The 121,896-nt window shown below is 47.5% G+C and overlaps 5 protein-coding genes across 19 annotated transcripts; 3 read left to right on the plus strand and 2 right to left on the minus strand.

Annotated features, from left to right (window-relative positions):
* Positions 1-28,637: 28,637 nt before the first annotated feature.
* STEAP3 (STEAP3 metalloreductase) lies at positions 28,638-58,651 on the plus strand. 4 transcript variants are annotated; one of them, XM_063341839.1, is made up of 5 exons: positions 28,638-28,856; positions 45,376-45,859; positions 46,323-46,850; positions 48,419-48,583; positions 55,050-58,648. In XM_063341839.1, exons 2-5 carry the CDS (start codon positions 45,377-45,379, stop codon positions 55,338-55,340), a joined length of 1,467 nt encoding a protein of 488 aa, XP_063197909.1. In that variant the 5' UTR covers positions 28,638-28,856; position 45,376; the 3' UTR covers positions 55,341-58,648. The 4 variants fall into 4 exon arrangements, with proteins under 4 accessions (XP_063197909.1, XP_063197910.1, XP_063197908.1 ...); XM_063341840.1 differs by having other exon boundaries at positions 28,638-28,798; XM_063341838.1 differs by lacking the exon at positions 28,638-28,856 and adding an exon at positions 32,177-32,475 and having other exon boundaries at positions 55,050-58,649.
* An 879-nt stretch (positions 58,652-59,530) lies between these two features.
* C7H2orf76 (chromosome 7 C2orf76 homolog) lies at positions 59,531-77,049 on the minus strand. 12 transcript variants are annotated; one of them, XR_010072045.1, is made up of 8 exons: positions 76,813-76,983; positions 76,320-76,461; positions 75,096-75,248; positions 73,318-73,368; positions 69,706-69,743; positions 69,487-69,568; positions 61,275-65,785; positions 59,531-60,357 (listed from the first exon to the last, which is right to left on the minus strand). XR_010072045.1 is itself a non-coding variant. In XM_063341886.1 (7 exons), the coding sequence occupies exons 2-7, from the start codon at positions 76,393-76,395 to the stop codon at positions 65,664-65,666; spliced, it is 522 nt and encodes a 173-aa protein (XP_063197956.1). In that variant the 5' UTR covers positions 76,396-76,461; positions 76,998-77,049; the 3' UTR covers positions 60,380-65,663. The 12 variants fall into 12 exon arrangements, 10 of the variants coding, with proteins under 10 accessions (XP_063197956.1, XP_063197957.1, XP_063197960.1 ...); XR_010072046.1 differs by lacking the exon at positions 59,531-60,357 and adding an exon at positions 67,051-67,158 and having other exon boundaries at positions 60,380-66,403; positions 76,813-76,980; XM_063341886.1 differs by lacking the exons at positions 59,531-60,357; positions 76,813-76,983 and adding an exon at positions 76,998-77,049 and having other exon boundaries at positions 60,380-65,785.
* Positions 77,050-77,313: 264 nt separating this feature from the next.
* DBI (diazepam binding inhibitor, acyl-CoA binding protein) lies at positions 77,314-80,584 on the plus strand. The gene is made up of 4 exons (XM_063341969.1): positions 77,314-77,407; positions 77,545-77,662; positions 79,459-79,521; positions 80,289-80,584. Exons 1-4 carry the CDS (start codon positions 77,399-77,401, stop codon positions 80,360-80,362), a joined length of 264 nt encoding a protein of 87 aa, XP_063198039.1. The 5' UTR covers positions 77,314-77,398; the 3' UTR covers positions 80,363-80,584.
* Positions 80,585-89,722: 9,138 nt separating this feature from the next.
* On the plus strand, positions 89,723-95,801 carry TMEM37 (transmembrane protein 37). Its single transcript, XM_063341363.1, has 2 exons — positions 89,723-89,851; positions 90,745-95,801. The coding sequence occupies exons 1-2, from the start codon at positions 89,831-89,833 to the stop codon at positions 91,315-91,317; spliced, it is 594 nt and encodes a 197-aa protein (XP_063197433.1). The 5' UTR covers positions 89,723-89,830; the 3' UTR covers positions 91,318-95,801.
* SCTR (secretin receptor) lies at positions 95,802-120,186 on the minus strand. Its single transcript, XM_063341362.1, is given in 15 exon segments — positions 95,802-98,848; positions 99,876-99,917; positions 100,116-100,254; positions 100,350-100,441; positions 103,221-103,290; positions 103,842-103,902; positions 103,994-104,147; positions 105,363-105,495; positions 106,451-106,548; positions 106,835-106,938; positions 110,876-110,986; positions 115,525-115,651; positions 119,638-119,742; positions 119,745-119,801; positions 119,803-120,186. Coding segments are annotated over 15 exon segments (1,533 nt in total). The 5' UTR covers positions 119,866-120,186; the 3' UTR covers positions 95,802-98,671.
* Positions 120,187-121,896: the final 1,710 nt, after the last annotated feature.

The following is a 121,896-nucleotide window of genomic DNA, read 5'->3' on the forward strand; positions in this document are numbered from 1 at the left end:
TATAGTCGCAAAAAGGTACATGGTAACACTCAGCTTACGATTTTGACACAGCCTGCTGTTAGGTGCTTGCTTTCCGTACACAGTGGGATGCACCACAGACATACAAGGAGCAGGAAATTACCAGATCAGCTAATCAGGCAATGTGTGGAGTACCACCTGCCCTGCAAGAGTTACCTTTCTTCACCTGAGGTGACAAGTACCAAAGTCCCTCTCAGAGATAGGCATTTCGCATCTTTCAAAATGAGAGTTGGGGTGGTTCTCCGTTGCAGGCTACTCAGGGCTGCCCAGAGAGAGAGGGAAAGGTGCCCAGAGAGAGAGGGAAATGTACCCACAGAGCATCGCTGGTGAAACACAAAGGGTGTCCGGACCTCAGCATTAGATGGCGGCCGAGCAGGAGCTTTGGTGATCACTGTTGTTGGCCGAAGCAATAGTTAAGCACCTAAAAGCTTGTGTGGATCTAACTCAAAATTCCAGTTTCAGATGTGGTGTAAGGACTCAGGAACCTGACTGCTCAGGGAAGCATTTGACAGGTCAGGCACAATTCCCAAATTTAGACAGTCAAGAATCCAGACACTTCGCACTGAAGCTCCAAAATTCCAGGGGTACATGAAATTCCATCAGTTACCCCCTCCTTAATTTCTGCTTCAAGGCACAGCCACCCAGCTCAGGGTGCTAGTAACTATCAAAAGATGTTTCTGTTTCATCAGATTCATCAGATCCATCTGTGCCTTCAGATCCATCTGCTCCTTCAGATCCATCTCCCGCAGGCATTTCCAGAGGGTGTCTGCTGGATCTGGCCTCTCACTACTATCGCATGCACTTGCCACCTACATACAGAGGAACAGTGAGGACACCAACCTGGGATGTTTCACCCTTTACCAGATTTGGAGCAGGTTTTTAAAACTCTCTTTCCAGTCTTCCAGGAGAACAGTCTCCGCCTTCCAGCTGCAGGGTGTTGTGAGTTGGATCTTCTTCAGCTTGTTCTCCAGGATTTATTCTGCTGTAAAAATAGCTAAATACTCAGAGGGGCGGAGGAAGGAAGAATAATTCCACGGGCTGGTTAGGGCTCCCTCCCAGGAGGCACGAAGAAAGCAAGCCAATGACTGAAGGAGCTCGGGGCTGAGCTTTCAAACCAGCCTGTCCCCAAGGCTGAGCCACCTTACGCAGCATGGCTAGGGTCTGTCCATCCAGCAGGCAAACACAGGACACTCCTCAAGTTTGGCCATTTGTTTTTCACAGGGAGGTTGTCAGCAGAGAGCGAAGGAGATGATCTGGGTTCAGCTCAGTTTGCTGCCTGAGAAATCCCAACCTGTGTTCCCTGGGAGGCTGCCACCATCCTCCCGGGTGCAAGCTACCCAGGGGAGATGGGGAGAGCAGGGAGGAGAGCACCGCACGCCCTTATGTTGAATCTTCTCCTCTTTGCATAAAAAGAATTAAAGATTCATTGAGCTGGGAGGAGAGGAAGACCAAAGGTGAGTACAATTTTTAGTTTAGTGGTGAGGGCACCTACCCTATCTGGAGTTTCACTCTTCCTCCAAGAGCTGTTTGTGAATTCCAGCCAGGAAGGTGAGGTACAAGTGCAATGAGAAAGAGAATGGGTGGCTCTGACATGCACAATTCCCCTTCCTGAAGGATCATCCCAACTTCTGACCTAAAGACTCTTCTGCACTGGCTCACTTTTCGCTCAGAAGGCTGGCTTCCCTCCCCCACCCCCTTCCCAGCTACACATCATCAGCGCAAACTTAGTTCATGAACTGAATGTGGTTTTCTTTACAGCCAACAAGAGCTGGACCATCCCCTGACCAAATCCGCGACCCTGGCAGGACCCGGCAGGACTCAGACCCACTGAGGTGGTGGGGTTTCTGGGCACATGTGCAAGTTGACCATTGTACATTTGAGGTTCTTGGAGACTGAAGGTAGGTATCTTCCCAGTTAGGTGCCTTTAGGGTTGGACAGGAGCTGAGGGAACATTTTTACTTCAAATTTACGTGCTTGAATTCTGCTTTAATCCCTTCTTTCGTTTTCTTTTTGGATTAGGTCCTTAACTTAAACATGTAAGAAAAGCCGTGCCAGCCCAGACCTCTTATTTAGCAAAAATGTCACGATCAAAGTAAGCCTATGGTGATACTTCCCTGGTATTTTCTCTCAACCTCCAGCAATCCATGGCTTAAGGACTTCCTGAGCCATAGTAAAATACTTCTAAGGAGCTGAAATCAAGATTGGTGTGAGTAAAGGCACAGACCTTGTGCCAGTACCCTCACCCATCCCAGTGAGCAGCTTTGTTTCGCTATCTTTTGTCATGACTGATGGAAGTTATGGATAACTTTGCCCTCTGATCCTCTGAAGTGCTTCATTCATCACCTTTCTGACATCATGAGACTCACAGATATTTCTCATTGCCAAAATTAACTATGTGGAACTCCGTGTATTCAATACCTAGTAAAACTTAATATATATAGTCCTTACACTAAAATGTTCACATTTCTTGCCGAAAGCAAATTTGAATCTGTTAATGTTCAGAATGCGGATAATATTATTTCCATTCACAAAACATAAAAGATAATGATACTGATTATTTTTGCTTAACGGAGGGAAAAGTTTAGACATGGTTAGGCTCGTTCTATTAACGGCCGTCATTCCCCACAATGTGCGCTTTTTTTTTGACCTAAGCTGAGATTTCCACCTCTGTGTCTTAACAGCGCAATGCTGAATTTACTTCTGCTTGATGGACCCGGTGGCTACATGGGGTCCTGCACAGCTGAAAAAAACATTTTATTACATAAAACAAGGACAGGAGCTGGCTCTTGTCCTACTGTCTGTAAGGCAGAGTTGCGATAGCCCACAGAACACCGTGCTGCTGTAGGAATACGTAAAATTTGGTCCCTATAGCCAGAATCAGGCCCCCTGTACTGACACGGTATTTCCTGCAGCTCCTGCACAGGGAGAAGTTTGCAAGTCCAAGCCGGCACAACTGTATGTGTTGGTCACTGTGAGCTGCTGCTGTTTGCTCTTTACCATACTCACTGGCTGTACATGGAAGACAAAATCTGCTGGCTCTCTCTTTGGCAAGGGGGTGTTTCGGCAAATAAGTTCAGCTGTTTATGAGAGAGCAGTTCCCAAACACCAGCCCTGCCTTCAGGGCGCTGCTTGGAGAAATACCAAAAGGCGTGGAGAGGGTCAGTGAAAGCCAAATGCCTTCACATCCCCCAAACAGATGCCGTTCACCAAACTCAGGAGAACTGAACCTATATTTTCTGGAAAAGATCAATGAGAGCGACTGAACCTTGCTTCCCACTTTTGACCCAGTGGGACATTTGCCCTTGGGTCACACCCTGAAGTTAATTCATCAAACTTTAGATAAACTGTGTGGGAACAGAAAAACCTCATGCAATGACTGAAGCTGGTGCTGAAGACGCCTGCTCCAAACGTCGATGGCTGCTCAGGTCCCCAAGAAACCTTTAGGAACCATAAGGGAACAGCAGCTGATACCTGGCCCCAGCGTGATGGAGGGAATGTTACAGGAGCTCCAGGCTCTGTGGGAGCTCCTCGTTCCCAGAGCAGGTCTTCAGCTGGAGCTAAAGTAGGTTTAGAGACAAACAAAACTGTCCTTAATAAAAGGCAGGATCTGAGCAACGTCACCTATCAAACAATCAGGTTGGAGTGACATCTTGCTTAAAACCAGTAAATTAAAATGAAGCAAGAGGCCAAGTTCACTTGCCCTTAACCAGCTGAAGGCTGGAATTTGGGTCACAGCGAGAGCAAATTCAACCCTCCTTTCCTAATTCTGCGCTTCTCAGTATGTGTTTACAAACCGCTTGAGGAGAAACAGGTTGGCCCTAGATTTGTCTTGTTCAATTTGTCTCCTTAGATAACTAATGCTTTTCCAGTCTGACTGCTGGAATAGCTCTGCAATATCTATACAACCAAGCATCTGGGTTTTTTTTAATTGAGCTTCTGTACAAAATACAAATAATGAAATAATAATTAAGCACATTTGTGGTAACCATAAGAGTAACACGAATTTGGAGGTCTGAATTCAGGTGCCTTCTGAATACAACGCGTGTGCACTTGGCCAAGCCGCTCAGCAGCAATGTGTGTGTGTGTTTATAAAACCAAACCCCTGGCAGGATCTCCAGCTGAAAATCACCCATCTCCCTCGGAAATGCCTGGCAGGACTCAACTCTCCATGACTTGAGAAGAGGGAAGGGGGAGGCCGGAAGGTCAGAGCGCTAAAATCAGTCCATTTATGCAGATCCCTTGTCTTAATTTAGCAAAATTTCCACACCCAACCATGAGCCTGATTCCTTTTATTCTCTCAAGGGAAAAATTGCTGCGGGGAATTGATGCACATGGGCAGCTGGCTTCACCAGGATGAAGGCACACATTAAAAATGCTTTTGAAGTGCATTTGGGCTTCCCTCTGGGAGTTTACTCAACCTGCAGTCAGGTACCAGAGAGAATTTTTCCCCTGAAGGCAAAGATAAGAATAAAATTAGTAAGAAGTGATAGCCAAACCCACAGGTGGGACAGATGGCGTGGAATGGACATCTGTTGGAATAACATTCGGTTACCACGATAAACTTTTACCCCAGAATTAAATGTGTTCCTCTGTTAATCATGTAGCATGAAGAGGAAGATGTGAGGACTGGGGACACCAAGCTAAGGATGTCAGGAATTGGCTTTACACCTCCGTCGGGTGTAGGAAAACACACAGCCAGCAGGGTGTAAGAGCCGGAGGAAGGCATATGGACGAGGTGGGGCAGATGGTCCGGCTCTGTGATGCTCTGCTGTGGTTTACCGGTGCCCAGTGGAGAGGAGTCGTTCCGCCGAGCAGAGGCAGCTGTAAGGTCTGTGCAGAGACAAAGCGCTTTGTTACGTTCCGACAAATAGCCCCAGATGGAGAGTTTTGACTGCCACTTCTGGAGTGTGGGTAATTTGGGGTGTTGCTGGAGAGGAGACAGAGAGCTGGAGAAAAAGGTCAAGGAGAATCAGTCCCAGCGCAGTGGTATGGATCAGCCGGACAAGGTCACGTACCTCTGGCATACTCAGGGAATTAATAACCAGACTAGCCGTGACAATTGTTTTGGAAAAAGCCTGGTTAAGCAGAGAGAAAGAGTAACTGTGAGAGAAAATCGTGGATTTCTGTTAAAATGAAGCTTTAAATAAGGACCAAACCAAAGTAGGCAAGATGGCTTGGTGAGATTAAAAAGAAATATGTTTGATTAAAACATGGTGAAGTTGTCCCAAAATATGTAGCCATCTATGATGAGTCTTGAACATAAACTCAAATTAAAAGCATGACAATGGGCTTTATTTAGAAACATCCTGACCTTTCTCGTATGACTCTTGTCCTGCCTTCTCGTTACTTGTCATTCTCAGTCACTGTATCTTGCTTAAACGAAAAGTGTAAGCTCTCCAGGGCATGGGACTGCATCTCTTTTTTTTTTTTTCATCCGCTCTGTACAATAACGCATACAGCAGGGAGACTCTTAAAGCTGTTAAATAAAACAGAAATAAAACATTTGATCTCCAATTTTGCAACTTTCCTGAATTTATTTGCAATAATAAAAAAAAAAAAAAAAGTCTAGTGTGGGTCTTAGTAAGAAGTCGTTTGCTCACAAAAGTAAAAGTTAGGCTAAATGATAACCACAGAAAAGCAGTGCCCTCCGTGGTAATGATGTGTATTAAATCACAGGACGGCTCCTGGGGGAGAGCAGTGGAAGCCCATTGCTTGGGACTTTGAGAGCGAGGTTGGGCAAAGCCAGAGACCGCACTGCAGGGCTCGGTGCCCCGCTGGCAGGAAGACGGATGAGAAGCCCTAACAGTCTTCTCTATTTTGTTCTTCTATGATCCTTATAAGAGAGATTGATGCTGACAGCATCCAGGTGGTGCGTCCATGACTCAGCTGTCACGTCACTGCTTACGGCTTAAAGCCAGTGAGTCAAGGAATGAAAAACAGGTGGGAGGAGGAGGAGAGCCCTCCCGAAGTGCTCACCTCCAGCCATCTCTCGCTAAGCGAGCGGGGCCAATTGCAGACCACAGGGACATGGAAGAAGGAGAGGCAATGACAGAAGGAACGGCTGGTCACCTTCCTCCAAGGGCAGCAGGGTTGCAAGCCATTCTCCACGCCTTACACGGTGTGGAAGAAAAGCCTGGTGTGAGTTAATGGACTTCTGCGAGCCAGAAGTGTCCACACTATGCGGTAGGTCTGAGGCCCGCTGACTCTTGTAACTATGCTCCGTAGGTGAAACTGTAGATGAAGTAAATATTAAATCCACCTAGTTTAGTTCATGCTAGACGGAAATGGTAACATCACAGATGTCTGGCCGCATAATTTCATCAATACAAAGTTTACTATAAGGGATCTGATTTCAAGTGACACTAAATCCCGTTCTGAGAATGAGTCCTCAATGTGCTAGGAATAGGTCCTCAATGTGCTAGTGACTGTGACAACGGACACTATTTCTCTGAAAAGCCAAGTCCTAGAAGACAGAAACGAGACTCCTTGGAGGCAGAATCCTAGGTTCAGGTGGCTTCCGAGACGCTGCTGCCTGTCTGGGAAGGTTCACAAAAGCAATCTGCCACACCTGAGATCTAAACTTGAATCTAATTTTTTTGCCACTGCCTTGATTGCAAGGCCAGCCTCTTGTAATTCATGGTACCAGAAGGTCGATGGCATCTCTAGAAGGTGGGTATTCCACTTCTGTCTCTGCCCTTGGGCACAATCGATGTCTAACACATGGAAATCTCTCCAGGGATGGAAGCTTCATAACCTCCCCAAGATACCTGTTGCAACACTTCATAATCTCTACCCTTCACAAAAACATTTTCCAGGATCTGATCTTAATGTCTCTGCTGCAGTTAAAGCCTCTCATTCCTTGTCTTATCCATCACGTACAGACAGAGCAGGTGATTCCGTCCCTTCTGGTGGTAGCCTTTCACATACTTGGCAATGGCTACCTTGCTTCCTTGGTCAGTCTGTCCTTCCGAAGCTCAGTCCGTTCCACATTTCTTCATCATTTTCTTTTTCTAGAGCTCTGGTCATTCCCACTGCTCCCCCTGGACTTTCTCCCATGGTCCACATGTTTTTTGGTGTGCCTCAAGTGCTCAAGACTGGAGGCAGGAGTCTTTGGCCAAACCTTTCTATTCATCTATTTCATAACAGCACAACATTGTTGACTCGTATCCAGCTTGTGATCCCTGTCACCCACAAATCCTCTTCCAGAGAGCACTCAGCGCTCTGTACATCCCTGAACGCGTCACCTCCCTGTTGTCCCTGCTGAATGACATTCTGGTCTCCTTCCCATAAGATCCTTGATTTGCCACTATTGTTTGGACTTCTCAGCCTTTCCTTCAGCTTGCCAGCTGTCACCACCTGCTTGTAAGTTTAATAAGTGTTCTCTACCCCATCGTTGGTGTCTTTACTAGAACCCTAGAGTCTCCCACCTTTCCTTTTGGCAATGACCAGCCGATAATTTCTCTGTTCAGCTCAGTTTTGTAGCCATCCTACAATGTTTTGGATGTTCCTGCAATGTTAGGAATAATCTTCCCCTAGTTCCCTCATCGGAATATCACGTGTAGCAGTGTTAAAAGCTTTTTTAAAGTTGAGATATGTGGTACCTACTGCTTTGCTACGCACACAAAGAAGAAAATTATATTGGTGTGACACAACCAATTCTTGCCAAAAAGAAAAGTGTGCTGGCTATCATTTATCCGTTTATTATATGAGTATTGCATGTTTTGGCAGCTGCCAGGAAGCTTGTCATGCATTGGCACCCTCTTGCGCAAAGTGCTATCAAACTCGTAACCAAAAGATGAATCCTGTACCAAGACATTTACAATGTCTTACAATTTTAAATGTTTTCCCCAAAAGAAAATGCCACCTCCCTTCTTATTAGACTTTACATTGAAACATCTAGGAAAAGGAGAGTATTCATGCTGCAAGCCTGTTTTATCACAAAACGAGACGCCCGCTTCTTTCTGAGGAGTCCCAAACAAGTAGTTATTACTGGCATCGTCAAGAGCCATATCTAAGTCTTGATTTTAACTGCATTAAGCCTTGCTCAAGGCTAAAAGACATCATCTGTCTGCATCCCCCTCACTGTCTGCTCACTCACTGTCTGCTCCACCTAGGATGCAAGTCAGGCGGTTCTTCGGTTTCAAACCTGACTGCTTCCAGTATGAGTGACACATCTTATGGTGACACAACTGCTGCAGGTCTGCAGGAATTGTCTGAAAGCCAAGAGCTCTGTCCAGGGAAGGAAAAACGGCAAGGATATAGTTGTGTGAAGTGAATGAGTAAAAGGCATCAGCTCCAAGACTGCAAGGCACAGTAACTGAAAAAGTGGCATTTTGCACTGTCCCCGCTGTGCAAAGTAAACCAATTTTAAAAAGTGCTAAATCATGGCACTGGTTGCAGCGAGCAGTGAAACTTGATCTTATTTTATGGAGTTTTGATCTTCACAGACACAAGGAAGACTGTTGTCAAGCTAAAGTATTCCAGCCAGATAGTCTCTGGCTGTATGTTTGCAGATCACCTGTGACAGCAAAACGTGGGCTCTGCTGTTGCTTCTGGAACCAAAAGAGTTAGTAACAACTAATGTTGTTTATACGTGCAAAGAATTTGGAATTGATTACGGTTTTGTGCTCTATTTAAGTGTACTTGTAATTACCTTTGATTAGGATAAAGAGGATCATTTTCTTTTACCAATTCTCAGGATATTCAGAACATCTGGAAACTAAAGCAATTCTTTGCACACCAGGTTATTAGTGTAAATTTCAACATTTCCACAGAAAATGCTCCGGGGACCGGCTGAGGCATCTGGCGTGATGTGGATGACCTGGGATCTCAGTGCCACAGAAAAGGCTGGACATGCAAACCTTTCCCTACAGTAGATGGACAAAAGCCCTGTTTGCAAGGGCATGTGCGACAGGACGAGGGGCAATGGTTTTAAACTAGAGCAGGGTAGGTTTAGATTAGACATTCGGAAGAAGTTCTTTACAATGAGGGTGGTGAAACACTGCACAGGTTGCCCAGAGAGGTGGTGGAGGCCCCATCCCTGGAGACATTCAAGGCCAGGCTTGATGAGGCTCTGAGCAACCTGATCTAGTTGACGATGTCCCTGCTTACTGCAGGGGGTTGGACTACTTGACCTTTAAAGGTCCCTTCCAACCCAACACATTCTATGATTCTATGATACCACAGACAGCTTCTAGGTGTTTAGAGGCCAGTGTGCCAAAAAGTCAAAATTGGAAATACTTGTTTTATTCATCCATCTTGCCTTCTCCCACGCAGCAGCTTTCTGAGATGAAGTGCTCATGACCCTGCCGTAAGCCCTGACTGGTACCAGCAAGAAATGGGGGTCTGCTCTGGCTCGATGTAGCAGGTGCCCATGCAATGCAGCTCGTTCTCCATCTGCCTCACAGGTCTATTAAATCATGCTTTTAAAGGCTGCCGTGCAGGGCCCTCAGCTCGTTTTGGTGGGGACTTTGCTGAGGTGGACCCCAGCCTGCCTGAAGATGGAGCTCACTGCTCACAGAGAAGAGGCAGAGGTCATCAGCCCAGAAACTGGCCAGTTTTGGGTGGCCCCACAGTGACTTGCTCAACTTCCCTGTCATATCCACAGCTCTAACACCTCTCTTCTAGCCAGACCTTCCTGGCACAGGAAGCACACACTTCCATAAATAACATTAAAACTATTCTACTTCTCTGTGGGACAGGGAAGGGAAGGAAGGGAAGGGAAGGAAGGGAAGGGAAGGGAAGGGAAGGAAGGGAAGGGAAGAGAAGAGAAGAGAAGAGAAGAGAAGAGAGAAGGAGAAGAGAAGAGAAGAGAAGAGAAGAGAAGAGAAGAGAAGAGAAGAGAAGAGAAGAGAAGAGAAGAGAAGAGAAGAGAAGAGAAGAGAAGAGAAGAGAAGAGAAGAGAAGAGAGAGAAGAGAAGAGAAGAGAAGAGAAGAGAAGAGAAGAGAAGAGGAAAAGCCAATGCAATGAGTCCAGCATCTTCATCATGGGATCACAGCAAGTATATCATCTTCTATCATAGAAGGACCACACTATAGCCAGGGATGAAGCCCAGGCAGCCCCAAGTTTTGCAGCCCCAAGGCTCCATCTGGGACCTCCCACCACCGTGCTGCGCCAGCGGATCCGTGCTGATGAAATCGGGAAGCAGGCATGGATGCCAGTGATTTACTGGGAGTGCAGGAGGCTGCTCACTTTAATATATGGCAAATATGGCATGAGAGTGTTAATGCAATTTATACTGTAAAAAAATTATCTCAGCACAAAGTATGGAATTACTTGGGAGGATTTATGCAACAGACATAAAATCCAGTGGAAACAGTCTAACCTTTCTGAGGCTTATTAAGTTTTCTTTTTATTTATGGAAATGTCTTAATTTATGCAAGGTGAATGCCAGAAAAAATGCTATAGATTTAGCCAGAACCTATCTCTTGCTATTTATAGACTTTCAGAGACATAGTCTGCTCTTGTTTACATCAGGGGTAAAATTATGTGAAGTCTCTGGAGCCAATCCAAAGTCACCTACTTTGTTGAATTGGGTACCAGCACTTTGGTACCAGTTGACCCCAAAATGATGCTAACAATGAGCAAAAAGTGTGAAGAAAAAAAATGGCAGTAACAAAGAACATGAAAAAAAATTGCTTTGCATCCTGCTTATCCTTGTTGTATATGTTGCACTAAATATACACCAAAGTAACACTCTTCCATCCTCTCCTGTGTGCAAGCAGCAAGATGCAGAACTCTCTGAGGACAACGGGGTTTCCCTGGAGCCCCAAGACAAGGGGCCTTGGTGGTGAGGAGCATCTTTAGCCAGGTCACCAAAGAAAAGGTGACACTTCAGTAACCAGACTGTCCTTCCATCAGTGCTCATGCCATGCCCTTTTTCAGCCAGTTCCAACCTAACTGTGACAATGTACTTCAAAAAAACTGTGGTTTTGTAAGTGTCATGAAAATCAGAGAGGCATAAATCAATGCTCTGGTGAGAGGAGACAGAGGGTTATACCATCTCTGGTAGGGCTGGCCAGCCAGGGAGGACACTTTCAGCTGGCCACCAGGAGTGTCACACACAGGGTGGCTTTTATAGTACAGAGGGAGGAGGTGGATGGAGGAAAAAAATCCCACAAATCCATTGGAAAACAGGCTTCTGTTCTTCATCAGTAACACATCTTGTTCAGTGCATCTGAATCCCACACAAATTTCATCCTGTACTTTTCCACAGCTGTACCACTGAAGCATCTTAATTTCTTACAGGCATTAACGAATGCAACCTTAAAATAACCCCCTTAGGTCAGCTGGGGTTATTAACTGGAGGTGCCCATAAATGAGCTCCAGCAAATCTTGCTCCAGTGGCTTCCAACACCATCACGCCACTCATCTGCTGCAACTTCTCCCCAAGGTCACCGCCGCGCAGCTGGCAGAGGGGAACGGGGCCTGGCTCCCCAGTGCCTCTGGCTTCCCAGCCCACAGCTCAAAACCAGGCACAACAGCACCAATGGGGTCTGGCATCTTGTAAAAGAAACTTGTATTCAGTGTCTCCGAAGCCCAGCGCATGACGCAAATGCAGGAGGAAATGAAATGACATTGGGAAGGGAGTCTCTGGCCTGGCCTTTGGAGACCTTGCCCTTGGAAATGAGTTTTAAGAGAAATAGTGTGTCTTCTCCTCTGATTTTTAAAAGCAAAGGATTTTTAAAGTTCCCTGTTAAGGAACTGTCCTCACTCCATGGGGCAGGGGAGAGGCCAGGGTGGGGGCAGCCAGCAGGAGGGGGAATTTGGGCCTCAGAGCCCAGATTTTGCCACTCTGGCTGATGGTGAGCAGAAGGTGTCGCATCCTGCTGGAGAACCATCCCCTAGAGGGAGGCATGGACCCAGGCTTTCTCAGCAGGTTTCCCTGCTCTCTCCAACCAAGGCAAATTCAGGTCACCTCCAGGCTTGGAGGAGTGTTCTCTACCAGGCTTTTGGACCATCTCCTCCACCCTAAGCAGCACCACTTCTGCTTTCTTTGTTGTTGCCCCCATCTGGTGCCATTTTTCCCAGTTGAGCTGTGTCTCACTCCTGTCCTCCCTTCTCCATCCTCTGCTCTGTCTCCATCTCAGTTCTCTCATACCCCAATTCCCAACCCAGCTCTTCAGGCTCTGCACCTCTCCCCACTGTGTCCAAATCCACTGAGGTCTGTCCCCTACACCAAATCTAATCCGCAACTCTTATTTAACTCTTTCATCCCTCCACTCCTTCGTACGGCAGCATCCCAGCACGGTCCATCCCTCCTGCATCCACCCCAGGAGAACAGAGAGCAGCAGGAGACAGTCCCCAGGCTGTGCCCAGCATCCCAGCAGCAGGAAGGGCAGGGAGGAGGAAAGCCCGGTCAGTAAAGGTCTCTGCCATCACCCTCCGGAGCGATGCACACAACACACAGGGGCTGTGCTAGGCACTGGCAGAATCCCTCGGGAAAGGAGCTGCTGGGCCCCCCCATCCCTCTGCTACAGCCTGGACACCATCTCCGCCATCAAACTCCGACCTTCTACTCCGAAGCACAGAGTTCCTTCTAGGCAAAACATCCATAGCAATCTCTATAATATAGAGAAATCACCTTAAATCTCTGAATTTATTCCCAAGAATAGCTGCATTCAGCTAGCTGAAAATTTGCATTGCTACATACAAGCAAATATATGACCGTGTGTGTGTATCAGGCACAAGCTGAAAAACTGCCGTGCAAAGAGCTAATGCTCAATAAAGTTATAATCAAATGGAAACCAGAATCTTATAATGAAAAATATTTAGAAATCTTAACAGTAGGCATCACAGTCTGCATTACTTACTACAGGATAAGGACTAATTTCTACATCATTCTGTGCCACAGAGAAATCTGAAAACAATGTTCATATTTCATTTATTCTTCACTCCACTGAAACTCCCTTTCAAATCAAATCAATGTTAGCTGAAAGTAATGTTTTGCCACAAAAAATAAAAAGGGTCTTCGGATTTGTTCTGCTTCCATCATTTCAGTTACACTTTTCACTATTTTTTGGAATGACGCCCTGCAAATCCTACCTTGTGCTACAAAACTGCTTCGGTGTCTCCCACCTCCCATCTCTCCGAACTCATCTGTTTTCCCTTTGCTGTTATCAAACTGTGCGACGCGGCCATCTCTGCCTCTTCTGTAACCCACATCGACCCGGAATAAACAGAGGGAAAATATTAGTAAATGTGATTCCTTTAACCAAGATCTTATGCGTGCTCTCTAAACAGTATCTGATGTGGCGCGTATGTAGATTTGCCTTTGAAAGAGTCATTTAGGGGAGACGCCTGGAGGATTCCCATCCTCCGAGTTTGCCAACACTGCTGGCATTTCACTACAAACACTTTTAGACAGATGGGTGGGCACGACGGCTTTGACAAACTCCCGGCCAGGACTTCTGCAAAAGCTGCGTTTGCCTGCTTAGCAGTTATAAAAAGGGAAAAGAAGAGGGTGGAAAATGCAGTAAGCGATCCGTCTCTGTTGTTGAGCAGTTTTAATTGCTGGCATGGTGGCGCAGCCCCCGTGGGGACGCAGGGGGCTCGTTGCGGCAGAAGCACCGTCGCTGAGCCCCGCAGAGCCGCCACGAAATCCCACCTCAATTCCCATCCCCATTAGCAGCAAAATATGTAAGACAAAGGTGCTGAAAGGATATAGCAGGCTTTTCTTGCTGACCGGTTGTGTACTACAGCGGTGGAAAAACAAAGTTCAGCTGTTTCAAGGATGTGGGGTCCAATCTTCGCGTCAAGTCCATCTTGTCCCACCCGCTCTGCTCCCAGGTTCATTTGACGACTGGCCCGTTTGCTGACAGCCTGGTGAGGTCTGGAGACCTCTTGGCTGGTTTCATCCATCCTTGTTATTCATTATGTACAGTTTTATGCTCAGGGAGTGTTTTACTGGACAAGTAAAGCCAAAGGAGGGGCAGTTAAGGCAGGGGCCATGAACACTGAACCCCATCACTCCAGCAAGGGGACAGGCAGGTGACACTTTGGGTAGAGGCTCTACGGCACAAGGACCTGATTCCTGACCCCTCCTCACATTCCTATTGTACATTCATATATATAGTATGAATATATTTATTGGACATTCATATTGGGTTATTCACCCATGCATGAATTATCTATCTGTCTCCAGCCTCCATGGCAGGGCATGTCCCCTGCCTCCGCCTGCCAGGGGTCTCTGGTGTTGGTGAGGCCATCTCCCCAAAATAACAAGCCGAACCCCTCTCCTGACTCAATGTGGAGCTTTCGAAGGAACTCGAGGGGAAAGAGCATCAATGCAAAACCCAAGCACCACAGCGGGGCTTGCACCAGCAGCCGCAATGGCACTGGAGGGCACAAACGAGGAGCAATTCAGCACAGCTGGAGGAATAACAAAGCGCCGGACATCGCCGCCCTGCCAACAGCGGCTCAGAGAGGTGTGTAACCGCTGCCCTTGGCTCCTTCCGACCTCCACGCTCTGCTTTGTGTCCCGCCGCAATTTGCTGCCGTTGGGTTATTCAGCTCCCTCTTCACGAGCATCCCAGATACCCAGCTGCCATGTGAGCCCACTGCGGCTGCTTGCTTCTGGGTACTGTAACATGAAGGGGCAAAACCGTGGGGTTTAGTTTCGTTTTAGTCCTTCCACATGTATTGCTTGTGGGTTTGGGGTGGCAGAGGTACGACGGGTGAAATCGTCCTTGTCCTCAGGGCAAACAAAGATCCAACTCCAGCTGACAGTTGTCCAGGCAGGGAGATGTATGTGCTTGACAAATCTTGGTTTCGGCCTCTGAGCATCAACATGAGAAACAGCTTTAATCAATCCCCCTAACTAATGATGGAGAAATGGGAAAAATTATAAAAAAAAACCAAAATTTGGGAGTATTTCTTTCCAAGGCAGCATTTTAAAATAAAGATCTGAAGGTTTAAGCGCCTGATCATTCAGATAGCCGCTCTCTTTGCAAATCTCTTGCAACAATAAAAAAAATAGGAGGTTGAAGTAAAATAATAATAAATAAAAGAACCACAAATAAATACAGCTGCGGTGACGAGAGACTTCAGTGACCACTTCAGTTTTGTGAGCTGATGCTCAGCCCCACGGCCAGGCAGACATGGACGACAGAGCTGGGACTCAGCTGAGAGGAGGACCCTGAGGAGGAAAGGAAAGGAGGTTTTACGGTCCAAACCCTCCGTATTTTGGCCTCCTGGCACACCAGTCACCAACCAGGCGGCTGAGGGACACACAAAAGGCTGCTCTGGTTGGGAGGGAGCTGGGCACCGGGAAGCACAATTCACCAGCGGTGGTGGCAAGGTGCCACAGAAAGACAACATCTTGCTGTCAAGCCAGCACTGGAGAACAACTCCTGGACTTGATCATTGTTTTAAGAAAGCAAAAACCCTGTATCACTGCCCAGGAGGCCACGAGGTGTCCGGAGGGTGGCAGCGGCACCAGTCGCACGTCGCGCAGCCGGAAGGCAGAGCCACATGAGGATCCCTGTGAGCGACAGCTCCGCAGCAGGAGCCGAGCTGACCACCCGTCCTCGACATGGATATGGAAAGAGAAACAAAGTGCTTCAAATTTGTCATTGCCCGCTCTTCATCTCTGCAATCCAGCTCGCGCTTTGCTTTAGCCCAGCAATATCCTCCGGGATCTCCTCACAAACCTCCCCAGGGAGCTGTGCCTCCTGCACTGCGGCCGTTCCCACCCCACGTCCCCGGCGTCCATGGCAGGGACACTGCAGGGACCTTGGCCCCAGAGCCTCCTCTCCTTCTCCCCATTTCCCGTAAGAGATGTTGGCCTTAAATCAACTCTGATTCAAATGTTTGAATCACTGGCATGGAGTTCATCCACCTGGTTTTATTAGTTCATCGACAATTTGTGATGCTTTGCATATTAGCATCAACCCTACCTTACGCAGTGGCCATCAGAGGTGGAACTTGTCACAGCTGCATCCCAGTGTCACACCAGTAATCCTTTTCCAAGTTAATTGGCCCCGGGGCATGCTGCACACACCGTTGCATAAAGCTCTGGTTTTGCCTCTGGGGCAGCGTGAACCAGAAGCTGGCTTTGCTCCTGGGCTGGTGTCTTTGTGCCGGTGACGTGGAGCCTCCCAAGCTCATGTCAGATGCCCCGGCACGCTCAGACCAACCGAGCCCGACACAGCCTGGAGGGCTGGGTATCAGGATGAATGCAGACAACTAAAAATAGCTCAGAAACTGCAAAACCAGGGCATCCACCTGGACACCACGCAAGTGACTTCCTTCCTTCCAGGGATCACATGCAACCAGTGTCTCTGGGGGAGAAGGAGGATTATTCGGAGCACCCACATCACTGCTGTGCTCTGGGGGACCATCTGTCTCCATTGCTTACAGAGGCACTCAGAAACCAAGCCTTTAAATCAGGCGCCTGAAATCAGACAGCATGAATAGCCTCCGGGTTTTTATTTATCGTGTCTGCCACTTTCTTATTTGGTAAATAATTTTATTTAGTAGCTCATATTAGAGAAAAAGAGTTTTATACAAAAACGGAGCCAGAACACCTCTTTATACGTCTCAGGCTACGTTGTGTGATAAATTTGGCTGGCCAAGTCTTTGTCTCCAGCTACAGAGAGACCCCAGCCCACGCACAGCCTCGCTGCTGGGCCTCTGGGGGTTTGTCCCGGGGGATTACACCGCTCCTGGGGATGGGTGCCAGGCTCCTCACTGCCCGCTGAGAGCCCCTGGCATCACACGCGCCGAGTGCTGGACTGGGCATCCCAGCTCTCACCAAATCACGCTCGGTTTCCTCAGTGTCCCCAAATCCGTATAGCGCCAGGCAAGCTAATTTAAGTTTTTAAGTGCCTGCCAGAAATGCTTTCCTCCTCTCTGCCCTCAGCTTTGCTCCCCATATAAATGGGAATTACAGATCTCTCACTCTAACCAGATAGCACTAAGACAGCAAATCCATGAAGAAATGCATCCTCTTTTCTGTTACTCAATGGGTTACGCTTGCTTACATCCCCAAAAATGCCGGGTAATCACCCCAGCCATGTTTCCAGTGGTACCAGCACATACAACATGGCCACACAAACCCGCAGAGCTGGGCTCCCCGGAGCTCTAGACATCTGCAGAAGGAGTGACACACTCCCCTGCATCGCCGCCCTTCCAAACCCATCAGGACCTCGAGCGAATGCCCTGATCCCCATCGGTGCCGTGGGAGCTGTACAGGCTGTTCAGCTGCTCCGTGCTGGTGATGCTCAGCCATGGGGATCCCAGACCGCACAGGTTAATGGGCTGCCCACGTTTCCTAATCCTCCGAGCAAACTGCCAGGAATGATTGCTGGCCCCTGACAAAGGTCATGCTCTACCAGGGCTCCCTGCTCATTGCGCTGGGATGTGTTTTCTTTACACTTGCATGTAGCTGCCGAGGCTCCCTTATTTCCATGCGTTTTGTTTCTGACAAAGCATTTCTGTTGGAAAATACCCACTGCTTGGTCCAAGCATGGCTTTCAGCCACCCTCCCTGCAGCCATGGGGGAGGAGAGGAGAAGAGAGGAGAGGAGCCAGCTAAACCCACATCCAGGCACCTGACCGGGTGGTTTCCATAGACGTTGGGGACCCCTGGACCTCAAAGGAAAGGACCCGCAGGAGCTCAGTCCGCTCTCAGGCGCAGCATCTCTGCAACACAGGTGGCATGTGCCCTTGTCCCTGCCATCCCCGTTGCCTGATCTTGCGCTGGGGAGGGTAACTCATCAGTGTACCAAGTGGTTTCCCTTCTGAGCAGGCGAGGCTCGATACCATCAGGAGGAGAAACAATCCTCTAAAATGGAAAGCAAAGATGCAGAAATGAGTGCTTTTAAGTCACAGCCTGCAAAGCCCAGTGCCGGGGTGCCAGGGCACCCCGGGGACCAGGACGGTTCCTCTCCTCCTGCCCACGCAGCTCCACAAGTGAGCGGGGCAGCTCCCACCTCACCCGCTCTGCAATCACTTTTCCAGGAGTCTCCATTTCCTCCCTTATCATCTTCCCTCTCCTTTGATCCTCCTTTTCCCTCTCCCGCCCACGGGATGTGATGCTTTCCCCCGTTCTCCAGCAGTAGCAGAGCTGCTTGTGTGGAGTGATGGTGACATATTGTGGCTGGGCTGGTTAATCACACGTATTCCCAAGAGCTATCAAAGCTGGTTGGATATGAGGTCTGATCCAACACCAAATAATCACATTTCCACCCCAAAAACCTACACAAGCCAGCAAGAGCTGTGGTTATGCAGCTGCTCTGGGCTCAGCCTTTCTGGTATGGTTAAAGGCTGAAGTCTGAAAGATTCTACACTATTGATGGATAATTATATACAGGCATGGAGCATTATTTAACGTACTATCTCGACTTCAAAAATATTCTGATTTAAGCTTGACCCTGCTGGTATTTACATATCTAATTCTCAGCTTACTGCTGCCTACAGGTCCTACAGGTCAGTAACACTCTTAATTAAAGCCCTGATGGGGCTTGGTGTTTAAGGCTATGCTTAAATCTATTGACTTAATAAAATTAAATATGCATCATTATTTATTGCTGACCAGTGCAGGTACATGTGGCTAATTCACACTCACCCTATACACGTCTGGAGGCAGACCCTGGCTTTGTGTTTAATTTCTGTATCATCAAACAGAATGGTGGGGCCAGGCTCTTGGGCACTGCAAGGAAGATAATCATTTAATTCACATCATTATCCTCATTTAAGGCAAAAGGACTTCTTCCATGCTAAAGAACATGCATAAATAGTTATCAATTTATTTATTTATTAATTGTTTTCAGTCATTCACGCCTGTGTTTATGCACTTTACGAACCCAGAGCTGATACACTCCACGCCAGCAGGTCGAGGGCAGTTGCAGCCCCGGCGAGCGCTTCCAGCAAAACATATTCAGGCTGCAGCATATCTGCACAGAGGTGCCCGAAAATATCCAAGTCCTTCCTTGCGCCCTCATGCCAAACTCTCATTTCAGAACTGTGATACCAAGTCGCTTAAATACTGCCAGTTTATGCAGCATCTCATTTATCCTTTAATAGTATACTTACTTTTTTTCTCAGAAGAGAGTGGTGTCTAATCACGTCAGGATTTTCTTAAGTAATTCTGCCTCAGGGTAAAGAGCATTTTTTTTTTTTTTTATACAACAGCGATGGATCTATATGGCTTTAAGAGGCAGATTCTCCTAACACTCAGGGCCTGGCTTAGAGGAGGCTCCTGAACTGATTCTGTCAAAAAGCGTTTGCATTTTCTTCAGGGCGAGTTAGAAAAGGGGAAAAAACCTAAATGTGTTTTGACATTTGTATTCCGAGTGTTATCTGTCAAATATGCCAGGGCCAGATCACAAATTTCCTAAAGATTGTCGTGGCTACCCAGCCTATCAATAGCAATCCGGAGCTCAGACACGATCCAGGCGGAAAGGCGCCTTGATAGAGTGCAATGACAGATTTCGCATTAGGACAGAGGAGGAATAGGGGGCAGCTAACGGCATCTTTAAAATTGCACATGGGTCTTCTCGGTAAGTGAGGTCTGACAGGCCAGTTTGCAAAAACCAGAGAGGAAACAGAAACCAGAAGGTTGCCCGAGGCCACGGCCGCGCTACCTGGAGCTGATCGGTGGCTTTGTCACACGAGTCTTTCGCCCCTTAACGTTTTCTGCTGCTGTGGGCAAAATGACTCTGTAGGAAGCCTTGACCTTTCACTTCCTATTTGTATGTTATTTTGGAGCAACGGCTCTCTCCCGGTGCCCGTTTCTCTGAAACCAGCTAGGAGCAGCGGGACTGTGCAGGAAAGGGCAAGCGATGTCACCGGTGGCTGAGGGATGCTGAGGAGAGGGGCCATCCCGGGATGGGCATCCCCATCTCCCTGGCTCCAGAGCCCCGGCTCTGGGACCAGCAGCAGCACCGGCTTGGCTACCTGCTCCGGCAGGACAAACAGCCCTCACTGAGGACATCCAAGAGCAGCCTTGCTTACGCCCATGCCAAATCAGTGGCAGCAGAGGACAGAGGCTGCTTAGATTTTACATTCTCTCATCTCTTTAGTCGCCCAGGTTCGTTATTGATTCCACCTGTGACACGACGCAGAAGCCCCCATCGACTACAGGACCATTTAGGATGATTTCTGATACTCCGGCAGCATCAAACTAGATCTGCTTCAAGGTGATCTGCCAGCTCTACCTCCCCGTTGTTTCCAAAGCACCCTATTTTAATACTCCGGTTTAATACCATGCGGAGAGGAGATCTGCAGGTCCCGTTATTACATGAAATTAAAATTCATTGTGCCGGTTACATTGTTAGGTTTAATGTATTGGCACCGCCAGCAAAACAGCGAGAGCCCACCCCACGCGAGATGCCGCCCGTTGTATTAGCTACATTGATTTGTAGATGAGGAACGCACAAATTGATGGCACACTGTACTCTTACATTGTAACGAAAATGCTAATGAAATGTAATGCTGTGTAGAGAGACGTGAGTTTTCCCCGGCTGTATTAACAGTCAGGCTGGACTGGGGCGGGGGCGGGGGAAGGTGCTGGGGTGTTTGCTGCTGAATGTGCTTGAGATCCCATGTGGTAAAGTGATGCTGGTCTGTTTGACCACGGGTGACATTATCCTTACCGACAGCATGCTTGTCCCAGGGTTTTCCAGGGACTGTCAATACCCTGAGTTCCTGCTACAGATGCTGTCAACCATTTAATTATGGATGCTTAATTGCCGGTGGTGGATTAGCCCCTGGTCTCCTCCAAACACCAGCACGTACGTGCGGCAAAAGCTGAGTTTCAGAGCCCAGACAGCGAGCTCCCAGGTAGCTTTGATTTCCCATAAGGTTGTCCCTGCACCATGAATTCCGTCACATCCAGGTGGATGGGCACGGGCCTCGTGAGGTGTTTGCTTCTCACTTAGTTAATCCTTGTTCAGAGCCAGGGCAGGGCCCACAGAAAATATTCTGCAGTGGACTGCATTTTTGCAGGATTTGAGACATCACTTGAGTATACAATGAGCTGAGGGAGCAATTCAAAGTGCAATATTGCAGGAGGCACCACGAGTCCCCCTGTGCCATATGACACGGACCATATGTGCCATATGCATCTCACCTCCCCCAAGGTTTCTGGGAAGGATGCTCTGCAAAGCACCGGACCCTAAAAGCAGCTGACACTGAGGGACACTGAGCACCGGTCCCTCTTTTCCCTCCCAGTTTAATTCCAACCTGGTCCTGGTAGCTCCTGCCCCCGCAACCTCTAACTCAGACTGCACACAAACACTGAGCTGTTGTAATCCTTCCTCTCCAGTGGGTCAAGATATTAATCACTGACACCGCGAACAGGAACCATTGGCCACCACAAGATTGATGGAGTCCCCAGAGGGTAGGTGGGATGGTGAGGTGGCACACAGAATGACTCTTAAAATATAGCTACCATCTATTTCATAGTATTGATAGATTTGAATATCAGCTGTGTACCTGTTTACTAAATTTAAGGGACTTTTAATACCCATGTTTTATCTGTAATTCTACTTTCCTACCAAAATCTAATGTCTTCTGAATCCTGTGTCACTGCGGACATAAACAGCTCCTGTTTCTTCATTCAGAAGAGGGAAAAATAACCCATCAATAATAAGGAATATAGAGGGTAGATTCATTTTTTAGCGTCATCAGGATGCCAGAGCCACGATATCGAAACAAATGCAAGTGCTATGGCACGGCCGCATCACCTGTGCTGCTGGGAGGCATCGCTCCAGGGAATAGAAACATTTCTCTTTTTTTTTTTTTTTTTTAATTTATTTTGGAATCAGAGGGTTTTACAGGCAGAATAACCCCTGTGAATAAGCTTTCCAGGGCAGTTTGTCGGCTCAGCGGCAGCAGCCCCGGAGAGCAGCCGGGATGCTTGCTGGAGCAGCCACCCAGGCCGCCCCAGGCAGAAGCAGCCCAAGCACTTGGCCCTGGGACAAAAATCAGTGTCCCTGCTCTGAAAAGGCTCCGAACTCATCCCAGTGCAGCCAGAAACCCCCAGACAACCCTGCACCTCCCAGGGCTGCCCCAGCATCAGCCCAGCACCGGCCTCCAGGCTCACCCGAACATCCCTGTGAGATGCGTACTGACCTCCGGAGAGATGTGTCAGCGCTGGGGAGTGCACCGACAGCCTAAAGGAAAAATCAGGACCAGGGCTGGGCATTTTGGGACATCTCACTGTCACCAGACCCAAATACCATCTTCTCCCAGCTGCAGAAATGGCCCCTTGCCCGAGATCCCAGGATGCAAACCCTGAGGAACAGGACTGATCCCATAACTTCAGGAACTCCCTTCCGTCAGAGCACCAGCCAGGTTGACAACGATGCTGACCACCATAAACACTCCGGGTGTCCTTCTGTCCAGCTGCAAATATACACAACGCAAGTTCCCTTCAGAGATGAAATCACAGGAATAAGACAATTTCAGAAATCCTCAGCAAGGTCATCCCAGGACACACCGTAACCACCTCTAGCACCTTGCTAATGGGGCGGATAAATATTTAAATCACATATTAGCTTTCTCGCTAGCTACTTGCAAAGCACCCAGATCAGCGGGAAACTTGGGCTCTGCAGCCCACCAGGGAGATACCAACCCGCTGGGCAGCCCAGAGCTCGCTCCTGATGGTGGAGAGGAGGAATAGGCACCGTAGGGGATGAAGGGATGTCCAGCGGCGTGCCAAGACCTGGATCCTCAACACCCTGTGCCAGTGCAGGACCAGCCTCGTGGCCTGGGACACGGTCCTGTCCCGCTCTGCCACTGCTGAGCTGAGCCGGGGACTCGCAGAGGTACTTCGGCATCTGCTTGAAAATACATTAAAGCTCTTCCTCTTGATGGACACATTTGCAGTATAAATAGTTATGTCCTCTTTATTTCACTCTGAGGTTTAATTAATATATAAATCAAACGCTTATAAAACTCACAAATGCTCGGGAAGATGTAAAATTTAATTAGTTTGCCCACACAACTCCATATGTCAACTGTTAGCTCAATTACTCTTTGCCATGAAATACTGACTGCACTTTCCCATATTAGTAATTTCCCTCTATCTCAGAGTCATGGTTAATCAACACCCTGAACTCAACACACACACTCGTGTTAAATTAAATATTGAGCACAAGGAGCGAGAGCCTCCTTAATGAAATCACAGCTGGATTTTGCTCAGAAATGAGATCCTCACGCAATATCGGGGCAGATGATAATCTCTGGGGTGCGGGGCCATAACCTGCGCTCTGGGATTGCGCACCGGACCAGCTTGCAGGACGTGCCCCGCTGTGCTCATGTTCTTGCACGGAGAAGAAATGTTTATATATATAATCGCACGTTTCCTCCCTGGAGGAAATATATCCCTGTCCGGGTTTTCTTGGGATGGGAGAGGGATGGAGCAGATGCCGGTCGGGCAGGGACAGGAGGAGAGAGGGATGAAGCACGTGGCGGGGATGGGTGGGAAGGGGGCAGGCAATAGATACGCTGTGATCGGCTCACACACGTGCAAAGTGCAGGTATGCAGCAGTTAAAGACGATGATACAATCTACCAGTGTATACATTAAATACGCATTAAAAGCACGTTTAGGTCAGCCTCCCCAAGTTTGGCAGCGAGACTCAGTACGAATGAGGGCCGCCGCTGCATTTACTCCTATTTCCAAATTTTCAGGTGATGACGAAATGTCAAAACTATCATCTGGAAAAGGGCCAACAAACTCGACACCTCTCCCCGCCCCCAGCATCCCCCTCCTCCCCATCCCCATCCCAAGGGCTCTGAAAGCCCCACAGCCGAGCCCTGTGCCGAGCCCGGCGGCTTTCTCCCCGGCGAGCCGTGCCACAGGGTGACTTGGAAGTGACCTTTGCTGGCTCGTCCACGGCTCTTGGCAAGCTTGGCTGCTCCCAGCACAACTGCCAGCGGACGGCATTGCGTGGGCTCCCAGCTGGGCCCATCCCACCGAGGACGGATCCTGCCCCCGCTGTGGGAAGCAGGGGGACGTGGCGGTGACGGTGGCACCGTGTGGCCGATGGGACCGTTCAGTGGGAGGAGGATGCTGGTGGCTGGATGTGCTGTAGCAGAGGGTGCAGCAGCCAAGTGGAAATAAGAAAGCTGGGGGGGATGCACTAAAGCATTTCTCCGCCTTCAGGAGAACTCCCTCAGAATAAAGATGTCTCTAACTCTAAAAAAAACACTTTAAATTAAGCTCTTATTCTTCCCATTTTTGCCGCTTGCCTGTATATAATTTTCCCGTTTGTGCTGTGAATACGGACTATTCGTTTTCCCTAAAACTGTTTTCTTACCCGTTTTGCTTTCCAAAGCTGGTCAGGAGCAGAGCCCGGCCGTGACCACCGGGCAGGAGCCACCAGCACTGCCTCCCCCTGTGGCTTCTGCTCGCAGCCGTTTGCACTGGGCTTTTACAGCCCTGGGAACGTTCCCACCCGCTTTCCCTCCCAAGGCAAGGGACCTCTTGTCACTAACCCCCCTGGTTTGCCCCCCCCGAGGTTTGGGTTTTGTTCCCCTCCCTGTAACGGGGGAGCTGCAGACCTCGCTGAGGCAATGCTGGGAAGCCACAAGCCTTGGATGAAGCCCTCCCAGCTTACGTTGTGTATCGTTCAAATCTCCCCTAAGCCCGTGAGATCAAGTGAGAGCCCCATTTCCCTGTGGCTGGCTCCAAAAAACATTATAATTTCAAGTGTAAAACCACTTTGGGGGGTAGTTGGTTTTTTTTAAGCCGTCCTGATATAAACAGAGCTAGAACCCAGATGCAAAATAAAATCATTTTCATCCTCTAACTTCTTACTTCAGGCAATCAGCTTGTTTCTTTAATTCAAATTAGCTCTTCATATTCAAGTCTCATTTTATTTAATCTTCTTTTTCAATTAAATTCAATTGTCTGTGATCTTCTTAACTTCCTATGCCTCCCTGCATGGCTAATACAGACAAATTTTACATTTCTTCCTTTCACTTTCCTCTTTTTTTTTTCTTTTTTTTTTTTTCCAAGCTGGTGACATTGCGTTTAACAAAACCACCTTCCGGCAGAGACAAGCGGGTACGAGAGGAGCCGGGGCTCGCTCCCATCCTGAAGGGCGTCTGCGTTGCCCGTACACAAGCAATGGCTACGCAGCTGGGGATGCTGGGAGGGGGAATACGTTTTCCACCATCCGGCTGCCTCCGCTGGATGTCAGGGTGTCCGTGCTGCCCCTGGGCAGGGAGGAAACCCGGGGCCGTGGAGCGGCGAGGCTGGGCCAGGCCTTCCATCTTCATCGGCCAGCACTGGGTTAGGGGAAAAGAAGCATCCCTCTGCGTTTTGAGTGTCCCCTCAAAACACGGCCTTTATTTCTTTAGCCTTTCCAGAGGACCAAAAGGAAGCGTTTCACGCAAAGCACGGTGCTAAACGTGGGTTACAAGTAGCTGGGGGAGTTCAGACCAGGTGGGACTCCTGATGTCCAATATTTGATGCATTGCAAGGCCTGCAATGGAGCCACAGGGTAGCTCCAAGCTATAGATAAGCTGCTTTTTTCTCAAGAAACCCTTTCACAGAGCCTTCTCCTGGTCACCCAGCACTCCAGACACACAAGCAGAGCCCACCACCCCACATCGGGTCCAAACTCATCCCTCCTGCAAGTCATGCACCAGCTCTGAGTGCTGGTGCCAGACCCTACTCCTCGTCAGGACAGGGGGTACCTGGGGAAAATTGGTGCCATTTAACAGCGAGGGAAAGCAGCTGGCGGCAAGAAGGAGAAATTTTGGGATAATTTTGTCCACACCTGTGAAGCACTCAGGGAGCAGAGTGAGGAGACGATGCTGGGAGGCCCTTGCCTTGCAGGTGGTGGAGCTACCACCCATCAAGAGAATGGCTGGCAGTGGGCACACTTCGGACAACACTTAGAAAGGGATAAAGTCAGGAAAGGTGCAGCAGCCAAAGGTGAAACCTCAATGTAAACAGAGGCGATGTATAGTGTCAGCCACAGCTTTATCCGGCCACTTCTCTGACGCAAGAGAGTAAAAGAGAGTAAAAGCTGGGAGCACCCTGCCCTGCCCAGTGGCCACCAGACCTGGCATTTGCAGGGAAGATGCTCCTGTGGGATTTGCTCGGTTATTGCATTATGGGTGTTTGGCTGCTTTGACGCTGTAGCAAAGCCTGGCTGTTTCACCATCAGTGTCATCACGCTGCTTTCAGAGCTTCTGGAAAGGTTACAGGAACCAGAGGACCAGTGATCAGGTGAGAAATTCAGTTTCTGCCATCTTTTTTAAACACTAATAAATGCTTAGTCTCCCTGGTTATGATAAAAAGCTAGAAGCAGCCCCCAAGTGTATTTCAAAGACGGAAAGACCAGAAGGCAAAGAAAAAAGGCCCTCAATTTTATTATTTTGTATAATTGGAGAGCAGACGCTGTCTGTAGCACGCTGCCAATGGGGACTCTGGATTTTTAATAAGAAATCCATGGGGGAATTAAACACTGTTTCGGTGGTGTTGTGGCTGATTTACAGGGCTGCACCTGCAGCCAGAATCCACGCCCTGAGTCACTGTACTTTACCGAAAGCAAAAAATTTAGGCGCTGTTTGTAAATCCCTGCAAAAACTGGGTTGCAGCAGAAACAGCGATAGCCCCTTAATTATAGCAGCGCTTGTGGAAGCTGTGATAATTAGGAGTTTCTGGTGTTCCAGAAATCAAAGTGGTTTCTATTCTCTTCTTTAATTAATTCAGGCTTTTATCTATGAAAGGCAAGATGAGGTTCTGCTCTGGGTAAAGTGCAACGATGCTTGTGCAGCCCCGGCAGGGTGAAGCCACCAGACCCCAGGACTTGGGCAATGTCCCTTGCGCTGCAGCACCCCTGGCCTCCAGTTCTCCATGTTTTGGGAAAATGAAGGAGAAAGGCCAGAGGGAGACGTGCCCCGAGCAGGACTCGCCATGTCACATTCGTATCGCAGGGACCTGCTGCACAGGGACGTGCGTCCGTGTATCCATGGCAGAGGACAGACCGCCTGCCAGCGGGAATTCATGGGCGGCAGATAACAGACACCCAGCGTTATCACCTCCCCACATTGGAAAGGGTGAGTCAAGCAGCATAAAAATCATGAAATTGGTATAAAATCATGATTTCTTTTTTCATTTAAAGCAAATTAATGTTATAGGTCCCTTTCATTCCACCCTGGGAGGGAGTGATTTTGGGAGATTTTCTCTGGCAAGCCCCTAGGGCTGGGAAATCACATTGAAAATCCATGTGACTATTAGAAGATGACGACAGCAGTTTGGGATTTGTGGTAAAATCACGCGATATGACCAACGTAGACACCTTCGCAATGGGAAATCACACATGCACGGATGACAGAGAGAGGTTTTTAGCTGTAAGTAAAGCCTCCAGCTGATGGGACAACCTCGGCATTGGAAATCGGAGCATCTGCCACCTACCAGAGATGAAGGTGGCAGACCAAGCCAGTATATTGCACCAAGTGGGTGCAATTAACCCTCACAGCTAATTAATCAAATCCCGCCCTGACAATGTTTATCAAGGAGCTGCCTGGAAATCATCCTTTATGTCAAAGTCTATTTTTAGATCAAATAAATCTGGACCCACCCTGGACAAGCCACTCTCCGGTTTGGGGTATCTCCATGCCCTCATCATTTCCCACGCCGTGAATCCCGCTGCGGGTCCCCAAACCGCGGGCTCAGCACTAGAGCCGTGCCCCAGAGCAGCGCTGTCTTGGATTCAACTGTTCTGCCTGAAAGAAACTGCGTTTCAACATCCACCTCCTTTCATTTTTGGCCTTTTTTCTCCTTTTCCTACTAGATGGCGCCTGCACGACAGGCGGGGACCAGCCCGCCAGCGCAGAGCATCTCTACCAGGTCTCCTCCGTCAAGGGCTGATAAATGGCATTTTTTTTTTTTTTCGCCGAAAAGCCAGGCAGCTGCGAAAGCGATAACCTGCCAGGAGCCGATTAGCAGCGGGAAGCCGTTTTCTGGTAGCGCTGTGTTAACTGTGCTTTCCCACCAACTTCCCCAGGGGATGCTGCCAGACCCTCGAGGGGGCACGAGGTCCACCCAGAAGCTGAATTTGGCGTCCCCCGGGTGTGTATAAGCCCTGTACGGACACTTCCAGCCCGAGCATCCTCCTGAGCATCCTGGCAGCGCGGTTGCGCTGCCAGGATGCTCAGGAGGATGCTTGGGCTGGAAGTGTCCGTACAGGGCTGTGCAGCCACCCCGCACTCCGTCACATCTCACCTCAATAGCCTGGTCCAAAATTCAGGCATTTCTCTGGCATTTCTAGATCCCTTCTGCCTGCTCCCTCCTTGCAGCTCCAGGAGGATACAGCCAGGTCTGTCCCCGGCACCGTCAGGACGCAGCATCACCCCCAGTACCTCCAGATAACCCCAGCAGAGTGGAAGGGCAACACGAGTTACTACTTCTTCACCCAAGAAAGATGCTGTTTGCCCAACTCCGGCTTCACAGAGCCATCGCTGCTCCCCCCGCCCCCGGCGTCTCTATTTTTGCAGGCCCCCCCCCCCCCCAGCTCATTCCCCCTGCACGTGCTCTCTGTTTCACAACCGCGCCGAATTCATTTCTGGCCTCCGCTCGCTGGCAATAATTAACCACACGTTATCAACTGCATTGTACATGCACATTTCCAGCCTCTCGGCCCCTTTCTGGGTTCGGAGGTTTCGGCACTGCCGGGACATGTGCCGTTCCGGAGTGCCGTGCCGGCAAACCCCCCTGACGCTCCTGTTGTGCTTATAACCCAGTTCCCCAACCCAACCAGTATCAGCTGGACTCCAAGAAAGCAGCTTCCAGCCCAAAACGCAGCTCTGGAAAGGTGAGAGGAGGAGCTACGTTTACGGCCTGCCCTGCCAGATAGGTTTGGTTTGCAAACGGTAAGTTTGACGTTTACTGCCACTGGATTTCAGGGGAAAGCGGAGCCGTTCCCTTGCTGTGACACTGCGGGTGGCAGGGTGAGGTGGTGTCCCCAAGCTCTGCTCTTGTCGCGGTATTTGCTCAGGTGCAGCCACCGCCGCATCCCCTGTGGCCTCCCGTGCACACCAGCCCTTGGGCCAGCACCTACACCTCCGCGATGCACCCACGGGAGATGGCGAGGGAGAAGCAGCACGGTGGGGTGACCAGGGGACCATCGCCTTGGTGGCTGGGTACAGCGATGCCCAGGCATGCCTTGGGACAGGGGAGGGCCACCCACCTTATTGATTAGGTGCGGGGCAGGAGGCGAGATGTCCCGGTGCACTTGGCCACCTCAGATGGCTCCAACATCCCAGCAAGAGCCCCGAGACACAGCGTGGGGAGTAGGGGGGCTCCCCACGGCTCCCTGGCCTGGCAGCCAGGAGCTGCCGAGGTTCATCTGCTCGCCCGTGCCACGCTGTGCCGGCACATGGGCACCGGCAGAGCCTGCCAGCCCCAGCCCCGAGCAGAACCAAAGCAACTGCCCGGCCCCGCGGCGGGGGAAGGACAGGGAGGAGGGGGCCCAGGTGGCACTGCGGATGAGGGGACGGCGGGGGCACGGCCAGCTGGACACGGGGACACAGATGGTGCTGCTGGAGAGCCACGGCTCCGACCACCGGGTGATGGGCCAGGAAAGACAACTGCTGGGAGAAGAAGGGTCCAGCCGACACGGGGAAAACCCTTGCTCAGGACCAGGAAGAAGAGGAAAAAAAAAACAGATAAATGCACAGAAACACCGGCCAAGTCCAGCATGAGCCCAGCACATTGGGTATCCCTGGGTAGAAGTGAAGTGAAGCCACCTTGCAAGCCCACATCAGGTCTCCTCATCAGAAAGACGATTCCCAAGGGCATTTCTTGAGCAGACCATAAATCCAGGCAAGGACTGGGAGCTGGGGAGGCTTTAGCAACCTACCGAGACGGCTGCAGGAAAAATGGAGCTGCAGGACTTGAACCATCCTGCAAATGCATGGCCTGGACAGGGCTGGACACGGGTTTGAGAAGAGGGAGGCGAGGTGGGTATAAAACAGGTGTTCATTTTGCGGCACTTCTTCATGACAGAAAGGTGGAAAAGCGGAGGATATTTTGGTGAAAGTGACGGGGGAAAAAACTCCGAAGTCTGGTATTCTACAAAACGGAAGTGAAATCTCGAAAAAAAAAAGAGTACATTTCAGTGCTTTGGGATAAAGGAACCCGGGAGGGCTCATCGTTACCTGAGGAAATGATGGAAAACCCTCAAGAGTAGCCTCACCCCATGCAAGGGAAAGGTACAGAGGGAGACACACATGGGGCAACCGCAGCTTCACAGAGACCTGAAAGATCAAAGAGGAATCATGTAAAATGAATCGCAATAACCGAGGCAAACAAGGCCATGACTACGGGTTTTATAAATAAATTAAAAGACAAAATCTGTCCCTAACGTAATGTGAGAGTGCAGGTGACAAGATATAGAAAGCACAGGAGAGTTCAACAATTTCTTTCCTTCGGTCTCCACCAACGGCTGATTGTGGCATATAAATTAACTATCGTTAAGATACGCGTGAGGAAGCAGAGGCCACAACAGGGAAGAAGGAGGTAAGGAATAAGGAGTAATCTGGATCTCTCGGCTGCATTCAGTCACGGGTGGACTTCATGGGGGCAGGATGAAGCACAGATATCCCAGTGATCCTCCTTCTCCTAACCATGCCGATAGGTTTTCTCGCCTCTCCAGTATTCCCCAGCACCCAGGGAACTCGCAGCATCTCGAGGTTTGCAGCCTGAACATCCCGAGCCTCTGGAGCTTTCTCTGATAGGAGGTCCCGGTGCCAGGAACCACCAACATGAGCTTTCCCCAGCAATCCCACATCTTCGCTGCAGCTTCCCCGTATCAGCAGGTTTCTGCATCCCTCACCCCATGGATTGAGAGTGGATGTGGGAGGCGGTGGGGACCCCCCCGAGCTGGGACCGTCCCGTTTGGCAGCTGGCCCCATTTGCAGGCAGCACAGAGGCAGGAGAGGGGGGGACATCCGAGGAGGACAGCAGTGAGAACGGGATGAGGTGGTTAAAACCACAGCCTGCCCGGTAGGGGAGAAAGAAGTGGGGCTTGTTTCACCCCGGGAACACACATCCCGTAGGCACAGAGAGGATGGCAGTCAGCAAAGACCAGGAGATTAGGAAAACCCCGACTGCAGAGGTGGTGAAGCACGTCAGGCTCGGTTCAGAGGGGCTCCAACACCAACACACCAGCTCCAACAACAGACCGCACCAGCATCTCCCCAGCTACGCTGCGGTCTGGGGACAGATGGGACAATCCCTTTGGGTCCCTCCCCTCCGTGCTCTTCTCCTCTGCTGAGTAAGTGAACCAAAGCTCCAGGGGGATTCTTTTTCTTTAAATCCCTGTGGGTTTGACCCAGTGTTTTTGCCTGAAGACACTACTTTTTAGTGCCAGCCCTCAGAAGCCTGGCAGCGCGCTGCCGCTGGTCTATCGGAGCGGGGCCACGTGGCTGCATGAGGGGTGCTGCAACAGGACAAGTCTTTCCCAGCGCGGGGGTAAGAACCATTATCTGCTCCACGCCCCGTGGCACAGCTTTTAAGAGCGAGTGCGCAGCCCCTGATAGCACGGAGATGGGCTCACCGAGCCGCACCCTCCCATTAAAATGGAACACCGGCTGGCCCTGAAACGCACTTATAAATAGAGAATTAAGGTCTGCCTTCGACTCCTGCCCGTAATGGATACCGCATCCGCTGCAGCCCCAGCAGCGATGCCCTCCTGTCTGTGTGTGTTTAACCCCGCCACAGCAGTGCCACCTGGGTGGGCAGTGCTGGGCCATGCCAGGCTGTGCTGAGCCAGGACAAGTTATGCCAGGCTGTGCGACACCGTGCTGATCCGTGCCGTGCTGGGCTGTGCCGTGAGCCTGGCTGTGCAGAGCCGTGATGGGCCATGCCGTGTCGGGCTATGCCATGCCACGCCATGCCAGGATGGCAGTCAGCAAAGATCAGGAGATTAGAAAAAGCCTCTTAACTGCAGAGGTGGTGACGCACTTCAGGCTTGGTTTGGAGGGGCTGCGCATCCCTCTGCGCAGGCTTCAAAACCAGATCGCACTAGCATCTCCCCACCTATGCTGCGGTTTGGGGACGGATGAGACAAACCCTTTCGGTCCCTGTGCTGAGCCGTGCCGTGCCGGGCTGTGCAGAGCCGTGATGGACCACGTTGTGCTGGGCTATGCCATACCATGCCATGCTGTGCTGAGTTGTGCCATGCCAGGCTATGCCATGCCAAGCTGTGCCACGCGGTGCCGGGCTATGCCGTGCCGTTACCGTGCCATGCCTGCCCGTGACAGGCTATGCCATGCCAAGCCGTGTCATGCCATGCGGTGCCGGGCCACGCCATGCCGTACCACACCGTGCCGTGCCATGCCAGGCCGAGCCGTACCGTGCCATGCCGAGCGGCGCGGCGCGGCAGCCGGCGGGCACATGTCCGGGAGGGCGGAGCCGGCGGCCTGACATCACCGCTGCCGGCGCTCCGCTCCCGGACGGCTCCGCTCGCCCTCCCGCCGCCGCGCAGAGGTGAGCACCGGCGGGGGCGGGGGGGGGGGGGGGGGGGGGGAGGCGGTGAGGAACGGCCACGGCGCGATTCGACCTTGCGGGGTCGGCGCGGCGGGGCTGCCCCGCCACCGGGCGGAGAAACGGCGCCGGCCGCGGGGCTCGAACCGGCGACCCCCGAGGCCGGGCCGGGCGGGCAGTGCAAGGCGCGGGTGGCTCGGATCGGCTCGGCGGCGCAGCCGGGGGTGCCGCCGCCCCGCGTGACCGTCCCGGGGTCCCCCGCCGCGGAGCGCTGGGTCCCCGGGCCCCGTCCCGCCGGCCCCGGGAGCGGTGTCCGGTCCCGGCCCGGGCTCGGGCAGGGGGGTCCCGGGCCGGCGGCGGGAGCGGCCCCCAGGGGGGATTCGGCCGTGGTCACCTCGGTGCGAGTGTTGGGTTTGGGGCCATGGCACGGCCAGAAATGTCCGAGGGGGCCGGTGTGTCCCAAATCCCGGTGGTCGCTCGGAGGAGGCCGGTGGGATGCTCATCCCCGGCAGGTCGGCGGGGCTGCGGGGAGGGGTGTCTGCTGGAAGCCCCTTCCCGTGGCTGCCGGACACGTCCGTGAGGGAGCGGGAGGTGCGGGAAAGCCCCTGGCACCGGGCACAGACCCGCCTGAAACGGGGCGGGTTTCGCTGTTCCAGGCAGACTTCGCGATTCGGTCCCTGTGGGGCGGCGGGACGCCCAGGTCGGGCTGCGTCCCTCGGAGAGCAGTTTGCCCTGAGGTTTCACTTCTTCATCCCCAGCTCGCCTTTCGCTCTGAGGAGATGGGTGGCTTCTTCCAGCACTGAGATATAAAATAATCGTGGGGAAAAATCTTGGCCGGGGCCCACAGTCCCTCAGAGGCGAGCCGGGAGCGGCCATGCGGTTTCTGTACCGACCTAGGGGCTTATAGAGCATCCATGAGGGGGGCTTGGGCATTTGATCCATGTCAGAGTAACGAAGGGTGAAAGCTGTGAAGGAATCGGAGAGGTGACTTTGTAGTAGGAGCATCCCACAGGTGATGTGACCCGCGGTGGGACTGTGGCTGCCCTGTGGCCCTGGCTGGGGCGTAACCTCTGCCCAGGGCCAAACAACGGGGATCCTGGGGGCGCTGGTGGTGTTGGTAATGCCCGCACCCTGCTGAGCCCGGCAGAGCACGGGCCGGTGCTGAGGACCCCAGATCGTTTCCCTCGGTACGGTCTAAATAAAACCAACGCACGCAAAAAAATGCCTCCTGTGGTGAGAAACCAAAACTGAGACAGCAGGAGAGGAAGGCCACTGCCTACAGCATCAATACTCCTGTGGGCTGGGGAGATGGAGGACTAACAAGATTTAAATACTATATCGAGCTTAAGTTTTCTCCTCTTTTTAAAATCGCATTTGCTATGAAACAAATGCACAGTAATACAAGATCCCATCACTGCACATATTTGATTTCCTCCGTAATTGTAAAGAAGAAAATGCTGATGACTCAACAAGTCTTTGTTTACAAAATCCACACCAAACCCCAGGAAAACATGCTTTTTGAAAGCACAATAATTATTATTTTTTGTTTGCTTGCTTTGCTTTTTGGTTTGTTTTGCTTTTTATTGTTAAGAACTGTGCTTTGACTGTGACCTTGTAACATCACACCCATAAATAGAAGCAGGTTTAGATTCAGGGGAAACACATTTTTTCCAATGGTGGAAGAAGTAGGCCAGCCACGCCGGCTGTCTCCGGAGGTGGGGAAGGCACTGGCAGCTCTGGTAAGAGATGTCATATACCAAGAATCAAAAACCACCAATTTGTTATCTATAAGTTTACCATCACTGATTAGAAACCCACAACGGAGGCAAATGGTAATTACTTCCAAATTTTAAGTTACTGCCTCTTCATAGGGTACTTTTCCCTGCAGCCCCACAGCGGATTAAGCAGCTTCCCATCTTCATCCAAGTTTAAGTGAGATGTGGCTTAGCTGAAAGGATAAAACGCTTTGAAAGCGTGTTGGTGATATGAGGGCTTGCATCCCACTTCCAAAAGCCCTTGGGTACTTTGGGGCCTAAATCACTTGAGCATTTTGAAAATTTTGCCTGGGTTTTAAGGAACTGAGACAGAAATTCCTCCCATCCTTTTTCCAGGCTCTCAGATTTTCAGTGAGTCTCTCTAAAGCCTTGATGGTGGTAACGCTTGCGTATGCATTTCCACTTAGTTTGCGTGAATACACCAATCTAGTCTTTGAAAAAAACATCCTAAGAGCTCCCCGTGGACCGTAGGCTTCCAGGGTCTGTAGATAACGTGTCCACTACTAAAGTATGCTGATACCAACTCCTGGTCATGTGCAAGCACTAATAGATACCAACATGCATCGCTTCAAGTACTTAGAATAAATTGACTTCTCACCGCGAGGGTGTCCGTACCAAAGGTGGGTGCGGGAGGCCATGCTCCAGTAGAGCTGGCTTTAAAAAACACATTAAAGACCATCAAAGAGGGATCCCAGGTGGACAGAACCGACCAGGCAGGCAGCATCAGCTCCCCCTGCAGCAGCCAGCGCAGCTGGGCAGAGGATGGCTCTCCTGAGCGGTGGTCATTTGACATGGTGTTTGTACTCGTCCAGCACACATGGGTGTCGCTGGGGTCCTTGGGGGAAGGCACGCTGTGCACCCCACATGTGTGTGCATGCACACACATGCACCAGACTTCCTTCATCCAACCAGGGGTACCAAACTCAGTGGTACCTGAGAAGGTACCAGTGGTACCTTCCACTGCTGCTTTAAACCGAGGTGTTCTCCTTGCCACGCACATCTCCTGCCCATGACTGCCGCTCAGCAGAGCAGGCATGGCCGTGGCACGCCTTGAACATGCCCCACAGGAATATAGTGTGCTCAGGCAAAACAAGTGCTGTGTTCACAAGGCAGTGTGATCACCATGGTCACCATCCTTCCGTGGGCCTTTCCTGGTGAAGCCACCTGCTGCCTTCTCCTGCTTTTCCTCCAGCTCCTCCCAGGTCAGTAACACTCCCGCTTCTCCCTCCTTTCATAGACTCACAGAATGGTTTGGGTTGGAAGGGACCTCAAAGATCATCTAGTTCCACCCACCCCTGCCCTGGGCAGGGACACCTCCCACTAGACCAGGTTGCGCAAAGCCCCATCCAGCCCGGCCTTGAACACTTCCCGGAATGGGGCAACTTCTCCAGGCAACTTCTCTTTTTCTTCTCTCCTGTTGTTCTCATCAGCTGCTTGAAGGAGTGAAGAAAAATAGAGAGAAATGTAAAATAGATGGCCAGAATGGTGCACACACAGCGAGATGTCAGCAGCTTGGTGTCCCTCAACAGAAGGGACGAGGTGAATTCTCCTCCCCGGGCTGACCAGCAAGAGCCCTGTGCTTCCTGGGCAGAGAGACCTGGATCTGCTCTTGGGGATGTCAGACCAAAGGCATATTTCTGCAAAGAGCCAGGGGCAGGAGGGGGAAGGCAAAGTGCTGTGAGGTCCCGGCATCTCAGGGCAGTGAGTTGACTTTCGGTGGAGAGCATCTCTCTCCCACCCATCTGGATCCCCAAACAGGGCCACCTGGTCAACCGGTGGCATTTGTCCCACCTCTCCCAGTAGCTTCCCAGGAGCTGCTGTGAAAGGCAGATGAGGCAGAGCTTGTCCCTACACCATCTTCCTTGCCTTTCCTGGGCAGAACGCCCCGTTTTCACCACTGTCCATATGCAGGGCTGGCTCAGAGCTACCTCCATGCACTGCGTGCCGTGCCCGTGCTCCAAGGAAGGAAACCAAGAGATCAGCAGGAGCCAGGCTGACCCCATGCCATGGGTTGTGTCTTCCCTCCACTCCACACTGCCTCCCAGGCCATATTCTCCCCCCGTATGGTCCTGGGCATCCTCTGAGTCACCGGGAGAGGCAAAATCAGAAAGGCAAGTGAGTGCTGATCTTGGAGACCCTTCTAACAGGCGCTGCAGCGCAGGAATAGCCAACCCAAATATTTTCATGCGCACGCAGCGCAATTCCTCTGCGTCTTTCCTGGAAAGAATTAAAGAGGTTTTAAAAAACCAGAGCCTGCCAGCTCCCTGCGGTGACTGCTGAAGTCAGGTCTCACCATCTCCGAAGCCCTTGAGCTCCCAGCAGAACGGCACACGCTGCCCGGAGAAGAGCAGAAGAGATTTCCCCCAGCTCGGTTCAGGCAGGAGCACCTCCTCCCACCGTGTCTGGCTGCAGGGTGTTATTAGATCTACCTGAGAAGCTTCCACCATCTGGGCTTTTGGCTGCTTCCCTGCACGCCGGGGAGGGGAAGGCTCGGAAATGGGTGAATCACTGTGAGATAGTCGTTAACTTGGTGAGAGCAGCAAGCAAATTAAGACCCCAAAAGAAGACAAGAGAAGCCGCGTAGGACTTCAGTACAGCACCTGAAATTGTTGTCAACCATCCCTTTGTGTCACTTAAGAACTGTGAGACGATGAGCAGGGAAAATAACCTTCTTATTCAGAGTCACATCAGCCAGATAAAGTCCTGTGTGCTGTGTCAGCATCAGCACTGCTGCGGCAAAACCCCGACTTGCTTCAGGCCTGTGCTCTCCACGGTCTTACAGCGAAACCTCCAGGCTTCCCAGACGTTCAGATTCCCATTTTATGATGTTTTATTCCAGGGCAGATCCTTCTCAGGCCTCACATTACTCTTACCGACACAGCATAGAATCATAGAATCTTCATGGTTGGAAAGGACCTTTGAGATCATTGAGTCCAACCATACACACACCAAAAAAAAAAAAAAAATCCAACCCCTACAATCTCTGCCACTAGAGCACACCCTGAAGTGCCAAATCTAGACATTTCTTAAATACCTCTAGGGATGGTGACTCAACCACCTCCCTGGGCAGGCTGTTCCAGTGCCTGACCACTCTTGCAGTAAAGTAATTCTTCCCAATATCTAATCTAAACCTCCCCTGCCACAACTTCAGACCATTTCCTCTGGTCCTGTCATTATTCACTTGGGAGAAGAGGCCAACACCCACCTCTCTACAACCTCCTTTCAGGTAGTTGTAGAGGGCAATGAGGTCTCCCCTCAGCCTCCTCTTCTCCAAGATAAACATGCCCAGCTCCCTCAGCCTCTCCTCACATGACCTGGTCTCCAGACCCCTCACCAGCCAGATAGCAGGCACAGGCAGCAAGATCTTTTAGCAGAAGAGCCCTTGCCTTCGGAGACAAATTTGGGAGAGAAGAATTTGGGGCAACCTGTGGCAGACCCTGTTGGTAACTGTGCTTGAAAGTACATAGTTTTGATGAAGAGAGGAAGCCAAGATTGTTTTCCGGGTCCATATCGTAGGCGGGTGATTTTTCGGCTCAGCATTAATGTTGCCCGTTTGACCATGGGAAGGGAAATTGCCCCTGCAAAGTGACCACAGGCTGATGTCTGTTTGTAGGGAAACTGTAGCCAAAATGTCTGAGGTTGTGTGGGAAAAAAGAGACTGTTTTGCCCCGGCGGGAAATTCTGGTAGCCCTTTCTCCCCCGCTTTCCCTGGTTTTGAAAGATGTTTTTGAAATTTGGTCACGGTGAAGAACATCCCGTGGTCAGGGACATGCCTTTGGCTTCACCCCTGGCTTCCAAAAAACAACATCCTCAGTATTTATCAATGTTTAAACCGGAGGGTGTATGGAGCAGGGCGGGTCAGTGCCTGTCAGCCCCTGTTTTCATTAGCAGTGATGGAGTCGGGGGGCACGTACTGAATTTGTAGGTGACACTGAGCCGGGAGGGACTGGAGATGTTTCGGAGGAGGAGAGGCTGAGAATTAAAGATTGTGACAAATTGGAGAGCTGCTTTAAAAGAACAGGGCACATGTTATGTCCTGTGTGGTGGGACCGAGTGACCGTGTGGGCAGCGGGTGAGTGACCGGCCAGGCGGCGGCTGTGGAGAGCCAGAGGACAGGGTGATGGGCACCATGGCCCATGAGTCAACAGCATCACGCAGTTGTGCAAAAGCAAACAGGGTGCTGGGATGGAGAAAGAGAAGTGGGACGCCACGTTGGGGAAGTGGCGTCTCCACTCCCGCCGGTGCATTTTAGGGGCTCAATTGGAAAATGCAGTTCTGGGCATCCTCCAAGAAAAATGAGAGCGAGGAAGAGAGGCTGAGTTGTCGGACACTGGGCAAATAACAGCTCTGAGGAAAGAGCTGGGTTTCACTCGTGCAGGAAAAACTGAAGGGAGACATGAAACCCGTTCTCCAAATGCAGAATGTGTCTGCTGAGAAGGAGGGGGCAAATCGTTTGCCGTGTCATTGGGTTAATGGGATCGAGAGATAGAGGGGAGAAAGCTGGGCTCTGCAGGAGCTTATGGAAGTGGTTTTAACAGATAAACACCTGATAAATGAGATAATCAGATAAACACCTGCCCTGGAGCAGGGGGAGGGATGAGGATCTGTGAATGCAAAGTGCAGGGTGGTGGGGAGCAGTGGCAGGGGGACATGCAGCAGCCCCGGGAGTCCGTGGCAGGTCTGGGGTCCCAGCAGCCCCACGGGTCCCACAGCAGGTCTGGGGTCACAGCAGCCCCACGGGACCCATGGCAGGTCTGGGGTCATAGCAACCCCAGGAGCCCACAGCAGGTCTGGGGTCACAGCAGCCCCACGGGACCCATGGCAGGTCTGGGGTCATAGCAACCCCAGGAGCCCACAGCAGGTCTGGGGTCACAGCAGCCCCACGGGACCCACGGCAGGTCTGGGGTCACAGCAACCCCAGGAGCCCACAGCAGGCCTGGGGTCACAGCAACCCCACGGGACCCACAGCAGGTCTGGGGTCACCGCAACCTCACAGGTTCCACGGCAGGTCTGTCCCCACCACATCGCAGGGGACAGCCTCAGCACCCCGCAATGCCTGCTCAGGGCAGGACCATCTCCCCCACGGCAGGTCCCTGTCCCACCTCCCCACCCCGGGGGTAAGGGCGTGGGGTGAACAGCCCCCCCCACCCCCGCCATTCCCCATCAGGGCTCCCTGCCCCATCTGCCCCGTTCCTGGCATTTCCTCATTCTCGTGGCCTGGCTGGCGTCCCAGGTAGGTTTGCAACATGGCTTTTCTGGCTGAAGTAATACCAACGGGTGATTTATTCCCTTTGCCAGTTCCTGGTTTGCGCCACTGGGGAGTTAACTCTGCTTTGGAAGGAGAAAGAGGGAAAGAGGCAGCGAGCCTGGTTCCCCCCCTCCTTCCCTCGCTCCCCTGCAGAGCAGAGGGGTTATTTCCAGTCAGCCTGGTCAGGACTGAAAGGTCTCCTGAAAAGTGCATCGGAGCTGGGGTCAAAGCAGCTTTGGATAAGCCCTTTTCTTACTTAAATCTGTTCCAGTCCCAACAGGTACATGGTACTCGCTGTGCTCCTCAAAGGGACACTCCGGGTGCGGGAAAGAGCCTTAAATGTTTTATTTTCCCTGGAAACAAAATGGCTGTAGCCAAAAAGCGAGTATTTCTGCTCGCAGCAAGACCTGAATGGAGACTTCAGGCGCTGAATGCTCCTCTCCAGGTGGGGCTTCTCGAGGGTTAACGCAGCAGGAGATGCCAGCGGCACTGAGCAGAGGGCTCTGCAAACAGAAGCTGTAGGGCTTCAGCTTTGTGGTTCAAAGGTCCCTCCTGCAGATTGAAAGCCCCTGGGGGCAGAGATTGCCCCTGTCCCTCCAGTGTGTGTGTTTGTGGGACCATGCTCCATGGCGCCGGGTGCTGGCCGCAGCCGGCAGAGCCCAAAGGGACCATCCTGGTGCCGAAAGCGGGACATTCCTCTGCAATGACTTGACCAAAGGCTCTGCTCCATCAGTTGATTCCTCCTATGGCTTGCTGGTCTTTCAACCCACATGCTCATTAGGGGATGTAGATAATAATCATGTGCTTTATCTCAAATCATCTCCAGCACAGATGCTGAAGCACATGACCTGCGCCGGGTTGAATCCACAGCTACTCAAGACTCAGTTGTGGTCAGTCTAAACAAAACCTGACCTTGGGGGTAGACACAAAAGCGGTTGTTTTAGCCAAGGTACTGCTGAGGCTGAGCTCAGAGGTGAGTTTTTGTGCAAACAGGAACCAGTTTTGGACAGGACCACTGCTTGGAGCTCCTTAGGAGATTGCTGTCCTGTCCTTCGGCACAGTTTGACTCAATGATACGTTTAAGACATTGCTTTTTTTATTAGAGTTACTGTAAAATTAAGTTATCTTTTATCTGATAAATCTGAAGACGAAGGCAGTGAAATGGGTCTTGACTTTTTTGGCCAGAACTGAAGTGGAGCTCATGCCCTGACGCCACAGGTCCATCCTTCTCTAGAGTTTGCAACTCAAAGACGGACAGACTGCGAGTTACGGGAACCAGCTAGGCTATCCTCCTCTACCAGAGGAAGGGAAAGGGGCCCGAAAAGATGGTCTTGTTGTTAAAGACATGGTCAGGGATATCAGGGTCTTCCCAGGCAAACTTGCCAGAGTCCCGTTATCGCTAGTATCTTGGTCCCCCACGTCTGTTCAAAGCGGATAACGCCTGAGCCGGCTCCCTGTTAGCGGTGGGGGATGATCTGCTCGGCAGATTGACTCTGCTGTGGGCCCAGAGACACCTGAAGGGGCTCCCGCAGCCCGGCTCCATCCAGAACGGCTGTCCTGCTGCAAAACCTGAGCGAGGCCGCTCGGCGTGGGCAGAGAGGCAGAAAAACCTTGTTTGCCTGGCACTGAGCCTAAGCTAACAGGCTCTGCCAAGCCTCAGGTGCAAAATGCATGGTATTATCCGTGGTTTTCTTCTGCGAGAGCCCCTCCCTCCCTCTGCCTGGGCAACAGAGATTTGACTGCTTCGTTTCACCCAGCTTTTGTCTGTCTGCTCCCACTCTTTGGGGCAGGAGTGGCCTTCTGGCCAGTTTTGGTGGGGTGCCTGGCAGAGCGGAGCTCCCCGTCTCTCTTGCTGGTTGCCCATCACCGCTGTTGTCCTGCAAATGACAACAGCAATTGCCCTGCAGTCGGTGACCTGCACGCTGGAACAAGCCTGCGAGAGCTGGACATAGCATCCCCACGCAGTGATATAAGGCTGTCATTAATAGTCTAGCCGAAGGGCAGCTTTACATTGTGTGAGATGCTTTAATTAGGGAACTGCATCCCAGTTAGGATTGGAGCTAGTTTACTTCCACTGGGCTGTGCTTTACATCATCTTGTAGCTCCCTCAGAGAGAAACCGATCTCCTTGAACTGCGCAAGCCGTAACTCAGCAGAGGGAGAGTTTCCTTGATAGGGAAGATCAATAACTGAGGTTTATCTAAGGCTGCAGCATGCCAAAGACGTGTCCGAGCGCCGCGGTATCCGCTCGTGCCCTCCTCTGCCTCCGGGTGACTCCGCAGCATCCTGGCCACGGCCCTGTGCGCTGACTTGGGGGGGGGCTGACCTTGCCATGAGGAATTACTTTGGGAGGGAGAGTTTTAAGCAGGTAACACATCGTTCACAGGTGCAGAAGCAGCAGCGTGAACATGGTAAGTCAGGAGCTGGGTGGGGGTGTGTGTGTGTGTGCTCCACAGAGAGACAGGAGTGGAAAAAACTGTTGCCTAGTGAGACACTCCATTTCCAGGCATCTGTTAGGCAGAGACTGTGGCATTTGTCTTGGTGAAATGCATTTATGGTGAAAGAAGGATTTTCTCCTCCTTCCTTGGGAGGATTTCGATGTGCGGCAGTGATGGCAACGTGACCCACGGTGGCAGAGAGCAGCCGGCGGCAGGGACCGAGCTCCGTCCCACCAAGGGGACGTGCAGCAGGGACAGGTCCCGCTCCAAAGCCCCGACAGTCAAGGTACAACTGAAATAATCACACCAAAATCCACAGAAAACGTTTCGAGGCTTCTTACTTTTTAGCTATCCTGCTGACTTCAAAGGCCATTTAATCCTGTCAGCCTTTTTAACCAAAATAACGGGAGACAGCAAAGCTGTTTATCTCCAAACATTGCCAACATCTCTCGGCGTGTTCAGTGGCAGTTACAGGACGGAGAAAACACACAACAAGAAAATTTGCTCGCAGCAAAGTTTGCGTTCCCGTGGGAGCACGGAGAAAGCTTTTGAGGTGCTTTAGATTGATTATAAAATGAGTCTGCGGGTAACAACCGCTTTGTTAGCCTGGGTGTTGATTTCTCTCCCCTTGGCTGAGAGCCAGAGATGCATCTCTCTTATTTCGGGATAACATTTTGTGCGTACAGGTGGTGCAAAAGGGGAGGGATGGTGTAGGAAAGAAAGCTCGTTAGGCCGAACAATAGCGTTGGCCCTAGAACGAATAGTTCTGGCCACGAATATATTTAGGTGGAGCGAGAAGGTTTCTAAAAAGTAAAGCAGTGAGCTTTTGATAAAGTGTCTTGAGATAGGAAAGGGCCAGAAAAAAAAAAAAACAAACCAACATAGAGCTACTTTAATTTATCTTGGGAGTTTTGCAGTACAGCTGGTTGTGGATGAAGAGGACTGGTCCCCAGCGGTCCAGTTGGCCCGGGCTCTGCCTGTGAGGTTGCTCTTCACCTCGAGAAATCCCAGGCGTTCCCTTCTCCCTCCTCACCCATGTGTTTCTTTCCCAAGCTGACAGCCCTTGCCATCATCTCTCTCACTCTTTCCCTATGGCCTTCTTCTAGTTTTATTCCCTCTTTTCCTGCAGTGGAGCGAGCAGGAGCGCGCTGTGCAGCTCAGTGTATGGATTTATAGACTGGTATAGGAGTGTTTTCTGTGTTGTGTTTTATGCTTTCCCACTAATTCCAGGATGAAACATCCCAGTGACTGCGCTACACGTGGAATATACCTAAGGCAGGGGTGTGTGCCCAGGCAGCAGCTGGGGTGAACCCAGCATCACCAAATCAGCCTTGCGGCACACAAACCCTTCTGCAGGTCTGGAACACAGGCAGAAACCTTCAGAGTGAAGTCTGAGTAATTCTGTGCTTAACAGGACTCTCTTACTCACCTAGAGCATGAAAGAAAGTCTAGGTGATATGTGGAGACCAGAAGAAAGGTGTTACTAAAGGGGAGAAGCCATCCCGCCTTGCTTTGGCGCTCGTTCTCTCCTGAGAGCACTTCTCCCATCGACACACATCTTTGGGCCCTGGGACAGGGGGGTGCGCGGTGAGAGGCAAGGGGAGCAGACGGGCCTCTGCCGTAGAAGCAGCATTGTCACTGCAGCCATGGTTTTTTGTACCCAGAACAGTGAGTTGTAGTTCAAGGTCCACCTGGCGGAGGTGTTTTGTGGGCTTTCCAGGAGGAGCAGGACTGAGAGGTCGTGGTTGCTGGGCGAGAGACTCACTCAGTAACTCAGGCTCTGTTTGATGTGTGCCTGCCAGGGATTTTCAGAGTATTTTCAGAATTCTGTGACCTTCAGATCCTTTCTTCTGAGTGGTTTCAACAAATTTACAGCTCATTAATGTATACGTATAGCTGGGGGGGTTTTGCCCATAAGCAGCACTTGGCATGTGTCAGTAGTGAATTTTGGTGCTCCGGCACTTTGAGTGAGGAGATCCTTCTGCAGGTTCTTCACAATGAAGACTGACTGTCCTGCATCATGCACAAGCTCCATCTTATCAATATTCATTCCCTTTCCCAGATCACTTAGGAGCACGTTGAACAACACAGATCCTCAGGGAAATCCCTTGGTAACCTATTCCCATTGTGAAAATTACTTATTTCTTCTTTCCCTTTGTTTCCCATTGGTAACTATTCATGCAGAAGTGCCCTTCCCCTTGGCACCACTACTGCGCCAATCCCAGAAAAGCCTTGGGTGAAGGACATTTCCAAAAGCCTACGAAAAAGACAGCCTGCACAAGGGACCAGGTCACCCCATTGCAGTGGTCACCTTCAGTTTGAAAGACTAACTGTTAGGCAAGACTGTACCCCGCCAAAACCAAGTTGTCTCAATCCCCAATATATCATGAGTTTGTTAATTATGCTCTTTATTATGATCTCTACCGGTGTGCCCAATACAAAAGCCAGATGTCCTGGTGTGTAAGTTCCCTGGGACACCTCCTGAGCCCTTTAAAAATCTGCCCTTAAGGAATCGGTCATTCCTGAAGGGCAAATTTGCCATTCCTTAAGCCAGGAGGCAGATATGAGCCACCCGCGAGCAGCCTGGCAGTTCCCTGCCTGAGTTCCTTCTGTCCTCCAGGGCCGGCTGGTGTGCTGCCCGTGAATTTATTGATCGGCTTAAAACCTCTCCGTGGCCTCAATATCTAATCTGTTACAGAGAGCAGAGTGTTACAGGGCAAAATTCATTAACGTTTGTAAAGCTCATCAAGATCTTTCATGAGCAAATCCCATCATGTTTTAATATATTTTTTTAAATGTCAGGAGTAAGTTCTCATTACTCATTGAAGAGCTGAAGCAAACGGCGCTTGCCAGACCCAAATATTGGAACAGGCAAAGGCTGCAACTCTCTTCCTTTACCACTTTTAGGACACTTTCATTTCAACTTAAACTCCCTGCCTTCATTCTGCTCCCGCAAATCGGAAGCAGAATTTCCCAAATAGCTGAGGCTTTCCCAAATGTAGGCTGAGGGATCCCCATGGACCCCCAGCGCTGGGCTTTTCAGAAGATGCCTGGTGCCTCCACAGGGGTCTGAGAGTTGCTGGTGCTGGTCACTGTTAGCATTGCCCTGGCTTCGCAGCGTGAGACATCAGCATGAAGAACAGCAAAGGGTGGATGAGTGCATCCAGCAGGTGTTGGCTCACACAAACTGGGGAAACCTTCCTAAAACCCTTTGCCTTCCAGCCCAGCATGGTGTTTTGTCCCCCTCCAATGGTGCTTGTGCATTACTGCGCGCTTGCTGGTGGGTTTGGCAAGTGGGTTTTGGGCTACTGGGACCAAAACCACATGCACTTCTGTTCAAGCGGGCTAAGTAAGTGGCATTTTTCCCCATGACCACAGGTGTGGTCTGGGTCTTCACAAGAGCTTCACAATGAACTAGCATTTCCCTTTCTTTTTCCTGCCAGGATGTCCGGAGGAGACATGGCCAAACCCCTCCTGGGCCATCAGAGCATGGAAGGTGACCCCAGCATCACGCCTGCGGCCGGCCGCACCATCGGGGTGCTGGGGAGTGGGGACTTCGCGCGGTCGTTGGCCATCCGGCTGGTGTGCTCCGGCTTCAAGGTGGTGGTCGGCAGCCGCAACCCGAAGCGCAAAGCCGGCCTCTTCCCTTCTGCAGCAGAAGTCACCTTCCAGGCTGAGGCGGTGAAGAAGACAGATGTCATTTTCGTGGCGGTTTTCAGGGAACATTACTCCACCCTCTGTGACCTGGCTGACGTGCTGGCAGGCAAGATCCTGGTGGACGTTAGTAACAACACCGAGATCAACCACCACAAGGAATCCAATGCCGAGTACTTGGCTTCCCTGTTCCCAGCCTGCACCGTGGTCAAGGGGTTTAACGTGGTTTCTGCATGGACGCTGCAGTCAGGTGCCAGGGATGGAAATAAGCAGGTACTGTCTTCTGACAAGGGCCAAATCCCAACTATTTCAGCAGCTGAGTTCTGGCAGCATCAGCAAATGGCCTTATGCTCCAGGAGACGGGGTCTGAGTGCTGGCCATGGCATCCAGAGACCACCCCAGAGCCTCTGCGTTTCTTAGCTCAGAAACGAAGCGCCCTCACTTACTTCACGCTTTGTAGTCTTTGGAGCCTCTGCCTAAGTTAAAAGTACCATTTAATTGTCTGTTTATCTGAACACAGCCAGTAAAACAAACTGGTGGTGCACACATGAAAAGGATCCTGTCCAGGAGAGAGGTCTTTGGCAGGAACAGTAAATCCCCAACAGAAAGCCTGCCAGGAAGCGTCATGCTCAGTGGTGTAACGTAGGTTCCCTTTAGCACAGCATCCCTCCCGACGTGCTCGTTCCCAGCAGCCTGATCTCTCTTTGCCCTACGTGTATCTTTCTGTTCGTTGCAGGTTCTGATTTGCTCAAATAACCAAGAAGCCAAGCGCACTGTAGCAGAGATCGCTCAAGTCATGGGATTCACCCCTGTGGACATGGGCTGCATGTCGTCGGCCTGTGAGATCGAGAACATTCCCCTACGCCTCTTGCCAGCCTGGAAAATCCCCATCTTTTTGGCTCTGGGGCTCTTTCTGTGCTTCTTCACTTACAACCTGGTCCGGCAGGTCATCCACCCTTACATCAGGGAGCAGAAGAACAAGTTCTACAAGATCCCCGTCGAGGTGGTCAACACAACGCTGCCTTGCGTGGCCTACGTCATGCTGTCCCTCGTCTACCTCCCCGGGGTGCTGGCAGCCTGCTCGCAGCTCTACTACGGCACCAAATACAGGCGCTTTCCAGACTGGCTCGACCAGTGGCTCCAGCACCGAAAGCAGATTGGTCTCCTCAGCTTCTTCTGCGCGGCTTTGCATGCCGTCTACAGCCTCTGCCTGCCCATGCGCCGCTCCCACCGCTACCAGCTCATCGAGACGGCCGTCAAGCAGGTAACGTGGGTACTCGTCAGGTCAGCAGCTGTAGTCATCTTCTGCACGCATCCAGACGTTGGGTAGCAGGCTTAATATCTTGGCATTCGCTTTCCAAAGCATGCATGGGACAGTGGGAATACGCTGTTATCTGTACGAGCACTTCTTCCAGGAAGCACAGCAGGTACCAGGCACGCACCCATCCACACTGAGGACCAGCCACCTTAGCAGGGGGTTGCCCAGGCATTTACAGACAGGGCTAGGATCAAAATTCCTTGTGCCATTGCTCCCCAAAAGCACAGACGAGCCTCTGAAACCAGCCTTGCCCAGCACCTGGCATGTCCGAGACTAGGGCAGAGGCAGGAAAAAGTGCCAGGAGGGGAGAAATCCAGTGTGGAGGGAGCAGAGTTCCCCTCAACTTTTCTCCCTAGATTTTGGGAGATCCCTGCTTGCTCGCACTGGCGTTCACAGTAGGTGCCTGCTGGAGTGACCGAGTCATAACCGGGGGGTTGCGTTTTGTGGAAGGTGTGTCCTCCTCACAGTGCGCCTCCAGGAGTTTAGCAAAATGGTGGTGAAGAACTGGTCATAGTCTGAGAGAATGAGGAAACGGAAAAGGACTTTATTGCCTTATTGGGACTCTCGGCAGTGTTTATCCAGTGTGAGATTGCTACCTTCAGGCAATTCAGCCAGCTCCGTAGCTTGGCAGTGCCATGGGAAAATGTGATTCTGCCCGTCTCCTGCCCCTGGCTTCTCCCTCCCGCTCCCTCCTGCGATGGCACAAGCTTCATGGGGAACCTGATCTGGGAATTGCCCCGTAACCACTCTGCTTTCTGCGCCGGGATATTTGCCCGAGTGTTTCCAAACTCTTATCCCACCAGAGAGGAGGGAAGGGGCCGTGGGGGCCGTGGGGAGCGGGACGGCTGGGTTTCAACAACAGGGCCTGTTCGAAGCATCCACCAAACAACATCCCCAGCCTCTCAGCTCCAGCCTTGAGCAGATCCTTCTCGATTGCCACAGTCGCACATTAATCTCGAGCAAGCATCCTGTGTTCATTTCCCCCCTACCTCCTGTTTTCTAGCAACATCTTTGTTTAGTAAATTAAACCCATTTAATGGGCTAAAGAGGACAGTTCTAAATGTTGCTCTTTGCCACGCAGCATAAAACCCATCTTCCCTTCCATTAGTATGAACAATTTCCCCCCTTAAATGCACTTAAAACGAAGGTTATTAGGAGACTACTGCATATTCAAGCATCTGTATTTGTTTTCATGGCTTTAAACTGACTTCTCGTTCTAATTATCTTTCCAAATGCGACTTTGGGGCTTGCTGCTGTGGTTACGGGCTGTGGGAGCTGAGAGCATTCAGCAGTTCTTCCCAGCAGGCTTCAAATCGGGTCTAGCCTTGGCCAAATGGTGGTGGGATAAGAGCGCATTTCCACACCTCCCAAAATAGGCAAATAGTGCTGGAGGTGTGACTAGGACCCAGAGTTCATCCAGGACACCTGCTTTCAAAACCAAAGCAAATGCAGATAAAATTCAGTTCCTCTATTCCTAAACACTCCGTTTTAACAAACCTTCATTGTCATGCCAGGCTGTGGAGAAGAAGATGAATATCTGGGTAGAGGAGGAAGTCTGGAGGATGGAGATTTATATCTCTGTTGGAATAATTGCCCTGGGCTTGCTGTCGTTACTTGCCATCACTTCACTTCCATCCATCGCAAACTCTCTCAACTGGAGGGAATTCAGTTTCATTCAGGTAAAGTTGACATTTGCCGATGCCAGAGAGTGATTTTGCAGTCAGGGTCAGGCTCTCACGCAGACCACGGAGGGCAGAGGTTGACCTGCTGTCCCAGCAGATCCCAGCTCCGACACGGCCACTGCAAGCTGTGCACTGGTGTCGGGGGCAAACCCTGCCACTCCACCCCTCCCCATCCTCCCTGGAGCCACAGACCTCCCACCCAGGAGGTGACAGCAGGTGGCAATGGCAGGGCAGCGGGATGTGGTGTGTCCTGGGGGTCTGCCGAGGGTGCTGCTGTCTCGAGGGGAAGGAAAATGTAATATCTCATAGAATCACAGAATGGTTTGGGTTGGAAGGGACCTTAAAGATCACCCAGTTCCAACCCCCTGCCCTGGGCAGGGACACCTCCCACTAGACCAGGCTGCTCCAAGCCCCATCCAGCCTGGCCTTGAACACCTCCAGGGATGGGGCAGTGTCACGGGCATCCGCGTGAGGATTAGTGGCACGCTTTGCAGGAGGGAGCCTTTAACATCTCGGCTGCAGTTCTTTCTCACCCTGCATTTAGCAGCATTATTTAAGAGATCCTGAGAAAAAACCAGCCTGGGCTTTGCCTGCGTGACACCCCCCTGCAGAGTCCTCCTCTCCCCCTCGCTCTGCGCCTGGCAGCGGCGCTGCCCTTCACAGCTCAAAACCTCCCGAAGTCACACAAGGTAGAAAGACAGAACGCCCTGGGGTCATTTGGAGAGGGCAGGGTTGTGACCTTCCATGGGCAATATTCCCCTGGGTGCCGGCTGCACGTAGGTCATGCAGGAGGTGTGGGAGCTGCTGATGGGAGCTGCACCGGGCTGGGGAGGGCAGGCAGATAACCCGCCCCAGAGAGAGCTGGCCGGGGGACGTAGATCTGCCCTTGCATTTCGGGGAGGGTGAACTTCTGAAGTTGTTAGGAAAGCACCTGGAACAACAGTGCAGGGGAAGGTCAGGTTTGGGAGAGCTTGCACGCGCCCAAATATTGAATAGATGGGTTCGAAAAGCCCTAGACTGGTCTATAAAAATGCTACAGCTCAAGAAGCACAGGGAGCTGGTGGGATTTCAAGGAAAAGTCCGTGTCTGATTCTAAAAAGTGAATTAGAAGTATCATTTTTCTTTCTCCAAAGTCATTCAGCAGTTTGGGAGCCTTCTTCCCACTTGTGGCAATGTCCAATCTCTCAAGGGCCAAATTCCCTTAGTGACCCGAGTCCCCCACGTGGGACATTCACAAACCCCAAACTCAGGGGCTGCAGCACTTTCAGGCTTTGGGCTAACAAACAGGGACAGCCAGGAATGAACCTTCAAGTATTCCCTGCACATCAGCACTCAGTTTGAGGGTAAATTCCCCAAATTCCATTCACCATGTCACTGTCGTACACCGTAGCCCTGAAGCCCCTTGTGTTACCCGTGTTGCCCGCATGGCTGCTGCATAGCGTGCGCCAGGCTTCAGGTCTTGCCGCAGTGATGCCCCGACACGCGTGACCCCCCGTGGGACCCCGTCCTCCCGCATTCCCCCGCGGAGCCTCCCCTGCACATCACTTCTAACCCCTCAAAAGGGGAGGGCAGGGTTGGGGGGTGCAGAGGTGAATATCTATCACCCGGTCTTTGCTGTTTGAAGCTCTTCCACGGCATATAAATAATTCAATATTCATTAGAGCAGGAGCTGGAAGCCTGCTCCCCCCCACAAGTGCCCCGATCACCAAGCGAGCAAGTCAGTTCGTCTTTTTTTCCCCACTCTTGCTGTGGGCTAGCGAGTAATTATTTACACGGAGCAGAAGAGCCTCACCAGGAGAGCTTGACCCCAAGAGATCCTCCCTCGGGGAGAAGGGAGACCTGGCTTTAAATCTCTCTTTCGGATCAGACAGCAGCAGCAGCATATTAATTCTCGCCACCGTGTCTCAGGGGAGGGCTGCAGCCGCTGGGACATGGGACAAATCGATCTTGGCTTAGGCATCGCATAGCAGGAATCGCAAATGATGGGAAATATTCCTTCGCAGCCTGGAAAGGGGCTTTGAAACCCCCTGCACTTCCCTTTGGCTCCCCAGGCAGCCCAGCAGCTCTCCTGGAGGGTGCTGGCGGTGTGTCATGTAATATATACGTGGTCACGGCAGGTAGTGCTGCCACCTACCAGTTTATGGAACACGACTGTCGCATCTGCCCTGTGGGACCCCTTCCCATGTCTTTCTAAGGGTATGTCAGGGCTGGGACCAGACAAATAACGTGATGGTTGACTCCAAAATAGCTCTTGGCTGCCCCACATGAGAACTGGCTGGCTTAGTTCGTGGAAAGATGCACCTATTTCTGTCCGCCTGGGATAAGGCATGACACCGTGACACGAGCTCCCAGTGGATCACGTGCAGGAGAGGCACAGCTGGTATTGTGCCCTACTGTGGAAATATCATGTAAAAAGAGCAGGTTACAGAGCTTTTGGCATGTTAACTTCTGTTTATTTTTTTTTTTTTAACAAGGACTCTTAAAAAATTATTTACTCTTCGATAAGTTGGTGATGCCTTTTTTGAGGAAATTAAAAGCGGACACAGCTACTGCTCCCAGGCTCCAGAGGTTAACATTCAGGTAGCGCAATGTGATGCCCCCTGAATTAATGCACAGTGGCTCAATGCAACTACAAGGGGTGAAGCGTGAGGCTGCTTTCTCAAATATTTGGGCTCTCTAGCACTTCCCCCTTTTACAGTGCATCAGAGACACCGTGGCTTCCCATGCCTGGGAAAAGTGAAAGAGAGGGAAAATGGGGAGTGCAGCTGCCCCAGCCAGCCGTCTCCCAGAAATCCATTGCTGCCATCCCAGTTGAACTGGGTGGTGTGTTTGAGAGGTGCTCTACCAAAAGCCACATTTAAGACGGGGCTGGGGCTTCTTACAAATCCAGGAGCCACTTTAGTCCCCTCCTTACCCGGAGCTTCCCAAGTCTGACATTTTCCAACAGCAGCATGTGCACTCTATTAGTGTCATGGGATACCGCCACCCTCTTAAAATACACATCTGTTGCCCCATGGGCCAAAAATCCCATTTGGATTCTTGCTAAGGATCATTTTCTAGGGTTTTAGAAAAAAAAAAAAAACACAAACAGTTAATTTTTATAGTACTTCCTGCACATACACAAATTTCAATTAAAGGCAGTTAAACTGGATACACCATTCCCCTGTATGTCCAGTTCTGATGAACAGAAAATGTACAGGAGCTAGACACTGGATAACAGGAATGATTCGTATGTAATTCAACTTACAGGAGACATTTTTAGTGTTCCCCAGTGATTTACAAATCAGCTCTAACTGGCTGAGAAGTAAAAATGTGTATGATTGCCGTTACCTTCCCACCCTGGGAAGTCCTCCTGGAATTTGAAGGTTGAATTGACCTGGTTTCTTTCTTAGCTCGTGTATCGCAAGATATAAAGAATCTGTCATCAGACCTTTTCTCACCTTCCTGTCGACAAAGTGTGAGCCAGAGCCGCTTCCACGGAGCTAATGACTTCACGGGACTGACGGCAGCAGAAGTCAGAAACATATTTGGGTCAGGAAGGGGCTGTTGGCTTTGGACGCTGCCCAGACATTTCTAAATGAGCCACATGTGACTGCGTCCCCGTCACTGGTGCATTACAGGGAGCCTCGCAGGCACCAAGGCGATGGGGGAGATACAGGAGTTAATACAGAATGGAAAATAGATGCAAAGCCTGCGTTAGGAAGATACCGTCGTCGTGCAGCCATCTTTAACACCTTACATGGGTGGTGGCCCCATATTCCCCATGCTGCGACAGTGGGGAAAAAACCAAACCTGCCACTGCTTGAAACAAAACAACTCCAAAAAGCTTCATAGCCAGAAACAGCATTGAGAGGATGAATGAGAACAGAGCTTCAAAACTCAGCGCGGTATCAGGGCTAAGCACGTTGGCAGGTCAGCCCCCGCGGGGTGCTCAGCAGGCTCTGCATCGGTCTATACCGAGTATATAATCGAGCTGTACGTACTGAGCTAAGCTGCCATCAGCAAAACCTTTGTCTTTCGTGCACTTACAGATCAACCTCTACCCATCTGACAGCTTGTCTGGTGGGCGCAGCCTGCTGTCCTTCAGCCAGCCGGTGGCACTGGGACCCCAGCGCCCGGGCTGTCACCAGGCAGCCCCGCATTTGTGTTAGGAGCGGGTCAGCCCATTGCTGCCGTCTGAGGAGCTGCCAGCACTGCTTTCAGCCGCCGGCAGCTTATCCACGCATTTTTTGCCAATTAGCTTTTTTGTTTCATGTGACCCACCATCCACACGCAAAGGTGGGTCACTGAGTACCTGTGATGGTTTGTCACCTTTTGTCCTGCTAATTTCCATTCCTGCTCTTCCCCGGTAGCAGCAGCGGTTGAAAGAGAAACTGTAGAGGTACAAACTAATTATCTCCAGCTCTGACATCTCTGCTGTGCATAGAGCCCCACTCGGGCTGACTCCTAACGCACCCTCCGCCCAGGGCAGAAAGCGCCTGCTACCCTTGGACTTCACTCTGTCCCCTTTCCCCTTGCCCTGCTTTACATCTCTGCCCTGCCAGACTGGTACTTCCAACCTTTTCCCACCCAGAGATTCTCTTGCCTGTTGGAGAGAAGCTCAGAGTTGATAAAGAACGGATGAGCTACGGGTCGGGTCCTGCTGTTAGGTTCAACTACGATCACGGCACATTGCAGCAAACTCCTCCTTAATTTTGAACCCAATCTCGACCCTGTGGGTTTGCTGCTTGTTACCACTTTGGCTAAAGAATTGGACATGGTAAGAAGGATGTCTTCCGATGGAGGAGAGGATGGGTGTGGGGATGCACGCAGGACTGAAGATCAGTTCACAGATCTGCTCCCAACTCCTGGCACGACCTGGAGTAATGCTGAGCTGTAAGACAGAGAGAAGAGCTCCCTACCTCGGCAGGGGGTCGTACGGGTGAAATCTCGGCAGGACTCAGTGACACCTACATGGCTGCCTGATAGGCGCTGTAAAAGTCAAGTCCCTAGATCTGGTAGCACGTTTTAGAGCTCTCCTTCACTCCCCTGCCCAGTCCTCTCAGCTGCCTAAACGATTAGCTCTCATAGCGTATCCTTGGTCTAGTTTGTTGGTAACAACACGGTACATTTTTAAAAGTTTTCTGGGTTTTTAAATAGTTTCCCCACAATCAAAAATAGGAAGTGATGCTTTGAATTGAGCAGTTTCCCAGTTTAGATTATTTTTTCACGAGAAAATGAGGAGTCCTTCCTCCTGCTTTGCCTGATCCCTTATTGCCCTGCTGTGCCGTCTTTCCTGGAGGAAGACCGTGTTTCTTGCTGATCTCTGACTACCTGCACCAAGCCAGGTATTTTGACTTGTAAAGGCTTCCTTCCCCAAGTTACGAACACTACCAGCAAAGTTTTCCCTGCCCAGGCATCTTGAAATCTGGTTACTTTTGCAGGCTTAGACCAAGCATTCGAGGGAGGGCAGCAGAGCAATATCCTACACCCATGCTTTTCTTTGAAAACGCGGCAGCAAAGGATTGTATTTGAGATGCCTCCGGGAGTGAGTGCCCTGCGAGACCTGGCAAGCTCGGGAGCCACCACCTCTGATGCTTGCAGGAAACCACCAGTGAGGCAACCAGTTTAAAACCCCTCTGGAGAGCAACACCCAGAGGGAGCTGGAAATATTCAGGCAAAGTGTTGTCTCTGGGGGTGCTTGGGAGCCATAATCTCAGATGAAAACAGGGAAAGTTCTTGTCTGCAGAACAGGGACTGGGTCTTTGCTGCCTCCCCAAGTTGATAAAGGGCTCTTGACTCCCCATTTCAAAGACTTAGTCCATCACGCAGCCTGATGGTCTGGCTCATGAACCAACACAGATCTCTAGGACAGAGATGGAAACCCATCAGGGCTGATGCTCACCTCCAGCCAGAGCATTTCTGCCTCCATAATCTCATTTCCTTGTAAATGACGGCAGTTACCTGAAGGTGTCTTTGCTCTGTGCGAAGCTGCAGCTTCACCGACTTCTGATGGTGCCAACTGCTGGTCCAGAGCCACGATGCTGATGCTTCACCCCGCCGGCCAGCAGCCTCTCGCCAGCCATGGACCGGCAGGCAGCCCAGCTGGCAGCTGCGGCTCGGGAGGAGCATTTGTGAGCTGCCTGCCGTTCCCTGCTCGTTCCCTGCTCGGCAGGGGCCGGGGGCTGCTGCTTCGCACGGAGGCGGGAGCCCACCTCTCTGCTGAGTTGGCAGCATCTTCTGGGAAGCTCCTGCTGAGTTTCTAATATCACACTTAACCTCCGATTAGAAAAAGAAAAACGCGGTCTGGCACGCTACCCAGGAAAGGCTTCCAGTCATGTTTTGTTCTGGCCAAAAAACACAGGAATATTCATTGCTTTCTCTGTGCTATATATGCTTAGAAAATAGTGTAAAAATATATATGTAGGAAAATAGCCAGGCATGTAGTCCTCTGCTAACTGTCGTGTGTTTCTCTTCCTTTTAGTCCACCCTTGGATTTATCGCCTTGGTAATCAGCACTCTGCACACACTCACGTACGGATGGTCGAGGGCCTTCGACGAGAACCAGTACAAATTCTACCTGCCTCCGACCTACACCCTCACGCTGCTCGTCCCGTGTACTGTGATCCTAGCAAAAGTCGTCTTCAGTTTGCCCTGCATCCAGCAAAGACTTCTGCGAATCAGGAGGGGCTGGGAGAAGGGAAGATATGTGAAGTTTGTTCTGCCCAGCGCAACGGGGGAATATTCAAGCGGGGAGACCTCTAGCAATGTCTAAGGGAGCCCTGGCTGTGACAGAGGATTTCAGAGCACTAGCAACATTTCTATAAAGGTGTTTCTTTTTCTTAAATATATGTATGTTTTGGTATAATTGTACTGTGGGTAAATAATAAAATTTGGTGACTTTAGAAAATGGATGACCATGAAACTAGTTTAGACAGTAGTTAAATTATATTGCAGATTTGCTAGGACAGTTCTTGCCTTAAAAATGGCCGTGAAAGCCGAGCTAGCAGCACTAATATACCCAGGAAACCGATGGACTCTGTTAGTCAGATCAGTCACTTGAGGTGCTGGCTGGCAGCTCCCCAGACCAGCGCTTCTCGGTTGCTTCACTAGCTGCTCTCATAAATTTCAATGCCTTTTTTTTTTTTTTTTTTTTAAAATATAAAGTAGCACAGATTTTCTATGTTTTATGACAGCAAAGATATCCTGCCTCTTGAGCGTCTGGATCAATCAAGGCAGTGAGGTTTAGGAAGATGAATTGTCTCTGGTTTTGGTCTCCTCAATGAACTCTATGAACAAGTAAGAAGAGCAATATCCATGTTATGTAGCATCTACAGATTTTACTAAAAGCATCTAAACCTGACAGCAAGTCCAACTATCCCTGTTCTCTCAAATACAGACAACGCTGCTGGTCCTGTAAGCTGTGCTTGGTGCACATTTATAAGCTACAGAAATAAAGTGCTTTTTCCAGCAGTATAAAAGCATTTGAAGAGAGAGACATCCCTAACATCACACATCTGGCCTGCACTGCTGGCTCTGACAGCTGCTGCTGCTGCATGTTCTCTCTTTGACTACACCAAAAGTTTCAAGCGGTATTTGATGGAAATAGAGCGAAGATAATTATCGGAAAGACCTGCTGCTTCACGGAATTACATGAAGAAAACCAAGGCCTTCCAGCTGGCCTTACATCAAACAATAGGGTGAAGCTTTTGGAAATCATTGTCACTTGAACATGCCCATTTACCCAGATAAAACAGCAGCTCTAAACCCATTGGTTTCACCAGCAATGATAAGATCTTTGAATGGTCTTGCAAAGGGATCAGCAAGTCTTGACCACAGCATGAAGATACAGCAATTGTACATTTAGGCCACAGCCTTTCGTTGCCTTGCACCTTAATAAGTAACTTGCTAGATTGCAAAGCAGGTATCAAATGTTCTTCTGCCTTCACACCCACTTTGGACAAGGTGCAGGGCAATGAAGATTTCTGTCCTAATTTCATTTTCCACCTGTCATTTCCTATCCCTTCAAGCTCTTGCTGTTTATCAGAATAATTCTTTAGGTTTTGGACATACAAATCACCAGGCAGAGAACGGACAGTCATTCACAAAGGCTCATTTAAAAGCAAGCAATTGGGGTGGCACAAGACGACTAACTCAGCAAGGTCAGATACAAGGACATGGCTGGAATAGCCTTATTTTCCTACAGCTAAGTAAAAGACACCACTCAGTGTTGAGTATTGCTTTGAAAAATAACAGCTGTCAGTGTCAAATGAGGTATGGTTTGCGGGACAAGAAAGTACTTGTTACTAGACCACAGTTAATATAAGGGGGGGGGGGAAATGATCAACTTTGGGACACATAAGCCCTTCTACAAGCCAACATTGCTTCTGTAACCTGGATGATTTCTACACAGATGGATCTTAAGAATTCCCTGTTTAGCCTCAAATAACTACACTGAGTAATGTTCTCCAAATACTGCTCAAGCTGCCAGTGACGATATTGAGAGATTTCAGTTCTTTCCTAAGGCTTACAGTAAAGTCTCCAATCGCCACTTCCTTTAACTGAATATAAAGAGATCAGCATGAGGGAAATGCCCAGATTTCATCATCAGCTGATTTTTTTATTATTTTTTTTGGCAACATGAAGAATGTACCATTCTTTCCTACTGTCCCCTTCAGAAAACTGCGGTTATTCAGGTTTCCCCATCCATCTCCACAACCTCGCCCAGACCAGCACCCGATCAAATCACTCACCAAGCACATTGATTACCTGGCACTATTTATTTGTGTTTGCATTGTGTGGGTTAAGTTTCCACATGGATTTGAGACAGTTTCACCTGAGTGTAATTCCACCCACTCCAGCTTAACTCATCCTCGAGTTACTGGATTCAGCAAGTTTGTTCTTTCAGTGTTCTCCATTTCATCATCAAGCAAAGTCAACATAAAAGCACCGATTTACACATTTTCTGAATACAATAGTGTATTCCAATGCCTCTTTTTCCCACCTAAACTTCTTTTCAGATCTTTAGGTCAGGCAAGACTTACTGCGCCGTGGCAAAAAAAAAAAAAAAAAAAAAAAAAGGATTAGGAGGCAGGGTAAGAGCATTACACAAACTTCGTCTTTAAGGGGAAAGGTGTGGTTTTATTGTGAGTCGCTGCAAGGTTAAAGACTCGCCTTTCTGCCCAGCAGAAGTAAGGTTTGCACCTTTGCTTTGTTTACCTGACTTTCACGCCCCCGTACCCTTTCCCACTGACGGCAAAGGGACGGTTTTCATGAGCAGAGGCAGAGTTAGGCACCCGGACCTACCTGAGGAGCTGGCTCCGTGAGGGAGTCAGCACGGTGCTTTTCAGATGGACACAAGCCCAGATGGACAGACAAGCCAGTTCAAAATCCCCACAGCTACCGCAGCTCCACAGCGTCTAAATAAAGGCTGATCAAGTGTCTCCCGGTAACGCCTGTGCCAACATACTGTCCAGCCAGTCACCGTCCCTTTTAAAGCCTGAAACCCATTCCTGTAAATGCAGAACAGCATTTCAAATGGTGCCCTCTGTAGGCGTCTGGTCCTTAAAGCCTTCGACACAACAGCTTGAGTAATTTCTTCTCATTCTGCAATGCTGAAAAGTAGTTTGAGGAATTTTTCAATTATCTTTCCCTACACATTTTTTGATGTGGATAGCGGGTTTAGTGACGTTAGCTTAAAATTTACCAATTAACTGGTTTTGTACTTGGAGTTTGTCTTTCTGTATATATGTACACACACACACATATATATATTATTGCAGAATATACAGCTGGAATGTAAATTCTTTATATTTTTATTTTCTGTAATGCCTACTATGTGCCTCTGGGATATGTAAGAACCAACTGAAAAGCTGTAAGAGTAAGGCCAGTTTTAATCACTGGCATCATTAGCTACATAAAAAATATTCTGAACAGATCTATATAATTATATCAGAACTCGTTTGGGTCTTTTTTCCCTCCTCCCCCTAAACAATACCATTACTTTAATGGCAGTAGTAGAGGGCAGTGTGATCATCCGGAATTTAACCACTAGGAAATAAAACCTACTACAGCCAGCAGCTGGTAGAGTCTCATTATCAAGATCATAAATAAAAATGATCATTGCTGTGATCCAGTGCAACAGAGCTTCTCTTACGGAGTTCCTACGCATGTGGGAGGGCACGAGTGTGTACAGACAGACATTTCATTACAAGAGCCTAGTGATATTACACAGCAGTTGTAGCACAGGATCAAACAAGCTTAATTCGCTAACCAAAAAGCGCTGTTGATACCGAGTTCAAGGAAGAGGGAGTTACAAATGAGGGTTTATGGGGCTGGAAAGAAAAAGGGAGTTTTAATACTATCAATTTGTTCTCCATTTCCTAAGTCACTTCTTCATAGAAGTGGCATGCCAGATCAACCAACTTCTGGATCTGCAGCGTTGCATTTTAATGAGCTAATTTGTAAGTTGATTTTAATGAGTTCATTTAAATTCCTGTGCTGAAGATTAACCTCTGCAGGTACAGTCCTCTCACTTCTTCTGTTTTATAATACAAGGCTTTTAACAGTGCAATTGGTTTCTTGCTCTTCAGGGATTTACTTACAAAGTGATATATCAAACTACAGTTAAATCTTTAGGGGAATGCACTTGCTTCAGCACCTCTATGCAATATATTTCCTTCAGTGTCTCCAAGATGGCCAGCGCAGCTGCATGACCTGCTGCAATCATCAACAAAAGCCTGGTGTTATCCTTGAGCTCAAAACTGCACGCACTGAGATAGCGGGATCTGCGGACTGTGCCTCAGGTTTGAGGAACGAGATTTCTTACACTAGAACAGTTTTCTTTTATCCGTTTATTGTGCCTTAATAAGCAGCATCAGTTTTGCAGAAATTCTGCACGAGTTTTTTTTAGGGCAAGTCAGAACCATGCTTATTTAAAAGCTGAGCATACAATATACAGCAGGAAGATACCATCTATGATCAGGGACAGTTCTTGTTAGCAGAGCGTGTGCGGGACTTTGATAATCAAAGACTGAAAATAACCGTTGTGTGTGGCCAGTCAGGAGGATCACGTATTACAAGCCATAGTATTACGGGAACCCTTCAAAGACTTAAAGTGGCACCACTGCAGTCCTCCTGAAAAGATAATCTGCTTTAGATTTAGAAACCTCAGCACTGGAGGATCCACTACAGCTGCTGTTCAGCTGGCTAGTTTGTCTTGTTATCTGCTTCCCGTATCTGATCTACAATTAGCCAGCTTCAGCTGCTGCTGCAGCATGCCAGCCTGCTGGCTTAAAGAGCTCTCTGCAATCAGACGTCTGCGCTTACGCAGCTGTCTCATTCAGCGCTCTAGAAAACACAGTTGCTGTGCAAGATTCCAAGTCTGCTCTCTGCAAAACGAGGTTTATTGGATTTGGGAGGGATAGGGCAGGGGGACAGTGTGAAGAAATGGCCACGATACTAACTGCTAGGGTATAAGGCTTTCATTTCTAGATTGCTGCTTTGACTCTAAAACCAACTGATGTCCTCTTGTTGCATGGACACAAATATATGCATAGAGCCAAAGATGTGACCTCAAGGTAGCATGAAAAACAGAGCAATACCACACCTTCCATTTTAAAAATCTCAGTTCACTGAAGAAAATGAGCTTCCTAAATTGGCCTTGAAGAATACGTTCTCTGGGCTTCATGTTAGAAAGCAGAATTAAACCTTCCCAGGATGTGTAATGAGAGCAGACAGCAGCAGTTCTTACAGTACTTGCTGACATTTCCTGGTACACGACACTAAGTCACCTGCCGGAGAGCAGAAATGGACATACAAAGGTAAATTCTTACAGTAATCTGTCACACTGAATGTATTCGCTAGCCATTGAAGCTCCCACTCTTCTGGCTAGCTGCTTTTGGGCCAGTACAAAGGAAAGAATCCATTACTATCAGAGAGAGAGGATGCTAGCAAATAAAAGGTACCACCCATATCTGATAAAAAATACCATACCTACAGGAAGATGAAAGCTTTATGCCCCATGCTCTCCCCCACTGCATCACCAGCCCAAACACCCACTTCTCCTCTCAGCTGCCTGTCACACGTGCTGTGCTTCAAGACAAGGTCCTGCTCCCCAGCAAAGCAGAACCGGGTGCTGTGCAGATGGAAGAGAAGCGGGACCAACACCTCCCAAACAACCTGCAGCACCGTGCTGGCTGCACCCGTGCATGCAGCAGCCTTCCCCTGCAGTCAGCACAAGGCTGCACAGCTGCAATCTGCTATCCATCACCTCCGGATTGTGAATGGTGTTTGAGGGTTATAGCGATAGTTTGGAATCGATACGCAGTTCTCATACACAGCAAGCTGTGGTAAACCCCTAGCATGACACCGATGCTACCAGGCTAGAAGAAAGGAATGAAAGAAGCAGCCCAAAACAGAAGGAAGGAAGAATTTAGGTCACCCAGGCTCTACCTGCCACTTTACAGAATCACAGAATGGTTTGGGTTGGAAAGGACTTTAAAGCTCATCTAGTTCCAGCCCCCTGCCCTGGGCAGGGACACCTCCCACTAGACCAGGCTGCTCAAAGCCCCATCCAGCCTGGCCTTGAACACTTCCAGGGAGTCTTTGAGAGTCTCCCTGGCATTTGCAAGCTGCTGCAAGAAAAGTGACAGGAATCTCAGCAGAAAGCTCCGTCACACCTTGTCCCTGTGCAACAATTCAAATTTACCTTTTAACCAGGCAGCGCCTACGCGCACTTCAATCACTGACAGCATAAAGCTGTGCACAGTGCTTGGGTTTGGGCTCCAAAACTCGTATCCAATCTCAGCTCATCACAGCTCAGAAAGCATGGCCCAGAAAACGCAGTGCCAGGTTCTCCTCAGCTCTTGCACTACATGGAAGAAATAGTAGGAGCTTAAGGTCAGAAGCATGGAGGATACATTTGTTGTGTGTTTAAGCTGTGTTGCTGAAGAGTTTTGCTCTGCTTTGCATGTGTGTCTGTTCTTGGTGGTTTTCCTTGTGTTTAAAAAAAAAAATAGGCATACTTACAGTCTACTTGACAAAACCTCAGCAAATTAACACTGATCTTTTCCAGACAATTCTTCAAATGAATGTTCTGCAAATGCCTCCTCACAGCATGCGAAGATTTAGATACGCTGGAACTGGCTTCGCAAAGGATGCTCTCTAACAAGAGGAATTTAAGCACCGATACCAGTTCAATTTGCCGCTTTTTGATTTTAATATAAAAAGAAATACTTTCTGCAAGGAAAGATTCAGCTTTCATCACCAGAACCCTAGTACTGACTTTGCAGGCTAAACCAATTCACAGATAAGCACTTTTCATAAACATTACATATTTCTTGGCTTACACACGTTCTGGAGAATGAAAGAACAGGCTGTGCTGACATCTGGTGGCTTTCTCTGCAGACAAAGACAATTTATGGCAATAGGTCTTGGCTTTTCACTGCATTTTTTTTTGCATTCCCAATGTAACTGCTCTCATTTCCTTCCAAGATACAAAGCATTATGATAAAAACATTTTTGTTTCCACTGACCAGTGGACAGTGCTCTCCTGTGCAAGTCCTCCTGTAAAGAAAGAAAAGATCCTTTGTTTTGCTCTATTAGTGACAGTGTAGAAAAGGTCTTCTCTTTATTTCAAAGCGTATTTCTTCATGAATAAAAAAAAAATAAAAATCTACATTCACTGCCACAGGAAATGCTGCTATTGCATATCAGATGAGGTGCAAACCTAACCATTAAAGCACTGCAAATCAGCAGAGGTGTCAGCAAGAAGCAAAGGAAAGCAGCAGGGAAAACATGCAAAGGTGTGTCTGTTTCTCAGCAGGAAAGTAGTAAGGAACAGTCAACATCCTGACAATATGAAAAGCAGCAAAGTTGTCTACTGGGCATCATTGCTTGACTCATTAATCGCTTGCAAATCTGTGCCAAGTAGTACTACGAAAACGAAGTCGTGGAAGGAGAATCAGGTGCCAACCAGGAAGACTGAGCTCAGTCCAAAAGTGTTCAATAAGCAAAAGTGTGCACTTGCCTGAAGCATTTGCAATGCCTCCAGCCGGCTGCCGTGGCTCTGAAGCCAGGATCCTGTCAGTCACATGAGACCAAGAGCGAGCATCGAATGTTCTGGGTTTTCATTCTTGATCTCTGGACACTCAGGATTTCTGTGGCTATTAGCTTCCAAGGACAGGACCCACGGATGTCCTGTCATGGCTGGGGTAACTCCTGGACTGTTACTTGCAAACTCATTTTTAAGTAAACGATCTGTCAGGGGATGCGCTGAACATTCCCGAGGAGTGAAAGAGAAACACCACAGCTTACAACATATCTCTGGACCACCTTTAAGACAGAATGTTTACATCAGATAAAGCAGTTCCGCAACTTTAACGGTGGCACATATCAGATCTTTGAGGACTCCCATATGCCATTGGTAATTGTCAACATTTAACTCAGCTATTCACATCCGCAGTTTTCTTCACTCTTGCTTCTTCAAGAGGCAACAGAAAAATACACAACTGTTGCATGCAGAAAGTATAACATGACAAAGCCAGAAAAAACAAGATGCCTATTTCAGCAGTTCATGAGTTCAATTCCAAAAATTATTAAAATGCACCATTTTCACACCTTTAGTGCTAAAAAAAAGCAGCACTACTCCAGTATTTGTGCCAAGAGTGCTTTACATCAAAGACATTGTGTTTATTTAGTTACACTGGTACCTCTTCTTCCTCTTCATGATAATTCCTTTCCTGATTTCCTCTCTTCTCCCTTAGTACCTGTTCTTCCACACCTCGTAACCAAAACTCCAGCCTTTCTGAAGTGATTTTTTTTCTCCAAGAAACACCCAAGCCTCCCAAACACAACCAGCTTCCAGTTTGACTGCCCTCCCCTGCTACAGTGTTATAACCCAGAAGTTGTATGTTATGTCAGTGTCCACTCTGGATACTGTTCTTTTTGGGGTTTGGTTTTTGTTTGTTTGTTTTTTGTTTTTTTTTTTAAAAAAGACTGGTGAAAAGCTCTAGGGACATCATACTGAAAGATGAATCCTTATTAATGCCACAATGTCTAAGAACACTAGCAAAGCTATACGACTTACCCCACTACACATTATGGAGAAGCCACCTTTGATTAACAGTAATTGTAAACAGATGTAGTTTATGACCTCTGCCAGGACAACAGACCATGGTACCAACTCCATAGGTGGTTTCCTTCCATAGAAAGAGGATTTCATAACAACATGGGCAAATACATCTCAGTCTAGTAATTTATTTGCCAGCGTTCACAGATTTCATTCAGTGTTCAGCAATCCTGGAATCAAACCTACTTCGACACAAGGCTATAACATATCCCACCAAGAAATGTTGGAACAGCATCTATCTTAACAAGTTCTCAGTTATTATGTGTGGTTTTGTGGGGGTCATTTGAAAGAAGCATTATTAAAAGTCCAATTAAAAAAAAAAAAACCACAGTAGAAAAACACTTTGTGAAGAAGCCAGTTTACAAGTATGGCCATTGAGAGCATTACAAAAGACTCTACTGTGCTGCTGCAGAAAGGAGCCAATGAAGTGCCATTGCCAGAGTGAACTGAGCTCACAAAGCAGTAGTTTAACTCTTCCCTTGGAAAGAGAAGCTAATCTGGAGTGCCAGACACATCATTCTTAAATATTTGCATCAAAACATTTACCGTTTTCTCACTGATGGTGTAGAATTGCTCTTCCACTGTGCCATACTCGATGTGGCACTGAATGTTTGTAACTGTACTAGCCCAGAAAGGATAGCTGTTAAAATTTGGTGAGTCTTTCAAACACAAATAAATGCCTTGGAGAAAAGGGATCACAAAACCAGTCCAAGTCTGTCTGAAAGGGCTGGAGACCAAATTCAAATCCCCAGAACAGAAGGAAAAGAATGACAGTGTTTGCTCAGTCCGAGAGCCTGAGTGTGCTGACAGACATCATCATGCCTTGGTAAGACAGTCTGAGACATTGATCTCTCTGGTAGCCATCTACTTCTTACAAAGTTACCTTCATTATTGTAAATTTGGCTGAACAAAGCTGGTATACTCTGGAGTGCAATGCATTAGCTTAAACTGTCTGAGAAGATGCGTACAAACTCACATCAACCAGATTAATCTGCAAACATGACAGAATGTGTAAGAAGAGAGCTGAGACACGGGCCCGTGCTTGGGGAGCAGGTACCAGCAACAGAAAGGCAGCCTGGACAGAAGGAGGGGACAAGTGGTAAGTTCTCCTCACAAATTCATCAGAGCAGGCATAACATTACAAGATACAGATACAATCACCCTTTTAATCGCAGATGACAAAGTGGTAGACCACTTTCACAAGAGAATAAAACTCTGAAGCAAAGCTGTTGGTGAGTAACACCAGCTACCAAATCAGCCTAAACCAGAGAGTTGTCAGGAAGGATGAAGCAAATGAGGTGGGAACAATACACAGAGGTTTCTTACATCTAAAGTAAAGAGAACTTTTATTTAGATACTTTGGAAATCACACATCTGCTTTCACTATCACATGTCAATAATAAAAAAAAAAAAATCATCAAAGCTCTAGGAAACAGTAAACTTACTTCTCTGGAAAGTCTCTTGTGAAAATGGTGGTGTCAGCTCTCGCCCAGAGCTGAGGGTAGATGTGTGGGTCTAAAGCAATGGCACGTGAGGTCTCATTTGATTTAGCAGAGCCTATGCCCAAGAACCTGATAAGGCAGAGAGCCAGCATCACTTCTGTTTCAGTGAAGAGAGGCTTAAAGGCACAGTGTCCCATCTTGGTACCCCCTAAAAAGCAGTTTCACAAGCAGTATCTATCTAAAGGTACTTTCTTGGATGCATGATTATTTTTTCTTATTCTTGATTTGGTTAATGTAGTCGGAGAGCCTGGAATTTCCAAGAACTAACATATAGCAAATGAGTATTTGGCTCTTGGAAAGCAGGAAAGAATCAATTCCAGTCTTGAAGACGTGGCTCTCAGACTGGGCCTCCCCTCACAAAAATGGAATCATTCAGGTTTTATCCTTAAAACTGAAACCATGAGCTTTCACTCCATTTGGAAAAATGCCCAATTCCTACTTATGCACACTGAGGTCCTGGCAGAACTCAGGTTGCTGCCTCTTCCGTGAAGGTATCATCGTGATGTAAAGCTAGAAACAGATGAGCTGGGTCCTTGAAGACGAAAGCCTCCCAACAGTCATTTGTCCCTTTCAGCATGCTACAGAGGGCTGCAGGAGAGTACAAAGGAAAGCATTCAGCAGTGAAGAGCATGAAACACTTGCCAGTCTGCACCATTTAAACAAAAGACACCAAACATAAAATGAGAGAAGTAAAGCTATGACTTGAAACAGAGAGATTCTCTTCGCAAGCTCTCTAAAATACCCAGTGATTTGGTCATAAAACGTTTCCATTTTCATTAGAAGTTAGTACTGCGATGGGATCTCGCTGTGCATTGTATAATGTCAGTATGTAGCTAATGTCTGCTGTAGGATCGCACCAAGAACATGTGTCACAGGTCAGAGATTGCGCTGCCTGCATCCTAAGAGGCAAGCAAAGGAAAAAGAAATGCGAGAAAGAAGTCATTTATGTCCCCCAGTTTTCCTTCTCTCAGTCTGAGCATATTGACAGAAATTAATTTCTATAGGAAGGGAATTGCACTGTTTGCAAAGCAATCCTCTAGGATTTATTGATCTTTAAGAAAAATCTCATTAAGCAGCATAAGGAAAATTTACAACAGGTATGGGAAAACAAAATAATCTCTTGGGATCTTCACCAGGCCGAAACAGGATTAGCTTTGTAGTTTCTGTAATCTTCCTCACAGAAGAATGCTAATTCGGTCTCATTTGCTAGAACGAATAAAAAATTAAATATTTAGCACACCAGTAAATAAACCACCCAACAGCCACCTACTTAGAAACTCTGAAGACAAGTGACAACATTTTGGACAAAGACAATTATAAATCACCACACTTTCTTTTTTCCCCCTCACATTTTTGCAAAAAAGATTCCAGTATTAAACATATCATTTAAGCTTGGGGGAGGGAGCGGGAGAAACAAAGGGAAAAAAAAAACAAGAACATGAATATATATCGAATATATAGAAGTAAATATGTACACAAGACCCCCTCAAGATTTGTTTAACACAGCCTTCAGAATTGTTTGTATAAGCATTCAGCAAATTAAGTGATTGCATTTGTAATGCCTGCAAATGCTAGAAAAATAATGAAGCGTGATTTTCTTTTTTTTTTTTTTGTGCCCTTTTCCGTTAGGAAAGGGAAAAAGAAACTATTTTTTCCATTAAATTAGCCTGTAGGTATAATAATTTAATACTTAGAGGATCAGTAGAATATTTTACAGATGACTTTACATTCTCCCTCATGACCCATCAAAATATGTGTCTGAAGAAGTTAATTTTTTGCCCTGCTGATGATTAATTCATGAGGCTTCAACAATATGCAAAGTGAAAGACACAAATTGGCTTCTCCAGCAATACCTTCAAATACCTCTAATTATTCACAGGGGATATGGCAGAGCTAAAGGACCCACAAAGGTTCAGAGCAGTCACAATTCTTTCAACCCAGTAGGTCAAGGACTTCCTCTTCTAAAACAATAAGTCAGCAACATTACTAATTCAGAACAGAGACAAATCTGATGGAAAGCCTTCACAATTATTAAACATGGAATTCTTTAAGGTGCTGAGCCAATAAGTTCCACATTCGTTTTTTAAATTAAACCTGAAGTTAATGAAGTCTGCCTGTCTTGTAAAAAAGAAAAAAAAAAAGGAGCAGAAGGGGTTTTAGAATCTCAACTAGAAAACAGACAAGACTGTTTGCAATGAATACTGAACGCTTTATTAACATACACCCTGCTTTAAAAAAAAAAAAAAAAAAAAAAAAAAAAAACAAAAACAAAACAGTGAAGTATTAACTTTGCTGACTAGATAATAACTGTAATAATAATCACTACCACAGAGGCTTTCCCGAGGATACTTATCTAATGTCCTCATAATTTATAACTCTCCAGCCCAACCCTGTGAAGTGCCAAGGGCAATCAACTGCATCTTAGAAAAAAATGTTCTGCATGTCTCACAATTTCACAGATTTTCTAACAGCAATTCTCTGTTTTATTCCACTAAATCTTGTCCAGACTAGATACTGGAAAAATGTAATATGTCAATAGGAGATTTCAAATCTTCTCACTGATTTAAATGAAACTGTACAAGATGAGGACTAGTGGTATATGCTATCATACTGCACTTCCTTGGTTTACTCTTTTCCACTTCTTGTTGAAGAAGAAAAGTAAAATCTTCAAGATTTTACTACAAAGACCCCACTCCTAACTTAGCTAATTTTCATATCAAGATACACTGAACATAACAAAATTCAAAATGGCATAACGGCATGCTGCATTTTACAAAGCAAGAGTTTTTCCTTTCTACCACAAACATCCACCATATACTAATGACTAACTGCTGTTAGTTATTCTGAAAAAAAATTAAAAGCAGCATTAAATTGTTTTCTGCCCTTCTCTTTGTACAGAGACATGGAACAGGCTGGTCTGTTCCCATTCCCTTTCACTGTAACATTTACTCTGATGTTTTGACACCTTTTTGAGATGACATCCAACTGTTTCACTGCTGCAGCTACAAACCTAGTTTCAAAGATGGATAATATATGCAAATATTTGTTAATACCTTTTTGAAAGAAGGCAGCTTTGGACAATGTCATTTCTAATTCAACATTTGGCACTGTCATCAGTCCCTCTCCTGAACTGCATTGCCTCTTATGCCTTAGGTAGCTAAAAAATCATGCTTAAATGAATCTTCTGCTAACTAAATTACAAATCTATAAAACTTGAGTTCCAGTAATCCTCCTTCCAGAGGAACCTTTTTCTTTTTTTTTTTTCCTCCAGATAAAAAGACCTGGTTTAATACAAACAGCCAGATAATAACTATCATTCGTATTATAGGAATGCCCAAAGACCTTTAGGAAAGGTATACTAAGGCCAGTTGCAATGCACCCCAGAGAAATACGTTAAAGACACATCCCAAGTCACTTAAAACTGGAAAGTAAATGGCAGGAAACAAAAGAGCCAAGAAACCTATGAGAAAGAAATCCCGTTCGCTAGCTGGGGAGCAATCAGAGGGCATCAGGAACAGGAGGGAGCTTTCTCTGTGAAACCCCTGCACTTAGAGCGCAGGCAGTTATGTGTCCCAGCTAGGCAAATCAGATTCAAATGAGCGAATGTCCATATCACGGTGGAATGCAGCTACATCCCTTAAGTACCCTGCTGCCACAAAGTCATTCAGCCACATTTATGAGAAGCCCAAAGGACATCCAGGGACCATCAATTTTATCATGACAGACATTTCTTTACATTACCAGAAGACATGCCCTATATGTAGTCCCCTGTCAAAATGTGAGAAATCAGGTCAAGTTTCAACTCTTTGCTATGTTCAGCACATTCTCTAAGTGATACTGCTTGAGCTTTCCTGAGCAATCTGGCTATCAGGCACTGTATGCTGCACATTAAACAAATCTAATCTTATTTCATTATTCCATGCTGGTTCCACTACTTACATTTCTAACCAAAACATCAGTTTAAATGTTACTGATAAGACTAAGCAGACACGATACTAATAACCTATCTGTCAATCATTTAAAATTACTCTCAGCAGAATTATAAGCATACCCTCTAAAAATCACAATTTGCATTCTGAACATTTGGAGTGCAGATACCTGCTGCCCTCGGTCCAATGATTTGAATGTACATTATCGCCCCTTCTTCCCTGAATAATTATCAAGTAGTGTAAAGAGCATCAGGAATAGCATTTACTTTTCAGCAGGCTATCCAAACATAATCAGCCAGTTATCAGTTTAATGACAACCACAATGAACAGCACCTTCAGTCAATACAAATGTGCTCCTACCTACTCCAGCTGCTTTCAGTGTACTGTCTTCTTTCAAAATCAGTTTGTCATCATCTTCCAAACTCACTATAAGTTCACCGGTCTACAAATCAGAGAACCAGAATACAAACATAAAAATAAGAATTTACTGACTGTCTCTGCTGCAGTCTTCTTTGACAGCACAGAGATCTGCCTGCACTAAAGCACGTAAAAGGGGAAGAATCCATCTAGTAATCATACCTTAGATTTGTGTGCTTGGTGAATAATCTTCATTGTATCTGAAAGAAAACACAACGTTTTCCTTAAGTAAGCCTTAATAGGCAGGTAACACTGAAAGTTGTACTTGGAGAAGGAGAGACAAAGAGGTACGGTTCAAAAATCTTTTATTATGAACAATTTTGTGTATTCAGTCTAAAAGAGGAGAAAACATCTTAATTTCCCAGTCCTGCAGCCACAGTCTTAAACCAGTCAATCCAACATTAAGGTATCATATCCTACTGGGCTTCTATTTGCTGGCCGAATTACAATAACTAACTAATGACCATCCCAATTGCCAGTCAAAACATATCAATTTAAATGCCAGTTAGGGTGTTTTGACCTAGCAGGTTTAACACATGCAATTGGGGCAGGACAAACAGCATTTATGCGCTGTCAACTACTACAGTTAAGTTGATAGGCAGCAAGTAATTAAGACACAGTAACCTGACCACTTCAGATCATTCCTTGAAATTTTCCTTCTCGTGAAGAAAGCAGCCTTTTAGATATTTTGTTAAGTCAGTCCATTTTCCATTAACATGTACGGCCTCTCCTCTTTTTAATCCTATAAACTCCTCAGTAATATTTATCTCTGATATGTTTTTGCAGTGTAGCACTTTCAGAAATTACGCTATTAAAAAAAAAGAAATATCACTTTCCCCTGGCAATGTGGGCAGGGCTTTGCTAACAAAAAGAAAAACAGGGGAAAATAACGTCGTCACTAAAGCAACCAGATGAATGCAAAGATCCAGAGGGAATGGAAGTCAGAAGACGCCCGTGCAGCACTAAAAAAAAAAAAAAAAGGGGGAAACCAAAAACAAAACCAAAAAACTCAAACTCTCATCAATCCCTTCTCAGCAAAGAAGCAAAAACCAGTTGTTTAGTTGTTTGCCTGCTCATTTTCTGTTCTAGTTTGGTTTTGTGCATTAATCGAACACTGCATGTGAAAACAGTCTGGTAAAAGAAGGATGCAAGAAAGTTAGATATAGGCTAAAACAACTTTCAAACTACGAAGTGCAAGTAATCAGATGTTCACAGTAATAGAGATCACACTCCCATTCAGAAGTTTGCTTCCATACCACTCTGGCCCATTTTAAACATTTAATTTAAAACACTGCATAAGGTCAAAACTACTCTGTATTCCCACTAGAGAGGTCACTGAGAAGGCAGCCTTAGCATGCTGTAAGAAGTGCAGTATTAGAAGCAAGACACATACTAAATTGGCAATTACCGGGATCCATCTTGCATAGAAGCATTGCAAAAAGACTAAGCAATCACAGCAAAAAATATACTGCAATTACAAAACGTTTCTACCACAGCAAATACAATCCAGCCTCTGCCTGCTAGTTTTAAACTCTCCATCTGCTTTGTCATATTCCCTTTTCTCTAGTCTTTGCTCATTCTCTGAACTATTGTCTCAATTTTACTTCTTCACAACTCCACCACTGGCATCCAGCAGTTCACTGTGTCTTCATCTGAGCTATTAAATGGCTTCTCTAACTCTGTTACAGAGATGAAACTGCAGTCTCTTCTCACCCTAGCTAAAGCCTTATGTCCTCTCAATAGCCTTTGCTAAATCATCCCCATTTAGTCCCACTCAATCATATTCCCAGATTTTTATCTTTCCTTTTCTAGTAATACATCTTCTGTGACAATAGATAAGAAATCACTTTCTGAGACTGATTCTGTTAAGTATGTACCACATTGCTCCACATTCATGGGGAAAAAGAAATATTTGAGAAGCAGCTTATGAGACAAGTTGGCACCCAGGCGGCCATCATCAGTGAAAAGACGGCAATGACAGGGTAGGAAGACGAGAAGATTGACTGAGAAGAGTTCTAGAACGAGGAAAAGAATGATGTGTACAAAGAAATGCAGAGAAAATGAAAGTCGTAAGCTTTGAGATGTGAGTTAAGAGAATCAAGCCAAGAGGAAAAATGTGATGGCATTATATATGATGTTGAGAGAACAAAGTGGTGCTGAATTCTGGAGAGGAGGAAGCCGACACAGGCAAGGTGAGAGACAGACAGGTCCAACTGAGATTTCTGGCACTGCCAAACAAAACAGAAGATAAAATCTGACTCTTACTAGCACTATTCATGCAGAAGTATCACTGCCCTTTCATCACCAAAATACAAGAACGACAGTAGAGCACACAAGAGATGCCAAAATCATGAACCTGGATGATTCGCAGCCTGAGGGGAAGGTGAGGAATTTGGCTTTGATTTTTCTATGTGAAAATTTCCACGCAGCTAGCACCGTCCCACTAGAAGTAGGCCCCCACTAACTGGTGTAACAGGTTTTAAAGTTCTGCAGTGTTTTTCACCCACATTATGCTCAGTCCTACACAGCATAGTCAGGTGCTCAGCCACAACATATGCCTTAGGAAAAACTAAACTGATGCTCTAAGTGATGAAAAAACTAGCAGCCGGGATAGGCAACACCAGGAATACAACCGATAGCAGCTGTTCTAGATAGGACCCCCTTACCTAGCCAAAGCAGCAGGTATTAGGGGAAGGAAGGGCACCTCCAAATTCAAACTTACAGATACTTAGATTTTAAGACCTTAAATGATATATTAAAAATAATAATGTTCAAGTCCTTGCCACTTGGGTATCATAAATCTTAATCCCTAACTCTTTTTCTGCTTTCATTTTGCACTACCTGTTTTACCATCAGCAAGAACACAGAATGAAACGTTTGGCTTTTTTTTTTTTAATAGGCAATTAGAGTCTACTACCATTCACATGTATTAAATAGGTTCCTCATTCAATTCTTTGAATCACCGAAGAGGAAGGAGTTTGTCAACTCCAAAAACATGGGAGACAGAGGATCACTTGCAGCAAAAAACTCCAAGAGAACGTTCAGAATTGCCAAGTTCAGGAAAAGATATGTTACTGACATCCAAGTTAACAAACTCCAAGAAAGGAAATAATTTAGTCTATTTTGAAAGTGTACTCTGTCCCAAACAGATGAATTGCACATGTTCATGCCAATCTTCACAAAAAGGAAATATACACATAGCTTTACATTAGAGGATAAAGTCAGCCTAAATTTCACAACAGGCTGTTTCATTCCATCAGCTTGTATTTAAGAGCTTTCATATCTACTTTGAGCAAAGTTCCTCTGCTTCTCTTATATCCTGTAAATTATTTAAATACATTAGTCTTAAGCATTTTCTATTTACTGCCTTACTAGTAAATAGATATTGAAATACATAAGCACTTAGAGAACTACAATTTCAAAGTGTTTGAGACCACAAGCTGCTCGCTAGAGTAAAAACGAGAGTTAAAAGGCACTTATAAAAGTAATAAAAAATTAATACCAAAAAACATCAGTACCAATTAGAAAGTAATGTATAACATGCAGCCTAATTCAAAGACTAATACAGAACTTCAAAATAATGGTCAAGTTCCGTAACTGTGATCACAGTGGCATAACCCCGGCTACGAAAGCGGGGTAGAGCTGCAAGTGCAGGCAGGCGCTGCCACCAGCATGAATATTCTACAGCAGTTGTCTTCTAAATTGTATAGAAACTGGTATAAAATACTATGTCTGCACTTTACAGGAATTAAAATAAGAAAAAAACCCACGTACCATACTTGTAATTTTTGAAAGGTGGAGGAAGTCCCGTTCTTGAAGGCACATCTATTAAAATAAAAGCGTCAAGTTAGAACAAAGTTGTCTTTCTTTTTAATTTCCAGTATTTTCTTTTACATTATTTTATGCATGCATCCTGGACATCCTTTACATCAAAATAAATCCACAACACCAGAGATTTGTCTGAGCATCAAATACTAAACCACAACCTTTGGCTCAGATTCTATAGTTACTTCATCTCTGATTAACTTCACTTGAGCATGAAGCCCCTCTGAACAAAATGACCCATGAGGACAGCGAGTCAATGCAATCAGAATATGATCACAGGAGTCTGATCCTTCAGAAATCTGCCAGGAACATCCTGTTAATGGTTTGCACAGCATCTCTCTCTACCTTATACAAACAACTGTCATTCATAACTGAATTGTTCAGTAAACAGAGACATGCAAACCAGCCACAAAAAGGAAGCCAAACTGTAGAAAATTAACTCTTTAGCCTCATGCAGGACACAGCCCATAAGCAACTGCAAGAACACAAACACCTTCCCTGGTGCCAGCATTCCCAGTGACACCCAGGGATTTAACCAGGGCCTTGGAAAGCCCAGCCACCTGTGTGGTGCTCAGCAGCAAGCCGGCTGAAACCTTAATTTCATCAGTAGTTTAACAATTTATCTCAAATCTCCCTTCAAAACAGATTACAGTAAAGGAAGGAACACAGCTTTTGGACCAGGAACAGGACTATCCATCCATCTGTGGAATGAGGTTCCAAAAAGTCTTGTCCAAGACGCTAGTGAGTTTCAATACCGCACGCATCAAAAGCAAGTTCTTAGCATTGTTTTTTATTTTATTCCTCATAACAGCAGCTGTACCATATGTTCTGAGAGTGCTTGCAGTTTTCTAAAAGCATCCTAAGATCTTGCCATGCCCATCGCTGTCTAGAAGTATGGAAGCTGCTGAAGACACGATACAGCTGTGAGGCCCAGGGCAATGTCCTAGGAGTTGCTCAAATTTTATCAGCAGCAACAGTTCAAGACTTGTTTAAGCTGACTTCATGCAAAAAAAAATCACATGATATTATTCTGCACCCTTTGAATGTCTCCATTTAGGTGTGTAGAAATACACCTGCAAGACTTGGGTAACACCCTAACTAGCGAGTCACTGCGTGGGCTGGTCGACATCATTAAGTAACTTTTAGATACGCTGCCACTTTCAACCAGGCTTTTAAAACATAAAGCCCATAGATGAGTAAATCTGCACCACAAAGCTCAAGATGGAGACAGAAACTCAGAAGCCAACATGCACAGTGAGACCTCACAATGTCAAAAACAATTTTTCAAGATCCTCTTTTCTCACAAATAGCAAACAGACTTGTGTTCCCACATTCCACATATTGGTGTAGTTCCTAAGGATCAAAGGCTCTCCAAATTCTATTAATTTACTCCTGTTAATTTATGAATAGCTGCCTGACAGCACCACTCCAGGAGCCTGAGGCACTGAGCCAAATGCAGCAATGCCCTCATCTCTTTTTGACTAAAGATGGGGTTTTGGGCAGGGGGAGCAGTCTTCACAAATTTAGGCATGGCACACTGACCATGGAAGCTCTCATTAACTCCAGACCTCTCATCCAAGGGAAGAGAGCACACAGGGGATGTAAACACAAATCTGGCACCTCTACCAAAGTCACAGAATTCCCATTCATTTGCTCCCCTCCGCTTTCTTGTGTGGAGACAGCAACACATGGGACTGAAACGAATGAATAAGACAACGGCCCCTTACCCTTCTGCACAAAATTCATGAACTGCTTTACTGTCTGATCCAAGTTAACTCCATGATACACCACAGGTCTGAAGTTCCGGTGTTCAAAAGAGCGAACAAGACGGACTGTGATGGTTGAGCTTTCTGCTGACATGAGAATTAATTCTGAATAACCTGGAAAACAATAAAGAGAGGAATTAATGCCTTTCCTGTGTGTACAAGCACAGCTAGAAAACAAGGTGCAGGTGGGCCTCATGCAAAGATTAAAACATGGCAAGAAATTCAATAGCATTATGTCTTTCAGGACTTCACTTTTAGCATTTCTACAGAAGCAGTAACAGGATCTCAAACCAAACAGAGTTACCTAGGATATTATTGATACCGCACACCAAACAGTGCAGTATTTGCACCTGTGCTGTGTAATACAGCACCAGACTCCCTATTAAACACACAAAAATGTTACAGATAAATGCAAGAATGTCATTTGGGTTTTAAGTGACTGAAGACTTCTCCTGCTGGGTGAATAACCTTGTGCTCTAAAAAAATGTACTAATGTGAACAAAACCAAAACCTTTTTAATACACTTATGTTGCAGAGAGCATAATACCCTGAAAAATGCTTAAGCCCTTACACAATGCTCATTTTCACCTTCCTTCAGAAAGTGGAAAAACCTCCCCCACATACACATGCAAATAATTCTCCTGGTATACTACTACATAATGAAGGGTTTTAATTTAATTTAGAATAGTAGGTCTCTAGAACGGCTCTACATGGCTTCTACTACTTTAACAGAGAGTAGAACCTACAACGGAGTTGCCTTATCAACCCAGGCTCCTCTTCAAACAAGCCCTCAGGTACCCAGTTCCATTGGGTAGTTTCTCTCCACAGGAAAAAGAGCTATTTCCTACCTCGGCAACCTTCTCTGTTTTTGGTGCTGGGTATTCCTCAACAACCTTGCTTTCTGGTCACACGCTAAACTGCCATGGCTGCTGCAGCAACGAGCAAAGACTGCAGCCCGAGTGCTGCAGTATCAGTCAGGGACACAGCACAACCCCTGCATCTCCTTAGCAGCCGTTTCAGTCACCATTTCGAGTCCTGCAAGGGACTCTCTTTCCTAGTCATCCCTTTATGTTCTTTTTTTTGTGTCTTTTTTTTTTTTTTTCTCCTTTTTTGCTGTGGGGGGAGATTATTTAAGTGACCCATCATCATGCAGGTACCTCCCGGTCTTTGCTGTGTTTGTCCTACCTACATCCTGGCAAAGTAAAGCAGCAGTACTTTCTTCACACGCATTCTGCAGAATGGGGACACAGTCCTTCCACATCACAAGGCAACTTGCTTTTACATCTCCTTAGTTAATAATTCCCTTTCCATTTTCATTGTAAATAAGCTGTGATACGCAAAGATGCCAATCAAGAAAAGCATATGCTGCACCTGAAAGTAACTAGATTTATATTAAACAGCAAAGATGGGTATTTTCTTTACGCTATTTCACAGGGGCTAGAGATCTGGAGGGCACAGTACAGGGTAAGAAAAAGGGGGCAGCATCCAATTCACTTTCTCCTGAGCAGCATGGAAGAACACGGTAGAAATACTGATTTGGGAACAGAGACAATTAGAAATCGCCGATTTTCACGTTTACTGTACAAACCCCCCAGACTAGTCCCACCTAGGGCTGGGACCAGATACTACCCAGCGCCTCCTGAGGGACAAGATGGCCCGTTCTGCTCAGGGGGCCTACCGGTCAATTTCTCCTGTGAGGAGGAACCTCCCCCAGGCCTGCCCGGCTCCTGCCCACCGGCAGTAGCGCCAGGGCCCGCGGCGGAGCACCGCTCGGCCCAGCAGCTCTCCCCGAGACCGAGCGCCCTCCCCTCAGCCCTCACACCGCCCGGTCCCGCCCGAAAGGGACCGTTAACAGCCCTCAACCTTACTACCGACTCCCCCGCCGGCACTTCCGCGTCTCTCGCCCCACCCCGCCTCACACAGCCCCACCAATCACGTCCGTTCGATGCCACTCACCTCGACGAGGGATTGGCTGCGAGGCGCCCTGTCCCCGCCCCACGGATCCGTCCGTTGGCCAATGTCCAGGCTTACCCCTCACGTTACTGGGCATGGTACCTCCCCCCCAGAGCCCGCCCATCCTACACCGCCCTCCCATTGGCCCTGTGCCTGGCTTCTCCCCGCCCCCGGCAGGCGCCGATTGGCGCCGCGTCACCCGTGGCGCTGTGATTGGCCAGCCAGCGCTGTGGCGAGGGGGTGAAGCGGCCGAGCGGTGGGGGCGGTGTGGCAGACGCTGGGGGGGTCGGGATTGCTTCGGGTTTGTCGCCATGTCTGAGGTGCGGGCTGTGCCGGGGGGCGGCTGGGGGGTGCTGGGGGGCGGTGGAGGGTGGGTACGTTCCTCTCCCCCTTATTCAGCGGTGGTGGCCTGCGGGTGCTCACCCCCGCCCCGCCCCGGGGCCTTCCCCCCCTGTAGGCCGCGTTCCAGAAGGCTGCTGAGGAGGTGAAGCAGCTGAAGTCCCAGCCCACCGACCAGGAGATGCTGTACATCTACGGCCACTACAAACAGGCCACGGTGGGCGACGTGAACACGGGTAGGTAGCGGCTGGGGCCCGGCCCTCTGTGCCGCGGGTGGGCGGGGGCCGCGCGGTTGCGGCCTGAGGCTGAGCTGGAGGCACTTGGGGACGGCAAAACCTCTCCCCTGTGGCGCGCCTCGCTTCGTGCAATCCCGGCAAAAGTGACTCAATACCGACTTGGCATAGATTTGCGTGCAGGCGGGCGCAGGCTGACCCGATAAGGGTTTGTGCAACTTGTGGTTTTTAGATTAACCCAGTTGCAGTCGTCTAAATCGTGTAGCAACGGTCTGAGAATCCTTTGTGTTAGCTTTGTGCAAATATTGGGTTTGGGATTTTTGGAGACCTTTATCGGTAAGTAGCTGCCTCGGTCAAGGGATGCTACTTTAATGCAAACAGGCTTTAAACAGCAAGGCAAACTATACAAGTGTGGAATTGCAATACTTGGAGGGGGCGGTTTGTTTAAACTGGATTGGCTACTAAAAATAGCGTTGGAAAGCCAAAACAGAAGAACAGGAAAAAACTTTATAGGCGCTGCAGTTAAAAGAATCTTGAAAGGAGTGTAGCAGAAATATCTCTGCGGGTACACTAAGCAAAATCTCTCCTGTTACTTCTTTTGCTATACTTCTGTCACTGGCAGCTCAGTTTAGGATGTAGCCCATCTCTACTGACCTTGTGTAACAGTTGGGTAAAGTAACTAGGATTAGAAAGGGAAAAGGTCATTTGTTCGGAGCGCTGGTCTCCTGACCCAGTTGCTGATGAAGTTTATTGGGTGTTGATTGAATTCAAAGCTGGCAGTGTAGTGTACAGGAAATGGTAAGTATGGGCACTTGTGGTTTTTTTCCAAAATGAACAGCACCGAGGGAGACAAGAACAGAGTTTGGTTTTAAGATGCAGTCTTCTTGGTATGGCTGCACCTTAGCATTAGTAACATTTGCCAAGGTGAAATGGTGCTTTAGAGCTGTTAATATACCAAAATTTCAGTAAGTTGCTGCATTCTTGGGAAGCAGTAGTTAACAGGAGCTGGCTAGAAAAGCAGGTCGTGTAAGAGTGAGCTAGTAGGGTTTTTTGTTGGAGAGAAGGAGCTGCCAAGTAGCTCTTCAGGTCACATTGCCATGTGAGCAGCGCAAGGGTATATTTGTGGCTAACGTACAGGCTACTGTCCAATTCCATTTGTTAATCCTAAGGCTTGTCTTTAAGGAGACAGAGAAGAAGCAAAAACACAGAGGGGACTTTAGGTGAAGCCTAGCCACATACATATCCGTATCTCATTCATTTTTTCTCTGTTTGACTACAGTGTGGCCTGTAATGAAGTGAGTTAGAATTCAGTGCTTGTACCCCTAGGTGGCAGAATGAATGAAGAGTTGTATGTTAGAAACATACCATTAACTTCACGATAATGAATTCTAAGCAGTATGCTACTAGCTTTTGGTTTCATGTCTCTGCTTGTAACGGACCGTAGGGCATTTCTGCTTTACTTTAGAGCTGATGATTCTCTATTCTTTAATCAGATAGCTGTCATGCAACAGCAGTCTCTTCAGAAAGTACGATAAATCACACTATTTGGTGCTCTTCTGCTCAAATGCTGCTGTCTTAAGGGAACTTGACAGAGACTATCTCTGTGGCCACCGATAGCATTCCAACATGCTCCCTTCAGCATCAGAGGTGATCTCCTGACTACAGGTTAGTAATAGCTGCAGAGGTGAACCAATGTGTTTTATCTTAGTTAAGAGCTAAATAGCCTTCAGGAAAGGAGTAGGTATTGCCTACACCCACAGCACACCAACTAATTCTGCTGCTTATCCTGTCTCTCTCAGAGCGCCCTGGTATGCTGGACTTCAAAGGCAAAGCAAAGTGGGATGCCTGGTATGCATTGAAAGGTAAGCGTCTGATTATAAAATAAAAATGAATAAATAAAATCACAGGCAAACTAGTCAGAAAAGCGTATGTCATTCAGCAAGAAATAAAATAGTGTTGCCTTATAAGACAAGAGTTCTAGAAGTTCAGACTGCCGTGATAATAAACTCTTACTTTTGATTACCTCTGCAAGGCAGGAGTAATCCTGAAAAATGCAGCCTGCGTGAAAGGAAATTACAGTGCAAAATTCCCAGCTGGCCCAAGATGTTACACAAAGGAGAACTGTAGCAGCAGCAGAAACCTAAATCTGTTTTCCAGGCCCCAGTCTAGTACCCCAGAGGCTCAGCTCTTCCTCCAGTTGTGGTGTTTCTTCTCAAGCTTTCCTAACTGGAAGATGCAGCTGGGCTCTCTGCTCTAAATGAGGAGTGGAACAAGTGGTCTAATCTATGAAAATGGGAATTTTCTGGTGTTTTAAGGAGCCAGCCCTACATCTAAATGCACTCTAAGTTGATAGAATTGCTTCCTGTAATAATTGTGAACAGCATTAATGGAACTAATACACTGTTTGGTTGCTGTCTATACAAATATAACTTTGCTTCAAAACACTGTTTTCTCGTGACTGTTGACCACATTTATTTAAAACTTTAGTACTAGATTCACAGCCGAGTGACCTTCTTTGCTTTCTGGTAGCGTGCACCTACGTGCTATAGCAAGGAATTGTGACTTGCATGCAAAAGGCATCTGAATTTGTAAAAGGTTATCTGATTGCTTCCTGTGTTCTGTCCTTCAGGAATGTCCAAAGAAGATGCAATGAAAGCTTACATAGCAAAAGTGGAAGAACTAAAGGGCAAATACGGCATCTGAGGACTGGATATAGCAGCCACTTGCACACCTGAAACATGCCTTATTTCTAATACTGTGGAAAACTGGTTTCTGATAAAATTTTTAAATACCGAGTATGTAATAGTTGGCTCTCCTCATGCCCATAGTTCAGGGGAAGCTGTGTACCCAACTAATGTACTGACACATCATAAATTCCTGCTGGGAACAAGATCTGGAACTCATTAAAGTGCATTTGGTACTTTAGCTGTTGTGGTGGTCGTCCCTTAGCGATTATTCTGAGCTCATCCCTTAACTGCCATGTGGCAGCCGTCAAATGCTTCTGTGTGAGGCACAAACCAACCTCCCCAGCCCTCCTGCCACTAGAGGGGGCTCAGTAATCTGTTTTGTGCAATGCGGACAGGTGTCCAAACCAAACTGGTGATGCGTGATAGTGCTTTACCTCCTTTCTCTTGCAGATAAATGCCGGAGCACTCACAAAAGCTGGAGCACTGCGGAGATTAACGTGAAGAGGCTAGCTCTAATGCTGTCTGTACTAAGAACAAGGTGCTTGATATTTGTTGCTTGGGGCTTTCTGAGACTTACTCAACAATTGTCAAATCATCTTTCATAAAACACTTCTTGGAGATGTTATTCCCCAACAGCAACGATAGGGTCCTGGAGAGAAGGCAAATACTCAGCACCTGAACACAAAACCTTCCTTTTGGAAGAAAGCGGTGAGCTCTCACCACCAGAGAGCGGTGGTGTTTGTGCCCTTGATACTGTACCACTGTAAATAGAGAGGGCTGGTGTTGCTGTGTACTGAGGGGTGAATCAAGTATAAATTGGTTTAACGCTTAGAAGGCTGTTCAAACAGGAAGACTTACAGTGAACATCAGCAACAGTTTTATACAAAACCCACAGTTGTGACCATCTCCAGCAGGCTTTTACCCATTTTTGGTCTGCCTAGCATAGTCTGTTAAGAGTTGCTGAGGCCAGAAAGGCCTTTGATTATAAAATGTGGCACTGAACTGTTCCAGCACAGAGCATGTGAGAATAAAGTTACAACCTGATATAGGAATGAGGCGTTCTAATTCCTGCTGTACTGGTTAGCATCTGAACAGCTGAAGACTTCAAATCAAACTGCCTTCAGATAAGCAATTGATTTATAGAAATCCATAGGGATGAAACCCATAATTTCCTGTCTGTCTAGCTACGTATATAGTTCTGTTCTGAGTTACACAGGTTTTGCTGTGTGCCTTACCTAATGTGTCTTTTCTTATGCCACCGGTAGGAGGTGGAGATGGCTTTATAGTTTTTGAAAGCATGCAAGGTAACTTCCCCCTTTGCTGCTTTTAATGAGGAATGCTCTTAGAGCTACTTGTTCACCCTTTAAAATGCGTTAGGATAAAGAAAGGTTTGGTCCTTGTTCTTATAAGGAAAAATGTTGCTTACTCATGTCCTTCGTTGTTCTTCTGGGTAAGTAATATAAGCATTTGGGGGTTGTTTTTTTTTTTTTTGACTTCCTCTTGTATCCTCTGCTAGTTATTTGAGACTGTGTAAATTACATTCACCTTGCAAAAGAGTGGTAAGAGCAGATGTTCAGCATAAGAGATGACTTGAGCTCTTTGCCAGCCCTAAATTCCACAGGCAGCTCCATCTTCACAGCTGTGTTTTGTGAAGCTGGTTATCCTTGGAGGATTCTGCCAACCAGCAGCAGAATGTAACTCATACCGGCAAATGCTTCTGCTTCTGCTCTTGTTTGCTGGAGGCTGATGTGCTGCAAGCTGCCATGCTTTGCTAACGTGTTTCCTGTCAAAACAGGTGTGTTCAGAATTTTTGACTGCTAAAGCAGTGGAGTTGGATCCTATATCCCAGTCTTCATTGAGCTTTATTTCCCCTGGGGGATTTAAGTGATTGTCGCAGTGCTGCTGTTCTTTCTGTTGCCTGTCTGGCATTAGGAAAACACTGCTGTGTACACAGCACTTATCCCAGAGAGAGACCGGTCTTGGCCACGTTTCTATGCCTTGTACTTAAAATTAATGCTGTTTGCCACTCTATACAAGTGATGGAGAAATCTACCTTGAATGCCTTTATTTGGATACTTCATTTTTATTGTAGTAACACTTTCTTCCTGCTTGGAGCTTTGCCTTCCTTAGGAAAGTGACATCAGTGGCCTTACTATTTGGAGTAAGCTGAAAAATTCAAGTTACGGAAGTAAGAGCTATGCAGTAAGAGACTTTACAAAAGGCAGCAGGGCAGTAAGAAAGGTGCTGATGTGTGTGCATGGTGCAGCCAACTTTTGTGTTGGCCGTTAACAACAGTGCAGCCATTAACTGTGGGTACCGCCGCTGCAGGGAGAGTGGTGAAAAAGACTGAACTGAGCTGGGGGGGGCTGGTTGTTTAGCAGCAAGGTGCCTGAAAACATTGCTGACGGCATAGTGCTTGCTGCTGTGGAGTACGAGACTCCTGGGCTGCATAAATAACAGTTTGGCGGTAGTGACGCTAGGGCCATGGTGGTTTAAGGACATCTACAGACAGATTTGCAGGTAGAGGTAATTGCTTTTATTAAACGAATAAAGTGGTTAAAAATAGACAACCATTAAAGTATATAGCCTTGAGATCTGAAACAGAAGCAGCAAGCCTCAAACCAAAATACAGCTTCAGAAGCGTTGCTCTGTCTGCAGTAAGGTACTCCTGATGCAGGAACAGATGCTGTTGATGGCTGGGCAGTGCTGCAAAACAGGGGATTGTTCTGACACCCGTTCGGGGAGTTGCTGCTATTTCCTCTGTATTAGATCAAAGAAAGGCCAAGCAACATCCTGATCCTTGCGGCGCTCACGAGGGGGGACAGACGTGCGCTGAAACAAGCCTGACAGGCAGGAGGTCAGAGGCCAGCTGGCACGCAGGCACTTGGATCTGGCTTGCTGAGTTTGCAGAGTGTGCGGGACGGAATCTGGACTTTGGATACAGCAATAATAAATGTTAACTTGCGTCTGTGATAAGACAGTGTTCCTTCTATCACGCTTCTACTATTAGTTCTTGCACAGAGAAACCAGCTGATTGGTACCCAGTGCAATTAGAGATAAGCTGTAAAGGGGATGTTGTTTTCCTTGGGGTTTGTTCTTCTGGGTTTTGCTTGCTCTTACCAAACGTATGTGAAGGTGCAACGCCCCTAGCAGAGATTTAACGAATCAGTATTGGTGTGCTGCTTCAGGCCTGTAACAGAGTTTTCAACGCTGCAAAGTTAAGTTTTCTGTTTGACTGCAGTGTGCAACTTTGTCAAAATTCTTCAGTTCTCATCTGGAGTGATCTTGTTTCACAAGCAAGTATTTTAACCTTTGAACTTGTTTGACCCTGATGAGACTGCTGAGATAACCGACAATTGTATTTACTGTTGTTTAAAATACTTCCTCTGCCCCCTGAGTCTTCAGAGCAAACAATATTGGGCAATACCACTATGGGGTGACTGGGCATCTCAGCCATCTTGTGGGATTGGTAGGATTGATTATAAGTTGGGGGAGACAAAAAAAGAAAATGCATTTTGGCTTGGGTAGGTTTCTAAATACCACAGCTGTCACCCAAAAAGGGTTATGCCATCTTCCAAGTTGTCGAAGCTGCTTAGAGGTAAGACAAGTTGATACTACGTAGACATAACACGTTTGAGGGAGAGTCACAGTAATAAACTTGGAAGTGTAAAAGTTGATAGGATAGAACAAAAGATAGAATCTGATGATATTTTTTTTTTATTTTTGTTCCCCTACTCACAAGCATACGAAGTATCAACTGGTCTATAAGTTAGCCAATTTTCAGCTGCTCATTTAAAGCGCAAATGACATTGATCCATTCTAGGCATGAGTCTGTCTTCGTTATTTATAAGATGAGCTTGTACTTCCTCTAGAATCAGCGTGTCTGTGCAGGTTATTCTAGAATAGAGAATTCATGTGGAGATGGGCTGCAGTAGTCTTTTCACTTTCTTGCCCATTTCCACCTGTGGATACTGGATTTTTGGTCAGTCCTGGTAAAGATACATTTATTTTACAAGGTCTGATGCTCTTAATGCTTGTTAGGGCTGATTCATCTCTTGCAACCGTCCTGCCATCCAGTGCAGTTTCAGAGCAACCCTTTGCTACCTGAAGAATACCTGAAGACGTACAGAGCTATCCTCAAAATCATTCAGTATGTCTTGCCTCTAATGCTTGAAAGCCTTCCTATACTTTAGACTGTCCAGAGTAATGGAGAAGCCATTAAAAAATACAGTTCATTAATGAGCCTGGGCCTGGGGAGGAACAGATGGTCAAAATTCCTGAAGTTTGGTAAGCTCATGAAGGAGGTGATATAAAAAAACTGCCTGAAAGTGGAATCAGTGGCTCAACAAATCCCTCCCAATCCTTATGTCAGCAAGGATTACTTTAGGTCTTAGTACTGCCACCGCAATGAGAAGGTCTTTATTGTTAATTAAAAAAGCCCAAAGCCCTGGCGCGCTGGGATATTATATGATCTCTGCCCAGTTGGTTCTAAGCCCGGAGCTTGTTCTGTTTGCAAGCCCCGATTGCCTCAGACAGAGGATTCCCCACCCTGGAAAGAAGGAAGATGATACTGCTTGGCTAATGCAGCCAGGGAGACACCTTGTTTGTCTCCTCCAAAGCGTGCAAGACACTGACTTGTACCGTGTTCCCCAAAAGGCAGAGATAGTGATATGCCATCTCCTCCTAACAAACGCTGCTCACTTGAGTAAGTTCTGAATCGGAAAGGTGAGCTTACCAGGTTAATGTACTTGGTATTTTTAAGTCTGGGTCTTTAGCTGCATTAATCTGAGTTAGTATTGAGAGAAGAAACACATACGTGACAGTTGAGAAACTGAGTAATATGATTTCCCCCATCTTGCGTAGTATTGAAATATGGACCAAGGTTTTTCTAGTAGAACTAAAAGGGCTAAAGTTTTAATTTCTGTATCCAATGTATATTTCAAAGCATCAGTTTGTCACAATGGACAGATGCAAATAGCCTGAGGTCTGTCCTAAGCCAGTGTAACTATTGCCAGAGGACCCCAAAAAGGGCTGAATCCAAAGCAGAAGGAGCAAGCACCCAGTGCTGGGTCTCTGCAATGTGATGCTGAGAGAGGTCCAGAAGCAGATCAGGTCTTTCCAGAATACAAAATGTTTTCCTTTAAGCCTGTCCTTTTGCTTAAAGTCTCTCTTCTTAGAGTTAGTTGGAGTGGGGGGTAGAGTCGCTGCATGAACTGGTGGATTATCACCGTGTTTCTAACCAGCTATGAGTGCCTTAACGGGTACTGTTTGCTCCGGATGAAGAACGGGATCCCAAGCTCGGTGTCGGGTTTTATTGCCATGTCCAGCAGCCCAGGTCTGTGGCGCACGTCCAGCAGTGAGTGGGAGATGGTGGGGGCTGCAGGGACACGTAGCCCCTGGCTGGGTAAGCAGTCTGCCTGCCGGTGGCACCCGGGAGGTGTCCAGGCAGGAGGAAAAGTCCCACCACCATCTGGTCCGGGAGCTGTCTCCTCTTTACGTGACTAACTGTGTCTCTGCTACGTGCTGGGACGAGGCTGTCTGCTGGGCTGCAGTAACCTGCGGTGACGGGAGGAAAGTCGTGAGCCAAAGTAGTTGTGACAAGGGGTTGTTCTGGGCCCTGGTGCAACCCAAAACCCCCTTTCGTTACATGTGCTGTCTGGGGCACTCGTCACTGAGGATGACTGTGCCCGCGTTCCCAGAAGCTGCTGCTCTGAAGCAGCTTGCCAGCAGCTTGCTGACTTTTTGCCCCGTTCCAGAAGCAGTATTTCAGCCCAGCTAGGGTGCACCCAGCCCGAGCTGAATGCAGCTTCTACTTGGATTTTCGATCTACTGCCAGGGAAAAAAAAAAGGGGGGGGGGGGGGGCGGGGAAGGAAGAAAAAAAAAAAAAAAACTGCGAGAAAATGGTGACGCAAGAGGGCTAGCCTCTTCTTTCTTCCTCATAAAATGTTCTCCATGCTCACTTTTTGGGGAAGATGTGAACAAAACCATTTTGCCCCTTGTACAGGCTTTGGGCATGTCCCAAAGTCTCAAGTCTGCAAGATACCGAAGATCTATTTGTCTCCAAGATCAGATCAACTTCTATGTGGAAAGACATCTTGAAATAGGGATCTGATTAAAAAAAAAAAAAAACAACAATTTAAATGCTTAGTCAGATCAGTGCTCTGCCAAGGATTAAAGAAGAGTTCAGAAAGAATTTTATTCAACAAAAAAAATGCATTTACAGAAGTGACCGACGTGGAGATCAGACCAACCCTGGGGGTGACCCAGTCGCTTGTGTTCTGCTTTACCTCCAAGTGAAACACTTCATGGGGTAACCGTTCCCTCAGCCCCGGGGACTCTCAAACTTCAGTCCTGAACCTTCTCTGGGATTCTGCACGAAAAAAGCTAGAACAGATTCTTCAGTGTTAACCTTCTCATGGTTTTCAATGAACCAGATGAAACTTTCCATGTTTCTGTAATGTAAAAAAAAAAAATAATCCACAGTTACTGGTAATTTCCATTATTTATGAACACATTTCCCTGAAAACTTTCTCTCCAGGGATAGGATGTGAAATACCCACTTAAACAATAGAGAAAAGGGACTTTCTAAACAAAATAACGAAGCTGGCAACATATCAAGAACTCTACATTGACATAGCTGAATCAAAAATACATCTGAAATGCTTGAGAGGTCATTTACCGTGGTGTTATGATGTAGGTAATGTATTTTTCAGGCAAAAAAAAAAAATTTGTATTTTTCCCTTTAAAGCACTGAGCTCTTTTTATTGTAAAACACTGTATTCACATACGATTTTCCAAAATAATAACCTCAAGGAACAGTTCCACAATTTGTCTTTTCTTCAGGCAATGCTGCTGTTTGTTTTTTTTAATCTTTAAAAGATGGAGAACATATTTGTCTTGTTATGAGCCAATGAAGATAAACTCGTTTTTCCATTTGAAAAAGGCGCACAGTTCTAGCAAGCGTCATGAATCCAGGCATCTTTTCCAGAAAGTAGGATGGTAAAGCAACAGCAGAAACAAAGCGCAAATAAACTGTTGGTAACTGCTCTGTTTACGCAGACCTTACAATTGTCCTCCCCTTGGCAACTTCAGTAAAGCGTGAATCTTAAAGTCCCAATTCAAGGGCGATATTAATTACAGGTCAAGTTGAATGCTGGTGTACATTTTCTATTTGGGGAAACGACATGAGATACAAAATATTAAAGCAATTTTGTGTTTGCAGGAAAAGGGCCATCCCCAAAGCACCCTTTTCCTCAATGAAGCAGCTTGGCAGATAACTATAGATCTACTAAAAGATCCAAATGTGACAGGGGGCAGCTTTAGTTTCAAAAGTAGCCACTTGAGGTTCCTCGTTCTACAAAGCTTTTTATGCCCATGTTTGCTCATGTGAGCCTGACCACGGGCTTTTACAGAAAAAAATAATATCTTGTTCAGCAGGATGCACCTCGCTATTATTTTTTTAAAAAAATTGCTAAAGCTCCTAGGATGAGTCATGTTTTAAGGCAGATTTACACTTCACAATTTTGCTAATTGAAGGCCAGATTGCCTAATGCTTTGCGGGACTGAGCCGATGTTACAGAAAGCATGAAGTCGTGTGAGGTTCTTGCCAGATAAGAGTTGGTGTATTTTGTCTGGCCGGAGCCTGCGTTTGCTCAGCACGGTTAGGTGCAAGCCGCGTCTCTTCAGTTCACATAGCAAATGAGACAGCCGAGGCTGCTTGTGCTTTCTGAGCCAAAAATACCTAAATATTGTTCAATTTGGAACTTAGAAGTGGGTGGGTGTAGCAGCAAGCGCATGTGATCAGTCTGAACACTGCGATAGGGAAATGCTGTTTAACCTGTGGAATAAATAGCCCAGGATGTTCATAAAACCATTCTGTCATCTGATGAACCTAAAATGAAAGGGATGTGGCAAGCCTCGAGTCTGCTAGCTTGGAAAACATGCTCAGAAAACAAAACATGTTGCAGACCGCAAACCCACAAAAGAAGTTTTAACAACAGACCTTGCAAAAATTTGCTGTGTTGCAAAAGCGGGAAATCCCAATTCAGTGTTTGATAGAAATATAATCTAATAATGTATACAACTTCGAAGGGAAACAATAAAACAGAAGATTTTGCAGGGAGAGAGAAAGAAAAAGATCTGAAGTTATCACTAAAATGTGATGTACAAAAACTGAAGTAAACATATTGTTCAGAACGCTCACTCTTACTAGAAATAGCGTTACAGAAAACACCCCCAGCCAAATCGTAGCAGATATATATGCATTTTTAAAGGAAACTTAGAAAGCCCTCGTAAAACCGTGTAGAGATTAAAATAATGAGACGATCTGTATAAGACCACTGATATGTTCAGAAATGGAAGCTGGAAGAAGGGTAAAGTTATGATAACTTCTACCACCCCACGGTGGAGAAGGAGATCCTTCCAGCTCCTTTCATCTAGAAAGGGAATGGTTGAATTCTGCCCCCGGCTAATTACGAGGGAGGCCTGGAACAAGGACCCCTGAGTCCATCCCCTGGAGCCTGTGGAGTCACTGCAGACCTCTCCACTGGAATCTAAATCAGAATTTGGCAGTAAAACAAGAGTTTCTGATGACACAGCAAAAACCAGCTTCCTTGGGCTTTTTTTTTTTTTTTTTGAAGTTGTTTTGACCAAAAAAAAAAAAAAGTAAGGCAATCAGTAATTCATTAGAGGGTGGCAAAACATGACTGAGAAACAGAGCAAGGGCATAAAACTTTATGAGCAGAGAGGTTTTTGCCGACGGGTGCGGGTAGAGATACATAAGGTGAAGTAGGCTGGTAACAGATAAGAGTGTGCCCACAGCCCAAGGTGTGAGGCCACAATCACAGCGGGCCAGGAGGAGGAGGAGGAGAGCCGGTGTCCCACCGGCTTGGGAAACACCAGCACCGGGAGCAGATGGAGCTGGGACGGACAGGACGGGGCGGTTTGGGGTTCGGTGTCCGGGTACGGCCGCGGTGCCACCCCTGCAGCTGCTGCTGGGGCCGTGCGGAGGGACGCTTCGGCCACACGCTTCTGGTCAAGCGCGATCCAAAGCGCTGCAAACCAACGGCACCGGGTGGTGGACGAGCAGGTCCTGGGCTCGCTCCCCGTCCCGTGAAGGCATCGGGGCAGCAGCGAGAAACAGCCCCCGAGCTCGCCGGCAGCCGGCGACACACGGCGAGGGGACGAGGTGCGACGCGGGACACCTTGCCCCGGGGCGGTCGTGCTCTAGAGCGGGCACGGACACGCCGGTGCCCCGGGCCAGGGCAGCGCTGCCCTTCCCCGCGCTGCCGGGCCGGGGAGGGGGAGAACGGCCCGGCTCCGCCCGCGGGGCCGCGCTGCTGACTCAGCCGCGGGGGGGCCCGAGGGCGCCCCGGCCCCGCGGGCGTGGCGGGCGGGCGGGCGGGCTGCTCGCCGCCCTCCGGCCTTATAAAGAGCCGCCGCCGGAGCCCGCTCGCCCGCCCGTCTCTCGGCGCCGCCGGCAGCATGACCGCCATCGGGGCGCAGGTACGTCGCCCACCGGCCCTGCCGGGGGACGCAGCGGGGAGAGGCAGCGGGGCCGCCCCTCGCCCCGCCGTAGGGCTGATGATTCGGTTTGTTCCTGCACGGACGGGGTCGCCCCGAGGGACCCTCCCCGGAGCTGCGGGGTGCAGCCGGCCGGAGACCCCCCCCTCCCCGGACCGGCAGCAGGTCCCCCGGCTCCGTGGCTCTCCCGTCCCCACCGGCGGGGCCACCGCAGCTAGAGCGGGCTGTGGGGTGCTTGGCTTGTCTTTTAATTAAATTTCGGGCCGTCTCGGAGGGTTTTGGTGAGGAGGGCGTGTGTGCTGCCCGCGGGGGCTGCAGCCGGAGACACCCCCCAGCCCCGGGGGAGCCGAGCCGGGTCTGGGGTGAGGAGCCCGGTCCGGACCGGTGCTGCTGCCGGCAAGAGGAGGAGAGCCCGGCCGGCAGCAGCGCGGGAGAGATGGGGGGGAAGGAGGGCTGTGCTGGTAATTGGGTGTCCGTCCGCCTGTGTCCCCCGCCAGCTTCTGCCGCCTCCTCCATCCCAGCCGTCGGCTCCATCCTCCCAGGGGCCGGCGGTTTCCTCCAGCCCTGCCAGAGCAGGAGGCTGTGCCGCGGGGCAGGGATCCGGCGCAGCCCGGGGCCTTTGTGCTCCCCAACCCGGGCCCTGACGTGGGAGCATTGTTCGTGCGGCCGGAGAACCGGGAGAGCTTCACCCACCCTTCCTTTCTCCTGGGTACAGCCTGTAACTGCGTTGCCTTCCCCAGCGAGAAGGGATTTGATGGGCACAAGCAAATAGCTTCAAACGCTGAAGTCCCACTGCTTTGTCCTTCTGGTTTCATTTCACCCTTAACTAGTGCTGTTAACTCAGGGTTTTTGCTTCCCCCCCACTATTCTTTAAGGCGCAGAGGCTGCTGGCGCACCGGAGACCGCAGAAATCCTTCTTTGAGACACTCATCAGGAGCCTGATCATCTTGTGCGTGGCCATAGCAGTGGTCTTGTCATCCATCTCCGTCTGCGATGGCCGCTGGCTCTTCGCGAGGGGGCAGCTCTTTGGACTGTGGCACTTCTGCACCGTTAGCAACGGCAGCGTCCTGAAGTGTGTCACTGACTTCAGCCTGGCCAAGGTGGAGGGGCTGAGCGTGGGGGTGATTCCCATCAGAAGCATGGTGTCCTTTGCCGTTGTGGTTGCCATATTTGGCCTGGAGCTCTTGATGGTGTCCCAAGTTTGTGAGGATGCCAACGCGAGGCGGAAGTGGTCGATGGGCTCCGTTCTCATCCTGGGCTCTTTTTTGCTGTCGGCCACTGGGGTTCTGAGCTTCTCCGTCCTCGTGAAGGATCACCTCACCTTCACGGGCTTCACGCTGACGTACTGGTGCGAGTTCATCGCTGCCTTTCTCTTCTTCCTTAACGGGATCAGCGGACTTCACATCAACAGCCTCACGCACCCTAGGAACAGGGTAGGCAAAATCTAGGCGCAAAGGGTGTACCTCTGCCTTTGTGTAATCAGCTTTGCCAATTGGACTGGACAAAAAGGGAGCCTAATGAAGTTTGAAAAGGACACCGTGTCTTAAATTGTGTGCAAGGAGGGGAAGCGTGAGTCAGTCTTGATGCCTGTAGAAGACGTACCCACCCACTGGTCAGCGTGCAGGGCTGCATAACACGAGCAAAGCAGAGACTGAGACTGGCCGCTGCTGAAATGCGGTTTTCTGGAGGAGTGGATTAAAGAAGAGGGCATCCTGTTGAACATGCAGAGGGGTGGCAGACTGTGATCTACACACGTGGACTCAGTTTTGAGGCTTACACAAAGCCTGTACTGCTGTGGGTTTGGTGTTGCTGTGCTTTCCCCCATACTCTGGAGCTTGTGAAGAGTGTAACATACCTTTGGTGTGTCTCTTGGCTTTGCTCTGTCTCAGGGACAGATGATTTGTGCCTGGCCATGCTCACTGGCTTGGAGTATTGAAAACCTTCACTGGCTCTCACTCTTCCATTTCCCTTTCAAAAGAGAAGGCACACAGATCTTGATCTAGTCACCCATTTTGTTTCCTGCTGGCACGTTCCCTGTATCTGTCCTTCCCTTTGTGAGTTTTTGTGGGACACCTCTGAGAAAGGTGCAGGGAGATGTAGCTGTCTTGGGGACAAGGACAGGTTTTGGGTGATGCAGGTGTACGGGGAAGGGTTCCGATGCCTTCCTTGGGCAGCAGTACATTTTCCTGTGCTCGCAGCTTCTCCCTGCTGTCACCACTCCTCTGCTGCCCCTGCAGGACACATGCCAATTGGCCGCCCAAACTGGCTCCCTCGCAGCCCTTGCAAAGTTCTCTGTAACGGGGCATTGCTCTTCCTAGTTTCTTTTTTGTCCCTCTGGGCAAGAGGGACAAGCTCTGCAGGGGCTTTAGGTGGGTGTTGTGGCTGGGCAGGCCATGCTGAGACCACTGCACCTTCTGGGGTGTGTTTTGGTTGTGAAGGTTTCCCACTGAGGCAATGGGAAATCTCATCCTGTAGCTGAGAGTCTCCTGTAGCATTTCTTCTGGGAGGAGGAAGCTCTAGATCCTCCTGACCAAAGTCATTTTCATCCCCTGATTAGCAGTGGGCCTGGGAGGAGAAGCTCATGATTGCCTCATAAGGGGCTGATAGGGACATCTCTAATCTGTCACAGCTGATGGAAGTCCAAAGAGACTTGGCCAAATTATATTAAGGCTGGTCTTCTGCCAGTGCTTGAGTCAAGGCTGCTACAATTGCTGCAGCTTTGAAGTTCCCTATGCTGTCTGATGTAAAAGGGGAGAAGACCTCAGCAGGAGACCTCAGACGTTGGGTTGCTGCACGTGTGTCCTCCCTGTCCAACATACAGTACTCTGTTGCCCACAGATAAAAGTGTCATCAGAGTATTTCAGGGTCTCCGTTTTAATGTTTGTTTTGTATCAGATGGTAAAACTGCTTGTATTTTTGTTTTAGGACTAATGTTTCTACACGTTTCATCTCTGTAGCTTGCCTGATAGGTGTTGAGCAAGGCTTTCCCTTCCAGTGCAGTGAGTTTGACATAATTTTTCACCTGAAACAAAAGCAGCACAAAGTAGCACAAAGGCCGAGAAGGCTGTGTAGGCAAGCCACGAGTAAACAGCTTTGTGTTGGAAAGCCACGAGTCATAAGTCCTGCCTGAGCCGAATGAACACTTGCTGAATGTGCTCCTGTGGACTTGTTTGACTCCATGACAGTCTCTATTCCTTCTCCTGATTTCCACAACTTTTTAAGAAAATGCTCTTAAGCCTGTTTCGCAATGCAGTTTCAGACCAGGCTTGCTCTGGACAATGCCAGTTGTGCTTTTTTTTTTTTTTTTTTTGCATGTGAGTCTGCCCGATTTCTGGTGAGATAACGCACGGACCTGTGCTACCCAGCCAACCCCTGAAGCTCTTGCAATGGTCGGGGCTCTGTCAGGGCTTATTGACTCTCTCTCAAGGACAAGGACTTGTGCCCTTAAACTGCCTCTGGAAAACTGCAGTGTGATTGTGTGTCTCTTTGTGAAGGTGCTTTTGATTTGCTGAATTGCACTGTTGGAAGACATGCTAGTGGGCTGAACTTGCAGATTGTTGTGTGAACAGTGCCGTTGGCTTTAGCAGAGCCGCTTATCCCAGGGAGATTCTGCAAGGTCCGGTCCCAAACTGTAGCACTTTGGTGTTACCAGATGCTAGAGTGCCTTAACTAACTGATAAATCAGTTGTGGTGCCAAGGGGTGCCTGTGCCGGGCAGGACGGTTCCCCTACACGAGGTCAAGGGTGTCCGTGGCTTGTCTAGAAACATGGATGTAACTTCAGAGTGCCTTCTTGGTGACATCCAAAACTGGAAGTCAATTCTGCATGTACTCCCCTTTGTGCTAGTGGGAGGCCATGCCCCCAGCCCCTTCCCCAGGGGATGCAGCCGTAGCCAGACCGAGTCCCAGGCCGGTGCCTCCCACTCGGGTTAGAGAGAGCCAGTGGACAATTAGCCATTGAGTTCACCCAAGACTTGGTGCGATTGTGAATGATTTTAGGATGCCCTCTGCTAGCTGAAGAAGAGGCCTTTTGTTGGGGGTAGGGAATCCTCTAGGGAAAATACAATAACTTTTTTCCAACTGACTTTGTATACTACTGCTTGACTTACTAATGCTGGGAGAAGATGCGTTTTGATGGCTAAACAGTACAAAACAGGGTTGATTGATTGTCTTGGAGACATCCTTATACACAGCAACCTGTGCAGCAATGGGTAACTTCATTTTCTGAAGCCTGTGGAAGTGTCAAGTGACATTCCTGAAGTTTGTTAAATAAATCTCCTTGAAAAAAAAAAAAAATAACTGTAATTCTCTCTTCTTATATTTAGATGGTGGGGTGCAGATTTAAGGGGATGAGTGGGGTTTATGTAATCTCCCAGGCACCAATTCTGTGTGTTTACCCAGCTAGACCGATGAAGAAATGACTGCTTGGCGCTTTGCCGAGCTCCACACCAAGGGAGCCGAGGCTGCTGCACACTCCCCTCTCCTTTCCCTTCCTTGTCCACACCAATCCAAGCAGCCAGCACCGCTTTCTTGTCTTACAAAACAAGAGGGGCAGTCAGCTGTGCTGCTTCGTGGGAATTAGAGATAACCTTGTTGGCTCTTAATGATTTCCTGCTGTTGCATGTGCTCTGTTTACCAGCTAAAGAGCTCTTTCCTGTGTCCTTCACCTCCCTTTTCCCACACCGCACCCTGTGTCTGAAGCATCCTTGCTCTTTTCCCCAGCTTTGCTTGTTTGGCCTGCAGAAGTGGTATCTGACTACGAATGTATTTATACAGGTTTTTCCCTTGAGCTCCCAGTAATAAAAGGTTTAGTTAAATGTCAGGAAAGCAGATTTCCAGCTTCACCACTGAATTAGTTTATGTAATCTCAAGTAAGTTAATTAGCACCTGGTGTTCTCTTTCTGATGGGAGAGGTCATTGACCTGTCTCAGATGGTTTAATATCTCTTAAAAGCTGTGTAATGAACATCACCTCTTGTTAATGAGCTGTTTAGACTTGCTCAGTTACTAATTTTAATTGGAAACTTGTGCACAAACCATTGCTTGCGGATAATAATACGTAAATAATGGCACAGGGCATGTTAACTAAGGAGTTATCCTGGACTGTTAATGGTATTTTGATTTTAAGTCTACAGTACCTTCATCAGCTGTGCTTGGAGGGACAGCTGGTTTGGGGGTTGAGCATCGCTTAGTTTTGTGAGTCAGGGGAGGGTGATTACAGAAGATGACTGCCCTCACCTGCCTTCTCTTTCCCTCTGCTGGGGCTATGGTGAGCAGGTAATGACCCTTCTAAACCTTCCACGTCAGTAAGGGCCTTCTTTTTGAGGGAAAGACAAGTGTGCCCCCCGGGGGGTGTCCTGGAAAGGGTGTTGGCTGGATTCCTGGGCCCTCTCACCTTCACATGGCTCCAACGCCTCTGAATTGGCACCACCCCCTTCTCAAACAGTTGAATTCAGCTCCCCCGATGCCCAGTGAGGCGTTGCACAATGTAATTATTCACAGCACAACAATACTGCTTTTTGCCTCTGACGTTTTGCTGGGAACTTCCTTGTTGCTGTGTTGGGGGAGAGAAGACTATTAATCATTTCCTTTTAAATTCAGTTTTAGTTGGTAGACCGCTGATCTTCAGGCTGCTGGAGCTGCTGCCTACGCTGCTGGCTTGCAGAGCTGCAACTGGCTTCTCTGGGGACCTGGAGTGAATAGCCAGAGGCTGTCACCGGTGTCCCAGAACAATGATAACTACTTGTGTGAAAGATAGTGCTTAAATCCTATTTACTGATAACAAATGCCTGCTTCACATGGAATACCGAGGAGCAAGTGTAGAGAAAGGGAAGTCGGTGAAACCTGAATATGGAGTTTGTTCAGCCCGTGTTAGTAGTTCCAGGCCACTGACACCGGAGTCTGCATTACCAGTTAATCTCTCCCTTTTTGCATTGCTCGCCGAGATTCACTTCCCTCTTCCTCTGCTTATAAATTCGTCAGTGTTCCTGGAGCTAAGTAGCTCTTTTCTTCAGTATTTGTCAGTACAGTTAATCAAGAGAGATCCCCCGCAGGGAAAGGTGCTTTTGTACCACCTCCGCAGAAGCTGGGCGAGGTGAGAACCCATCCCACTATGGTGGTGCTTGGCAGCAGCATTCTACGTCCAGGTCACAGCATCCTAATGCCTGGGGCCATCTGCTTCTGGCACCTGCACCAGTGGACTTGTTCTTCCCAAAAAAACGAGGACTCCAAATGCCACCTGACATCTGAGGGCTTTTATGGAGCCACAGCTCTTCATACAAACCAGACCAGCACTTGATGCCTGAAGCAAACATGTAATACAGAATCTGGAAATACTTCCTTTTTTTTTTTTTTGTTATTTCAGGCAAGTCAAATAAAACCAAAATGGCCATGTAAAACAATTACTTATGCTAGAACTCTTTTTTTAAATATAGAAAGCAGCAGCATTTTGTTCAGGAGCATGTGGTTTGTCCCTGCTTCACCAGGACTCGCTGTACAAGTAAGTCTCATGCTCAGTCTGGGCTCCACCCAACCTTGTGCCATCAGGGCTGGTCCTAACAACGTACTGCAGGGCTGAGCTCTCGCACTGGCTTGTGGGAGGCCCGATAATTGCATCAGATCTAATTAATTACATGTTATTGTATCTCTGAATCTCTATTTATTTATTTATGCCGGAAGAAAGCACTTGCATTTAAAACAAACAGCTGCTTTGGCTTGACTGATAGATGTTTAATTCTCAGACAGGGAACATACAAGTTGTTCCATTCTTCTTGGTCTTATTTGCAGTCTAGAGAGAAAATTAGCCTAATGGTTGTATCTTTTCGGAAGTATCTGGCTTGCTAAATGCGCCGGGACAGAATGAACCCCCAAGAAGTTTGGAGGCTCTGCTTGGCATGGGTAAGTCAGCAAGAAGTGAGGTCTTTCACCCAAACACGCATGGAGGGACTTTCACTTCTCTCTCAGTCACGGGACTGATCCTGCTTTTCTGCTGTTCCTTCTACTTGCTTTGGCTGAGTTTCAAAGGACAAAGTCGACTCAAAAACTTGCTATTTCCAAAAAATGTAAGTTTAAAATAAATTCCTGGAACGGCTTGCCAGTTGACTGCTTTATATTTGATTTTTATTTTTTTTTCCCCTGGTTTTAAAGACGTTCAGCTCTCCTGCTGCTGGGTGACCTGCATCAGCAGGCAAAGCAAACTGGGCAAGGGAGGCCAGAGCGAATGCAAAACCCTCCCTCCTGCCAAGGTGCCCTTCCTGGCCTGGCTGCCGTCAGTGGTGCTGCTACCCACAATGCCTGCTTCACCAGGGAGGACACAGGCTGTGCCATCTAACTGGCAGCACCAGCAGAGAAAAACAGACATTTTTCCTGAATCTCGGGTTTTGAAACAGTGCTAATAGCACTTAAAAATCTGCTTCTGCACAGGTGATTTAACTTTGAAAGCATCCTTTGAATTTCTCTGCATGTTTGCCTTCTGGTAAAGTGGCAGAGGTCTACCATGATGGTTTGGTGTGAATAAAAGCTCCTTAGAGCAGTTTTGGCAGAGTGTTGGGGAATGTCACTTGGTCAGCATTTGACATACCATGCATGTTTTGCCAATGTCTTGTAAGTGATCCGGGAGGAGGGAGAGAGAAGTGTGATAAAAGCCACTTGCTTTCTGCTCAGTCATCTTTGCCCTTGAAGAAAACCAGGCAAGAATTGCCCCAACTGGGGAAATGCAGATACAAAATCAAGTAGGAGGCTTGATTGCATTTGTTGGATGAATTGTTTTATCCCTTTCCCGGTCAAACCAGGGAAACTTGCTTAACAATTTGATCCTTAAGAACATAAAGCTGCAATAGAAGCTCAGATACCTTGTGACAGTGTATTACAATGCACGGTCTTGTAGATTTCAGCACGCTGTGGGATTGTAGACTCTAAAGAGATTTTTGCCAGATGCTATGGTGGTGTTTTTCACAAGATACCTTGTATGGTCCAGTTCAATTGAGTTTTAAATGTCTCAAGGGCTTTCATTGCTTCCCTTCAAAGAGTAACTGGACAAGTCTCAGAGCTACAGACATAATAGGAAAGAGCCATCTTACTAAAGTTTTCTTGGACACCCTTGGAATATGCTGTAATAGTTTTTTTACTATTTCAAAAAGATACAAAGATCTGAATTGTACCACTGTTAGTTCTGAGGTCTCCATTGTCAGAAGAGGCAAAGGAAGAAAACTGTCTGAACCTGCCACTGGCGCATACCTGAGCAATGGATATGCAGTCAGAGAGGAAACAGGAGCTCAGCTGTGCTTTATGTTCTTAGTGTCCAGTGTCCATCACCACAATAGAAAGACTTTGAGTCTTGGTAAATTTTAGCGGTGAATTAATTTTGCATTTCAAGCCCATGGCCTGTGTTAAAAGATGGCACAGAACCTTCATCGTACAAAGTTGAACGTCCTCCCAGCTTCAACAGCAGAAGAAATAGAGAACATCTAAAACTCACCAGCCTGGCTTATCCTGAAACATGTTGGAGAACCACATGGAAAATGAAAGGTCACCTTTAAGGTAGAAATAGCAGCTGAAAAATATTGGTGTGGAAAGAAACATAAATGACTGTGGCCAGAAACCCAAGGAAGGACATAATGTTTTGGCCCGTTTTGCCTTGCAAAATAACTCTGGTGCTGCGCAGGATATAAATGAACAGATGTGCTTCAAGAACCGTTGATCTACAGCCAAGTCCTGCTTTTGGATACATACACAAGACTCCCAGCACGGTCCATGGGACTTAACCATGTGTATCTGAGCATGGAGGTATCCTCCAAGCATACAGTGTTAAAGCACGCTTGATCTTTGGAGAGTTGCTCTCCTGTGCTCTGGTGGGCTCGACCTCACCATCTGCATCTCTTGAGTTAAGCCACTTCCTCCGTTACTCGCTGAGGTGCTGAGATGCTGACGCAAGTGTTTGTTTAAATGCCACTGCCTCCATTTTCTCTGAACTTCCAGCTGAACCTAGGTAGAAAGGTCACAAAAGACTTAGTTCAGCTAGTTTATCTTGGAGCCCTGCATTGCGGAGGGCAGTATAACAGGAAAAGGAGAGTGGGCTACCTTTGCCAAGGTTTGGATTTATTTATTTAACCCCCAGTTTAAGGGGTTAGGGTAGGGCCTGTTTCTTGTCACTTCTGGTGATACTGTTGCAGCCACACCATTTTCTGTTAACCCGTTTTTCTGTTTAATTGCAAGTGAAGCTGTTCACAGAGTCTAGCTGGCCTTAATTAAGTGTTTGGTTTAGGTTTTTCCAAGATTTTTATTTTAATTATAAAAAGGGGACATTTTGGCACTCTAAAGTAAAAAAATGCAGATTTTCTTTTCAAAACAACTTTTTCTGAACACTGTTAAAGGATCAGTCGAAGTATTTCAAACCCCTCTTCCATTTCAAAATGACCTTTTCTTCCACCTTAGGCACTAATGCGTTGCGCTTTTTCCCTTCTAATAACCTCAGGATCTCCCAGGTTTGGATAACGCTTCCCCCCACCTCTACCAGCAGCAGCATTTTGGAGAGCAATTTCTAGCCCAGGAGCCTGGGAGTTACCATACAACTACAAAGGAAACGGTCCCTCTTCCAAAAGCTTTACCTTAAGAGAGTCCAAATAAACTTGGACTAGATACAGCTTTTAATAAATTCCCTCCCAAGGATCAAGCAAAGAAAACGCCAACGGGATGACCAATAGTAGCACCATGCGTTAGAAGCAGTTGATTGTCAGTGCAACTGTGTGCAGGATGGTACTCCCACCCTGTGTTCCCAGACAGTAATAATTCTATCTGATTTATGAAAGGGCTGCAATAGTTGAGAGGTGAAGTTTGCATTTGGCATACAATTACTTAGGCTTGCCAGGTCTAGGAGGTATTTCACGAGTGACGTTAGGTAGCTGGGAAGAAAACTCTCAGATAAAACGTGTGATTCGTTGGAGAACGTATCCTACTGATTAATGAGGCATGCTTGAGCAATAAAAGAAAATGTTATCTACACAAAACTCACCTCACCATTAAGAAAACAATAAAGTACAGCCACGACAAAGCCCTAAAAGATAAAAGAACCATGGTCACAAAATTAGAACTTGCAGTTTCAGCTTCTGAATGGGGATGAGGCATCCCAAGGGAAATCAGACAGCTTGGTTTTGCCATTGGGACTCTGCTCTGTTGCAGAGTTATGTGTTCTGCCTCTTTTTTTTTTTTTTCTTTTCTTATTTTAAAGAAATAATAGCTCGTCAAATATTACCTGGAATGATCCAAGAGCTAATTCAAAAAACAGCTGAATTTCCATTGTGCCACTGCTAGTGTCTTCAGGGAAAAAAGCGAAGATGATGTAGTGGACCCCAAAGAGAGGGATGAGGAGGAGCGTTGATTTTGCAAGTCTCCTGAGAATGAAAACAGAGGGGAAAGCCAATGTAGAAGGAGCAAGAGGGGCTCGGGTGGGCTCATGTGGCATAAAGTCGTGACTTAAGGGACCTACTTGTATTGGTTGAAATCACTGCTCCGTCTTTCAGGTGACCTGAGCTTCCTCATCAAGATTCTCAAAATGTTAACAAAAAGAATGAAATTAACCTGAAGAAAAAAACCAAAAACAACAACAACAACAACAAAAACAAACAAAAAGAAGGATGTGAAAAAGAAATAGGAAAAAAGGCAACAAAACCAAATGCCCAGTCACCGCTTATGTAACTGCCATGTATCAACAGAACCAGTTTGGGGTGTTTCGATTGAGCAGGCAGAATAGAGGGGCTGGGGCTGGCCTGACTGTGTCCCTGTTCCCATCCCAGTCCCCATCCCTGTCTCTCCAGCCTGCCTGGCCACCCTGGGCATGGGTGCTGCCTGCTTTCCCCACCAGTTCGCTGCAGCTTTAGTTTTGGGAACAATCAGGGTTTATTATCTGGGCAAATCACCAAAGGGCAGGGAGATCAAGTACATCAGTAGGCTCCCGTGTGGCTGTGGGGTTCAGACAGCCTCTGCGCAGTCTGGCCCCGCTTTGGATGCCAGCAAACAGGCAGCACTGGAGCTACTGCTTACTAACAGGGACTGCAAATGCTGTTTGTTCCCTGCCGAAAGACACAGCATGGTTTGGGGTGATGGAGGCAAAGCAGATAAAAGTAGGGATAGGAGAGAGTCAATGCTGAAGTTTTCCTTTTGCCCCCCTCTCCAAGGGTGGATGTCAGATAAAAATGCTGATCTGCTGCTCAGTTTGGGCGAAGGTGAAGCAATAGCTGTTTCTGCTCATTTGACCCTCAGGCAAAGAGCAGGAGTCGCAGGGGAGCCAGAGCCTGAGTGTGCCTCTTTCCCACTGCCAGCGTGTAGCGACCTTCGGTTTTATCTGCCCTTTGCATCGGGGCTCCCGACATCGCCCTGCTCTCCTCCTGCACCTGCACAGCCCACCAACGTGCACCCACAGCCCTTTTGCAACACCCTGCACCGTGGCAGGCCTTTAACTCTCCCTGATGTCTGGAAAACACCATCGCAGAGGTGCATCTTCTCCACGGTGGCTTGCGTGTGCCTGTGGGCGCTGGAGCATGGCTCTGAGGTGGTGGGTTCCCCTAAGAGAGGCGGGTGTGCTGTAAATGGAACAGACACAGGACGTCCCCAGGTTCCCTAAATTATTGGATGAAGAGGGAGCAACTGTGGCTGCGTTGTCTGGGCTGCTGAGGGTGTCTGGAGAGGGCTGGAAGTTTGGGGAGCTGGGGAGGGGTGAGGAAAAGTTGTGAGGAGCTAAGGGTGGGGAACGTGAAGGGAAGACTGAAATATTTGGGGGATGTTGGTGGGGAAAAAAGAGGTTCAGGCTGGGGATTCTGGTTTTTTTAACCCACTAGGCCAGGCGTGAGCTGTGTAGGCTGAGCAGGACTTTTTGCTGATGAAAACTACCGGGGTAGTGGGGAAGGGAGGGGGGATTCCTGCTGGGAGGGATCGCCCGCGGGCAGCACGGCAATGAGTGTGAGCCTGGGAGCATAAAGGAGTTTATCGGTGTTGATTTTCTACCCTTTGAACGGCTAAGGACTGTGCGCCCGTGAGGAATAAAGAGATTAGATCTGAGTTCTGAAGGACGGGCTGTTTGTTTGTCTGTGGCTATGGGCTTGAGAAAAGCCTCTTTTAGGTTAAAGAGGCAGAGGCATGTAGGCGGCTCCTGCCTTAAGTGGCTAAGCTAGATGCGATCAGGATTTTGAGGAAACTTGGAAGGGGGTAGCCGGTGGTGGCCGTCAAAAGATAAATTAAGATTGTGCTTTTTGCCTTGCAGAATGCCTGGGCCTTGTTGACATTTAAATATTGCTGAGTGGCTTCTGGAGCATAAGGGTTGTTTCATGAAGAAAAATAAATGCTGTGGCCTCGTTAAGTTGATCCTGAATTGTTTGTGTGGTCTTCTGCTTGTCTTGTGGGAGTAAAGAACTGCTCAGTGGAAAATAGGAGCAGAACTTTAACCCACCATCTCTGCTGCTTGGGTTTCCAAGACAGCATGCAAGTGTTGCAGTTTGGGTTTTGCAAACATAATGGCTCCTACTGGCAACACAAAAACCTCAACCAACTCTCGGGTTCTCATTTGGAGTGTCAGTGGGTTCCTTGAGAGTAACTAGCAGTTCACGTGTTTCTGTACTAGGGCTTCAGATAGATTGTTGCAGAGTGGTCTGCCCCAGAGCATCTCCCTCGGGCAGAACCACTATCTCCAAGAAGAAGCTCCAGCCCCTCGGTACCTAAGGCTCAACAACCGCTCAAACTATGGGTGATGAGTATTATATGTACCAAACTGTTCTTGACATCGCTACTGCCTTGTACTGGGCAGGTTCACACTGTTTCAGTGCCTATGCCTTATTTCAGTGAGAAATGCCACAATAGCATAATTGCAGTCCACTAACATATAATGCATGCAGCCTGTGAGCTGCTTTCATCGCTGAAAACAAAAGCTAATGGTCATGTAAGGCAAGTTGTTTTTGGCTTTGCTGAGAGGGGCATTGACCAGGAGACACAAAGGCGATTGTACTGAAACATACAGCCACTTCGGTTCTCCTCCAGAGCCCTCCTTGAAACAGTCCAAAACAAGCTACCACAAGCCAGCCAAGTTCATATGAAATCAACAGGATGTGGAAACCTGATCTTCTTCAGGCTCTTGCTTCTTGGGAGGACACTCTAGCTTTCCTTGTGAACTTAGCTTCAGGGCATTAGTTACTGACTAAATCCTGCTGAGCAGAAGTTGCTTAAGCAGTACTTCATGTGTCACACCAGTTCAGGCACGTGTCTAACATCAGTTCATTAACACACTTCTAAAGCACGTTGAGTAGATGATCTCTGACTTCACAATATTTGAAAATACATTTTGAATCTGCTTGTCCCAGAAAAGACTTACAAAAATAGACAAAACTACAGGGCCTCTAATGATCCACCAGGTATTGGCATCAGTGTTAATGTCCCAACACCTGTAAAAATAGAAGAGAAGGTGCAGTCAGTTATGAAAACACTGGTGCCTTTTCAAAGAGGTTTAGTCTGTTTTGCACTTCAGATAGCCCCTATTCCCTTCTTCTATGAAATTAATTTCCTGTTCTCACTTAGCTGTACAACATTTCTGACAGAAAACCTTCCACCTGCACGGGACAAAAGTATGTCCTGCCCTTACAGTAGAACCACTGTTCAAAAGTTTGAAAGGGAGAAGAGAAAGGAACAAAGTTTCATGGATCAGAAAGTCAAATGCATATACTGAAAATATCATGGGCTGAATTAATACTTGAAGACTACCTCCTACCCTTGAAACCTTGAAAATGCTTGAATGATATTTGAGGCTCTTTCTCGGGGCACTCAGCTGGATCTGTACTCCTGCCCATGCTAGGATCCAGGCTTGCACCACAGCAGGGTGGTGGTTGGTTTGCTTGGCTGCCAAAGGTTAGGAATGAGCAGAAGCCAGTGGAGCAGCCTGCGCGGGGTCCGTGTGCTTCCCCCAGTGTGCCACCTTCCCTCCATCCACAAAACTTACCCAATATTTTCATGGAGCTGCCTAGCAGTCGCCCATGCAGCCACAAATACAGTTGGGGCACCTGCAATTGGAAATGCCAGTTACTGCTCCACAAGTCCACCCCAAAGGCAAAACAAACCCACAGTTATTCTTACTGAAAGGAGAACCAGTACCCCATCCAAGCGCGATGAACCTCCAGAGGAACTTCCTTTCTGAGAAGAAAGAAATAACCAGGAGAGTGTGGAGGTACAGTCCCTCCACGAGGAGCCAGCTGTAGTTAGACATGATGCAATACTGAAAGAAGACCATGGTGAGTTTACACCCAGCCTGAGGAAAGAGAGAATAATTAGCTTCTGCCTGGGTTTGTATCTACCTTCTAACAGAGAGAGAGCTGTAAGTAAATCTTGGCAAATAGAGATTTTATAGCAATTAGGGGACTAAATGGGTGGCCTTGAGACAAGCATTCACATGACAAGAAAGCGCAGCTGGCACTTGTAAATTCATTAATCAACTGCCTCACTAGCAAGAACTGAATGTATCATGGAGACATGGGTTTGGGTTACTGTCACGCTTAGAGGAGTTTCCCTATTACTGCCTTATTAGTATCAGGAGCACTAATATCACCTTAGAGAAGCACATGAATGTCAGTTTTTTTGTCCTAAGAAAAAGGGTCGATAAAGACAAGTTAAAATTTGCTCAAAATGTTCCTCTTCAGCAACAACAAAAATCCAGCAAATTTGGGTGGATAAAACAACAACAACAAAAAAAGACCTTGTTTTGTCCCTCCCTAATTCTTATCTTTTGGCTTAAAGCATCGAACACCATCTCCAGTGCTCACCCCCAATCCTTCCTACCCCTGCAGTTTTCAAGATTTTTGCTGGCAATAGAAAGAAAAAGGAAAAAAATAATTCAGAATTTGGGAGATCCCTTTTCCAGGCTCTCTGGGTGCAAACACGTATCTTACTATCTGGTCTCACACTGCAGTATGTCAGCAATATTTAATGTGTTCTCGTACTTTTCCTGCCAGCCCCATCTACCAGGATCTAAAATCCATGTAAGAATCTCCACCCTGGTGGTGTATCCCATGTCCATAGCCCGAGACACACATGTTTAGGCATTTCTGGGTCAATGTGCTGGGCTCCTGGTGTCTTCTGTGGCAATCTAGTCAACAATCGAGATGATGAATGGAGATACCTACTTCAGACTGACCTGGATGCCCTCTGCTCCAATATCTGTAAGGGCATCTGTAACCAGGAGGAACTGCACCTGGGTTTCTGCGTGTATGCTCCAGCCTGAGCTGCTTTTCTGTCCTCATGCCTCCCTCACCCACAAAGAATACTCCCAAACAGGGAAATCTCAGTCTGGAACAACCAACATGAGGGATCAAGTGACAGAGAAGGGACAAGGCATACCTCTCTTCTCCTATAACCCCACATGCTGAATAGAAAGCTGGGACAGAGATTTCCTTCCCTGCACACTAACTACTGCTAGGATCCTGCTGAGAAACTGAGGCATGGAGCGAGCTGGAAGGCAGAGGGTTACCGTGTATGCCCCGCAGTAATTTGTGTCTTCAGAGGAAAACAAAACAGCATCCTTGATGAAGTTGGACAAAGCTCGCAAAATGAACGATGTGAAGAGATGCATGTGGATGTAGTTCCTTGTACAGCGAAGTCTTCTGTTACAAAAAGAGAGAGATCCTGTGAAGTTACATTCCTAGCCAACGCAGTTAGCTTGTGGCTGTAAACAGCAGGTTTCGATCCTTGTTAATGCTAAACTGACAAATTAAGAATGCTGTTTTTCTGTCTGTGAAAGGAAGACTAATGCATTTCCCAAGAGGGATATCCTAGGGAAGACCTTAAAAAGCTTAAGTCATATCTGCTCCACTTAAGCACTAAAACAAGCTGAACATTGCCAGAAGAATTGTGATTTTATGCCAATATGCTTGGTCTAGTCTCCCTCCCTCCTTTCTGGAGTAACAAGAAGCCAAGGTGTTTATCCACACCTGGGTGGATTTATTTGGCTTGCCTGCACAGTGCACTTTGTGCCTGCGATGTTTTCAGTATTAAATGTCCACATAATCTGGATCCAGAGGCTGCGCAACCTGAAGACAAGTTCGCAAAGTAGTTGGGGTTCCTTCTGCCCGGAGGTGCTTCCCTAATACTGTAAGGGAAATTCATTTCACTGAATAAGCAGCAAAGTACAAATTCCAAGTTATAAGGACACGTGAAGATAAGCCGACTGTCAGATCACTGCCGTAAACCTGAAACACCTTCCCAGCAGTCAGTGCAGCAGCCCTTAGAGCAAAGTTTTAGCCACAGTCTCAAGCAGGGAAAAGAACAGCAGAGGAAAATACACTCTGCCCAAGGAAACTGAAGTCCTTTGGTGGTGCAAACACCAGTCTGCAAAATACATCCAGCTACATTTTGGAAAGGACAGGAGAGCACAGTATGAGGAGCAGCCCTGACATTTTCTGGGAGACAAGACTCAGAGATCATTTTTGTCACTGCTTTCTGTGAAGGTTTTCAGAAATACTTTAATTTTTAACTTTCCCTGAAAGCCAACAGAAGACTCTGTCAGCTGAGATGACCAGAAGTCCTGGCCAAATAGAAACCAGAGATGCTTCTCCTCACCTGAAACAGGCCAGGACCACTAACGCTATCGTCAGCGTCACGAGGGAGGTGCAGTATCCAATGGTGTACATGGTCTTCAGAGTCATGAAATACGAACGCTGCAGGGAAACATATTCACATTTTTATCTTTGACTGTCTGGTAGAAATCAGCCCACATCAATAGTCTCCTCCTACTTAACAAATAAATTTCCTTGTAAAATCAGCTACCAAGGCTTTACCCTCAGCAATCCATTCTGATCATTTGGAGGAAGCATTTATGCTGAAAAACACCTACAAGAATAATCCCACTTGAATTAATCACAACATCATTCGGTCTCTCCTTAACGTGTCCCTCCCCCAGGGCCCCAAAGCAGCAGATCTGTGGTCACAGGAACTCGGACTCACTCTCGCCTCGTTTGCCGTGTCATTGACATTGTAGCCACAAGCGATATCAGGTCTTGGATATGGGTCTGACCAACCCTCACTCGTACAGTTTCGGTAGACAAAACCTGTGTGGTAACAACAACAAAAAAAAGAGAGAATCAAACGTGATCATTTCGAATTGTATCTTTGTTCCTCTTGGGGGTCAGTCACCAACTGGTAGAGTTGCTCCAAGAGCGAAGAGTCTATTTTCCCCAGGCAGTGCACTCTGCATAGCTGGAGGTGAAATGCAGCTGAGCTAATTTTGTTGATACTTGCCCAGTGTATTTGTGTGGGTCATAATATTGTTTGCCAACTCAGGGATGACTATGATGGATGTGTTTTTATTAATTGCAACATAAATAATACTGTTCGGTACATCTGGTGTTTCTTGGCCAGTATTCCAAGATCAGCAAACACATGACTTGTTCAATCACAAATTCATGCTCCATGCAAACCTGATACTTTCCTGAATGTTCCCACCTCCTTACTGTGGTTTGTCATGGTCTGAGGAGAAGAAAAAATTTTAGATGGTCACAGATTTTTGGTGAGATGGAAGTGAAAACTAAAAGGCTTTTCCCCACAGCCAGGTCTGGGCTTTATCTTACACTGTTGATTTCCTTGCTTACTTGCAAATTAAAGGCTAGAATGGGATTCCCCTGATTTAAGTTAGACATCTGAAAGCTAAATGCTTGAGTCCAACTGTGTCACTACTGGCTGTCTTTCTAGTCAGTGGAGAAAAAGAGGCATTTGCAGAATTCATCTAATTTTCAGACAGATGTGCTCGGAGGGCAGCTTGTCTGACCGACTTCTGACATTTACACTCCTAAAGCTGAGTGAGGTGGATCACCAGCAAGTTGCACGTGGTTGAATAGGACAGGTTTGAACATGTCCATATTCATGTTTGGCCCTAAAGTGGAAGTGGCAAGTCCTCCCCTACACACCTTACAATCTCACTGGAAGACAATGATCCTACCGGGCATGTAGGTTATGTGCTGAAGAGAAACTTTTAAAAAGAAGTAAAACCGCTGCCCACTGTCCTAATCACATTCACCTCTCAGGTAGGGGACACACTTTAGAAACGAGGAGTAAAATCCTGGCTTTGCTGCAGTAATGGCAACACTAGCAAGGACTTAGAGAGGGCCTGAAATCAGCAGCCCTTCTTAGTAGAAGCCTTGCTAGAAGCGACCATAAAAGTCTATTTTTGCCCACACATTTAGACACGGGGACTCTAGGCATCCAGTCCCTGCAAAACGTCCCCACAGTGTTGAGGGAATGGAAGGAGATGTATATGCAGCAGTACTTGGCACTGGTTTATGCTCTTCGGAGCCCTGCTGGGACTGTCAGTACAGAGTCAGGGCTCCTGCTACCTCTGGGCTAATTCTGGTGACCTGACAGCATGTCTGCACTTGGTTTGAACTCACCTCTGTAAAACTGCAAGGCGCAGCAACATGCTGAGATCTCCAAGTGGGTAGAGCGCTGGGTGTGTCAGTATCAGACTATTATTCTGACGCTTTTATGAATCTCTTGTTCCACTGTAGCGTCTTTGGAAGGGCCAGGCGTGCTTTTTATATACCCCGTTTTCTATACACTGCTGCAGCGCAGCAGCAACAGGGGAGAAACAGCTCTCCCCAACCTGCCTTGGCACTCAGCAAGGGAGTGGTATGGTGGCAAATTCTCTACTTCAGCTTCAATTATTAAGACACGTACTTAGAGCCGAGTGTTGTGCATGGAAACATGCCTGTGACTGGTTTTTGCCTGAGGATGTCAAAGTAGATCAGACAAGAAGAGGTGAATTTCTGTGTTGGTGTGTGCATGCAATTGTGTTATATGCGAATCATGGGAGATAATGCAGGGCATTTTACACTGATGGACATGAGCACAACTTTAACAATGCTACTTGCTTATGGGTGACACACACACTGGGAAAACTGCAGCATGCCCTGCTCGGAGCAGACTCGGGGTCTGCAGTCTGTCTAACGATCAGTGCTTGGTGTTTGCTGGTGCCTTGGGGTTGCCTATGCAAGGGGGAACACTGGCTAAAGGGATGGCCATGGAACTGGGGTTATCCTATGTGGCCTTTTCCTCTGCCTCTGAATCCCCACAGCTGTCACACCTTTCCCCATTTCTTGCCTGAGACACAATGAGCAGGTCTGGATGTGAACTTCAGTTATATTACTTGTTCCCAAATTATTTTGTTTCCTTGGTCTGTCATGTGGGAAGGGGGCAGACAGTCTGGGCTGCAAATGCAAGTCTAGATGTCAGCACAAAGCTCAACAGCACCGAGACCAGGGTTTGGTCAGAGCTCAGAGCTGTCTGCATCCCTTAACGTATGGGCCTTTGGCATTTGTGGCTGCCCATCTGCTTTGTAAGTGGTGAGGAGAGAAAACTTTAGCTTTTTTTTTCAAGCAAACAGATCTTTGTTTTTCTTTTGCAAAATTCCTTCAAACAAGACAATGACTGTAGCAGTAATTAAATACATGAGTCACAAGCCAACCGCGGTATAAAATCAGAGAAGAATGTGGCTATGAGAATGTGAATAAACTATTGCTGACTTTGACCCAAAATGCCAGATGCAGAGACCAAAATAAGACGCAAATGCCAATGGACCGTGTCTTGGGTTTCTGTTTTGAACAACGTCACTCTGATTTTTGCTGATCAGAAGTGGTTCAGCTCTCAGCTTCTCGATAAGGAGGGCAACTAAAGTTTAAAGCTGTTAGACTATCTCGAAGATAATGCAGTGCACATTTGAGATGTAATTATGACCTTTGGATGTACAAATTCCTGTTTTCCTCCCCGGTACGAAGGCCAGAGGCAGGGAGAAGTTCCCTCTAGTGGCTGTACCAGCCAGGATTTCATGTAATGCATTTAAGGGACAGTATCATTACGCTAAAGATTTGTGAGCGCATGCCAGACAGATGATTTCTTCAGTGATCTGTGTCTTTGTGTAGTTCATCCTTTGTCTTTAAACCAGATCATAAGATTCAATGGGCAGCTACTGTTTGTGTGTACAGAAAGTAGTACAGTATTTATTTTAATCTGAATGTCTCATGTCTGATTTTATTTAAAGAGCACTAAGTGCTTCTCCTCTGACTTATCTAATCTTTATTAGACAATCTAATACTTTGTCTCCCATTCCTCCCTCCATAAAATGAATCTGTCTGCTTTTCTGTAAGTACCGGACCTCATTAATCTGTGTCCTATAACTGAAAAATGCAAAATCCTCTTCTGATTTGAATCATTAACTCACTGAAGAGAAATGTAAGCACATTTCTTGGGCAATGCTGAAAAGTGTAACTGAACAGAAAGCAAGCAGCAACTCCTACTTAATGGCTCGTGATTACTGTAGTATACTGGGAATAGATTTCCCTTCATTTCTAGCTTACAAATCCCAGAGAAAGGACCACAAACATTGCTTGAGCTCATCTCTTTTTGAGTAAGTTGTTTGGTGAGCCATGAAACATGAGTTCCCATGAATTTGTGCCACTTTTGTGGAGCCTGTCACAGCCAAGGGATGAACCCCGGTGCAGATTTCCTCTTGACGGAGGCAAAAAAGAGATCTTTCCCCCCTACCTGGGTGGCTCTTTTGCCAAAACTTGAATGAACGTAACTCTGTGAAGTTTTGTCCCCGTCAAGTTGAGCTGAGATCAGCCACTGTCTCTAAGAGTTATTAGAAGGGGAAAGATGGTCAGAAATACATGAACACAGAGCTTGAGTGGAGAAAACTCTTTTCCTTAAGAAACCATGCTAAAAAACAGCTTTTCAGGATAGCATTTACTTTCTGCATTTTCTCCACCTGGCTAAGGAAAATAAACACTTAAAACATCTTGCTACTTTAATTCCCAGCTTTCCCACATTTTGCTTACTGCTGGCAACAGAGCTGCTAACCATCCACCTTTAAAAGAAGCAGGGACACAATTTCACTTCAGATTCAGACCTTACAGTGGCATCATTGTAAATATCACATTTAAAAATAAAATAACTATAAAAAACACCTGGGCAAGAAAAGCATATTTTTAGTGTTACCTTTTTTCCCAGTCAACATCTGGAAGAATTCAGGGCAGTGAGCGTTGACAATCTGTCCCACGTCAGACGAAGGCCAGCAGCTCATATTATCCCACATTCCAGCACATCTGCCTGGGGGGGCAACAACAAAACACCATACAGCATCTCCCAGTGACGAAACACCATGAAATTTCTCCCAACAATGAAACACTATGAAACACTATGAAACATCTCCAAGCAATGAAACACCATGCAATGTCTCCCAAGGACCAAGGCAGCTGTGGGAACAAAGATGCTCAGTACTCCGAAAAGCAAGCTGGATGAGACAGAGCAAGTCCTGCTGAGGCCTGTCGAGACCTGGATAGGACAGAACAGTTCCTGCTTGCTTCAAACCAGACCGAGCAAGATCCAGACCTGTCCCGTTCCGGTCCTTGACTCCACTGGTCTTTACTAGCCAAACAAAGAGAAACTTGGGCCCTTGTAAACTTTCCATCAGGCCTTTGGCTACCCATCTGTCTTCTGGTAACATTGAATGGCCCTGCAAAGGTGAAGGAAACCAGATGTGAATTTTTTTAGCTGACTTTTCAGCCCTCCTAGAGCTTCCACTTTGAGTCACCCTGATGTTTTCCTTACATAATCCTTTTGTAAACAGAAAAAGATACAACTTGACTAGAAGTTGAAACAGCTTCAGAATGATACTGTGCGAAGGGCAGAGAGGAACAGTATCAGCGTCATGCCTGTATCACCATAAATACTCCTCTGCTTGTTCATGTCTTTCATTATACCAAGGCTGTTCTGGAGTGAATAACGCCAACAGACCACTCGCTGGGCTTGGCTGCAGGTCTCAATGGCTTTTCTGCTGCAGGAGAGAAAAACTTTGCCAAGCTCCGTCAGTCCCTGCGATTGTAGAGGGAAGGTCATCACATTTACAGGCCAGGGCAAAACATGGATACACACCAATATTCTGGCAAAATCTGCCTCTACTGTTGTTTCCAAGACCAGGCCCCTGAGAGTGTCTGTTGGAGGACCCATCTCAGAGCAGCCACTGAACCTGGAGTCCTGCTGGGGTCTCTGCAGGCACGAGCCCATGGGTCCGTTGCCCTCCCTGGACCTTCTGCCACCTGAGACCTCCATCAGCTGCAGGGACCGACCGACACTGTCCAGATTCACCCCATTTCCCTCAGGTAGGCACAGGAGCTGCTTCTATTAAGGATGGCCTAGTTGTGGTCCTCTCCTACAGTCATGGTTTGAGGCAGGCTTTTCCAGCTGCACCCTCAGCTTGGCTACGTTGCCTTCTGGTGGAGCTGGTAGAGATGCATCAGGGAGCCGATGGCCAGTGGAACACAGTGTGATGGTGATCTCAACTTAGACATCTTGCTTAGGTGCTTGAAGCTGGCATGGATGAATTTTGGCCTGCGGCGCAGCGTGTTAATAGAGAAGACCTACAGTTTTTGCCTCTTGTGCCACAGAGAAACTATAATTCTTGTCTTTCTTATTTTGCTCCTCTCCAGACACTGGCTGAAATCATTTGGGCTAGTTCTCTTTTGCCTCCACTCATTGTCATTGGTTTTAGCAAAATCTCCTCTGGGGGTTTTGTAACATGACGGGGGAAAAAGAGGCCACTGGAGCATGCCAGGACCACCCTACACCTAGTGGGTCCTGGCATGTGCCAAATGCCCTGCACACTTACTGAAAGCTGAGGGAAGTGCTGAGCGTTCTCCTCAAATGCTTTGTGCTTCATAAGGCCAGCCTCCAGTAGCCCGACAAAGCTATTTTAATTTCCAGAAATGTATTGATTTCCTCCTGGACAACAGTCCTACTGCCTGGAGTTTTCAACAGCCAGGGCACCTCAGCTCTGATGTCCTCCTTGTGCCAATGTTTATATGACTTGGTAACAATTTACTTCAAAGCAATAGTTTAATTGCAAATGAAACATCACCTTGGGTGATATTTATGCCCAGCTGTTTTGCAGTATTTCGGTTATCAAACCTTCATCCCAACAGCGCTGGCATAAAGCCCCCAGATCAGACTCAGTGCACAGAAAAACCTGTTGGGATGGTCTCCTCCTGGGAGGAGAAAACAAAACCCAGCCAAGCAGTTCCTCCTGCAGGAGGTGGGAGAGCTTCTCACCAGCCCTCAGGGAGTAAAGCCAGTGCCACCCACCCCTACTTACCTAAAGAGCCTCCTGGGTGGAGGCAGAGCACAGCCCTTCTCCCTCCTCCAAGCTACTGGTATCACAAGGGCAGAGGTCAAATACAGAGTCCATTTTTCCTTATACTGCAGCAGGATAAGAAACACACACTGCTCAGGTACTTTGTGCCTGATTCACTTGCAACTAATCCTGTGTGTTTGTACCATTTTCACAGGGATGTGAGTATTGCAGCAGAGACAGCACTGTGGAAGCTTGTCCCTTGCTTTGCCTTTTATTGTGCCATTCCACTTGACGCTGCTTGCCCGCACCAGGCAAAGCTTCTGGGGAAGATGCAGGAGGGATGGGGTATGCAGGGCGACCTACACCCTGAAAAACTGCATTTCTCTCTCCCTGCGTGATCCACCAGGGACATGCACTGGGTAGCCAGAGCTTTGTTTATCTATTCTTCAGACTAAAGTCCCTCTATGGGATTTTCCCCACATGGATCTCAGACACACAGATAATCAAAGGCTGGAGGTGTTTGCAGAATACAAGCAAATATTTTCCAGAATAAAAGCATTACTCCATAATTTACTGAGGTAACAAACCCTCCTTGAGTAAAGAACAGCAGAAAGAAATTTCTGGTCTCTCTCTTCAGAAGCCAATACTTGGGGAAAGATGTATATCTTACCCCTGTTTATTTTTCTGGGGTTTTGCTTCCAGGAGGTGTGTTTGCACAGTTACAGAGACAGAGAGGGGCTTAGTCACTCTGGCCACTTCCAGCTTAAGGCTTTCTGCTGCGTGGGTAGCCCTGAGCCCACGGCAGTATGCCTTGTTTGATCTGACTGGCCAGAGTTACAAGAGCAATTTTGACAGCCATTGGAAATGCTTTCTCAAAGATTTAACATAGTCCTGTACTTTTACCTTCTCTCTCTGTAGATTTGGGGAGAGTGGCACAGAGGGTAGAATTACCCTGTTTAAAAATTTCCAGTAACAAAAGGCCTCAGGGGAATTTTTAAGACTTGGACCCAACTTAAAACTAGATTAAGTCTCTACTGAGGAGCTACTATTTGACTGAGATAAAACGAGACCATCTGTAAAATGGTCTTGCCTGCTAACGCTAGTGCTGGTCCACACCTGCACAGTCCTGTGAAGTTTAGCTTGTTTGCATCTTTGGAGCTCCGGTGCAGAGGAAATGCAGAGCTCGACATTAGACCCATGTCAAAGGATCAAAGCAGAAAAAATAGATAGGTTGTCAAACCACCCTCCTCGTTGGTGAAGGGCACCGGGGAAGGAAACAAACAATACTGATTTATTTATATCATCAAACTTCTTATATGCAACGAGACAGATCTGCATTCTGGAGTCTCTGGCAACCGGCCATAAGGTACCCTGTCACTGCTACATAGGCATAATGCTCTGAAGCTGTGCTCACACCCATCAGTCTACAAGGCTCACAGGGACAAAACAAAGACAGAGAAAAATGCTCGGTATGATAAGAAACCCGGCGATAGATCTTCCCTCTGAGTTCTGCCCTTATGCCAGGTCATAGGGAAAAAGTTCTGTGTCTCCAACACTCTCTGCTAGAGAGGAAGGCTTTGAAACTAAGAAAAAGCCTCAACTCTTGCTACACACAGTAGCTTATCTCTGGCCAGGACACCCTGCACACACCACATCTCACAGGAGCCCCTTCACTTTCCACACTGATGAGGACCTCGCCATGTCACGGTCCACAAAAGTCACCCGGAAACAGTTCAGACTGCGAGATGCTGTGAATGACATAGACCTATCCTTAGTGGTGATGGCTGGTCATGCACAAAAAATAGTCACATCTGTTGCCTCCATCCAATGCAATCCGTGAGATGCTGACCTGGCTGCTGCGCGGAGGAACTAATACTCAGTTCGTAGGCAATCTTCAATAATTGCTTGCAGTTATCTCTCTGAGATCCCTTGCACAGGAATACGCTTGCTCAGCTGTGAAAGGAAACCTGTCTACATGATGAGGACTCAGTACCACAAGAACTCCCCAGGCCCAAAAACTCCTTAATATGATGATAAATCTCTGAAATGCAAGAGCTCTGTTATGTGACAGTAAGTTAGAGCAAGGAGGAAGCAACAAGAACCTTCAGGCCACATGATTTAAATGTTGGCTGCTGGTATTGATTGGATTTGAAGGCAAATATAGTTAAGTAAATTTGCACTTACTGGGCTGACTTTATAAAAATATCCGTGTCCAAGATGAGAAGAATTCCAAATCCTCTGCAATTTGCAAGATTTTGTTGCTGATGCACTACCTAGTTGTGAGGACTGGGGTTGAGCAGCTGAGTTAGAAGGCTCCTACAACTCTTGCTGTCATAGTAAGGGCAAAATCCAACTCTCGGAGCCTTATAACAGCTCTTACCTGTTTTTCTGCTCCTAAATGAGAGATGCATAGAAGATGCATGCCTCCTATAGGAAGGAATGTGCGGTTGTCTGATTTTGAGGCCACCCAGCTCATGTAAGAGCAGTTTTTAATCCTGCCTATTCGTTCAGCCTTTACCTGAGCTCGGGAGCAGTTCATTTTCAGGTGTTCTGTTCTTTGCCTCCAGCGAGAGAATCTCAGCACATTTTTCTTCCTCCTTTTTCAGGACACTCAGGAGGTCACAGACAGGTGGGACAGCTCTGATCTGCAAATTTTAAAAGCAGTGGAGTCACTTTTCCTTTTAAAACTTACAGGATTTCCCTCAACAGGATTTCCCCTTCTTATGCTATATTCCCTATGTAACCCTAACCCTATCAACTGATTGTGGGCAATATTTCCTTGAAGTACAGTCAATTTCCTTGAAATATATTCAATTTCCTTGAAATACATTCAATTTCCTTGAAATACAGTAATTTTTCCTAATTAAGTCTGCTTTTTTTATAGTAGCAGCAGGCAAGCACAGACTGAGTTTCTGCCGTCTCCCTTTTGCTGACATTACTGTTATTGAGAAAAATTAATGTGTTATTCTGCTAAATTAAGTACATGAGCAGGATGCTCTTCCAAAAGACTGCAGAAACATCCAGGGCACTGATGGACTCTCCTAGAGCAACAGAGAATTAATTACTCGCCCCTGGCAGTGTTAAACCATAGACCTGGCAGCTCATTTGCCTGGGCACAAGTGATCCAAATATGTCCACTGGTGTAGGCAATCTAAGCCTGTTTCACTGCTGGAACCTGCAGGAGCCAACCTGAAAGCAGAATCTCACCCAGATTTTTGCGAGAACCTAGACAGTAATTTGTCCTAAGGTGATTTTTTCACCTTCCTGTCTTGCCCCACCCTCTTTCTCACAAAGCAGTGTGGAAACGTTATTCTTAATTCAATCCTGATGTAACAATTAAATGTGCAGTTTATGTTACGTGTAGCCGGACCAAAATGTATGTACAAAACAGCTACCAACCATTAAAGTGGCATGTGTTAAAAGTCATTGCAAATGATTTGTAGGACAAGGTGCCAGTTGTTATGTCTTGCAGTAAAAAAGCACTTTTACCATTTCTATTATTTTATCAGTTTCTATTATTTTTGACAAAAAAACCCCAAACAAAACCTGAACATTCCCATTATAACAAAGCAGATAATTCCCTCAAGAACAAACCCCAAAATCTTTATAAATTCACACTACGGAACTTACATGTACATGTATATATGCATATGTATATACACACATATACTTGAAATATTAAAAGCAAGTCATCAGGATGTATTACGTGAAAAGTAGCAGATGATAGATTTTTTAATGTACTTTGTGTAGGAAAAGTTAACCCAGCAGCATCATATTACTACTCAACCTAATCAAACTTGTAGCATTGCTGATCACTTTCAGATTAGATTTAGGACAGAGAATCACCGAAAACCTTGTAATGGAAGCTATTACTTTTCTACAATTACATTTTAGCCTAACAGACATCAGCGACTATACTCCCACTCATTTCAGCTGCAAGTATTCTGGGTATTGTATTTCTGAACAAAGTTTGGTCTTTCCAGCGGTTTATCATGCCTCATCTAATTGGTCTGATGTGTTTAACTTCAGCATCTTTCTCCCTTGTCTTTGTGTGTCATTAAATAAATCAAGTAAAAACTATTTGGTTTTGCATATTGTAATTAATTTTCTGGAATCACATGTGCAAAGAATTCAGATGAAATAAACAATCCTCTGATGCCAGGATTTAAATGCATTTTAAATCCATGTAATATTTGAAAAAAACAAATTTTTAAAATCCATTTAGTCTTTGAAAAAAATAGAAATGTCTAAAGAAATGTAATTGAATTCAGGAGTTCCAGCTATTAGCTGAAGGCTGAATTTGATAATTTCTAAATATTGACAGATTTTTTAAAGGTGCATTATTTATCACTCTCTATTGTTATCTATTTGATTACCAGTAGTAAAGCAATTTAGTACATTTTCAGAGTTCTTAAGTTCAAATATGACAGTTAGGACCTACAACGCACTTCTGCTGTAGTATGTCTGTCCAAAAGTTGCCTTGAAAATACATTAAAAAGCAACATCAGTGCTGAGCATTTGAAGTGGCCAACAGAACCAGTCTGGTCTGCGTGCAGGTTGTTCAAGACGATACTGAACATACGTAAAAATAAATGCTAGAAATCACATTGTAATAATCTAAAAAATGGGAAAATTGTTCATCTTAAATAAGCCTATCCATCTTGTGGGCACTGTTTCCTTTTAAGGAATGTAGGTCCTAAGAAAGCCTTTGTTCTAGAAGGAGATTTAAAGACTACAATCTTTTTTTACGCCTAGCATGAGGCCACACAGTTTTACACATCCAGCTGCGAAGACCACACTGATGATCTGATGCAGTGTCATTTTCTTACATAAAATATGTGGCTCAAGCAGGAATGTGGTGTAGTTAATGCTTTACAATTACTGTTTTACCCCAACAAGTGATGTCCACCCTATTCTTCTGATCAGATAGGTACCACTGCCTGGTAATAGAGGTGCAGGTAACAGGATTTTTAAACCCAGGGAAAGCAGGGAGCCTCCAGGTGCTGCTTTAAAGACCTTGTTTTGCACAAACGTTGTCCCTCAGTCACTCTTTACCAACGTTGGCATCCGATGGAGCCAGCTGGGAGCGAGCAGGGCTGTCACAGGTCCGGCGCGGCTGTTTGCTGAGGGACGCGAAATCCCGATTCCCATCCCATGGCAAGATAACCCCACTCTGCTGCTGGCTGCACTCAGTCTCACTCGTGTTTACCATCCACACCTGGGAGCAAATAGCCTGCCCCCGCACCTTGAAATTGAGGAGGAAAATGGGCTTCTCTATGTGCGGTTTCTTCATCTTTTCTTAACCAATTCACTGAAACAGCTCCCAGCTCACAGGCTGTCAGATTTTGAGGAGGGGACAAGAAATCCTTATATTTTGCTTAAAGACAATATAAGATACCAAAACCATTCCAATCAGAAACGGCTGTGATAACTACATGCCCAGAATGGGCAGAAAACTGCCGTTTGCGATATTGATAGCAACAGCCAAATACAATTTTTAACCTGTGGAATGAATGGATCTAAACACTATTCAGTATAAACAATATTTGCAGCCACAGAATTCACAGCCATTTAATTTGAAAGTAAGTAGATTTAGTTTAATGAGAGGATTTAAAGGAGAACTAAAGATGTCTGGCAAAATCTAAATACGTATTTTGAAGGATTAGAAAAAGAATAAGTGGAAGGAGGTGCTCTCAGTGGCACCCTGAGCAATGACATCTATTTACAGAGTCCCTTAAGTAGTACCTAAGAATAAGAAACCAAAATTACAAGAAAATCATCACAGTCACTATTTTTATTATGGAAGACAATCAAAAGGCAAAAAAAGTTTGCGATTGCATTCAGGCTGCAATTAAAATGTCTAGGCAGAGCTCAGGTTTTCTCAGAGTTTGATCCAAATCCCCTGCTGGGGCAAATAGATTGATTTTTCCATTAGTTGCAATGAAAAAGTGATTTTTTACATCTGCCGAGAGTTTGATCCTTTCCCAGTTTCTCACAGCCATGCTGGACATATTTCAGTCTTGGTTTTGTACGCTTGCAAAAGCTAAAAAAGCTGAGCAGCACCTGGAGATCACAGCCCAGGTTCAGCTGTCCTTCCCGTCCGGTCTGAGCGCCCAGAGCTCAGTAGTGACAATCTGCCACACAAATACCCAGTAAAGTGGTAAAGCTAAAAGAAAGAAACCAAACTTTGTGGGTCAAGCATTGCTGTGCATTCCTTCAGTCTGAATCAAGGGAGGCTTTGGTAGTGGTGGGCATTCCCCCTTAGGGGATTGCTTGCTGGTGTGAATCATCAAAGCATCTCTAAATGGCATCAAGTCTTTTTTCCTTCATTGCAGAACCTGCTATGTTAACCAAAGCAGGTTAGTAACACTGCTGTCTTTGTACAAATGGGGAAAGTGAGGCATGCTGCTGTCTTTATATAGTGAGGAAACTGAGGCATCCAGCATCTAACCACCTGGCCACTGCCAGTTAGTGCAGGAAGCAGCAGAAGCAAGAATAAAAAGAATAAAAATATCCCAGTTGCTATACAGACCTTTTTAAACAGACACCACGACTTCATTGAACAGAGGCACACTTACTCAGACAACATGTGATTCCATGCAGTTGGGAATAGATAGCTCTGAGCACCTACCAGGACAGCTGAAATCCAGAAGATGATCACCCAGATGGTCCACATAGTCAATCACAGTCTGCTTCCTTCACCCCTTGCGCACTAGAGGTCACCAGGCTGTCCGTAGGCTCTCCAGCGTAGCTCTCAGCTCCTTTCACTTCATCCCTTTCCTTCCTCTCTTTTTTTCCTTCCCAGCTTTGACCATCCTTAGTCAATGTTTCTCTACAGCTGCTGAGCCCTAGAGAGCATCAGCAATGACAGGACTCCCCTGTCCACCCTCCCAGCTCTCCTCCTCCTCTGCAGAAGCCTCCTGCCCCAAGAATAACAGCACCTCTGTTGAGCGTGTTCCTACTATCGTCTGTCTCCCTTCCCGGCTATTATTCACTGTTATCGACGGGTGTCGCTGGGGAATGACCATTCCTCATGCTCCCATGATAAAGGACCAAGCAGGACTCCCGCATAAGATGTCAACGCCACAATGGCAGACGTAATCAATCAAGGCGAAACCCAGCCCTGTAAAAAGTGCCCTGCTGAGAAACAGGGTCGGAGGAATGTGATGCGGGCTGCCTGCACTGCTTCTGCTCCCGACAGCTCTGCGCATGCCTCCTGCAGCGAGCACACATCCCCGAGAGGCAGAAGTCAGAAAGCTGGCGGAGCCTGCTGCAGGAGAGCCGGCTACCCGCGCCTCCTACCAAGCCCAGGCAAGCACAGCTGCCGGAGCTGAAGATTACCTCAAGTCTGGGGTAGGCACCAGAGAACGGGCAAACAGGGGATCTTGTCTTCCCCCCCCTTCCAAAGAGGACTCTAAATGCTCCCTGGGATTCACCCTCTCATCCAGCTTCCAGAGAAACAGCCAGTCTGCATTTCATCCTGGTGCTATAGGTGGCAAGATGTCATCACATTTGGATCGCTGTCGTACCTCGTTGGTGGGATGTTGATTCCAGCTGTCTGGGGCTCCCCACAGGTAGTTCCTCAGCAGTCCCCTTCCCTGCAAGCAGAGTGCTTTTTTTGTTTTCCAGTTTTTGTTTTGTGTCAAAACTACTGCAAAGGGGCTGTGTTTTTAACCTGGGTATGGGCTCCCAGCTGCCAGGGCAGGCGCTCCAAACCCTTACTTGCCAAGTTCACTTGTAGCACAATAATGAATACAGCCTCAAAAAGAGCCAAAGTTTGTACGGTGCACTAGTGCTCTTTCTCAAACCACTGCAGTCCTCAGCTTGGCAAAGTGTCTTGAAACATCTTTTACCATCTTTTCCAATTTACCACTACCTGTGACCCAGGACAGGTCAAATGTGATGAGCAGCTGCCCAAAACTTAGGGTCTGCTCTCCAATCTACTGAGGGTGTGCTCCAGATGTACCAGTAAAGTCAATGACTATGGCCATAAAACATCTGGCTCGTTACCTGGGCACTGAAAATCCAACAATTGCATTAAGCAAGTCATCGGCTGGGCAGCATAATGAAGAAATCTGGATTTCCTAGTGAGTGTTGCCCTTTCCCATGCCCACTTTGACCACAGTGACTCCCAGCTCATCTCTAGATGTGCTCCTTTGGACCGCTGAATTGCAACGCTCTCTGTTTCCGTACACACCACCCTCATGTCTCCCCACATCCCCAGAGCAGGACTTGGGCAAGCATCAGCATTTGCTCTAACCCCACGCTACGTCTGTACTGCCCAGTGCCCGGTTTGTATGTGCTGGCTGCCCAGCTGCCACACTCGCACAGCATCGTTTCAAAAGGCAAATGTTTCACTCTTCCTTGCCCCTGTCCACACTAAACTTGTAGAAACTTTCATTTCTTGAAGAGCTCTGCTCTCCCACAGAGTTTGGATGGGTCAAAGGGTTAAACAAATTATTTAAAAGGGTGTCTGAGAGGCAGACAGACAATGTCATTACAGTAGTCTGAAGAAACCACATTGGCAATGCTGCATCATCTCGGTGGAGTGCCAAGTCATTCTCTCTCTTCCTTTGGCTCAAGGAATATTTTATTATTCCATTCATATTGTAACAGCTTCTCCTGAAAGCCACCGCTCTTGCTGGCATTTGTGCAATCGAGGGAGCTTTGCTCCTGAAGGTACTTCTGAATGTGGGGAATTTTCTGAAATAGGCAATAGTTGCCTGTGAGTTTCAGAGAGATGTTGGATTTAAACACCAACGGTGTGAATGAAGGGCTTGATATTTTGTGACCCTCCCATTATACTCATGTGCAGGCTGAGCACTTGAAAGAAGCTGGATGCAAAACAAAACCTGGAAAATTCTCACCTGTGCAAATAATTGCTTGACTT

Source organism: Chroicocephalus ridibundus, chromosome 7 (genome assembly GCF_963924245.1).
Source record: "Chroicocephalus ridibundus chromosome 7, bChrRid1.1, whole genome shotgun sequence".
Classification (NCBI taxonomy): domain Eukaryota; kingdom Metazoa; phylum Chordata; class Aves; order Charadriiformes; family Laridae; genus Chroicocephalus; species Chroicocephalus ridibundus.

Bases quoted from the DNA above. Each gene is read 5' to 3' on its own strand.
- TMEM37 (XM_063341363.1), top strand. From the start codon at position 89,831: ATGACCGCCATCGGGGCGCAG. The intron at 89,852-90,744 runs GTACGTCGCCCA...CTATTCTTTAAG, and splicing joins TGACCGCCATCGGGGCGCAG to GCGCAGAGGCTGCTGGCGCA.
- STEAP3 (XM_063341838.1), top strand. From the start codon at position 32,177: ATGCCATGCCAAGCTGTGCCACGCGGTGCCGGGCTATGCCGTGCCGTT. The intron at 32,476-45,375 runs GTGAGCACCGGC...TTTTCCTGCCAG, and splicing joins CCTCCCGCCGCCGCGCAGAG to GATGTCCGGAGGAGACATGG. The intron at 48,584-55,049 runs GTAAAGTTGACA...TCTTCCTTTTAG, and splicing joins GGGAATTCAGTTTCATTCAG to TCCACCCTTGGATTTATCGC.
- DBI (XM_063341969.1), top strand. The intron at 77,663-79,458 runs GTAGGTAGCGGC...TGTCTCTCTCAG, and splicing joins GGTGGGCGACGTGAACACGG to AGCGCCCTGGTATGCTGGAC. The intron at 79,522-80,288 runs GTAAGCGTCTGA...TCTGTCCTTCAG, and splicing joins TGCCTGGTATGCATTGAAAG to GAATGTCCAAAGAAGATGCA.
- C7H2orf76 (XM_063341886.1), bottom strand. From the start codon at position 76,395: ATGTGGAAGGACTGTGTCCCCATTCTGCAGAATGCGTGTGAAGAAAGT. The intron at 73,369-75,095 runs GTAAGGGGCCGT...TTATTTTAATAG, and splicing joins CATGAATTTTGTGCAGAAGG to ATGTGCCTTCAAGAACGGGA. The intron at 65,786-69,486 runs GTAGGAGCACAT...ACTCTCCTGCAG, and splicing joins ACTGAAAGCAGCTGGAGTAG to CCCTCTGTAGCATGCTGAAA.